The sequence below is a fragment of the Polypterus senegalus genome, chromosome 3, assembly GCF_016835505.1.
Source record: "Polypterus senegalus isolate Bchr_013 chromosome 3, ASM1683550v1, whole genome shotgun sequence".
NCBI lineage: Eukaryota > Metazoa > Chordata > Cladistia > Polypteriformes > Polypteridae > Polypterus > Polypterus senegalus.
In genome coordinates, this window is record NC_053156.1 from 135,784,737 (window position 1) to 135,928,915 (window position 144,179).

The following is a 144,179-nucleotide window of genomic DNA, read 5'->3' on the forward strand; positions in this document are numbered from 1 at the left end:
AGCCCTCGCGGGATGGGCCACTTTGCCCCTATGGGCTTCAGCTTGTTGTGGGGCAGTGTGGTAGATGGCCAGGGACCGTGCCCCACTGGGACGCCTGGATCAGGGAAGGACCGGGAAGGGGGCAATAGCTTCCCTGGATGCAAGATGGCAGCCCCCCTGATTTCCATCAAGGGCCACGGAGCTTGGAAGCTAAACCCTGTGGGGGTCTGTGGCCCAACCAAGGGGCTGTCTGGATGGTTCCTAAGCCCTGGAGGACAGCACTTCTGCAACACACCAGGAAGTGCTGCCAGAAGACCATCATCAAGCACCTGGAGCACATCCGGGGCATGATAAAAGGGGCTGCCTCACTCCCTTCGAGGAGCCAGAGTCGGGAGGTGAAAGACGGAGCTTGCGAGGGAGGAGTGGAGGTGGCCGAGGAGAGGAAAAAGGACTGAGTAACTGTGTGAGATGGCGGAACCACTGTAAATAATAGTGTAAATAAACAGTGTGTGTTTTGGACACTGGTGTCACGTCTGTCTGTGGCCAGGCTATCCGTTACAATATATATTTCATTTCAAACTAGTACTTTTAAGAATGTATCTTTAAAAAAGCCATCATATTAGAAGTAAAATATTACAGCCAACTTATGGATTGTTGAAAGAATTGACATTGTCTTTTCCAATTATGCCTTTGTTGGGCTCCAATAAAATAGTTGTAATAATGGTAAATTTCTTAAAATTTACACTATTTTATAAAGCTAATACCCATGGCAAGTTTCATTCACATTGTGTGGTCATAACATCAACAGACTCGCATCCTAAAAGACACATAACTGTATAACCACATTCAGCCATTACGCTGCAAGCAGTCAGGTCATGTTAAATGATGTCTAAAAATAAATCTGCAGAAGACTCAAAGTGTAAATTTAGAACCCTCTATAAAACTTTGTTATTGGGAACCTGGCTGTATAAAATTAATTCACATATTTTTACTCCACTATTTCAAGTGCAAGTCTTTGCTTCAAAAATCACCTACAATAGTTCTACAGTTCATTTCTCACTTTGGAAGAGCTTTCTAATGAGCTATTTGTATTTTTCCTCACTTAACATTTGAGTTAACAGTCAATTTATGGGTGCATTATGTATCAGTTTAATTCCTACCACTGATTCTCTTAACCTGCTTGTGCTGCAACTGAAAAGAAAATATCTGTAAACAGTTGTGAGTAACCCAATACGATTTGCCAAATAAAGGCATTAATTCAGTTTCTAATAATGATGAAGTTATGTTCATTTTGTATTTTTGTTACCCTATCAAGATACATCACAAATCTTACAGTCCTAGTGCTTGTCCTTAAGTTCCATCTTAGTAGCCAGTGTTGTGCACTGCTAACAGTTGGCTCTATGGGAAACTAAAATTCCTTTAAAATGAGGTCTAAAAAAGAACATTTCAAGGGCCTGCTTTACCAGAATTATCTACACCAAAAGCTTTATAGAGTTAACAAAATTTAGCCCACACCGAAACTCTGACCATTCACTTCATTATATGAAGTATAGAGAAAGTATTGTAATTGTCCAAAAATCTGATGTTGAGATTTTAATGAATCTCCACGTTTTAGACCTCCCCGAGTCCGAAAATACCATTTTTGGAATTATGTCCGTGTGTCTGTCTGTGTATCTGTATGTAAACACAATAACTTGAGTACGCTTTCACTTAGGTCATGAAAACTTTGCATACAAGTAAAAGGTACAAAACATAGATTTCTATCAGTTTTTGGATTATTTTCGCTAACCGGAATTGGTGCTAACCGGAATTGGTACTTTACCTTTTAGTCTGATTTATTCAGTTTTACTTTTACAATTGTTCAATACATTACTAATTTTATTTATTGTTGTTGGTTCTTTAATGTACATAATATCAAAATATCATTTTCTTGCAGTTTACTCCTCAACTATCCATTCCCATATCTGAGTATACGAGAAAGTCTGGGGGAGACCACTTCTGATTTTTTCATATTCAAATCTGAAATGATCATCTGGCCATTTCCTTCAAGTCTTGCACACCTCTTAAAAAAGCACTCTACTTGTAAGTTACAGTATATCCATCAGAAACAAAATCAACTGTTATATGACCAGCTTTTTGTATGTTTTTATTTTAGGATGTGTTAAAAGATACCCTATGCAGTTCTATCAATCACGACTAAGAAATTTACTTATGGCAAAATCTTGATGCTGACTACTCAAAGTGAATAGTCCTTTCTGCCATGACAGCCGTTTAATCCAGAGGGTATAGATAGATCATAAATATGGACTTTGGAGGGCTTGATAATGCAAAAGCATACTTATTTTGCAAATATATTAATTAGATACACATTTTATGGTTGAAGCAAAGAAAACAAGGCAAGCATGTGGATTTGTAAAGTTTATTTCTTCCCCAAAATAACACTTAAAAAAATATATGAATAATGTAAACAACAACATTCTCCAAAATGTTTAACAAATAAAAATTACAGTTTATACAAATGCAAATATAGTCATGTTAAAATGATGGCAAGTGTATAAAAAAAAAAAAAAAAAAAACTCAAAACTAAAATATTAGAATCCAAGTTACTTTGAAGAGCTTCACAAAGATAAATTAATTTTTACTTTTAATAATTACGGTTATATTAATAAGTTACATACAAAAGTGATTTTTTTTTTTGCCATTCATTCTCACCTGCTTTGTAACAAAGGAGGTTAATCTTTGGAATATGATTTTGTGATTAGTTTATGGGATGACTTTTTCAAATCTGCTTAATCCAATTTATTTGAACAAGTATCTACAATAAAAAGGATTCTCAATAAACCTATGTAGTCATGCTGAAACATGATACTACTTTTTTTATCTATGGGAAGAATCATAATGAAGGATTTCTTTTTATTACAACATTAAAAAAATTGCTTGCCAAGGAACAATTTACTTTATTTCCAATAGTGGATACATTTATAATGCTATAAACAAGTTTTTATTTTGAGTAAACACAATAGATATGTACATTCTTTTATTGTCCAAGGGAAAAAAAATCAAATTTACTACTTTTTAATTTTTTAAATAATTATCATTTTTTGATTCATGCTATTTTGTTAAAAATAAATGAGACAAAAGAACAATGTTATTTTCACACAAGCCATTTTTCCCTCTCTGTGTTAAATTTTTCTGCCCATTTGCGGGTAATGTCCAAATAGATACTTGACTTTTGAGGAAGGTAATCCAGGTAAGTAATTTCTCCTGCAGTTTTAGGAATTGCCATTTCGATCTGAGTCCCTTCATGCCATTCATTAAAGGAGGTTATTGAAATAATATCTGCCCTAACCTGTAAGGCAGCACTCAGTGCAGTTTCATAGTATTTTCCATTTATGCGGTTTCTACTGTTCTGAATATTCCAAGGACGAATGCTGGTGTCTACGTAGCCTGGACCCACACTAGGAATGAATATCAAGTTGTTGCTTTCACAAAAAGCTTTGATTGATTTCCAATTGCGATACGATGAGCCATAAGAAAATCCATTTGTAGCAAAGTATGTATACATGCCATCAAACCCTGCTGCTAAAATATCATGTTTATGCTTTTCCTCTACTAAAAGACCAATAAAGATTCCATCATATTTAGTATTCCTAATGGTGTTATGCCCAGATTCTTTTAAAAGGTTTCCCCATGTTTCAGGGCTGACAAGATAAGAGTCATAGATATAAAACAGTGGGAGAAGAGATCCAGTCCTCGTTTTATATTTATAGAATGCAGGATGTCCTCCATACCTGCAAGGGAGGCAAAGAAACATACAGTAAAAAAAAAAAAAAATCAAGACACCATTCAACACAACTTTTGTCCGTTTGTCGAAGAGTAGAGATCACGCCAGAGAACTACTGATGTCACTTTCTGTTTTGCATCTCCAACTCCTCCCCTTTCTGCCTACCTCGCCTCAAATAGCATTGCCACTGGACATTGGATGTCATTCACGACCAGGCGACTAATTGAAGCACAGCTCTCCAAGAAAGACATCTCAATACCAGCCTGAAGAGGCAAAAATTGTCACTAGTGGTGGAGTTTTCCTATTTTTTAACCCGTCAACATTGGTCATTAAATGGGGTCAACTTTTGTGCCCCAAACTTTTATCTGTGTTTACTATTTACTAAGAATTTAGAGACAGCTAAACTGACAGCATGTTTGTGTGTCTGTCACTGAAGCAAACTAATTGTTTGATTTTAACTTTATCTATGAGCAGGTTTTGTTTAAGCAAAGAAATTGTTCATTGTGTAAGTGAGGCTGCACAGTATAGTTAAACATGCCTGCAGGTTGGGGATGGAGATTTTACATTGCCCTCCTGCACAGTATACAAGCTCTTCCATCTGTCATTTTTCTTGGTCTTCCAGATTTTATGCTGTCCCCCACATTTCCCTTTAACTGCCATTTCTTAACTACATTTTGGACTGTGGAAATTGCTAGCTGGATGTGCTTTGATATTTTTTCATAGCCACCCCCTACTTTTTAGGCATCAGTTTCATTTTCAGATCCTCATTCAGTTGCTTAGAAGAAGTTGTTGAATGTTGTACAATGTTTGAAAAAGTGAAGAATTTATTAGGCTTTGAAATTGTAATCAGCCAAAATTTACTTCTTGACCAGACTAACAATGTGAGACCTTACAACTGAAAAACTTTGGCAAATGTTACATTTTTTTTTATTTTTCAGTTCAAATAAATCATAACTGTACAAGAGCATTTTCATTAAAAACGCAATTGTTTTAGTTTGTTTGCTCTTGAAGTTGTATTTAGTAGGTTTGTGGTTTTTTTTTTCTAATGTGTTTTAAATTTCAATCTGTTAAACTGGCCAAGGGTGTTCAAACTTTTACATTGAACTGTATATGAAGAAAACTTGGGTGAAATGCTGATAAAAATAATATGGAAAATGCCAACAAATACTTATGAAAAATAAACAAATGGATGCTTTAAAAGTAAAGTCACTGTTTAAAAGACACATAATGAACTTCAAGCTTGATATACTTTATGTAAAATGCAACTTCTAAAAGAAAAGAGTAATATTCACAGTTCACAACTCACTTGTCTATAATGTACTGAATATTGTTTCGCATGGTGAGATCATTACGACCTTGGTAGGGTTCAATGTGAAAAGTGACCTGTGAAATAAAAAAAAATAAAATTGCAAAAATAAAAATGTAATTGTTTCCAAGTAAAATACAAATTAAAAAGATGATTTTTGTACAGTTCACTAATATCCACTTATTTAATAAAACAAAAAAAAATAGTTTGAAACTTCTCAGTTACATTACATAAACAACTAGGGAAGAGTTCAACACTGGTATTTGAATCTGATTTTCTGGCACCATCTACAGGGACTACCTCGAGAAGTCAAATATTAATTACATAAGTATATGATGCACATGGCAGATGTGAAAGAGAAGTGCATCTCTATCAATATTATGCGCTATCAAGGGCCACATAAAAAAACATTCACAAAGCAGGTGCTGGCAACACACACTTGGATGTAGATAAAGGAGCTTACTGTTAATCATGAATCAGAACAGGGTTGGCTATGGCAGGACAGTGAGGTAATGTAAATTAAACTTTATATAATAGGTTGGCCTAGACGTGAAATCATTGTAATGTGACTTGAAAACTTGAAACGTAGTACAGAGCTTCAGCCAAGAGAATGCATTAATAAGCACTGATTAAGCACTAAAATCACTGCTCTTAACACTTCAGTATTTAAACAACACCCTCCGTATAAATAAAAATGTTATTCTAATTCCAAAATACCTAAAAGTGGTTTATTTAATTTGTAGGGTTTTACAAATTTTAAGATTCAAATAAAACTTTGAAAGGAGTTAATGTCTTAATACTCAATGTCTCCACTGTGATTCAATAAATTGTGAAGGGGTAAATATTTTTATTGGCACTGTAAAACAGTATATTAAATGCAGCCAGCATGGGTTTAAAAAAATGAAGATTCAGACAAACAAATTTATTAGACTATTTTGAAAGAAAAAGACATGATTGATTTTATTCTGCAGGAAAGATTAATTTTCAGCTAGAACCTACTGAAAATAGCTGTTACTTATTCTGTGAGCGGAGTAATGAACAGGAGAAAAAGACTTTCTTCACACAAAGAAATTCCTGCAAGGGCCACCGTATTATGTAATTACATTAAAGACATCAATTCTGACACTGAAAACTCTAAGCATGGTAGAACTATGTGGAGGCACACTTGAGACATTCAGGATATATGCAGGTAAAAAGAAACATTATTTATAAATATAATAAAGATTAAGGAGTTGATAATGAGACAACACTCTTATCCTCGGGCAATGTGTGAAAACAATAAATAAGTGATTAAATGGATAGATCAATCGATCTATCTATATTATCTTCAGGAGATATTTGGGAAAACAGTGAGAAACACAGAGCTTCTGTAAAAGGCTGCTGGTTACACAGAGCCTGAAAGTTACACTATATGATAAAACAAAAATTAAATATAAAGCAATACTTGAAACACCATCATGCTTATCATTCTGCATAAAATTAATTCACAACAACTCATTCAAGTGCAACTATGAACTAGCAGCATACCTTACTCTGACACACAGGGAGTAATGCCACTCTTAGAAATTCTTTTAATGGCCACTCTTTGAAATTCTTTTAATGGCAACAACGCAGCAAATGTTTGCAGTAAAGCAATTTATTGTGTATATATTAAGAAATTGGGAAAGAGGGGGAAGGAACCATTTCTTCACTTAAACTTTTAAGGAATATACCTGAAACCAAAGATGTGTTAGCTTTTAAAAATGCCTGGATGAGATACTGGAACAACTTAGCTATCAGCCAAACAATTAAGGCTCAAAGAAAATTTCTAATGCTTTATGGCATTTTCAATGAAAGGCAAAGACCACATAACAACTATTTCTTCCTTTAATTGTCAACATCATTTCTGGTACTACCATTGACCTACTGGAATGTAAGGGATACAAAAGCAAATTGTTTCACCTAATATTCTTCAAAATATTACTTGATCCAATCACTGAAAGGCTTCCTAACACAAAATTCATCAATGAATGAACACATCTACAAAAAGGCCATCAGCTTCCACCCCTTGATTACCCTCTCAGATTGTTTAACATATTGTTAGTGTCTGCTATAAAGTGTTATATGAAGAATGAAATAGCATACCTTAAAATAAGTGAAAGGATTGGATTACTCTTTGTTTGCCAAATTTGTATTGAAATAAATAAAAAAGGGAAATGATTAAAATTAATTTTAAAAACAAAAAGACAGCAGAGAGACTATGTACCAGTGTTAGCCAAAAATAAATAAATAAATAAACATACACAGGTGCCATGACAGCCACATCAGAGGGTAGACGCCAAATGGCCTGACCAGAAAGTTAGAAAACTGAGATAAAAGACTGAAAAGATCCCCACAACACCAGCCACCCAGCTCCCCATCAGCAGAGCAGCATATGGTCACTTATTGATAAAATGAATGATCCATTACTCTGTGACATATGCACTTAAAGAAGGACCAAGTTATTGAAAGGAGAGAGAGACTCAGGATTTCCAGAAAAAGGCCAGAACCAACTACTTGATCTATCATTGTACCAGACGGCTGGCAGCTCAACTCAGTCGGGATGTCCCTGTGATGGAAGGATGGGGGAAGGCAGCTTTTCTACAACACCCCCTCCCCCAAGATGCTAGATGGCAGCTTCCCTGGACTGCAGTGGTGCCCCGGATTCCCGCAGGGCACTATGGGACATGTAGTTTAATATCACAGCCCTGCTGGGTACCATGGGTGCCGCTGCAAGAGAACCTGAGGAGTCATGTCTCATCCATAGCCCAGAAGTACAACCCCAATTCCAATGAAGTTGGGACGTTGTGTAAAACGTAAATAAAAACAGAGTACAATGATTTGCAAATCCTTTTCAACCTGTATTCAATTGAATACACTACGAAGACAAGATATCTAATGTTCAAACTGATAAACTTTATTGTTGTTTTGCAAATCTTCACTCATTTTGAATTTGATGCCTGCAACACGTTCCAAAAAAGCTGGGACAGGGGCAGCAAAAGACTGCAAAGTTGAGGAATGTTCAAAAAACACCTGTTTTGAACATTCCACAGGTGAACAGGTTAATTGGAAACAGGTGTTTGTCATGAATGGGTATAAAAGGAGCATCCCCAAAAGGCTCAGTCATTCACAAGCAAGGATGGGGCGAGGTTCACACTTTGTGAACAACTGCGTGGGCAAATAGTCCAGCAGTTTAAGAACAAAGTTTCTCACCGTACAATTGCAAGGAATCTAGTGATTTCATCATCTACTGTCCATAATATCATCAAAAGATTCAGAAAATCTGGAGAAATCTCTGCATGTAAGCAGCAAGGCCGAATACCAACACTGGATGCCCGTGACCTTCGATCCCTCAAGCGGCACTGCATTAAAAAGCGACATCATTCTGTAAAGGATATTACCACGTGGGCTCAGGAATACTTCAGAAAACTCTACCATGCAAAGCCATATATCAGCAACACCCAGAAACACCGCCAGCTTCTCTGGGCCCGAGCTCATCTGAGATGGACTGATGAAAAGTGGAAAAGTGTACTGTGGTCTGAAGAGTCCACATTTCAAACTGTTTTTGGAAATCATGGATGTCGTGTCCTCTGGGCCAAAGAGGAAAAGGACCACCCGGATTGTTATCAGAGCAAAGTTCAAAAGACAGCATCTGTGATAGTATGGGGGTGTGTTAGTGCCCATGGCATGGGTAACTTGCATATCTGTGAAGGCACCATTAATGCTGAAAGGTACATACAGGTTTTGGAGCAACATATGCTGCCATCCAAGCAACGTATTTTTCAGGGACGTCCCTGCTTATTTCAGCAGGACAATGCGAAGACACATTCTGCATGTATTACAACAGCGTGGCTTCATAGTAAAAGAGTGCAGGTACTAGACTGGCCTGTCTGCAGTCCAGACATGTCTCCCATTGAAAATGTGTGGCACATTATGAAGCGCAAAATACGACAACGGAGACCCTGGACTGTTGAGCAACTGAAGTTGTACCTAAAGCAAGAATGGGAAAGAATCCCACCTACACAGCTTCAACAATTAGTGTCCTCAGTTCCCAAACGCTTATTGAGTGTTGTTAAAAGGAAAGGTGATACAACACAGTGGTAAACATGCCCCTGTCCCAGGTTTTTGGAATGTATTGCAGGCATCAAATTCAAAATGAGTGAAGATTTGCAAAACAACAATAAAGTTTATCAGTTTGAACATTCGATATCTTGTCTTTGTAGTGTATTCAATTAAATATAGGTTGAAAAAGATATGCAAATCATTGTATTGTTTTTATTTACGTTTTACACAACGTCCCAACTTCATTGGAGTTGTACTACCCAGTCACAGGGACAAAGTCAGAAGTGCTGGCAAGTCACATGGATGGAAGGACAGAAGCACTTCTGGGTTGGGCACTATTTAATGGACTATTGGGAACCCAGCAAATGAGCCAGAGTCGGGAGGAAGTGGACAAAGCTTGCTGGGTGGTGTTGAGGAGAAAACACAGAGAGAGAGAATTGTGTTGATTCTGTTTATTTACCTGTTTATTGTGGCTGTGGTGCTTAGGGCACTGTTTTTGAGAAGAGAAGAAATAAAAATACTTCTCAATGCTTTTACCCCGTGTACTGAGCGTCTGTCTGTTGGGTTTAAAGGGGGCAACAGCGACCTCTAGCGTCCACACCATATAAAGAAACATAAATAATAATTTTATTTTCATAATAACATAATTATATAATAGTTAAATATGTAATATAAAGTCAACAATACATTAATTTTACTAAACTATGCTTTCATAGTTAAATAAATTAATAATGGACATTATTACATACAAATTCTCATACAGTAGGTAAATAAAAAGGTATGAAATAGCAATACCTTAACTTGATATTTATGTGCAATATCCAAAACTGCTGGCACCAGCTCATCAGTGGGTTCGCCAGCATCATCTTTCATGTCAGGTGGGTACCAGGATAAGGAAAGGACCCCTGAAAGTAATAAAGTATATAAATTAACACAGAAAACATTAATTAATATTAAGAAGCAAAAATACCCAATATTACTTTGGATTAAATAATAAAAAAAACACTGCTGCCTCAATCAGGTTACACAGGCTGCATGCAATCTTTGAATACAAATGTTTATTGAAGTTAGACTCAAATGTAATATTGGTATGGGAAACTTAAGACAAGTCTCTCTATTTAAAAAAAAAATCTTGTGGAATGAATGACTAGGAGACGATACGTGATCTTCACATTAAGATCATGAAAGACAAAAGAACCGCGAGATAAAAGAGAATGGGCAAAAAAAAAAAAAAAAAATTAAGTAGTGTAAAGGGAAGCAGCACACACAGATACAAGTGTTTCAGTGCATATAAAGTTTGCAAAAGATAATACGTTATAAATGAAACGTTGACGAATAAAAGATCGCATTAGCGTAAAAAAAAAAAAATTAATCATCAGGACCAGGTGTAATTGAAAAAATAGCAGGACAAAACAAGATCAGAAATAAAAGGCAAAGAGCAGAGAACAAAGTCTTTTCGCATTTGGATCATTCAATGCACAAAATGTAGATTCACACAATAATGGAGCATACGCTATGACAATCTCTGGACCCGCAAGAGTTAAAGCAACGACAAGTTTAAATTTCAAAGAAAACACAATTTGGTCAGGTGTATATTTATGATCATGGAGAAGCGATCACAACTCGAGCAGCAGAGACACAAAGTAGCAAAAAAGACAGCGGCTGGACAGGCTTTAACACTAGAATTACCAGAGCCTACGAAAAAACTCTTAAATCCGTCCCACCTTAAATGGCTTCTTAAAATCGTTCACAGCTCTCCACCAGCGTCTTTTGTCATCTAAATGTGCTGATAAAATCAGGCTGCAAGTAGCCGGCTATTCCATCCCCCCACCGACTTAGAACGTGCACAAACTTCTCCCAACTCATGCCTTGATTGATTTTCTGGGAGTGAAGTGGAGTTTTAGAATGGAAATAATAGATCGTTGTTTGGAACACACGCATTTCATGTCTGTTCCGTTTCTACAGTAATCTGTGTAAACACATTGTTAAAACAGAAACGTTTTTTATATTCTGCTAGTAGAGGACAACATGTAGGCATAAACTATATAATGTATGAATCCTGAAGTCCAAATATCAAAGAAATATTTTCACAGAAGGTACAAATCTAACACAACAATTGCGCTTTTATTCAAAAATATAACTGCAGAAACAAAAAGGCGCCTTAACATGAGACATTGACAGCCATTTATTATGACTGTCTCCGTGGCGTAATAGAATCAGCAGCCGACTGGGACTCAGAAGGTACCAAGTTCGATCCTGCACCACTTCTTTTAGAGAAGTAAACTGCTCTTAGTCTTACTATTTTAGAATAAAAACATACATTTAATTTCAGTCTGTAACAGCCGGTGTAATTTATGATTCTTGTAAAGGTTAGCTTTGTTTTTTTTTTTTTAGTTAGTTTGACACTGCAGTTTTCACATACGCGCTGTAACAGAGGTAAACTCAGCTCCCTTCTACATCAGAGCAAGAATGCACATACCATTGCTTGCATACTAAAGTGTCAGCAGTTTAAAAGCGCAATTGTGTTAGGTTTGTACCTTCTGTGAAAATATTTCTTTGATATTTGGACTTCAGGCTTCATACATTACAGTATATAGTTTATGCCTACATTTTGTCATCTACTAGTAGAATATAAAAAAACGCTTCTGTTTTAACAATGTGTTTACACAGATTACTGTAGAAACGGAACAGACATGAAATGCATGTGTTCCAAACAACGATCTATTATTTCCACTCTAAAACTCCACTTCACTCCCAGAAAATCAATCAAGGCATGAGTTGGGAGAAGTTTGTGCATGTTCTAAGTCGGTGGGGGGATGGAATAGCCGGCTACTTGCAGCTTTTCTTTTATCAGCACACTTAGATTAACAAAAGACGCTGGCGGAGAGGTGAGAACGGTTTTAAGAAGCAATTTAAGGTGGGACGGATTTACGAGTTTTTTCGTAGGCTCTGGTAATTCTAGTGTTAAAAAGATCGAAGGGCAGCATGACAGCAGCCCCCCAAGACAACACGCGCATCGTTATAGTCTGGCAAGAAAGAATTTAACCACCCCCTGGGCCGTAAATAAAGGACAAGTATTGTTTTTACAACATCACGCGAGACAATCAGATTAGCGCTATTTCAGATGTGGAATGACAAAATGGGGGAGGCAGCTTGATGAATGAGGTCTCAAGGACTTAAAGAAATCCAAATCATATTATGTGATATCATCTCATGTGAAATTCTACTCCGTACTTCTAGAATTTGTATTTTTATACTGTATTGAGGATTTATTCTGTTCTATGTATTGTACTGTATTGACCCCCTTCTTTTTGACACCCACTGCATGCCCAACCTACCTGGAAAGGGGTCTCTCTTTGAACTCCCTTTCCCAAGGTTTCTTTGATCTTTTCCCTACAAGGGTTTTTTTGGGGAGTTTTTTCTGGTCTTCTTAGAGGGTCAAGGCTGGGGGGCTGTCAGGAGGCAGGGCCTGTTAAAGCCCATTGCGGCATTTCTTGTATGATTTTGAGCTATACAAAAAATAAATTGTATTGTATTGTATATCTGGTAAACCAAACATAGGGGTGGGCGAGCGAAGCAGGGGCAGAGCCCCCTAGTTTTTTTAATGTTTTGTATTTTTTAATAAACACAAAAAGCAAATCCCACTGTTTAAGCTGGTTAAGGAAACAATGTGGTAATCTCCGAGAAATTATTGGGGTTTCGTGTCTTTATTGTGAAAAACTGCTCGATAAAGTGACACAGCTGAAAGAAAAATAAGAGCAGCGACGTCTAAGCATGAAGCCAAATATCATAACAAACATTTAAAATTAAAGTCACTGAAGATCCTTTACAGCAGAGTGTCAAACTCAGGAGTTGGGGGTGAGTTTGAGCCAGTGGAATGGAAGGACAGAGGGAATTTGCCTCACAAAGTCAACTATTCTCCCAGTGCACTTGGTAGCAGCATCCCTCTGACATGATTCCCATTTGGACACCCACAGGGTTGAATCGGAGTTGTAGTTGTGGTGAGCAGCACTGTTGGGGTCTGTGGGTGCCACTAGAGGGAGATGCTAGGGTCAGGCTCATTGTCAAGGAGAGGTCCCATCTGACCTGGAAGTGCTTTCAGAAGACAATCTTGTTGCTCCAGAAGCACTCCAGGGTCCAGGTTAAAAATGTAGTGCTTCATCTTCCTAAGGAGAGTTGGGAGTGAAAGACGGGAGGAGGTGGACAACATTCTCTGGAGGGGAGTACAGGAGGAGAAAAGTAAAGGAATTGAAATTGTGACTCCAACTGTGACTTTGAATGTATAATTAACACTAGAATTACCAGAGCCAACAAAAAAAACTCGTAAATCCGGCCCACCTTAAATCCCCCTTCACACCTCTCTGTCAGCCTCTTTTGTCTTCTAAATGTGTTGATAAGCCCAAGCAGCAAACTATATCATCCCCCCACCGCCTCACAATGGGCAAGAAGTTCCCCCAGCTCCTGCCTTGATTGATTATCTGGGAGTGAGCTACCCAGAATTGTAAGGGGAAATAATTTGATGTGTGTTTTGTGTTACAACAATCTATGTAAAAACATTGTTAAAACAGAAACTTTTCCATGTTTTAGTAATAAATGACAAAATGTAGACATGAACTGTTATTTGATTCCAGGACTGTTGCTCGCATTGTGTCTGAGGCCTAGGGGTCTGGCATGCCCCTTAGTGGTCACAAAATATGGACTGAATACTGACTCTAGTGCTAAATCCCTTGGACGCTTTCCTACATTTTTAAGTAATTCAGTATTCTTCAACAGTATCTAAAATGATGCATCACACACATTAAAATATGACATAGGATCCAATAAGGTCAGGTCAGGTTGGGAAGTATCCACTGGTAGAGCGCTTTGCAAGACCCATCACATAAAGTCAAACTAGCGGTACCCCAAGAATTCTCTAAAGAGACACTTTAACTTAGGTTACTGGAGAGCGTTCATGTCTCGCAACCATATAAGCAAAACAGGAAGCATTAGGACTCTAAAGATTTGGACCTTCTTTCTTTAGCACACATATCAGAGCACCACACACCCCTTTCCAGTGACCTAATGCCCCTCCCATGCTATCCCAATCCGTGTACAGACTTCACAGTAAGAATCACTAGAGACATGAATGTTGCTGCTGAGGTAAGAAAACCTCTCGGCAAGGTCGAAATTCTCTCCACAGACAGACACACTGCTGATGGATGTGTCCAAGAGGTCATTAAAGGCATGATATAATAATGATACAAATAATTTATTTATCTTCTTAAACAAGCTCAAAGTGCTTAACAAAATCAAGTCACATTACATCACAATTACACATTACGCAGCACATTACTCATAACTTCACATGAGCATTTATATACTGCACACCTTTTTACCAATTTAGGTTTTGTCATGTATCTGCCCTTTATGTGCAACATCAGACAAATTTCCCCTTTTCAAACCTAGAAGTGAAACTCAGTATAAGAGAAAGAGCCAAATATCCACTTTGGAAGCAAAACCACCGCTGCACTTGCAAAATTGTCACAGACACTATAAACAATTTTAATAAGATGGCTGTTCACTGGACATCATAAGACTCACACTTCACTATGAGGTTATACTGCATATTAATTATGTATTATTAGTTATATCATGCAGCCACTGATGTCTAAACTATTAGTGAAATGTAAATTGTTATTATTATATAACTATAGTTGTGTGCATTACATACATTAAACATTATGCTCTGGGTTGGTGCCACAAAGTTCCAATTCACAAAGAGCCACTGTATCTTCATTAATTTTATTTTTTGTCAACTTGGAAATAATGTTGTATTAGTGTAATTATTTAATATTTCTATCTGTCAAATAATAAACCTAAAAACATATTGTATAAATTATTACTGCAAAAAAGTTTAATATTGTAACATAAAGCAAACAGATATTATAAACCAAGAAAAGAGAAACAAAATAATTTTCTAATTTTAAAAAGTACTAACAGGGAGAGAGTAGTACACGGAGACATGTATCACTGCATGCTATGGATGATGGAATGTCCAGGCTTAAAGTTAATGATCATTATTTTATAGTTTGAGCCAAGTTTTTAGTCACAAATCTTTTAAATAACAGGATTGTTTTTAACATTCCATCTTACAACACATTTCTACCTGAATATTTTCATTTCCATCTGAATTCACAAATTCAATTTCCAATTAATTATATTCAGCTACAATAATTCACTTTGAATTGCAATAATTATTCCACAAAATTAAAAGAAACAATGTATGCCATGTATTTTGCTTTAGCTCTATAGTATATTTTATGCTAAAAATATTTCTAAACATTTGCTTTATAAATTTCATATTTTTATATTTGTAATAAATTCCCAAATATTAGTAATTACTGTATCTCATGAAAACACAAGACAACATTAAAAAGATAACTACATATATTATTCTTACCAATGGCTGCTGTTTGTAACTGCTGCATGTGTGCCTCTATGACTGCAGGGTCTCTTGAGCTGTAAGGACCCAATAATGGATAAAAATTTGAACCAATGTCTTCTGGAGGGTTGTGCTTTCCTCTGGGGAAACTCGTTGCAATTTTTGGGTCCCAGTGAGGTAGTACAGGATGGTTCCAGTGAATATATTTGCCATCAAATTTTGGATTGCCATACCAACTATAGTAAAATGTGTGCAAATTATAATTAGGTAAAGAAACTTTGCGCAGCTGGTTGTCTAAAGTCATACTTTTTGTTAAGTTGTTCTTAGAACTTCTTCTTTCTATATGCTCTTCAACATTAGTTTTATGAAATTCAGGTTCTGCTCTTTGCAAAGCTGGAAACAATCCTAGTCCAAATGGATTTCCAAACCGAGATTCAACAGGTCTTAAGGTCTTCAATGCCATCATCATCAAAAATATTAAAGACATTAAAATGGTTAGAGTGATGCATGTTTTTCTCCGAAATCGGACCATTCTGTAAAGCAAAAAAAAAACACAAAATTTTAAGTATACACCACAAATGAAAATATCAATATTTGGTATTTTAAAGACAAACTTCCATTTTTAAAACATAATTAAATACGATTCATTTGGCAACTACAGTATGTAACCTTTTTCTTTACTGAACCCCTGCCCATTTTTTAAGGTATGAAAATGCAGAAGATTCTAAATGAAGAGATTGCTGCAAAAAAAAAACCACTCACTGTCAAAAGCCCTATTAGTCTCTTAAGGAAACAGAGTTATCATTTAGCTTGACTGGCCAAGACTGCAGGACCCGAGTTTGCACCCTGGGCACTCAGAGATACTGTAGCAAGAAGGCTACAGATGTGAATTTAAACCTTTGTCATTTGACTCAAATTAATTTTAAAAAGCTGAAGAAGAAGCAACTTGCAGCCAATGGTGGGGTTTGGTGTTGGGAGAACATACAGTAAGAGAGCTTGGCCTGCAATGAAGAGACACTCTCATTGTTAACCAAGAAAAAGACACAAAAAGTATACACTGCCTTCCACTATTACTGGCACTCCTTGTAAAAATTAGTAAGAAGGGTTAGAGAAAATGTTTGCTGAAGAACCGTCATCTTGCACTGAAAAAGTGAAAAAAATCTGAATGAATTGAAACAAGTTTATTGAAAGAAAAATAAATCCCTCATCAAGAAATAAATATTTTTTTAACAAAAACACATTTTTTTAATGATTCCAAAATACAATGACATCTGATGTTTGTCACCCCCTCAGGTGTACACTGCAGGTGTTATGAGCGAGCGTATAACTGTTGATCTTATAAAGATAATAATATAGTCCATGTTGACAATAGATAGATAGATAGATAGATAGATAGATACTTTATTAATCCCAAGGGGAAATTCACATAATCCAGCAGCAGTATACTGATACAAAAAAACAATATTAAATTAAAGAGTAATAAAAAATGCATGTAAAAACAGACAATAACTTTGAATAATGTTAGCATTTACCCCGTGGAACTGAAGAGTCGCAAGAATATATATATGAAGAATAAACTTCACTGGCAACAAAGCTGTTGTATTATGCACTCTCATGTAATGATTGCATGCAGTAAGATATATTTTAGGGGATTAGTGAATCGATAAATGATTTGTTCACATATATACACTTAGAAGCAAACATTAGTTAAATTATTTAGATGTAAATATATTTATCTGCATATAATGTGTACAATTTAATTAAGATTACTGTTATACAAGCAGGAATGTGTTTGCCACATGATTACCCAGCTTTATCTTTTAAATGTTTTACTAGTTTCACTTGAAAAAATTGTGTGGTACAGTATATTATGATGGCTGAAAGAAAGAGTACCTGTTTAACAGGCTACTGGAACATTAAAATCTGCACATCTCCCAGAGTTCCTCAAGCAAAAGAATTGACTTGAAAACAAGATGATCGACTATAGCAAATAAAGAAGCATTTGAATGCATTTTAATAGCATAAGCAAAATATGGGAACCAGTCCTAAATGTCAATAAATTTTCTCCAGTATTACGATTTTAAACAGTAATTGTCCTGAATAAAAGCCATTTGACAGCCAAAAGATCTCTTTTTTGCTAATGAGCTGAGCCAATTACTTGATACACTGAAAAACGTCAGCCCACCCCTCAAAAGGGTAACCTTTTTCTTAATTCTGTAGGTTCTTGATTAGTACTTATGATTTTGTAAATTGCAATATGTTCAGGAATATTTGTTTAACTGTTTTTCTTACATGTTATAATGGGTTAGGAACGACCATGTATACATAAATAGTTTCACCAGAAACAAAACCACATTTCTTTCATTACAGTTCTATGTAAAAGTAAAAAAATGCTTTTTAAGGATCTATAACACAAAGATTTATTTGATGCACACAAAGAAATGACTATTTATTTGACAAGTCCAAGTAGTCATTTTGGGAAGCTTATTTGCACAAGAAGTGTGATTTGCTCAAAAGTCAAAGTAACATGTGCAGGCCATCTTGGAATCTTTGTATGGGCAGTCCCCAGGTTACGTACGAGATAGGGACTGTAGGTTTGTACTTAAGTTGAATTTGTATGCAAGTCTGAACAGGTACATAAATTTAATAAATGCTATCGTTGACCGACTTTAACCAAGTGCTCTGATAATGAATGATGGAGTTTCACCTCCCTCTGACCTTTTTATTATTTCTACTTTATTTTCAATGGTGATGGTTTTTCTCTTCTTTACTGTATCACCAGCACTTGCATCAGATTTGTGTTTCAGAGACATTATTGAAAGGTGAAGATAAAAGATTAAGATTAGCTCTTCTGCATAGCACTGTACACGCTATCACAGCAGGAAGGCACCAGTCGTCAACAAGTCTGATGTACTGACAAGAGACAACATCCTGCTATGTACGTAACAGTAGAAGCAGGCTTGCTATTGAGAATGAATGGGGGCATCGAGGGGCGGTTTATCACCAGCCCACCTCACAGTCCCCTCCACTACAGTATGCTGCCTGCAGCAACTGCCCACCGAGAACGAACACGTTGCGACCAAAGGCGGGTAGTGAATCGCCCCCATTCAATAGGCAGCCATCCGATGCACACTACAATGCTACTCCCCGCCACCCTGTTCACCCTCAATGGCCTCCATTCAGCCACAACCGGGTCACCACTTGCAGCATTACCAGCCGCCCACCGAGAACGAACAGGGCTGCCATGTGTGGTGGTCAGGCAGTGAAACCGCTTGCTGCCGGGAGCCGCCTGAGGTACACTACACTGTGCAAGCAGCGAAATCGCTCCCCTCCAGCAGCATTACCAGCTGCCCACCGAGAACGAATGGGGCAGCCATGTGTGGTGGGCCGGCAGTGAAACCGCTTTCCGCCGGGAGCCGCCCGAGGGACACTACACTGCGAGAGCAGCGAAATCGGGCCCTTCCAGCTACTGCTTGCAGCATTACCAGCCGACCACTGAGAATGAACGGGGCAGCTGTGTGTGGTGGGCGGGCAGGGAAACTGCCCGAGGGACACTACACTGCGCGGGCAGCGAAATCACCCCTCTCCAGCCATTGCTTGCAGCGTCCCCAGGCAGAAGATGACATCATATGTATAATTCTTGTAAAAGTAAGAGCATTTGCAGTAGTCTTTTATATTTTTGTATTCCATATCAAGTCAAACGAATGTTCTTACTTTAAAAATATAATAAAAACACATTTGGCAGATGTAAGAAAAATTAAAACACACAGACCCACACAAAAAACCTACACATAATCTCTTGTTAAAATCCCCAAATGCAATACTGGGCTAGGTATGGGATGGTGGGGTTTACAGGAATATCATTTTTAGATGTGATTACTTGAGCGTTCAGTACTTCAAAATTTAAACCAAAAAAAGGCAGTACTTTAAAACATTTCAATTCCTGGAGGGTGCACGGCAAGAAAAAATTTTGAGAACCCCTGGGCCAGCAACATCACATAATATATGACCACACATACATCAACACCGACCTTCCCAACATTTTCATCATAAACTCTGGGGACTTGTTTCATGTTCCCTTACCCTCATTAATTTTAACCAGTTTGTGGACTGTACAACAAGGGAAAACAGGATCATGGGCTTGTTAAATGCTGATATCAAAGATGCATATACAATGACACTGAAGTTTTGCCACCTTTGGGCAGATCTGACCTTAACTTCTTACAGCACCCACTTACCCATTTATAAACCCAGAGTCCAGCAGCTGCCAGATACCACCATGACTGTACAAGAATGAACAACAGAGGCTGAGGGGACACTATACGATGCCTTTGAAGACACTGACTAAGGCATGCTTTGTTAGTCATAAGGTGAGAACACTGAGGCACTCTCATTTTTATGTGGGTAACACAGTTCCCACAAAGACACTGTGGTGTTGTCCCAGCAACAAACCATGGATTACAAAGGACCTGAAAGGCCTACGGAATAAGAAATAGAGGAAATAACTGAGGAAGCAGCTCAGTGGGGGAAAAAGCTCACTACAGACACAAATTTGAGTGTAAGTTACAGCACAGAAAACATGAAGGAAGTATGGAACATGATGAGGAATATCATTGGCTACAAACAGGGCAAACTCTGGAAACACTGGAAATTGTTGTAGAAAAGAGGGAGGTGGCAAAACTGGATGCCATCATGAAAAATCCCATTTATCCTCTCCAGGAGGTATACTCTTAGAGCACTTTAAGCCACAGGATCATTTCTCCATGGTGTGCTGAGAAGCACGTCTGGAGTTCTTTTCTTCCTGCTGCTAACAGGAAGTTCAATGCTGCTTCCCAACATCCCAGACAAAATACATACTTATACTCTTTAAATTTCTATTTTCTGTACAAAAATACAGCAATATGTCTGCATAATGCTTCACTAGGACTATGATAGCCAAGTCAGAAATTTTCATTCTTTTAAATTTTCTTGCTTTATAGTCATTCCAGGATGTATTCTGACTTTATTTATTTACTTATCTATTTATACATTTATTCATTTCAAAAGCTTCTGTAAAAAGCCCAATTCCTCCCTGGTGAAAAATAAAGTTTGTTCTATCTACATTTAGTATTCATTATGTATTACTTATATATCTACTGTTTAATTGTATTATTTATCTGGCGAGTCTGTATCTTTGTTTTTTTATTTATACTGCTTTATGTATCTAGATTTCAATTAAATAAATGTATCAGATCAAATTTAACAGCCTACTGCAGTCATTTGCTTTGATTATTCAGTCTACTATTATCAAAAATCATGCTGTGTGACTATTGTAAACAGTAACCAAGACCATGCTCTACTTCACAGCTTTAGGTTTATTTTCATGGGGAATCTGACCAAGTAGAACACCATTTTGCAGGGTCGGTTTAAACAATTTACCAATATGTATCCTAGACAAGATAATGTTTTGGTTTCTGTAGATTTTCCTTTACCAACCAAAGCAAGCTCGGAGCATGCTATTGTTTAATGCAGCACTTAAAAGCTATGGACAAGTGAAGTAAGAAACAATTAAAACTAGCCAATACATCTTGTGATCCACAAGCAGCAACTTGTACAAGGCAGGAACCAGTTCTGGGATATATGCTATACTCGCGTATATCCCCACACTGTGTAAATTAAATTTAAATTTAAGAAACAAAGCCTGCTCAGCACAAAATGTAAAATGCTGACGAAATCAAAAGCAGCTCCTTCTCAGTGAACATAATTTATTACAATAATCTCCCTAACCACCTACATTCCAACACTGAGATTAACAGACAGTTAAAAAAAATGAAAGTAATTTCTTAAGGATAAGTGATGACTCGTTAACAAAAAACGCCTGTACATTTTGTCCTTTTAAATACACTCCTTTCTGCAAGTGGATTATGAAATCTTGAAGTGTACTTTGATTTGAATCCAGGCCGCTGCTGTGTTATAAAAGGTATTGGGTGTGCGTTTGCCACTTTCAATGCAAAAAGGCTTATTGCAGACTTCCCCCTATACATAAACTGATATCCAATTTACTTGATGAAAGCGCAAAAATTAATTTAGGGCTCAAATAATGGAAAGCTGGTTTAAAAAATAAAACAAGCACTTTCTAATTTTAATGGAGTATCAGTAGTAACAAAAAGGCCTTCTCTGTTAAATGAATAGACTTGACAGGAATACAGAAACCAGCGGTTTCTCAGACTCATACTTTCCTGATGGGCACCCACAGTATTTCAGTGGCTAAACTACTCTTCAGTCTACCATGAGCGAGAACTTGCCCTGATTGCATATACACTCACCTAAAGGATTATTAGGAACACCATACTAATACGGTGTTTGACCCCCTTTCGCCTTCAGAACTGCCTTAATTCTACGTGGCATTGATTCAACAAGGTGCTGAAAGCATTCTTTAGAAATGTTGGCCCATATTGATAGGATAGCATCTTGCAGTTGATGGTGATTTGTGGCACATCCAGGGCACGAAGCTCCCGTTCCACCACATCCCAAAGATGCTCTATTGGGTTGAGATCTGGTGACTGTGGGGGCCATTTTAGTACAGTGAATTCATTGTCATGTTCAAGAAACCAATTTGAAATGATTCGAGCTTTGTGACATGGTGCATTATCCTGCTGGAAGTAGCCATCAGAGGATGGGTACATGGTGGTCATGAAGGGATGGACATGGTCAGAAACAATGCTCAGGTAGCCCGTGGCATTTAAACGATGCCCAATTGGCACTAAGGGGCCTAAAGTGTGCTAAGAAAACATCCCCCACACCATTACACTACCACCACCAACAGAAATCGAGACTCATCAGACCAGGCAATATTTTTCCAGTCTTCAACTGTCCAATTTTGGTGAGCTCGTGCAAATTGTAGCCTCTTTTTCCTATTTGTAGTGGAGAGGAGTGGTACCCGGTGGGGTCTTCTGCTGTTGTAGCCCATCCGCCTCAAGGTTGTGCGTGTTGTGGCTTCACAAATGCTTTGCTGCATACCTCGGTTGTAACGAGTGGTTATTTCAGTCAAAGTTGCTCTTCTATCAGCTTGAATCAGTCGGCCCATTCTCCTCTAACCTCTAGCATCAACAAGGCATTTTCGCCCACAGGACTGCCGCATACTGGATGTTTTTCCCTTTTCACACCATTCTTTGTAAACCCTAGAAATGGTTGTGCGTGAAAATCCCAGTAAATGAGCAGAGTGTGAAATACTCAAACCGGCCCGTCTGGCACCAACAACCATGCCACGCTCACAATTGCTTAAATCACCTTTCTTTCCCATTCTGACATTCAGTTTGGAGTTCAGAAGATTGTCTTGACCAGGACCACACCCCTAAATGCATTGAAGCAACTGCCATGTGATTGGTTGATTAGATAATTGCATTAATGAGAAATTGAACAGGTGTTCCTAATAATCCTTTAGGTGAGTGTATTTAACTTCATAATTAAAAAAAATGACATCTCTGAGAATGCTACACTGCATGCTAAACAATTCATTAGGTGCACACATTTTTTTCCACTGTTGTTTGGGAACTGAGAGGTCATCAATTTTTAGTAAAGAGAGAAACTCCTAAATGTTCAAACTCTTTCTACAGAAACAGTTACACTTCCTACAATGTGACAGAAGACACGGTAAGCAGTGTAACATTCAAAAGAGGTCTGGAAAACAGGGACACACCATATGCATAGCAACAGAAACAGATAAAGACAATGAGTGTATTTTAATGCACCAGACTTCAAAATACACTAGACTTCTTCACTTTAACCCCAAGCAATAACAAAAGCAGTCCTAGAGTATCAGAGAGCTTTGTTAAGGGCTTTGCATCATAACACTGCTTTAACCGCTTTAAGATATGAATTAGAACTCTTAGAACAAGTAGCTCACCAACATCCCAGCCAATGACACGCTTCTTCATATTTAATTATTGTATTGTAATAATCTCATAAACTTCTAGCTTTTACAAGTTTTTGACTAAATTGACTAAAGCTTAACTTTGTTTGACTATGACACATTCAAATTTCAGAAGAAAACCCATCCATTATCCAAGCCACAAGGGGTCACGGGGGTCTGTTAGAGCCAATCCCAGCCAACAAAGGGCACAAGACAGGAAACAAACCTGTCTCTGGACTGGGCTGTGGGAGGAAACCCGAGTACCCGGAGAAAACCCACGCAGACACAGGGAGAACATGCAAACTCTACGTAGGGAGGACCCGGGTCTCCTAACTGCGAGGCAGCAGCGCTACCCACTGCGCCACCGTGCCACCCACAGAGGAAAATCCATCCATTCATTATCCAACCCGCTACATCCTAACTACAGGGTCACAGGGGTCTGCTGGAGCCAATACCAGCCAACACAGGGCACAAGGCAAGAAACAAACCCCGGGCAGGGCGCCAGCCCACCACAGGTGCACACGCACACACACGCGCACACACACTAGGGACAATTTACCTAACCTGCATGTCTCTGGACTGTGGGAGGAAACCGGAGCACCCAGAGAAAACCCACGCAGACACAGGGAGAACATGCAAACTCCACGTAGGGAGGACCCGGGAAGCAAACCCAGGTCTCCTAACTGCGAGGCAGCAGTGCTACCCACTGCGCCACCCACAGAGGAAAATGCTAAATGAAAAAGCTTGCAACATACAAACACTCCACAGAACAAATCTCCATTCAGTCTCTCTTCTTGCTATATGAGCATTTGCCTTACTTCTGTAATTCTGGTGTTTATCAATAATTGTATTATTCTGTGTGGTTCAGTTAATTTGATGCAAATCTGATGGCTATGAACTAAAATTAAAGACAATAATTATTTACTGATTATAATCTCAACAATTCTATTCCTCTTACCTACAAAATATTACAATATTTCACTAAAATGTAACTAAATAAACATTTTTTCTTTTCTAATTGTCATTTTTACATGAAAAAGTGTGGGAGGAATTTTTTTGTAACAAGGCTTGCTGACTGCCTTTAGTTAACCACTTACGCATGAGCTGTGCTTCTGGTAGGACACAGCCATATTTCAAAGTTGTCTGTGTATGTTGTAATAAACCCTCAAGTCAATCAAAAGCAATAATGGTATTTTTACATACCCAAGGGTTTCCATGTTGTCTGCTCTCTTTCATTAGTAAAATATGCGATTTGCAGCACATCAGTAAATATGCTTTTCTCTCTTCACCACTTTCATGGGACACCGTTATCTCCAATGTAAGGTTTTGTTCTTGAAGCCCAAACTACCAGCACACCCAGTTCAAACTTCTACACAGACTCAATCCTACTCCCCACAAGTGGTTTCTCATGGGCTTTACTGCTGATTCTCTCTGTCAATTATGTTCCTTTGGTTTACCCAGCACTTTCCTCCACATGTTCAAGCACTGTCCCCAGCTTTTCTTCTTGCACACACGTGCATGTCACCTACTGTCTTCTTTTCTTTCCTGCAGTATCCCTCTTTTACCTCAAATCTTTCTTCTTTTAGATCTTTCTAGGCTTCAACTCAAACTCTCTGAAAGCAAGTTATTTTGTCTGGGTACCTTAGGAATTAAACTAATCATTGCCTCTCGCTGGAAGACACCTGAATGCGACACTGTCAACAACTGGCAGTCCTCCTTCTACAACTTAATACTGTACATCTGAAGTTGTCTGCAGTGTGGGTTATTGGTGCTTCCAGTAATGGCATTGACTCCAGATTTGCTGTGGCTCAATTTAATAAATCTCAGCTTGTAACTCATTTTTTTAAGCAATCCCTTGGCTCAGGCTGGGTGGGAGGGGGTGGTTTTAGTTACCTTGTATGCTATGTCCATTTATTGATAAATCCTAGAAGTTTGTTTTTGCTTAATAAAAAGTTGATCACAAAAAAAAGTATATATACTTTAATCAAAGATCCACCCTATGTAAATTAATGTACAATAAAAGGCTTAATACCATTTAATAGATAAGGTTCAGAGCACTCCAATATGTATAGTTATCATAACACATGACACAGTTGTGCACAAAAGGCAGCAAATAAATTGTGTATGTGACACCTCATATTTATACACCTTTACACACAGTTTCTATGAAACTGCATAGGGATTGTTTGGCTGATGCACAATGAGACTTGAAGTTTGTACTACAGAAATGTCTTCTTCAACAAAAAAAATCTAAGAATGAGAAAATCCTAGAAAATGTACACAATAGTAGTGACATGGAATATGAAGTCACAGTTTTGAGAACAAAGCATCTGGTGAAGGATTGATACCATGCTTGACTTATAAGTACTACTCAGAATATAACCTTATAGTGCTGCAGCATGCAGTTTTACAGTTCAAGTGTCATGGGTGCACTGTGCGTTGGGCCCATGATCGGCGAACTGATGTAGGAGTGGTGTTAGGGGTCCACAGACCTCCATGATTCAGGAGCTTCACCTGACTGCCAATTGGACTGCACATTTTTAGGGCTTGGTTTACTTGACCTGTGTCAGGTAACTCCTTCCACTTAAGTATAATGTAACGTGACAACCTCCTCAACAAAGTAGAGCTCTGGAAGTCCGTAGCCAGACTCTAATACGGATGTTGCTGTTTCATGAATCATCAAACTAACATTATTAACAGTCACCTTTTGTGATACTTTTCCATTAACTTCCATTAATTAAATTCCTTCACACCTCTCCATCAGTGCCTTTTGTTTTGTAAATGTGTCAATCAGCAGAAGCAGCCTCGAACCGGGAACCTTTGGGTTAGAAGGCAGCAGTTCTCACCTCTGCACCATTCAAGAATACATATCAACTGCATGTCAATTGACATTTGAGCTTAGGTTTTTAGCTCATTGACAGCAACATGAAATTCTAATTATTTTTTTTTTCTTTGATTATATTCATGAATAAAACTGCACGTTTATTTGATATTTGGACTAAAGTCTTCACGTCATCATTAATATAACATGGAAGAAGTTTCTGCTTTAGGTATGTGTTCAGAAGTTCCTGTCATCCTACATTTGCACAGATCATTGTAGACACGGACCACACATGAAATGTATGTATTCCAAATAATATATTATTTACCTTATACAACTGGGGAGGATGGGATAGCAGGCAGCTTGCTGCTTGTGCTGATCAAAACATTTACAAAACAAAAGATGCTGATGGAGAGTTGCAAAGGAATTTCAGGTTGCCCGGGATTATGAGTTTTTTCGTAGGCTTCAGGGATTCTAGTATTTCATACACCCCAGAATTAATCTACTTCCCAAATTCAACATCACTAGGAAACTAACTTATGAATATTAATGATCTAATTTGGTCAAAGTAATGGTGGTATGGCTCCTTGGTGCCTTTCTCCAGTAAACCTGTTAGACTGGTCAAACTCGCATTGGGTGCTGTTCCTTAAGAAATGTGAATTGCCTCCATAGTAAACATCACAAAATATTGTTTTTTCAGACACATATGAATTAAAATGTTGAGAAAACTAATGGATGCCCTTGTACCCCATTTGTCTCAGTATGTGGGCACCTGTTTGCCAAAAACTTGCACATTTCCTATAATGGTATGAACATCATCTTCCAGTTGAGCCTGGTCTCTTGCTTCTGTCAAGACCACAACATGCAATCACTCACACGTGATATAAAACAGAGGAGCTTGTCTAAATCACATTCATATTAATAAAAACTTCATAAAAATGATGTTATAGAAACAAGAAGACATACAGTAGTAAAAAAATTAAAAGTTAAAATAAGGGCAAAACAGTGACATTTGTATGAACTTCATATGTATAAATCCATTACATCTTCTGCTAATTTTAAAACCACAAATACTTAACATTGCAGTATTTTGCATTGAGGTATAGAAATACAGTGGAACCTTGGTTTGCGAGCATAATTCGTTCCGGAAACATGCTCGCAGTCCAAAGCACTCGTATATCAAAGTGAATTTCCCCATTAGAAATAATGGAAACTCAGATGATTCGTTCCACAACCCAAAACTATTCATATAAAAATGATTAATAAAAAATATAAAGTAAAAATACATAAAACAAATTAACCTGCACTTTACCTTTAAAAAGAATCATAGCTGGTGTGAGTGAGTTTCTAAACATTTGTGTGATTCCACCCAATGGAACGACACGCGGAAGAGTGTACCAAAGCAATTGCAGTCTTCCAGCGCTGTAGCAGTTCGCCGTGTAAGTGTATCCAAAAAGATTGCAGACATGCTATAAGCGCCTGCCGTCGGTGGGTGATACAAGGAACATTATAAAGATCCCGCTACAATAAATAACCACGATGTTGCTGTTTCAAGCTGAATAAAGCTGGTGTTGTTAAAGTACTGAGACTCAGCTTCGTGTTTTGGGGTGCAAGATGGGGACTTGCACTTCACAGCACACACGCACGCGCACACACAGACACACACAGTCACAATGCTGTAGTAAACAGTATACGCTCGTATGGATGTTGACTATACGAGTGAGGCACGCAGACTCAGACGGAGAAAAGGAGATGATTGCCGTCAAGAGAAGAGAAAGAGAGAGAGAGAGGGAGAGAGAGAGACTCGCACGAGAGCGAGAGAGAGAGATAAGGAAAGAGAGAGAGAGACGTGCGCGAGTGAGAGAGAAGGAGAGAGAGAGAACTGCACGCATGAAAGAGAAGAACCATCAGCTCAGTTGTGATCACATGACGCTCAGTGGACAAAGTGTATCCATACTACTCGTATTGCAAGACATCGCTCATTTATCAAGTAAAAATTTATTAAAAAATTTAGCTCGTCTTGCAAAACACTCGTAAACCAAGTTACTCACAAACCGAGTTTCCACTGTACTATACAATTCTATAAATAATGAGGTAATAGTAAGGACTTAATCCAAAAGGAACAAACTTCAGCAAGGTTAAATTAATATGACTTTGGGTGTTATTCCATGCATGTGCTGTTGCACGATATACCTGAAGGAATTCTGAGATGGCAGGTTTCCAGGGTTTCGCTTGTAAGATAAGCAGACTGGATGCAGCCTTTGAGAACATGATGAAATCTTTCAATGGCACCATTTTCAGCTCTACGGTATACTGAAATGTGTATGTGTTGTATATCTCTTTCTTTCAGAAATGCTGTAAAGTCTGTTGATGTGAATTGACATCCATTATCTAACACTACGGAATGTGGATTTCCAAATCTGCTAAAGACTGAAGTGAGGAAATCTATAACATTCTCAGCAGTGATAGCAAGTGGCCAGAAGTTGCCTTCACTTCTTCTATGATAATCAATGTGGGTTAGAGCATAACGACAATTCCAGACAGCTGTTTCAAATGGACCCACTCTATCTATGGCCAACTTTTACCAGGATTCTAATGGAAATGGAAAGGTTGTAAAGGTGCAGCAGAAGGATTGGCTGTCTTGTCAGGTGACTGGCACAGTTGACAATTTTTAACTTGAGCTGTGACCATATCATCTATACCTGGCCACCTGTACAGCTCATGCAGATGCTGTTTAGTTCTCACAATGCCTTGGTGACCTTCATGACCCAGTGCTACCAAGGTATGGCGCAGAGAAACAGGAGCAATGAGACGAGCAGCACGGAACACAAACTCGTTTTGTGCACTAAATTCATTTTGTAATTGGAAATATGGATGCATAACTGTGTCAACTAAATTAAGACAAGAAGTTAAACCACAGGTAATCTGATTTCGCAGAGCGGACAACTCACTGCAAGAGGCAGAGGCAGAAGCAAACTCACCAGGTGAGAGGGCAGTTAGAGCAGGAGACAACATTGCCACAAACTCAGGTTCAGTTGCAGAACGGTAAACAACAGTATAGTTGAAACACAACGGTCATGCTGCCCAGCATGCAATCTGCATGCCTGCACAATCAGACCCTTTTGAGGACAGTAGAGTGGTCAACGCTTGATGATCAGTGCGGAGGTTAAGTTTACAACCCCACAAGTAAGTCCTCCATTTTTCAACAGCCCACACACATCCAAGAGCTTCTTTTTCAACTGTAGAATTTTTCCTTTCAGCAACAGTAAGAGTTCTAGACTCAAATAAAACAGTCTTCTCCATATGGTCAGGTTGTACTTGAGCTAGGACAGCTCTGAGCCCATAATCAGACAAGTCAGTGGAAACTATAGTAGGCAAATCAGGGTCAAATAAAACCAAAGCTGGACTGTCAATTAGCAGCTGTTTCACTGACAAAGCTGTGCTGAGTTTCATCAGACCAGGAAAACTGTATATCTTTGAGGAGGCAGGGGCGCAGGGGTTCGACAATGGTGGCAAAATTTGGGATAAACTTATTATACCAAGATGCAAATCCAAGGAATTAACATAACTTGGTAACATCAGTTGGAGTTGGAGCATGCAGAAGAGCAGCAAGATGCTCCTGATCAGGATGTATCCCCTTGTGCTGTAACAGTACAACCCAGAAAACGCAGACTGACCTGATTAAAATGACATTTTGATTTGTTTCACTGCAATGCTGCATCTTTTATGCTTTTAAGAACTGCTTGAAGTGTCTGATCATGGTCGGCTTGTGTTCATCCCCATAAAATTAAATCATCTAAGTAGTTTGCAACATTTGGCAACCCCTGCAAGATTGCAGCGAGCATCTTTTGAAAAGCAGATGGAGCAGATGCTAACCCATATAGGACCCGGCAGAACCTGAACAGTACTTCAAGAGTAATAAAGGCAGTCATAATACGGCTGTCTTCGTGAAGCAAAAGCTGAAAGTATGCACTTTCTAAATCAATAGTGGAGAACACTGTTGCTCTTTTCAGCAATTACAGCATTTCATCAACATGAGGAAGATGAAAGCTGTCTGTAATAGCTTTATTTGGTTCTTGCAAGGCAACGCACATATGGGCACCCCTAGTCCTCTTTTGGACCACCACAATGGGTGACACCCAGGGAGAGGCATCAATGCTTTCAATAATCCTTGCTTAAAGAAGGCGATTTAGCTCTGGTAAACGATGTAATTTTTGCCGTACTGGAGTAACAGAGTCTAATACTTTAACTTTGTGTAAGAAGCCATTTGTACAACCTAGGGTAAGCGGAGGTGATGGAAAGACACATGACAGGAATACCTTGTGGTAGCACATGGTAAAACAGTACTGCTGTTAACACTAGAATTACCAGAGCCTGGGACTGCTTTGTAGGGAATGTATTTAATAAAGAGTCTACATTTGTGCTTTAACACTAGAATTACCAGAGCCTACGAAAAAAACTCTTAAATCCGTCCCACCTTAAATCGCTTCTTAAATCCCTTCACACCTCTCCGCCAGCGTCCTTTGTCTTCTAAATGTGCTGATAAAGAGAAGCTACAAGCAGCCGGCTATTGCATCCCCTCACCAATTTAGAACGTGCACGAACTTCTCCAAGCCCATGCCTTGATTGAGTATCTGGGAGTGAAGTGGAGTTTTAGAGTGGAAATAATAGATCGTAATTTGGAACACACGCATTTCATGTCTGTTCCGTTTCTACAGTAATCTGTGTAAACACATTGTTAAAATATAAACGTTTTTTATATTCTAGTAGTAGATGACAAAATGTAGGCATAAACTAGATAGATAGATAGATACTTTATTAATCCCAAGGGGAAATTCACATAATCCAGCAGCAGTATACTGATACAAAGAAACAATATTAAATGAAATAGTCATAAAAATGAAAAAAATTAAAATAAAATTAAATGTTAGCATTTACTCCCGGTGGAATTGAAGAGTCGCATAGTGTGGGGAGGAACGATCTCTCAGTCTGTCAGTGGAGCAGGACAGTGACAAAAGTCTGTCACTGAAGCTACTCTTCTGTTCAGAGATGACACTGTTAAGTGGATGCAGTGGATTATTCATGATTGACAGGAGTTTGCTTAGTGCCCGTCTCTCTGCCACAGATGTTAAACTGTCCAACTTTACTCCTACAATAGAGCCTGCCTTCTTAACAAGTTTGTCCAGGCGTGAGGCGTCTTTCATCTTTATGCTGCCACCCCAGCACACCACCGCGTAGAAGAGGGCACTCGCCACAACCGTCTGGTAGAACATCTGCAGCATCTTACTGCAGATGTTGAAGGATGCCAACCTTCTCAGAAAGTATAGTCTGCTCTGACCTTTCTTACATAGAGCATCAGTATTGGCAGTCCAGTCCAATTTGTCATCCAGCTGCACTCCCAGATATTTAAAGGTCTGCACCCTCTGCACACAGTCACCTCTGATGATCACAGGGTCCATGAGGGGCCTGGGCCTCCTAAAATCCACCACCAGCTCCTTGGTCTTGCTGGTGTTAAGGTGTAAGTGGTTTGAGTCGCACCATTTAACAAAGTCTTTGATTAACTTTCTGTACTCCTCCTCCTGCCCACACCTGATGCAGCCCACAATAGCAGTGTCATCAGCGAACTTTTGCACGTGGCAGGACTCCGAGTCATATTGGAAGTCTGATGTATATAGATTGAACAGGACCGAGAAAGTACAGTCCTCGCGGTGCCCCTGTATTGCTGAACACAATGTCAGACCTGCAGTTCCCAAGACGCACATATTGAGGTCTGTCTGTAAGATAGTCCACAATCCATGCCACCAGGTGTGAGTCTACTCCCATCTCAGTCAGCTTGTCTCTAAGGAGCAGAGGTTGGATGGTGTTGAAGGCCTAGAGAAGTCCAAAACATAATTCTTACAGCACCACTGCCTCTGTCCAGGTGGGAGAGGGATCGTGTAGCATATAGATGATGGCATCCTCCGCTCCCACCTTCTCCTGGTATGAACTGCAGAGGGTCGAGGGCGTGCGGACCTGTGGCCTCAGGTGGTGAAGCAGCAGCCGCTCCATGGTCTTCATCAGATGTGACGTCAGAGCAACAGGCCGGAAGTCATTCAGCTCACTAGGACGTGATACCTTTGGGACAGGGTGATACAAGATGTTTTCCAAAGCCTTGGGACTCTCCCTGTTCCAGGCTCAGGTTGAAGATGCGCTGTAGAGGACTCCCCAGTTCCAACGCACAGGCCTTCAGCAGTCGTGGCGATACACCATCTGGACCCGCTGCTTTGCTGGCACAAAGTCTTTTCAGCTCTCTGCTCACATGGGCTGCTGTAATTGTGGGTGGGGATGTCTCACCTATGCTGGTATCAGCAGAAGGATGGTTGGAGGATGCAGTACTCGAGGTGAGAGTGGGTTACTGTGATCAAACCTATTAAAAGAAGTTGTTCATTTGGTTTGCTCTCTCCACGTCTGTCTCGATGGCGGCACCCCGCTTCGAGCTGCAGCCAGTGATAATCTTCATCCCATCCCACACTTCCTTCATGCTGTTGTTCTGCAACTTCTGCTCCAGCTTTCTCCTGTACTGCTCTTTCGACACCCTGAGCTGGACTCGGGAGTTCCTTCTGCACGCACTTGAGCTCATGCTGATCACCACCTTTAAAAGCCCTTTTCTTCTGGTTCAAAAGGCCCTTGATGTCACTTGTAACCCATGGCTTGTTGTTAGCATAGCAGCATACGGTTCTTACTGGAACTACAATGTCCATACAGAAGTTGATGTAATCAGTTGTGCATTCAACAGCCTCTTCAATGTTCTCACTATGTGACCCAAGCAATATATCCCAGTCTGTAGTTCCAAAGCAGTCTCTCAGAGCCTGCTCTGCCTCAGGGGACCACTTCCTGAATGAGCGTGTAGTTGTAGGTAGCGCCCTCACTCTTGGTTTGTATTGAGGCTGAAGCAGAACCAGGTTATGATCTGCTTTCCCAAGCGCAGGCAGCGGGGTGGCGCTGTATGCGCCTTTAACGTTTGCATACAGTAGGTCGATAGTCCTGTTTCCCCGAGTGTTACAATCCACATACTGGGAGAAGGCAGGTAATGTTTTGTCCAGCGTTACATGGTTAAAGTCTCCAGCGATTAGCACAAGTGCCTCATATATATAATGTATGAAGCCTGAAGTCCAAATATCAAAGACATATTTTTACAAAAGGTACAAATATAAGACAACAATTGCGCTTTTATTCAAAAATATACTGTACCTGCAGAAAAAAAAGCCGCCTTAACATGTGACATTGACACCCACTAATTATGACCGCCTCCGTGGCGCAATACATTCGGTTACTGACTGGGAATCAAAAGGTCGCGAGTTCAATTCTGCAGTATTCCGTTTTGAGAAGTAAACTGCTCTTAGTCTTACTATTTTAGAATAAAAGCATACATTTGATTTCAGTCTGTAACAGCCGGTGTAATTTATGATCCTTATAAAGGTTAGCTTTTTTTTTTTTTAATTCACTTTTCATTCTCTCAGTCGCGTTCAGAATCAATCCATACAACTCCATCTGACACGGCTGTTTTTACATAAAGACGCGCTATATCTCTGCAGTGTACTACAATGCGTACTACAATGCATACTAACGCAGCCCCCGCCCCCCAAGGGTTCTGACACACAAACGCTGGCGAAGCTGCCTTCTTCTTCTCAAAACACCAAGCACATTCACAGTAATTCCCAGTTATGTCCACCAGTCATACCCAAGCCCACAACCATACAGAACTAATCCCACATCAGAGAATTTCCAGTTCCTGCATAAATTCACACCCAATCTGACGCTGTTCGTTTTCAAATAATATTGCATTAGTGTTATGATGTTTTTACATATATTGTCTCATTCTTTAAGGTGTGTACTAGAAACCACAGCATACTGAGAAGTGTGTACATTGCTTCTTACAGGAAAAGGCAATAGAATAAGTGCACTTGAATAAAAGTGTACTTTTGTTATACTTTTACACCAACATATGTTCCTGTGTTTGAGCGACACAGGGCAGATGGGGAGTGTCTGATGATTGCATATAGCGCCGAAGTTACTGCTCTTTACCATTCTCTCCTCTGCATGTCATGGAGTACAAAAGAAACAGCATACAGTAACATGCGGGGACTGGCAGGAACACTCAATAAAACTGAATAAAAAGGAAATCAAGTGACAGTGAGATACAAAGAAGGCAGCTTCGCCAGCGTTTGTGTGTCAGAACCCTTTGGGTGGGGGGGGTGCGTCAGTATGCATCGTGGTACACTGCAGAGCTATAGCGCGTCTTTATGTAAAAACAGCCGTGTCAGATGGGGTTGTATGGATTGATTCTGAACGCGACTGAAAGAATGAAAAGTGAATTTAAAAAAAAAAAAGCTAACCTTTATAAGGATCATAAATTACACCTGCTGTTACAGACTGAAATCAAATGTATGCTTTTATTCTAAAATAGTAAGACTTTACAGTTTACTTCTCAAAACGGAATACTGCAGAATCGAACTCGCACCTTTTGATTCCCAGTCAGTACCCGAATGTATTGCGCCACGAAGGCGGTCATAATTAGTGGGTGTCAATGTCACATGTTAAGGCGGCTTTTTTCTCTGCAGGTATATTTTTGAATAAAAGCGCAATTGTTTTCTTATATATTTGTACCTTTTGTAAAAATATGTCTTTGATATTTGGACTTCAGGCTTCACAGATTATATAGTTTATGCCTACATTTTGTCATCTACTACTAGAATATAAAAAACGTTTATGTTTTAACAATGTGTTTACACAGATTACTGTAGAAACGGAACAGACATGAAATGCGTGTGTTCCAAATAATGATCTATTATTTCCACTCTAAAAATCCATTTCACTCCCAGATACTCAATCAAGGCATGGGCTTGGAGAAGTTTGTGCACATTCTAAATTGGTGGGGGGATGGAATAGCCGGCTGCTTGTAGCTTCTCTTTATCAGCACATTTAGAAGACAAAGGACGCTGGCGGAGAGGTGTGAAGGGATTTAAGAAGCGATTTAAGGTGGGACGGATTTAAGAGTTTTTCGTAGGCTCTGGTAATTCTAGTGTTAAAGCACAAATGTAGACTCTTTATTAAATACATTCCCTACAAAGCAGTCCCAGACTCTACTATGAAGACTGATATAGAACATGTAACATCATCTTTGGACACAGTAACAGGTAAGCAACCAAGCACAGGGAGTGGAGAATGTAAATAAGTCACTAGCTTAGCTGAAGGTGGCAGTAAAGGTTCTCCTTGAAAGTTTGCAGCATATATAAATTTAGGCAAAAATGGATACGGATGATCCAGAATCCACAGTTAGATCCACAAGTGCAGTAACAGTTGACATTTTCATTGTGATACTGCAACGGATTCTATCGGGCTCTGAATGGTCACTTAAGTTAAGGATCTGAAGCTCAGGTAAGGCAGCTTCTTGCACAGAGCATGTTTGCAGAGAATGGCAAACCCGTGCAAAATGACCAGTCTTTTCACAATTTTTATCATTTGCAAGATGCTTATCACATCTGCAGCGATAGCAAGCACAAACAGAGGCTGCAGGAGGCGCAGCAGCTTTAGGTTGTGAAACTGAAGGAGGCCTGAAAGGTCTGTTGCGGCGGCGGCCAGCAGCAGACGCAGGTTTAGTGTGTAAAGTTTGTACCAGCACTGGTTGATCACACAAAATAAACTTTGCCCTTCTCACCAGCAGCTTTAATTTGCATAGCAATCGTAATAGCTTTATCCAAAATCAAATCAGCTTTTGAAAGTAATCGTTCATGTATGCGATGACTAGCCACGTGTTTCACCAACTGATCTCATAAAATTTCATCCAGCTTAGTGTCAAACTCACATTAATTTTACAAGTCACCTAGTGCGGCTACGTACTGTGAAATAGTTTCATTAGCAGCCTGAGCATGTTTTCTAAAAGCATGACGTTCAGCAACAACATTTATCTGTGGAGCAAAGTGAACTTATGAAGTCGTAATGGCGTCCTCCATTGACATACCTTGATTCGGAAGCGTGTAAAACAATCTCTGATCTTCTGTTCCCAGACAATGAAGGAGAAATGCCTGTTTGCTTGCTTCCGGGCATTCATCTCCTGATGCACCAAGAACCAGTATGTAGTTACTGAACATTTTCAGCCACATTTCGAACGGTATAGTGGGTTCACCCGGACATGGAAGAAATGGTGAAGGAAAAGGAGTAGCAGCAACAGCCATTGTAGAACAGTAGAAGTAAGTAAGTACCTCATCACCAATTAGTGAAGTTGTCAGAGAATAAAATTTAAAGACTCAGTACCCAAAAGTTAATGATTTAATCCAACAACTGGAAGCAACAACAGGAAACAATTAGTCCTCCGAAACGTTTCATTTTTCTTATCACTCTTTCTTTTTACATCTCTCTATCTCCTCCTAGTGGCCCAAGTACAGAACATAGCATATGGCAATGTTCATCTGGGAGGACCGCCACTTACAATGACAAAGGTACAAACCAGCTTGTGATGCACTCACAACTACTGCTGCCACAGCCCCATCACACGAAGACAGCCTGGCAGCAAGCCTGCTGCACATTCCTGGCACATTGGCGACCATGGCACGCAGCAACAGATGTTTTATGTTAAATTCTGTGCTGAACCATTGCTTTGTGTGCTTTTTAGAAAACTACATTTTTTTGGAAAAAATATTCAGCCCTCAAAGAGTCAATTAGGAATTAAGCAAATTACTTTCAAAGTGAATGAATATGTAGCACATATCACTAACGATGAGGAACAGTAATGCACAGTAGAGACTTTGTCACCATTTTCAATCATTTTGTACTTTTGTGTGCACCAAATGTAACTGAAGTATATCCTCCAGTAAGCCATCCACTGTAGCTAAATTATTTTGGATTTATTAATTGAATGTAATTAATTATATTAATTAATGGAATAATTCATTAATTAATTACATCATTTTTTAAAAATATTTTCTTCATTTTCTGGCTCCCAGCTTCATAGATGCTGTATTATTAACATTAACAGCATTGTGAAAAACTCTAAATTTATGTGCTTAAAAATTTGCCTGTTATACTAACCTTCTTATGGAAATACTGTACAGTAAACCCTTGTTTATCGCTGTTAATCCGTTCCAGACTCTATCACGACAAATGAATTTGAAGCATAGAAAACCTGTTTACGACCTTCTAAATACGTTTTTTTAACATTATTAGAGCCCAATAGACATGAAATAACACCTTTAATCAAACGTTTAAACTGTGCTCCATGACAAGACAGAGATGACAGTTCCATCTCACAATTAAAAGAATGCAAACATATCTTCCTGTTCAAAGGAGTGCACATCAGGAGCAGAGAATGTCAGAGAGAGAGAGAAAGAGAGAGAGAGAGAGAGAGAGAGAGACAGAGAGAGAGAAAAACAAACAATCAAATGGGGCTGTTCGGACTTTTAAGTATGCGAAACACCGCAGGACAAAGCAGCTGCAAGGAAGGCAGCAATGTGAAGGTAGTCTTTCAGCATTTTTTAGAGGAGCGTCCGTATCCTCTAGGCCAGTGTGCGAACAACCCCTCTGCTCACACCCCCTCCGTCAGGAGCAGAGAGAGAGAGAGACAGAGAAAAGGAAAAATCAATATGTGCTGTTTGGGCTTTCAAATATGCGAAGCGCCGCGCAGGAAGCATATCATATATCATTGAGGAGTTTCATTTAATACGTAATACATGCTCTGATTGGGTAGCTTCTCAGCCATCCGCCAATGGAGTCCCTTGTATGAAATCAAATGGGCAAACCAACTGAGGAAGCATGTACCAGAAATTAAAAAATCCACTGTCCACAGAAATCCGCGAACCAGTGAAAAATCTGTGATATATATTTAGATATGCTTACATTTAAAATCCGCGATGGAGTGAAGCCGTGAAAGTCTAAGCGTGATATAGTAAGGGATCACTGTATTTCTATTAAGGAGGAGAATTACTTTCTCTAGTAGTAGTTCATGAACATAACTACTATGAAGTTACAGAGACTACCCTAGCAATATTTGAATGGAACCACATATCTCTACTTTTACAAGCATTCCAACTAATTACATCTTAATGAAACATATAAAACATCTTGAAATACCCCTTACTTTACTGTTACAGGTTACAAAATAAAAGGAGGCAATGAAACCTTAATATATTTAGTGACAGGCAAAATAGTTTGATGTTCTGTGTCAATAAATTACGTTGATTAGAGACTAGAGTAATATTTACAAATTTTTTACTTGTGCAATATTTACAGATAACAAAAACAACAATTCCATATTCTGCTGATCAAAAAATCAATGTACTCTCTCCAACCTTAGTCAGTATTAGAATTACTTATAATACCAGATTTATAATGTGGCAAAAAAAAAACATAATTCAAAACATTTTACCATCATTAAAAACAAATTCTCAACTTTAAAAAAGAAATTATTTCACTTTATCCTCCATTAAATATATGCAACCTATCTACTGGGCTAGAATAATGTATTCTGTCAAATGAGTATCATTCATGCTGTTTATAATTATTACTAGTAATTCTTAAATAAGACAATGCATATTTTCTAAATGTTGCCTACAATGCTAAATTCCCCGTCTAATAAGCTGGAGAGCTACACTAATGTTTCTTCCACCAATGTACTTCATTGGCACAAGGCCACTTGAACAGAGAAAGTGTGATGCTTAATTTGCCATACCATTTCTTTACTTATTCTCTCTGCCTAAATCTTATTTTTTTCTAAGTAACATTTCCTGAAGGGAATCAAATTTGTACTTTACAATTCTGCAAATGGCTTCAAAGACATGAACATATCAAGTCCAAGCACAGAACTTAGCTTCCTTTTATCTATACCAAGCATGGAAGAAACTGAAATATATGTTATGCACACCAATCATAAGAAGAGAAATTATATTAGTTCACAGATATGGACTTCTAAAATTATTTCTAAAGGATTTCTGCCATCTTTTCATTTTCTAACTTGTTTCCGAAGTTTAGGGTTGGAGGAAGTAAAAGACTACACCAGCAGTCTTGGGAGGAAAACAAGGAAACAACCCTGGGCCAAGCACCAATTGGTAACATGACACAGTTATGTACACACCCACACTTACTCGTACTAAGTGAATTTCAAACCTGCAATCAAACTAACATGCAAACCTTTTGGTATGTGGGAAGAAAATCTACAAGGAGTACATGTAAACATGCAGTGCTTTCCCACAATTTGAGTCCAGGACTCTGGAATTATGAGGTAGAAGCACTAACCTCTGCCCTACATTCCCCAATGTTTTTTCTTGTTTATTATTAATGAGATTTCTGCTTTAGTGCACTTCAACGTGAAAGGTGTTTTCTTACTTGACAGACGTTTTCCATAATCACATGACAGGAATCCTAAGAAAAGAAAAAAATATATATATACATGTTATTCTTTCACTTTTGAGCGTTGTTTTTTTTTTTTTACTTTGTTTTTATAATGGCAAAAAAGTAACTTGATCTCATCAATGCTATAAAAAGCAAATATTAATTTCCTATGTTTACCTTTACATTCTGTTTTTAGGTAATGTATTAAGGTCATTTTTTAGGTAACTAGAGGGATCCGCTCCCTGCATGCTTTGCTCGCCCACCCCCGGGTTTGGTTAACTGGATATACAATTTAAAGAGATTATTATTTTCATGGGAATTGTTACATGTGCATTATTTTCACTTTTACTTTAAAGCTTTTGTAAAAACAATACTTGTCCTTTATTTCTGGCCCTGGTTAAATCTTTCTCGCAAGATGTATAACGCAGCTTGTGTTGTGAGGGGTTGGGTTTTGGAATGCACGCTAAGGAGATGCCGTCAGATCATCTTCTGTCTTTCTGTTGCGACTGCTGGCGAGCTGCGTGTTCTTTTTGTCGTGCTGTACGTCAATCATTGCAAACTCTGTACAGCCGTTGTCCTTTTGCCACTTTGTGCCTCTGCCGCTCGCATTGTGAAGGGGAGTGGGGGCTGAATGCACACTAAGGAGAAGCGGTCAGATCATCTGCCGACTTCCTGCTGCTGCTACTGGCAACCTGCCTGTTCTGCTTGTCGTAGTTTTAAGAGCTGGGAGCACATAAAGCGTGTCTGCCAAAAGCATTCTAACAAATGCTTGGTTAGATGTCTGTGAACTTGTTTTAAGTGTTGTCTCACTGCCTTCTCTCACGGGACGTCAAATTGTCTTCCGAGAAGATCATATCTCGTCTCCCTAGTCTCCCTCCCAGGATTTTTTTTTTATAATAGATGAATTAATGCATTAAGCTGAATTTGCAACGAAATTAAAGTGCTTTGGGGGCATACTGTATTTAGGGTTTAAACTGTAAAAATAGGCATTTAAAAACCATTTTTTAACCACATCCAAAATTCACGGTTTTTCACAATTTGCGGGTGCTCTAGGAACATAACTCCCGCAAATTCTGGGGGTGTACTGTATTGCCATGAAAAAAATCACAAAAAACTGTGGAGGATATTTGCAGTTTCCGCTAACAATTATTAGTCGTATTAGGCGGATTTTTCTTTAGAACCTAACTAAGGCCGTGAACTCTGAACCGGGACTTCTCAGGGGTCTACTGTATATTAGTAACATTAGTGCATGCATCTTACACCTCTTGAGCATACAAATGAATAAGAACCTGTGGATTATGCAACATGAGTTATGTGAGAATTTTTTTTCCATCTTTTCCATGAATGTTTTTCACATTGTTTCCTGTTGTCCAGTGTTGGTCACTATTTGATCCCATTCAATTAGAATGTATGCCATGTACTTTCTCCACAAAATCAAAATGTAAATTATGCCACCACAGTCTCTTCAATAGAATAGAGTGACATGCTTGTCAGAAAAAATAAACATCTGTGTATAAAGCCAACATTGCTTTTGGAAATGAAATATTATAACAATTCTTAGTTTCTGGACTGCTACCAAAAAAATAAAAAGTTTTAGACTAAGTTCCAATAGTTCAAAAAGACACTAATATCAAAAGATTTCTGAATTCAAATAATTGTTATAGCTTCCATTTGCTTACTTTACACCTTACAAAAAGGTGTGTATTCAGTTCTCTGTGTAACCTACACTTGCGTTGCAAACTGGCGGACTGTGTCTGTCACTCTCATGAATCATCTAAATTGTTAAAAAAAAAAAAAACTTTATTCCACAAATCCTAAAGTGTTTGAGTATATAACCAAGTAATGTACAAACCCTGGCAAAAATGATAAAATTACTACTCTGAGGATATTCATTCAGCAGTTTTACTTTGCTGCAAAAAACAGATATGACACAAAACTGTTTTATTTAACAATGAACATTTTGGCATTATAAAACATGCCATAAAAAATTAATTGAGAAAAAAAAAAAAAAAAACAGCTTTGCAGGAAGGAACTTTGTGATGGACCGTGGATTTTCCATTTCCACTGTAAATTTTCAATTAGATCGAGAACTGGACTGATTGCTGGCCATGTCACAGAGTTGATATGCCTTTCCCAAAGGAAAGTTTTAATGTTTTTTGCTCTGTGGCAATAAGCATCATCATCCTGAAAAGTAACTTCATCATCACTAAACCTACTTTTGATTGATGGAATGAGAAAAGTGTCCAAAATTACTATGTATACCATTACATTTACATCTCCCCTGGTCCTTTACCTGACATGCACCCCTTATCAGCAATTAGTGTGGAAATTTGCTTGTTTACTTCAGGCAGTCATCTTTATATGTTTCATTGGAACAGCACCAAAAAAAGTTCTCTTGGCTAATGCAGATTTGTTATTGATCACTGAATACTAATTTCATCCAATCATTCCACAGTCCTTGATAGCTTCTCTTTAGCCCACTATAACCTTGTTTCCACCTGTTTAGGTGTTGATGATAGTTTACTTTTGGCTTTTCTTTATGTAAATCCCATTTCTATCAACCGATTTCTTACAGTTTGGTCACAAACTTGACTCCTGTTTTGGCCCATTTGTTTTTGATTTCTTTTCTTGTGCATTTCCTAATTTCCCAGCATATTGCTTTACATTTTCTATCCTGATGCTTGACGTTTTCCTTGGTTTACCTCTATGTTTCTCTTTTTCCAACTTTCCCATTTTGTTTGTACTTACTCCAAATTTTAGACACAGCTAACTGGGAACAATCAAATTTTTTTCCCCCACTCTGTGTTAAATTACCTTCTTGAAGGAGTTTTATAATCATTTACATTGTTTCAGCTGACAGCTCTTGTTGGGGCCATGTTTCCTGTCAATCAACTTACATGCAACAACTCGTTAAGGTCTGCAAGCACTCATTTTTAACTGCAGACTAATTGGCCTACTTAAACTTGTGCAGAGATTTGTTTTAAAAATGCAAATTACTAGGTGATTCCATAATTTTTTTTATTCATTGTTGATCGATTCCATAATTTATTACTCTACTTGGTATGAACAAAAAATGTGCCATTATATACAATAATTTAAATTAATTTTTTAAGGTATGTTTTAAAATGCCAGAATGTTCAGCTGTTAAATAAAATAGTTTTGTGTCATATCAGTGATTTTTTTTTTTTTTGCAACACAATAAAACAGTTGAAAGATCATTCTCCAACAGTAATGATTCCATAATTTTGCCAGGGGATGTATTAGGATTACATTACTGAAAATTACCATAACTAATATGTAATTCCTTAAACACTGTACTCTGTAAATAAAATGATCAACTTTAACTTAAATTAAATTAATAATTAAAGTTCAAATGTTATACAGAAACTTAGGCATTCTGATTGCAATAACTTATCACAACAATAAGGATTCATATTCAATATCAGGCTCTGCACTCTACCAACAGCTATATTGTGTTAAAATATACTCACAGTTTCCACATGGACATTTCCTGGATACTCAAATTTATCCCCATATTCCAAAGACGGCCCAGTAAAGTTAACTGGCAACTATGTATCTGCTGTCAATTGCAGGCTAGCTGTGTATGTAATATAAAAACCTGATGTTCCAGTGTTTATTCCCACTATATATTCAACACTGCCAAAATTAAATCCAGGCGCTAGTTAGCTGTTTGCTGGAAATAGTGGGTGTCAATATACTGCAAGACAAGAATACACACATATTCATACTGTGCAAATTCAATATACCATTCCACCAAACAGCACGCCTTTCGACTGTAGGAGGAAACCGAAGTGCCGGAGGAAGCCTACATGAATGGATGTGCAAACACTTCAAGAAAATAATCCATCCATCTAGCAAATGGTCTTTAACTAATTTAAGGTTGTGTTCTCATGCCTTCACTTTCTTCACAAAATAGGAAAAACTATATTGCATGTATAATTTAAAAAAAATATTTAACCATAAAAAACCTTAGAAGTAATCAAATATAACTATAACTTCTTTGCATAATATATTCAACAATTTATGGCTTATGTCCATGTTTAATGTGTTTTTGTGCACAAAATGTCTTGGTACATCCCACTGCTGAAGTTAAGTCTCTAGTCAGAATTAACATTTAATCCTTTAAATGGAAGAAAAGTTTACACTAATTACAACGGTCATTGCAAAACACAAAAATGCAAACCGGAAAAATTTTCAGCACATATTTTTGTTAAAGTGTAAAATGTGCTACAGCTCATTGAGTAAAATATATTTTTAAGCACTGACTTAATTCTAACCATATACTTGGCCAACAAAGTACTCAGCAGAAAGGTGCCAGGAAACACTACTGGGTCTCCTTAATACCAAAAGCACAATGTCTGCATAATGCCTCACTGTAACTGTAGCTGATAAAGTTTTGCTTTAAAATTTCTTCCTTTTGTGGTGTGTGTTCAGACTATATTGTTTGTGTATATATATATATATATGTATATATCTATAACAAATGCTATCACGCTCCTCCCTGTTAAACAACACTTTCATTAAAATTCACATTAAATTTGCACTTTTTACACTTTGTTCACTTTTTTTAACTGTATATATAGTTCATGGATGCATCTGACTAGAACTGTACTAATTTGAATTTATTTTTTACAGACTTTATGGACTTTTCCTTGACTGGGTTAGCAGCCTTGGGGACAACTGAATCTTTCTGTATCTTGTGTTATATGTATGTGGCTGTACATTATAACCTCCAAATTCTGGTATATTCATGTGCATCCTGTGATATCTCCTACTATGCTTCTTCTTTTGCTTACTACTGCCGCTCATCTGTGCCTCCCACCGCACCTGTCTCACCTTCTGTGCTAGGCTGGGCCGATTCTCTGCTATTATTAGATAAGCATTTCTCTGTTGTAAACAAAAATACTCCTGTGACAAACTTCTTCATATTAAAGAGTTTGTCCAGAGCAAATGGTCATACTGGAATGTCCTAAAAGACACTGGCACTGTGAAATACTTACAGTGTGGGTCTGGTCACAGCCCGTGCTGGGCTGCGAATGGAAGGTTCAATGGCAGCATTTGTTAAGGAATATGACGTTTCATTCATGGCTTTGGAAAAATCCTTAAAAATAAACTGATCATGGAACTGTCCACAACGGATCCTTGTCAGCTAATATTGCATTGTTTAACTCAAGATCTCTTAATGGCAATATGCTGGTGCTGTCAGAATTCATTAACAGACTCCAACCTTGTAATTCTATGCCTAACAGAAACCTGGCAAAAAGCAAAAGATGTTAGGTCTCTCACGGAGGCGACACCACCAGGATACATCTATGTTGCAGAGCCTCGCAGCTCAAGACAAGGCAGAGGAGTAGCAGTAATTGTGACAGGAGAACTAAACATCAAAAAAATCCAATTGGCTGCCCATTGTCTTATGAGGGTATGGTTCTTAAGCTAATAATGAAAACAGGTCCTGTCTTACTCATTGTTCTCTATCGTCCCTCAAAATACAATGTATTTTTTTTATCTGATCTGACTGAATTATTAACACACTTAAGTTCCCTTTCACAGAAATGTATTCTTCTTGATGATTTCAACTTACATATTGACATTACTACATGTATGCTACGAAATGAATTCCTATCCTTACTGGACTGTTTTGACTTGGTGCAATATGTTGATTTTCCTACTCACTCTGGTGGTCATATATTGGACCTGATCTGTGCATCTGGCTTATCTGTCAGCGACATTTATAGCAGTGACTTGGAGCTCTCGGATAATAAAGCAGCACTTTTCGCTGTATCATCACCTTTCCCTCCTCTTACCTGTAAATGTCAAATTTCTTTCCGAAAACTTAAAAATATCTGTCCTATCCTTGCTATTTCTATTTCTGATCTTTTTGTTTTGTCTTCACCTATTCCATAAACACTAGATAGTCTTACTGATCACATAACCCAGCAGTAGATAAAACACCTCCTTTAAAGCATGAGGAGGTTTCCTTTAAGTGCTCATGTCCATAGTATAATTCAGAGTTATGGTCTATGAAAACCTTGAGACAATTTCATGTAAGACTGGCCTCACTGTGCACATCCAGTTTTTCTCTTGACTATCAAAGGGTTTACAGGGATGCACTAACTGCAGCCAAGAACACAATTTATGGTAGAACAATAGAAAGTGGCCATGATAAACCAAGGGTTTTGTTCTTTGTAGTAAATAAACTAGTTTAACCTGCATCTGGCCCAATTACCTCGTCTACTGAAGACTGTGAAAAATTCCTCCACTTTTCCCACAATAAAATTAAAGATCTAAATAATTCAACTAACATAAATCTATCATCCATTTATATCTTTCCCTGTCTGCCCACTCCATCCAGCTCTTTTTCTAAATTTTTACCAGTCATATTTATGCATTTGTTAATGACCTGCTTTTTAAGATGATGCCCACTACCTGTGTACTGGAGAACATGTCCCCACTACAATTCTTAAGTTCTGCCTTCATGCCATAATCCTGACTGTTAAAACAATAATAAATACATCCCTTGACACTGGCTTTGTGCTGGCCACTTTTAAAAATGCTTCTGTAACCCCTGGTCTGGTCTTGATGCAGACAATATTAACAATTCTGGCCTATTTCTCACTTACCTTTTCTGTCAAATGTTCCGTGACTGTGTTATAACCTCCCAACTCACCAATTATTTAACTTCTAATAATTTGACTGAACCCTTTCAGTCTGTCTTCATGGTGCACAGCTGTGAAACTGCTCTGCTTCAGGTAACCAATGATTTGCTTATGGCAACAGACTCTGGACAAACCAGTATATTAATTCTGTTAGATCCTGGTGCAGTATTTGACACTGTCAGATATGACATTCTACTGTCCAGAATGGAGAAAACGCTGGGTATCTCTGGCACTGCCCTCCAGTGGTGCAAGTCCTATCTGACTGACAGGCAAGAGTTTGCTAGTCTTGACAACAGCAGATTCAGCTTAGTGCCTGTCATACAAGGGGTTCCCCAGGGCTCTGTCCTTGGCTCTCTGCTCTTTTGTATCTATATGCTTCCCCTTGGCCATATCATTTGTAGCGATGGACTGGGTTATCATTTTTATGTAGATGATGCTCAACTCTATTTCAATGTTAAAAAGCAAAACTTAATCAGGGCTTTCTCAATTTGCCTCACTGAAATTAAAACCTGGACAGAGCATAGCTCTTTAAAATTAAATTGTAACAAAACTGAACTCCTGCGAATTGGCACTAAAGCATAATTTAAGAAAATAAGCTCCTTTTTATTCACTCTTGACAGTGATCTCATCAGACCTTCTTTTATGAAAGGAATCTTGGTGTAATTTTTGAATCCTCCCTTATTCCACCCACATAAACCATTTTTGAAACTTTCCTACTTTCACCTGCATAGCACATTCTGTGTTTGCTCATTCCTCTCCTTTTCTAATGCTGAGAAACTTGTCCATGCTTTAATCATATCCTGTATTAATTATTTTAAATCTCTACTGGCAGGTGCCACTTCTAATCTTATATAACAGCTCCAGTTGTTTCAAAACTCTGCTGCAAGAGTCCTAACACAGACCAGCAACAGCAAGCACATAACATCGATCCTGCATCGCCTCCATTGACTCCCCGAGTCTTACGGTATTGAATATAAAATTCTACTAATAACCTACAAAGCTTTAAATGCCCTTGCACCGGACTATTTCAGTGATTCTTCATCATTATGCTCCTGTTCGCCCATTAAGGTCCTCCGATTCTGGCAATCTGTTGTGCCCCACACTAATTAGCACTCTATGGGTGACAGGACCTTTAACTGTATAGTGCCCAGACTTTGGCATGACCTCCTTAAATTAATTAGATAATTTGACTCCATTCTTTTAAACAACAACTTAACCTGACATTCTGCCTCCTCTTTTAGTCTTCCTTTCTGTCCAGATGATCAGTATAATTTGTGTGTATATCACAAAAGATGTTATTTGCTAGGCAATTTAGTATTGAATTTAGTATTTTACTCTGGTTTATTGTCTTTTATTTAATTTAATGCATTTGTATATCCTGTATCTATATGTTACATATGGCTGCTGTTCCTTTATGAGTCTCTGTGAAGCACACTGAGCATGGGAAAAGCACTATATAAATAAAATGCTTTATATTATCTAATCATGTATTTATTTAAAGAGATTCTGTAAAAACAAAATTTCACCCTGGGGGTTTTATAGCACATTTTCATAAAAACATGGAGCTTAAAGGGTTCTACAAAATGTAAAAGGAAAAGATGCAAAAAATAAAATAAAACCAAATTAGAAACGGTCATTAGAAAATGAATACATGAGTCAAACTAGTCAAAGCTGGTTAACACTTTTGTATTTACCACTTCCGTTCTTATCTTTTACATTTACATTTTAAAGACGAATACAGCGATTTACTTGCCTTTGGCCACGTAAGTCGTATAGTGATAAAGGAAGTAATTATTTTAATAGGAAGTCAAATATAGACAATAGCTTTAAGACACTGACTCGTGCAAGCTGAAGCTCCGCCAACTGCCCAGGTGACATGTTGGGATACTTCTACAGGATTGTCTTTTCCCCTGAAAATCAGCAGCACGCACGCACGTTTAACACCCTGTACTGAACACCAACTACTTGTCAATCGCCGTCCTCCGTTTTAATGCTAAATTATACATGGTGTACAATTTCCATCATAAAGAGCAACTCGCTCATTCGATTAACTCAATCTGAAATCAAACTCTCCCACTTAACGATAAAACATGAAACTAACGCAGATATGCCAGTTGCAGGTGACAGCTCTCTGTGTTTTCCACAACAAACCCTTTTCCACTTCCGTATTTTACTATTATTGTCTTTATCCCATTTGCGATATCACTTGAATAAATCCATACTTAAATATTCGACAATCTCTCGCACCAGATAAGAGACAACATTTCACGTACCAAAGTCCTACGACAGCACTCCTACAATACAGTCGACTTAACTGGTAATGATACTTTATCGAAAAGTAAACCCGCCCCCTCCTTACTATGGCTGCTGGGATTTGTAGTTTTTAAAGCCGTTTCCCACTACTATTATAAAGCAATTGAAAATCCTTAGTAAACTACATTAGCCAAACGGCAAAGGAGAGTATTATTATTCTACTGCCTGTTTGCTTTGCTGGGAGGATGACAGAAACATGGTAACGGATGTCGTTTAAAGTTCCGCGAATGTCGCATAAATAAAAACACTGAAATACTCTTAATAAATATTTATTACCACGTTTCATCGCACACAGTAAATAGGTGCTATTCATGTCTGGTTATACGTAGTTAAGATACGTATAGTTAGAATCTTTTTTGTATGAAAATTGTTGAGAACTTTAGAAATTGGCAATGATTTTGGTATTTTGTTAATTTGGTCGCTGACTGATATAAGCAGGCTTTTTTTAATTCATTGAAGGTACTTCACAATACGGGAAAACGTATCAATAATAAATGATGTCGCAATTTATACATTAAGCGCTATCAGCGCATGCTCCCAACCGCTCTCTATATTCATTAACTATAGTGAGAGGCTCTTATACATTTTTAAATGTAATTATCCCCTAAAACATCTGTATTGATATGTATTTAAATAAGAAAAGTATTGGTGATATTTTAATATTTCTTTATGTACCGAGTATATTTTGCACATAAAAGATTTATTAGTAACGTGCAAAAACGTAGTACAAAAGTTACCAGAAGGAAAAGGAAACCTGGGCCCTTAGTCCTAGGTTAGTTTGTTTTGGAAATAAAACACAACGTATAGGTTACCATTTTATCTTATACTGTTAAAATTTGTCAGACATTCTACCTAGCTCATCTTGATACCCTTCAGTGATCAAGTTGTACTTTTTACGTTACTTTTTACAGCTTGTACATTTGTTACTTTATTGTTATCTACAATAGTTTATTTGGTAAAGCCTCTTATGATATTGTTAATATATATATACAATTTAGCTGAGTCAATGAATAATATTTTTACAATATGCACTGACATTTCTTTACACGTGATGTATTGCACAGTTTATGAATCTCAGCATTATTCACAGCTTATACTTAATGAAAATAATGTATTGCTTTTCCTTGTGCCATTGGGTCCTTTTTATTTTGCATGGCGTCACACGATTTAACCTGTAAATTCCTGGGATAACAACATGTGTGAACAAAGCTTAAATGAAGTACCCCAGAAAACTGAACGTGGCAGTCTTTGAGGAGAAACTCAGTATAACTTACAGAAATGTAACATGTCTAAATATTAATAAAGCAAGGAAGCTGCCAGGTTAAGCACATTAAATATTATGGCTGTCACACATAACATGCACTGACATTGACACAAGTGAATCAGTTATAAGCAGAAGTGCCCTGATTATTATGCAGTGCCTCCCCTGGCTAAATTGGACCCCTAAGTCGAACCTTGTTCTTGGGCCCCAAACACCCCTCTCTGAATCAACTACATTAGTGTTTCTTATAACAGCATTAATTTGAACAATAAATAAATAATAAAGCAGCATACATCACAAATTTATTTATATTTTTTTGATTTGCTTCTTTTATAAATGAAAGGCTAATTAGTAATAATAATAATAATAAAGATAATAATAATGGTCCTCAGTATCAGTTTGCTGTTACTCTTTGTTACTTAATATTGCCATCAAGCAACAATTTTACCACTACTACTATGGCTATTAAAAAATACTATTACTACTACTATTACAGAATACTACTGCTACTACTAATAATAATACTTTTAATACTTCTGCTACTACTCCTCCTACTACTAATAATAATAATAAATACTAATACTACTGCTACTACTACTAATAATAACAATGTAAAACCTTGTAATACTTTTAGTGAACATGCTTAATAAACTTACTTAGTGCAGTAAATGCAAGGTGAAAATGAATCCAACTATTTAAAAAAATTTATATGTGAACATATCACCTACATTTATGAAAATTTATTTTATCCTTTCAATGAGAGCAGATAGCAGTAAGGCATTAACTAAATTGCTAATGTTAGCAACCAATAAAATTAATCAACAATTGAAGTTAACCTGAGCTAGCTGTTCTTTTTGTATGTCAATGTTTCTTGCATGGTGCTTTTCCACAATTCAGCCAATAACTTAACAAGCAAGAGATGTTTGAGGAGATCTGGAAAATTCTAAAAAGGGTAAACTGTGGTGTAGTTGTAAAGGAATAAAAGCTCTTCAGATCATGTAACAGCAATTTACTTTGACTATTAGCTTTAACTGTAGCTTGTGGCTTTGTTGAAGAACCTGTTCGTCTATATAAAGAGTCTCTCTGTAAAACATGGGAACATGACAGCAATATAATTTAATTCTTTGATGTACAGATATACTGTAGATAACAACCAGTATATCTAGATAAAGAGCTTCTTTGTGCTGTAAATACTTTTAGAAAAGTGATTTTGAGTTTGGCCATATATTTTACTAAGACACAGTACTGCCAGACTCCCAGAGCATCCTGATTCAAGTTTTTGTCTTAATCTGTTCCTTTAAACAACTTGGATACCCCTTTAAATGTATAATCAGTTAAGGAACAGTGAAGAAGGTTTAAAAGATTTTTACTTACAATGCAGGATAAATTCTTCACAAAATTTATAATCATTTAGTGGATAAATAAGCAAATAAAAAAGAAATGCAAAAGAAAGACAACAGTTGTATAAAGCATTCAAGACAACTAACTCTAGAATTTACTACAGGGCTTATAACAGCATGACAGCATTAGGAATACTAAAAGAAAAAAGGGGAGAAATGTTCAGTGAAAGGTAATGATGGCCCAAAGAAGTTCTTTCAGTGTTTTAGTAGAAGGAGGAGATGAAGTGCATTAGAAACAGAAAGGCCAAACTAAATATACTGACTACAAAATAATGAATGGACTACATTTCCATTTTTCTGATTTTTCAATGTGTAAAAAAGTCAATAACCTCCCAGCAGTTATTGAGACTATTAAAGAGATAATTAGTGATTTTGGAAATAGTAGAGAGAGAAGTGCTACTTAAATTGAAAAGGATCAATCAAAGAAGTTGTTGGGACAAGGTAATAGAGTACTTAAACATTTTTTATATATATACCTATGCTTGCAAAGACAATGAAAAAGGGATGACCACACTTAAGGAAGCAGGCATTCACGAAAAATGAAATTAAGCAGCTGTTGATAAAGTATAGATTGAACAACAGAAATATATTGTTCTCCAAGTCATGTAGCGTCCTGCCAAACAGGAAGAAGAAGAGTGGAGCAAAGGAGCTCAGGCGCAGATGTGAGGAAGAAGTAGTAGTGTTGTGAAAAGGAGAGCAGCTGACCTAAGGAGATAAAGAGTCCTTGCCATACAATCAAATGCCTGTACCTACAGTAAAGAGCTGATTGTTGCAGAAAGCGAAAAAATCAAACTGAAATGCCAGAAGTTTCATTTACAGCATCAGCATCTGGATCACTGATAGGGGTATTTCAAAGAATTGCTTGTGGTGAAGAGTGTCCAAACTAGAGATACTAGCCAGGAAGTTGTTGCTTTCAGAGGCACAGTTTGGAATTCCCTTGATTTCCGTTCCAGTTATTCTGCCTATTGAACACTAATTGTGACTCAATGTAACTGCTTATTATAGTACTCTTTTTACAGATAAACAACCACCATCCACCCCTGAAGGAGACAATCCTTGACATATAGTTCAAATGTTGCTTTTCAGTTTTTTTGTGTTTTTCTTTTCCTTCAAATGTGCAAGGGTATGCATAATTTAACAGTCACAGAAATAATAATAAAAAAATTACCCACTCCTTCATTGTATTAACTTCCACATAAACAACATGATCTACCTTTTATGAAATCAGAGATAAACCAAGCAAATTATTCATCCAAATACAGCTGTGATTACAGCCTGCTTCACTTCTGGTGGGCATCCTCTTATGTAAGATGTATCTCCTCCATTTCAATTTTACCCAGTCAGTCTGAAATCCTCCTTTGTGCTAAATTTAAGGGAGATTTCCTCCCAAATGTCATAAATGAATTTCAACCCCTATAATGTAAAGGGCAGTGAGAGAACATGTATACTTTTCTGGTGTGGCAGAAAAGTAATGAGACTGGCAACACTGAAAGCGATCTGGCAACGCTGCGCTGTTGTCCTTGATAGAGTACGTGTATCAGTTACCCTCCCATAGCTCAGTGCGAGTTTCAACTCCTTCCGTTAACTATGTGATTTTTGTCACTGCTATTAGCGAAGTTGTGTTTTTGGTTGTGCGTCACGCAAAATGGAACAGCGGAATTTGGAGCAACATTGTGCCATTAAACGGCAAGTGTGACGTTTGAAAAGTTAAAACAGGCCTATGGGGTACATTCTTTATCCCAAACTCAAGTTTTTCGCTGGCACAAATTTAGAAGGCAGAAAACACGTTGAAGATGAACATCGTTCAGGGAGGACTTCAACTTCGAAAACCAATGAAAACATCGAACGTGTGAACACTCTTGTGAGATCAGACCGTCGTTTAACATTAAAAATGTTGAGTGAACAATTCAATTTGAACAGATTTACCGTTCATCAAATTTTGACTGAACATTTGCACATGCGAATGGTCTGTGTCAAAATGGTGCCGAAAAACTGCCCTCTCCATAACAGAATTTTTGACCTCAAAAGGCATTCCTGTGGTTCCCCAGCCCCCTTATTCACCTGACCTCAGTCCGTGTGACTGTTATTAATTATTTTCTCCTTAACACAATACTGAAAGGATATTTGGTTGTTTTCCTCTACTTTCCAAATAATGCATATTTACATGGGTTTAAAATTAATGTAAATATCTGAAGTAATTAGTAATGTGACTATTTTTTCTGAGAAATAATCAGGTCAGGTTGGGGAGTATTCACTGGTGCAGTGCGTTGCCATACTAACCACATGACGAAACAGCTTGGGATCCTAGTTGGCAACCCCCTAGGCAGACAAGCAGTCCAGTCCCACCCTCCGGAAATTACCATCTATCTGCTGCAGCCAGATGTTACATGGGTGTCCTTTTGGCTTGGTCCAGCCACTCGGGTCCTTAACAATGAGGATCCTGCGAGCTAAATCACCCTCACTGAATCAGCCACATTGCCATAGTGCCGTAACTGTCTCTCCCTCACAATGCAGGTAATGTGCTTCATTCGGGACTCCATGAGCAACCGCTCATTCGACACAAAGTCAAACCAGTGGCACCCAAAGATTCTCCGAAGAGACACCATACCAAAGGAGTCTAGTTTTCGTCTCAGGTCACTGGATAGCATCCCATGTCTCGCAACCGTATAGCAAGACAGGAAGCACCAGTTCTCTAAAGACTTGGACCTTTGTCCTTTTGCATAGGCATTAGCACCACACACCCTTTTTCCAGCAACTTTATCGCCCCCTATGCTCTCTCAACCCGTCTACTGACTTCATAGGCAGATCACCAGAGACAAGAATGTCACTGCAGAGGTAAGTAAAACTCTCGACAAGGTCAACACTCTCTCTGCAGACAGACATGCTGCTGATGGTTGTGCCTAAGAAGTCTGGATCTTGGATTTTATCCAGGACACTAGCAGGCCCAGAAACTCAGATACCTCACTCAGTCTCTCGAGATCTCGGATCAGAGCCTCCATTGACTCAGTGAAGATCACAGCATCTTCAATAAAGTCAAGAACAGTGTATCTTTCTTCACCAAAAGATGTCCCACAGCCACTGGACCCCACAACCTTGCCCACCAACCAGTCCATGCAAGCACTGAACAGAGTAGGAGCAAGTACACAACCCTGATAGACTCAAAACGCAGAGGTTCTGCCTCCACTCTGCACAGCACTCACAGTACCAGTGTACAGGCTGGCCATGATATCCAGCAACATTGAGGGCACTCCACAAAGTCTCAGGATGTCCCACAGGGCAGCTCATTCAAATGAGTCAAACACTTCATGAAAATCGACAAAGGCTGCAAAGAAACTGCAATATTCACGTTTGGACTCCATGAGAACCCTCAGTGCCAGGATGTGGTCGATGGTAGACTTCGTAGGTGTAAAACCAGACTGTTCCGGTCGCTGGTAGGTGAGCAAATGATCATGGATCCTATTGAGGATTACCCTAGCAAGGACCTTACCTGGCACCGAGAGCCATGTTATCCCCCTGTAGTTGCCTCAATCCAGGCGATCACCCTTCCCTTTCTAGATAGGGACAAGAAGTCCCATTTTCCAGTCAGTTGGTATGACACTAATCTCCCAAGTGGAAGCAAAGATTGCTTGCAATGCCAGGAGGGCATCCTTACCACCAGCCTGGAGAGGTTAACCCCGGATGCCACAGATCCCTGCAGCCTTCCCTACCCTCAGCTGGTTCACCATCTGTGCAATCTCAGAGAGATTGGGTGGTTCACAGCTAATTGGAGGATCAGCCTCAAGAACCGTGGACCCAAAGATATCCAACATCCTAGCCAAATGATCAGCTTTAAACAGTATAATGAGTAAAGTTAATTATAGTTATACAGGGTGAGCCAAAATGAAGGACCACATTTCTCAAGGTCATTGTGAGGTAGACGCAGCCAAATGGTTTGGCGTGGGGGTCCTTTGATAGGCGATCCCTTGTAGTTTTCATTTGGCAACATGCCATGGTCCGGTGCACATTGTGCTTACGCTTTCAAAGTGTTCTTCAAAAATAACGAATCTATCAGCACTACGCAACGTGCCTTTTGAATGCGCTTAAGCATTCCTCGTAACTTCCTAAATCGGAAAACAATTCTTCAGTGGGTGGCTAAATTTTTACAGACAGGTAACATTGAACAGAAAATCTCCTGGCCATCCTCGGAGAGTTCAAACGCCTGAAAACATCCAAGCTGTAAGAACATCAATTTTGCAGTCTCCTAGATGTTTAGTGTGCAAACATGCTTCTTAGGCATTTACAACACATCTTTGAGGAGGATTTTGCATGAGGACCTTAATTTCCATCCATACAAAATGATGGTAGTGTAGAAACTCACTGAGAGAGACTGGAATAGCCGTAGAGAGTTGTGTGCGAACATTCTGCACACCAATCATTGAGATGCCATCATGTGTAGCAACAAGGCACATTTCCATTTGAATGGGCTGAAACTAGCCCTCATGAACTTTATCAAAGACTCCTGCACAGTGAGTGTGTTACATTTTGGTGCGCCGTTGCAGAATTTGGTTTTGTAGGTCCTTACTTTTTTTGAGGATGGGGAGCAAGAGTCACTGTCACTTCAGTATGTTAAATTGAAATTTTAGAGAACTTTTTGTGGCCCCCACTGGAGGAAATGGATGCCTGGTTTCATCAGGATGGAGCAACAGCTCATATTTCATGGAGATTCATGCACGTTTTGCAGAAGGTGTTTCCGGGGAAGTCGATCTCCCTGCATAGCAATGTTGGGTGGCCTTTACATTTGCCTGATCTCGTTCCATGTAGTTTCTTCTTGTGGGGCTATCTCAAGTCGAACATATACACACACCAACCTCAAAACCTTGCAGCACTAAAGGATACTATTCGTCATGAAATCACCACTAATCCTCTTGAAATGGCCGTATGAGTCATGCAAGCGTTAAGAAATCTCAAATAGTGTATCACTAATGATGGCCACCACCTTGAAGACATCATTTTTCGAACACAGTGAAAAAATCTATATTGTATACTATTTCTTGTGTCGTAATAAAATGTATTATATCTTGTAATGTTTTTGTAGCGTAAACGTTTGAAATGTGGTATTTCCTTTTGGCTCACCCGGTATTACAGTTATAATTTTAGAGAAGTAACTAGCAAAATACCCGCACTTCGCAGCGGCGAAGTACTGCTTTAAAATTTTTATTAAGAAGAAAATTAAACCTTTTTAAACTGAGGGAAAATATACCAATAATTATTTGTTAAGGATTTCTTTGTATACCACATTTTGAGTTCGGCCCTCCGGTTGTAATATGACCAAGCTGTGCGCTGAACTTACTCTTGAGCATGCAACGTACAGTTGGCCATGTGAACAGTAATCTTGTTTCAAATCTCACAGCTTGGATTGCTGCTGTCATAATCGGTTTGAGTTTCATGGTTTGTTTCAATTACGACAGTAATCTTCGGGCATGGAAACCACTAAGTAAGTAAGTAAGTGACAGTTATTTGATCGATGGTGATCACCTCGATAGACATGTTAATGGGGGTACGTTTGGAATGATAAAGGAAATGGGTACCTGAACAATGTAAAATAAGTCTAAAATACCTAAACAATAACTATAATCATAATAAACGAACAATAAAACAGCGGAGAAGCCGTGGATTAAATAAAAAGGCTGTAGTTATGAGCAGGGAGACGTGAATACCGTGGCGAAGCAAGGAAGGGAATGTAGAGACCAGAGCGACGGATGGCCTTATATAGGCAGGCAGCCAACAACGTGGGAGTTGTGTGACAATTTGTTCCACTCGTTGACCATTCCCAGAATTATCAGCGATGCGCTCATTTGTGAAGTCATTCAGGTCCTGGATTAGAGATCACACACATTAATCCTTCAGTGTCTGAGCTTGACTGATAAATCTCCTGATTACTTTGCTAAAAGAATCTTGTTTTTATTAATCCTGGTTAATGACTCCTTACTTTGAACTTTGACTTTCATTTCCTTGATCATGCTCTAGTTTTGGTGAAAAATCAGTTTAGACTTTTGGTTTTGACTTGCTCCAACCTCTGCATCTTGTGGTTATAATCATTTTTATTTATTGTTTTTGCTGAATCAGTATAAAAGCTTGGATCACTGACATGAGTGACCTTGAAATGTACTGTGACAAGTCAAAGACAAAGAAATAAAAACCAAGATATTAGTTATTATGACTTCTCTGCAGAACATAATCTCAGTGGCAAACAACTTAATTCAACATCTGGATAATCATTCTCCTCTGACTGCTGCATGTACAGTATAGGGTAGTTCATGTTATGTAAAGGTACTTTCAAATGCTCACATTTCACATTATTTGTGCTATCCGAAAAAATACAGGGGTTTACAAGCCAATACTCCATGACGTTTGATAAAATCCCCTGTACTTTTCCTAATGACAAAGATGTATTTATTATGTCATTATTGGATCATAAGTCCTTCTGCTTGCCTTATAGTGTGTATGACACAAACAATCCTTGTTATTATTAGATCTGTTCATAAAAGAATTCACAAAGATGACAAATCCTTGCTCTGAATTTTAACGTTTTTTTTTATTGCGCTCTAGTTTTGATGAAAGATCAGTTTTGAATTTTGATATTTTGATACCTTGGCCTGTCCCCAGCCTTCTCATCTTCTTGTCATATATATTTTTTTTTATTTACTCTCTCTGATGAGTCAACATACCCCAACTCTGGTAGATGGTTGCAAAATACGCTTCAACACCTGAAGAAAGGATTCAGGTGACATTAAAAGTGGTGACTCTTACAAACTGTTTGTGAAGTTCCTTCTGTCTTGAAATTTAAATGTAGACTAAATACCCACCTGTTCTCTTTGTTAGTTACGGAAGCTCTGAACCGCACAGTGAATAAAATTATGGGATAACCCTTATCTCGTACATACGTGAAAATATCTCAAATGCGTGCGTGAAAACATCTAAATGCGTCGAGATTTTTTAGGTAAGTACGAGATACTTTCATGTACATACGAGATGTTTTCACTTACGTACAAGATACTTTCACGCACGCACGAGATGTTTTCACGTACGTACGAGATACTTTCACGTATGTACGAGATAAACTTAGATTAAAATATTACAAAAGTGTGCTTCGGGGCTTCCTAATTACGACCTTACCAAGGCCATGGCGCTTCAGTTTGACGTCACTTCCAGCACTTGTAGCGTGGTAAAATAAAAAAACAGATGGATCGGCTTTTATTTATTAAAGGAGTGTGGGATGGTTAGAGTTGGGTTTAACAGCAGCTTGCAGTACCTACGTCAGGTAATGCCCAGAACGTCAGTCACGAAATGCCCATCGTATACCCCGTTACACTGTGGTTAAGATTAGGCTTGTGGGAGGGTAACGGTTTAGTTACGTGCTTTATGTTTACAGGTATTCGTCTGCACACTCGTACGGAGCAACTGAAGAGATCTGGTGTTTTTTTTTCTTCCTGGGAAACAATTTCGTGTGTACAACTTACTATCTCATGCCCACCACTTACCATAGCCTGCGCACCAGGCACTTTTAAGGTCGCATCTGCCAATACTGCGTGTGCATGGCATTCTTTCAGATAAGCACCAAATGCCATCGTGTGCTACTGTAAATCATTTTCTGGAAACAGGACATATCACTGAACAGTCTGATGTTTTCCTCATACAGTTACAGTCCACAGAAATTAATATTGGCAAGTTTTTTTTTAAATCAGGCTATGCATTCAAGCCTAGATCCTTAAATCTGCGAAGCAGCACCGCTAACCAATGCACTAATTTATAGTAAAAGAAAATTACATTAGTTAGCCATTTACTTTTTTAGCCCGCAGCTTGTTATTCGCACAAGTTACGAAAGGAATTCATATTTCACGTATTTACTGCGTGTGAAGTTTACCCAGTTCAATGTGGCTTTACTAATTTAATTCACTGGTAAACCTGGCACAATCAATCGCTTATCTGCACCAATGAACTGTGGGATTTAACGTGCATCTAAAGAGTTAAATCCAAATCAGGCCACTTTAACTTCCGCCATTTTCAGACAAGAAATGTACCCTTGTTAAAAAGCCAAAACCTAGTGAAATCCACTGGCCAACCTGGCACACTGGGTCACCCGTTGCATTGTGCAAAATGAACTGCGATCTTTAAAAGTACAGCAGAGATCTAAATCGTGTTGCTGCCGTTTTATTGTCACATTTTTGACAGGATGGATCACTAAGTTAAATTGCAGGTAATACTTGCTTAGCCCAAATGTAGGTACACTTGGTATATTAATTGGCTAACTTATGATGTCATTGTGTTTACGGTAATGGGAAAAAATAAAGACATCTTCTTTCAGTTTTATTCCATACTATCAGAATACCCGCGCTTCGCAGCGGAGAAGTAGTGTGTTAAAGAAGTTCTGAAAAAGAAAAGCAAACATTTTAAAAATAGCATTAAGATGATTGTTAATGTAATTGTTTTGTCATTGATATGAGTGTTGTTGTCATATCTATCTATTTATATATATATATTTATATATATCTGTATATATATATATATATATATTGTGAACGTACCGGGCACAGACAGGCGGACATGTTGTTTTGACACCACCACACGTTTATTTACAAATTATTTACAATTATGTTGGTCACCAAGACCCCAGTCCATTGGTCACAAAGACCTAGTCACGTGCACAAAACCCCAAACACCCAATGTCCTGGCCACAATGCCTTTCTTCGGGCCGCCTCCACTCTCCACAGCTTCGTCCTACCTCCACCCGACTCCAGCTCTGAATGACGGAGACGGCCCCTTTATGGAGGCCCGGATGAGCCCCAGGTGTTCCCGGCAATCTTCTGGCCACGCCCCAGCGTGGCGGAAGTGTCGACTGTCCTCCCGGCTGCTCCCGGGCACCGTCCAAGTCTTCCCCAGCACTTCCTGGTGTGGCAGGAGTGCTGGGGAAACAAATCCCAAGGCATTGGGCGCCTCCTGGCGGTGGCCACGGGCCCCTACAGGGAAGAGCTTCCAAGCCCTTGACCCGTGGCTCCCAAAGCAACCCGGAAGGCGAACCCCCGTGGTCCAGGCCGGGCTCTGACCCTCTTCCGGTCCCTCCTGGCGTCCCGGCCGGGTCATAGCCCCTGGCATCCCTGACAGTGCCCCACAGCCAGCGAAGACCACTCGTGGGTAAGAGCGACCCGTCCCGCGAGGGCAGCAGAGCCCCGAAACGGGTCCCACTCGAGGATAGCCGGGGTCCGGCCCCGCACTCCTAGCAGGGACAGGGGCGGAGACACAATCTGCGCACCAACCCATGGTGCATCCCTGTGCCTCGCACAGGTTGTGCTCCCCCCTTTTACCGGCACCCCGGGGCCTCCTCGGTAGGCACCCCCTCCGGGACCTCCACGCCCCTTTGTTCTGAGTCCCTCGTTCCCCCGTTGGCTCCTCCAGCTGTGGGCGCACCTGCGCACCGACAGAAAGATCATTCTGCAGACGGCCCGACATCAGAGGGCTGTTCCGCCACGAAGGGGCTCCTTCAACTCGCCCGGGGTCCGTCCCTACAAAAGAGAACACAGGGGCAGAACCGCTGCCAAAGCACCCAGCTCGTGCCACGCACGGGCAGCGTTCCCCCCTCCAACCGGCACCCCGGCACTTGCCTGATCGGCACCCTCTCCGCGGCTTCCGTGTCCCTCGATGATGGAATCGCCGGCACCGCCCGCTCTCTCTCCGCCCGGCCTCAGGGATTCCCTCTGCTCTCCCAGAGGGCAGCCAGCCGCACGTGCACCCAGCAACGCTGTCTCACCTTATTGGAGGAATCGGCACCCAGCCTCTTAATCCTCCCTTTACTTTCGGACGCCTTGACGATATGCGGCTCCGTATTAATCAACACGAGCCCCTTTCCCGTCTGCGTCCGTAACATATATCGGAGGAATCGGCACCCAGCCTCTTATTCCTCCCTTCACTCTGGGACGCCATGGCGGTTTGAGACTCCTTATGGAATAAAAGGCGCCTCTGTCCCGTCTGCGTCCCTATAGTGCGGCGCAAGACCGCAGCCGACTCGGGGCGGAGGGCGCTAGGACCCGGGGCACTTAGCAGCCCGTGTCCATTCAGCGTCCTCTCGGACTCCCCTCGCCACAAGATACAGTCCGCGGCGCCGCACTCCTGTCGGAGGGCTGCTTACTCGGAACTGATCATTGTCATCACAGCCTTTTCAACAGCCCTCCCATATGCTTTCCGGAGTCGGCTGTACTCACCGTCTCCGCCATACCTCTCCGGCTGGAGATTCCAGCGTCGCGCCGTCCCGTTGTCGATTGAAACGTTCTCAGCGCCGCGGCGCCTTCCTCTCCAGTTCCAGCACCTCAGCCCGGAGGGCACGTAGCATCTGTAATACACGCTGCCCGGCGGGCTGAAGGGGCGCCTCCAGCTCCGCCAAAGCAGCCGGCAAAGACAGGAAGTTAACCGACGCGAGCCTACCTGACTGTCGGCCTCCGGCGCCGCCACTTCCTGTGGGCCTTCTCCTCCGGCCCAATCGGGTCTCCCCCCTGCCCGTGATGGACATTCCCTGGTCCCGCCTCTCTACAGTCATCGGCGGGCGCGCAAGACACACCGTCCCAATCGGCGTGCCTGTCAGGGGAGGGACTTCCGGTCCGCGGCCATCTTGGCTCCCTTTCTGCGGCGGCGACGTGCTTGCCGGCAGCCTTGCTGTTGCCAGCGCCTCTCGAGCTGCAGCGTCTCCTCGCCGCAGCCCTCGCGGCTGCCGCTGTGCTGCCGGAGCCCGCAAACCAGCATCGCCCGCCACTGACGCGGATCCTGGAGGTCCCTGCCTGGAAAACAAAACACACGCCCGGCCCCCAAGGGCCGGCTGCCGATAGGCAGGGCACTCACCTCCCAGGTCCCGTCAAACCGAGGAACGTCCTCGGCGAGGCCTCTCTGGACGCCATGCCGTCCCGGGCGCCTCCAGCAACGGCGCGCTCGTTGGAGAGCGCTGCACTCTTCCAATGCACGCCGCCCGCCCGCTTCAGGGAATAACGGCCCTCCTGCGGACCCCTGGCGGTCCGTGGGGTTCCTTTACCGCGGGGCTGTGTGCACGCAGCACCGGCGGTACGTGGGTGGGGTCCCCTGCTGCACCGGGCCGTCCACAACACTATTTTTTAGAACAGGTCTCCGCCTTGAAACAGGCGGAGCATCCTGCCGACTTCGCCCGATGTGAGCGGTACCCGGGCACAGACAGGCGGACATGTTGTTTTGACACCACCACACGTTTATTTACAAATTATTTACAATTATGTTGGTCACCAAGACCCCAGTCCATTGGTCACAAAGACCTAGTCACGTGCACAAAAACCCCAAACACCCAATGTCCTGGCCACAATGCCTTTCTTGGGCGCCTCCACTCTCCACAGCTTCGTCCTACCTCCACCCGACTCCAGCTCTGAATGACGGGAGACGGCCCCTTTTATGGAGGACCCGGATGAGCCCCAGGTGTTCCCGGGCAATCTTCTGGCCCGCCCAGCGTGGCGGAAGTGTCGACTGTCCTCCCGGCTGCTCCCCGGGCACCGTCCAAAGTCTTCCCCAGCACTTCCTGGTGTGGCAGGAGTGCTGGGGAAACAAATCCCAAGGCATTGGGCGCCTCCTGGCGGTGGCCACGGGCCCCTACAGGGAAGAGCTTCCAAGCCCTTGACCCGTGGCTCCCAAAGCAACCCGGAAGGCGAACCCCACGTGGTCCAGGCCGGGCTCTGACCCTCTTCCGGTCCCTCCTGGCGTCCGGCGGGTCATAGCCCTGGCATCCCTGACAATATATATATATATATATATATATCAAAATACCTGCGATTGGCAGCGGAGAAGTAAAAAAAAAGGAAACATTTTAATAATAATGTAACATGATTGACAATGTAATTGTTTTGTCATTGTCATGAGTGTTGCTGGCATATATATATATATATATACACACACAGACACATATATAAACATATCTATACATATATATACATATATATAAATATATATATATATACATATATACACATACTGTATATATACACACACATATATACATACTGTATATACACATATACATATCTACATATATACTGTATATACACATATATATACAAATCTACATATATATATCTACATATATATATATAGGGTGGGACTCGATTAAAAAATTAATCCAATTAATTAGAGGCTGTGTAAGAATTAATCTTGATTAATCGTATGTAATCGCACACGAATTTGCCCCAAATCGCAAATGTTTTTTTTAATTTAAAAGGGTTTTAGTGGGCTTACAGAATCAAATAATAGACATGGACATGAATATTGTAAACTGAAGCTGTTTTAATTTCTGAAAAAAAGCTTTAAACTGCATTTGAATTCAAAACAGAAACAAAAATATCATCCCTGGTTAAAATTGGGCAGACTTAAAAATAAAGTGGTAGTTTAAGTACTTTAAGTACATTTTCAGAATAGTATTGTCTTTAAATAATAATAACCAAAATTTCAACATAAAGTGCAGTTTTTCTTCTTAAAAAATAAGTCAGAAACATAAAAGGTAATTTGACCAACTTAATCTTTAAACTCTGAGTAACATTAGCCAAAATTATTTTGTACATTAGGCTAAAACAGTGTGATCATTGAACATTTTGTAATTAGATGTATTTAGAATTACTAACGGTCACGGAAGTCCAATGATCCCCAGTAAGAGCCACAAAGTCCGCTTTCTGTAATGCATCTAATTTTGCTTGCTTTTCAGTGTGCACAAAACCATGCTTTTATCAAGGCTTACTCGGGTAGTCGAAATGATCAGTCGTAGGAACGCTTTATTCCGACTCTAACATTTTTGTAGCTGTGATGTGTGCATCAGTGTAATGGATGTACCAGGAAATCATGCATTGACAAAAGTTCCCGTTTGCTTGGAATTGAAAGTGTGATTAAATCGTTATTTTTAACGCTTATGGAGTACATGCATCGAAGCTTCTCAGCTGTGCTTGTGCTAAGAAAGGGAAACATTTTAAAAATAACGTAACATGATTCTGTTAACCTAATATTTTTCATACGTCCCAAACCAAGGAGATGCGAAGGTAAAATGAATCGGTAGCGCTGCAGACATACTCAGTGCATCCCCTCTCGGGAATCGAACCTCGGCGTTAGAGGCTTAAGACTCTACAATTAGCCACAGCGTGTGGCTTGTCTATGCTAAAGTATGTATTGTAGATCGGGTATATATATACATTTATATATATACCCGTATCGCAGTGGAGAAGTAGAAGTTATGAAAAGAAAAGGGAACATTTTAAAAATAACGTAACATGATTGTCAATATACAGTAATTGTTTTGTGAGTGTTATTGAATGTTGCTGTCATCAAGGATTTGATTATCATTATTTCTTTCAATCAGGCTCGTATTTGTAGGATGTGTTGTGTTCAAGTTACATTCCGTGTTTGTCAATCGCTGTAAAGATAAGAGGTTTCATTCATCGATTAGTTTCTTACTGCATCAATAAACAGCTCGTCTTCCTCTTTATCTGAGATGTGACAAACTGCATGCACGGGTTTTTTTACACTGTCTTCCTTTAGCAGGACATTCACTTTTTCCACCGTGTGCTTTGTTTCCGCAGTAGCTGCACTTATGAATATGATTGTATGTATAAGGCGCTTCATATTTTTTGCTGCCTTCTCAATTGTGTAATTCGGTTTTGTTCAGCACTCTTTGGAACTGTTGCTTTTTGTCTGTGCACTGCGTCAGTTCACGTGAGCCGCTTGGTGTTCTTGCATCGAAGGTTCCCAGCTGTGCTGGTGCCATCTCGTAATGTCAGCTAAGACCCGCACTTAAAAGTTTCTCTCGCAGTTTCAATGAGTTTGTGCCAAACACCACCCTGACCATCTCATCTTCCTCTGCATAAGCACAGTCCTTCACCCGTGAATATTTACCGGCAGTGTTTGTATTGGATTGCCGCTGATGGACGGCCTTATATGGGCAGGCACTAAATTACAAACGCTAGTGGCAGCCTGTCTATGAACTTAATTTAATATAAACTTACGGTTCACGCCGTGCTTTGTTTCCACAGTAGCTGTACTTATGAATATGCTTGTATGCATCATTTGCTTCATAATGTTTTTCTGCCTTCTCAATTGTGAAATGGCGTTTTGTGCTCATCGCTGTTTGGAGTTCTTCCTTGTTCTCTACGTACTTACGTAGGAGGCGTGATGATGTCACACTAAACTCCCCCACGCCATCTCCAACTCAACTCCATTACATTATATGGAAAAAAATAGCTTCCAGTTATGACCCTTACGCGTAGAATTTCGAAATGAAACCTGCCCAACTTTTGTAAGTAAGCTGTAAGGAATAAGCCTGCCAAATTTCAGCCTTCTACCTACACGGGAAGTTGGAGAATTAGTGATGAGTCAGTGAGTGAGTGAGTGAGTGAGTGAGTGAGTGAGTGAGTGAGTGAGTGAGTGAGGGCTTTGCCTTTTATTAGTATAGATCAGAGGCATGGATGGTTATTTAACCTGATTGCTCCTTAAACAGCGGAGTCCGACTTGTTGCTAATATGGGAATGTGTAAACTTTGCTAGAAAAAAAGGACTTGTGTCCGCATTTGGGTGTCAAAATCTAACTGCAGTCTCTCTTGTTACAGAACTGTAAAATGAAAGTGAGCCAAACTGATTTAACAATTTAGAGTGTGACTTCAATATTACAATCAAAGTATGCTAAATTTACTAGTCAATTTGACTATACTCGGGTTGGTCTGGGCAAAATTCAACTGCATTTAACAAAAATATATCTAAATATTATATATTTATATATATAAATCAAAGAGATCCAAATCAATTTCACTCTTTAGAGCGCATATTATATATCACAGTCAACTGAAAGAAAGTGTCTTCTTCGCATCACCGATAACAGGGCAAGTTAGTCAATGAATTTCCTTACGTTTGGGCTAAGGAAGTATTACCTGCCATTTAACTTAGGGATCCATCTTGTCAAATACGTGACAATAAAAATCCGCCGCAACACGATTTAGATCTCTGCTGTACTTTTAAAGATCGCAGTTCGTTTTTGCACAATGCAACGGGTGATCCAGTGTGCCAGGTTTGCCAGTGGATTTCACTAGGATATTCAAGTTTGACTTTTTAGCAAGGGTACATTTTTTGTCTGAAAATGGCAGGAGTTACAGTGGCCCGATTTGGATTTAACTCTTTAGATGCACGTTAAATCCCACAGTTCATTGGTGCAGATAAGCGAGCGAGTGTGCCAGGTTTACCAGAGAATTTAAATTAGTGAACCCGCATTGAACTGGGTAAACTTCACACGCACTAAATACGTGAAATATGAATTCCTTTTGTAACTTGTGCGAATAACAAGCTGCGGGCCAGAAAGTAAATGACTAACTAATGTAATTTACTATAATTTACTATAAATTAGTGCATTGGTTAGTGGTGCTGCTTCACGGATTTAACGATCTGCATAGCCTGCCTTTATAAACTTGCCAATATTCATTTCTGTGGACTGTAATTGTGTGAGGAAAACATCAGACTGTTCAGTGATATGTCCCGTTTCCAGAAAATGATGTACAGTAGCACGTGACGGCATTTGGTGCTCATCTGAAAGTATGCGGCACACACGCAATATTGGCAGGTGCGACTTTAACAACCTGGTGCGCAGGCTATGGTAAGTGGTGGGCATGAGATAGTAAGTTGTACGCACCAAATTGTTTCCCAGGAAGAAACAAAACACCATATCTCCTCAGGTGCTCCGTAAGAGTGTGCAGACGAATACCTGTAAACTAAACCCTTACCCTCCCACAAGCCTACTCTTAACCATAGTGTAATGGGGTATGCGATGGGCATTTCGTGACTGACGTTCTGGGCATTACCTGACGTAGGTATTGCATGCTGCTGTTAAACCCAACTCTAACCATTCCACACTCCTTTTATAAATAAAAGCCCATCCGTCTGCTTTTTTATATCACCGCGCTACAAGCACTGGAAGTGACGTCAAACTGAAGCGCCACAGCCTTGGTAAGGTCGTAATTAGGAAGCCCCGAAGCACACTTTTGTAATATTTTAATCTAAGTTTATCTTTAAGTTTATCACGTACGAGATACTTTCACGTACATACGAGATAAGGGTTATCCCATAATTTTTTTTCACTGTGCGGTTCACAACTTCCGTAGTTAGTTGCAATCATCTACAAGTTTCTGTAGTTACTGATATTAAATGTGAGTGCTACCTTTGTGTACATTATAAATTAGCTCTGTATAGTTCCATTGTGTAAAATCTGTCCCATCACTTTCCAAACTCTATCAGTGGTATATTTCTTGTATTTACTTAATCTGTGAATGTTTTTTTGCATTTTGAATAACTAGGGGGCTCTGCCCCCTGCTCGCTTTGCTCGCCAACCCCTGTGTTTGGTTAATCGGATATACAAATTTTAAAAGCTTTTTTTTTTTCTTTTGAATCGTTGCTTTAACTGGTGCGGGACCACAGATTCTCATAGTGTATGATCCATTATTGTGTAAATGCACGTTTTGTGCATTGAATAATGCGAAGGTGAAAAGACTGTGTTTTCCACTCTTTTCCTTTTATTTCTGACCTCATGTTGTACTGCTATTTTTTCAGTTACACCTGGTTCTGATGATTAATTACCATTTTTTTGCACGAATGTGATCTTTACTATCTTTTTTTTTATACTGTAGCGACTGATGTAATAAAGTGTCACAAAAGTCCTACTTGAACAATCTCCGACTTCGTAACCCCAAACACAAGTTTCTATTACCCTCTCCAACCCCTCCTCCCCCGGGTCTCGCAACCCCTTACTGCATCAATTAATACCCCGGTATCAGTCTTCCGTGCTGTACTCCCCCCCCCCTCAATTGGACCTAGCAGTCACTTAAAACAAAAAAAGGCTTCAACTTGGCTGGGACGCTACAATACTGTCGAATTTTACTGCTTGACTTTAAAGCTTCATTAAAAACATGTGTTCTCTGCATGTGTATCCCGCCATTGTTTGTTTCAGACTTTCGAATTCCACTGCTTTCATAATCTCTTATCTGCCTTTTTTTCTCTCCAACGCTTTTGGGTCTCTTTTCTCCGCGCTGCTCTTTCTTCTTTGCTAAGAGCACAGGATCTGCGTTTGCTACGTGCCTTTACATGACTGAGTGTTTTGCTGGCTTGCAGTGCTCTTATTTGATAAGAAGGGCGTGTCTTGCAAAAATCTCATGTTCCACATCCCCGCAAGACAGCCCTGGGACAATCTCTTGGCACCAAGTCTCATGTTTTTGGTGCCCATGAGACGCTCAGTGGCCAGTCTTTTTTGTCTCGCAGGTCTTTTAAATGTCTTCCGAGAACTTCCGAGAAGATCACATCTCGTCGCCATGCTTTCCTTTCCAGGATTTTTTTTATAATAGAGAGATATTTTACTGGTACATTTTTATATTTTGATTTTGTATTGTAGTGGTGTTAGTCCTTTAAAAATGTTTGTTTTTTTCTAGGCACTATGTAAAAACTAAATGATTGAGGTCTCAATGTAAAGTGGAAAAAAGCTCCTGCTGCCAACAAATCTTCCTCAGACACAATGTTTTCAGGCTTTCCTCAGGTCCAACAAGTAAGTGATATTTTCAAGTAAATATTTGTGCAAATAGTCAAATATAGTACAATTAACATTTTACCTCATAAACAAAAGCTACAGAAAATGCTATATCCAAAATATGGGAAAAATATATTAAATATAATACACAGAATGTCTCAAATAAACTGTATTTCTCTAAGAAATACCAGATTTTTGAATAGTTTTTTCTTGTTGTGTTTAATCACTTTTTGGTATCAATATTTGTTTGTATGTGTATGAGTGCCCTCCTTGATAGACAGACATCCTTTCTAAAGTTGTTGTTGTTATGGTCTTTTAAAATGGTAAATGCCAAATCCATGAAAAACTTTTCCCAACTCAAAAAGCCTTAAAGAATAAACATTAATATGTTAATAATTAATCATACATCAAATTAAAGAAATGAAAATAAAAAATTAAAAACACAACTAAACAAAAAGAACTGATTCAATGAAAAAATACAGGAGAGAAACCAAAATGTAGAACATTAAAATATTAGGGGCATTGGGAGGTTACTGTGTACTTAATATAGTTTTTTATTTAATTTGTTTACATTAATTTATAATCCAATACAATAATGTTCTATAACCATAAACCTGGCTTATCCTTAGCATCCATTACAGGCCAGTTAACTTTTACGGCAAAACTGTTGTAATTATGATCCAAACCTCACCATGATGCCTGACATTTCTTACTGATTACAACTTCGAGGTTTATACATTTAGCACATTTACACTACATTCAAATTACACTTTTTCATTGAACATCCATCCATCCATCCATTTTCCAACCCGCTGAATCCAAACACAGGGTCACGGGGGTCTGCTGGAGCCAATCCCAGCCAACACAGAGTACAAGGCAGGAATCCAATCCCGGGCAGGGTGCCAATCCACTGCATTCATTGAACAAATAATATAAATTATTATTGTGTGTATAGATTATTTACTAATAAATTAATAGTAATTTTTAAATCCACCATAAATCAATAAGTTCAGATTATCTTAATGTATTCTAATGGTTTGGGGTGGTCGATATTTAGCAAATTAATAACTTCACCCTGGACAACAGATTCTGATATGAAGCACCAGGCACTTCTACATTTTTGCTTTAGATTTACTCGAGATAGGGTTATCTGTATAAAGTTAAAGTAAGAGTAGTATGGGCCTAACATGGCAATAGTCATCTTATACATGCTAAACATAGGTGACATATTGCGTTGTAATTCAGTTAGCAACAAATAATGAGTAGCTAAATTTCAAAGGGACAGCAAAGTAGCATTCAATGCTGAAGCAAGTGGGTGCATTATTATTGTGGTTTTTCATTTACTTTAAATATAGACAGCCAGGAAACTTATTTTTGAAGGCCCAAAAAAATAAGTAATTATATATACACAGTTCAACTCCTGAGAAAACAAATATGTATGCTCACAATTCTTCCATAAGCTTTCTGCTCCATCTTGTGGACAGAAAAATACTGCATTGCCTTTAGTCACAGTACTGTATATACTGATCTGTAATACAAGTTATGTTAAGTTGGATAAATTGTACAAGAATGGGCATTTCTGCATTAAGGGTGAGTGATGCACAGCCTCATCTGATATTGTCTCTCTATTACAAAAAAAATCCTGGAGAGAAACAGTAGGTCAACGAGACGTGATCTTCACGTTAAGATCACGGAAGACACTTAAAAGACCTGTGAGACTGGAGAGATTGGCCACAGAGAGTCTCGCGATGACGTAGAACATGAGATTCTTGCAAGACTCGCCCTACTTACAAATAAATAAGAAAAAGGGCAGCCAGCAACACACTCAGTCGTGTTTTGTCTTTGAGCACACACAGATCCAGGGCTCTCAGCGCATATAAAGTGTATAAGGACAATACGTTATAAATAAAATGTAGATGACTAAGCAAAGAAGAAAGTAGCGCGGAGAAAGGAGACTCAAAAGTGTTGGAGAGGCAAAAAAAGAAAAAGAATAATGTAGGTGCAAATTCATAAAATAAGGAAAGTAATTTTCAGCCCAGAACAAGTGGAATTGAAAAAAAAAGCACATCCAATTGGGGCGTTGCTGCTATACACATGCAGAGTAGGTTAGAGATTATGAAAGCAGTGGAATTCGAAAGTCTCAAAAAAAAGTTGCCGCAATACACATGTGGAGAAAGTTAAAGAATATGAAAGTAGGAAAATTAGAAAGTAATAAAAAAGAAAGTAAAGATTGCAAGGGCGCAAACAAACAGAAATTATTACTCAGATAGGGAAAATAATCCCCACGGACCAGGTATCATTAAAAAAAAAGCAGGATAAAGCGAGGTCAGAAATAAAAGACAGAGTAGAAAACAAAGTAAAACGTCATAAAAAGGTTAAAAAACAAGAGGGCCAAACACATGCAGAGCAGGTAAGAGATAATGAAAACTGGAATTCAAAAGATTTAAAAAAAACGTAGGTGCAAAACACATGCAGAGCAAGATACAGAATATGAAAGCAGAAAAAAACAACAGTGTCAAAACAAAGAAAGTAAACATCGCATCAGCTCAAAGAAAGAGAAATTGATACTCGTAAAAATAACGAAAAGGTTAATAGAGATCGAATATATGGACATAGGTGATATGTCAGATGTATGTAAATATTGTAAGGCTTTGAAGTTTGTCAAGAGAATTTCAAAAACGGAGTTTACCTCTCATGCATTTATTGGTTACTTTGCAAAAAAAATTATTAACTGCTGATGATGTAGATCATTTTGTCTGTGCTGAAACTCCAAACAGAGAAAGCTATCCTGAATTATGGTGCAAATCATTAAACACATGTCTCACGGAGCTCATTTAAAACTTTCAGAACGCTGGGACTCGAAAGATTCTAAATATTGTTTTTGCAGAAGTTCTGAAATAAAAGTGAAACTAATAAAATAGCAACAATTCAAAGAAAAAAAAATCTAAAAGTGTGTATTCGGAAAAACAAAAACGGGGGTTAGCGAGCAAAGCGAGCAGGGGGCAAAGCCCCCAGTACAAAATAATAATAAACTTCTCTCAGCAGTTGAACTTACTTTTAAAATGTGCAACAATGTTAAGTGTCCAGTTCAAACTTTTCCCATGTAACATTATGCAGCACACTCCAACGAAAAATGACAAAAACACCATTTCAACCCTACGGTATTTTAAAAAAAGGAAAATAGGTCAGTATCAGAGATACTACTATTCTTCCTGGTTTTCATTTATTTCTGAAGAGGAAGGTGTTAAATTTTGAACAGCTCCAATGCAGCTTATCTGTACCCATTCTACTTTGTTTAAAAGAAGTCAGCAGTATGTTGATCCTATTTTAAAGAAGTGCAGAACCATGGTGCATAGAAAACAGATATGCATATTGAAAATTCTGTTTGCAGTTCTTTCGTAGGCTCATGCTGAAAACTGCATGCACACTGATTAGAGGTTACTGGACGTGCAGTGTGCAGTTTGAGTCATGTAGTATACATAGGTTGCTGCATTCTGTCAGTTTTATTGTTGCTTCTCCTTTTTCACGTCAAAGCCATTCTATTCTAAACTTGATGTCCTGCTGTTTCTGTTTATGCTGTTCATTGGCAATAGATTTCCATGAACAATGGGGTGGCTCTGGTACTCACTTTACTTAATGGTTAAATTTATTTAACTATATTTTGTCAGACGATGACAATATTAGAGGATATCACAACAATCTGTTGCCAATTGAGATATTAGCAAAGGAGGGCCAGACATTAATAGTTAATTAAGTTCATGTAAGCCTTAGAAAAATCTGCACATAGCAAAATGACTTTGCATACAAGTAGCAAAAAAGAATGTCCTCTTGCAAGACACAGTGACCTCTACCATTGAGTATTTTGTATTACAGATAGCATCACTTTGTGTGAGGTGAAGAATTTCAGACTGCAAAATGCCTTATGTGAAATGATTTTTCCATATAAATAAATGCTTGTTTTAATAAAAAAAGGTAATTAAAATTATGGTTAATTTGTTTTATACATGAAACTGTGCATATCTTTTGTTGTAATGGTATATAGCACTTAACTTTACTGAAGACATTACATTAAATGAAAAAGTATTATAAACATAGAGAGAGACAAAACCCATTAAATGGCAGATTTTTAATAGGCTTTAAAGACCATAAAAATTCATAATCAAGAAAGTTTTTTCTTCAGTTACTCTGACGTGCCGTCAAGCTTTGGTTCATGTTTTATTGCAGAGGACCAAAAAGCGGTGAGTCATAGACAAGGCCAGAGAAGTGGTTAGGCCATTTCCTATTGAATTTGGAGGTAATATGGGAAAGCATGTAAGTAGCTGTGCAGCACCTAAATCTTTCCCCAGTGTACTCTTAAAATGAAGGGCAAAAGACACAATAAGCTTTGATGTTTCTTAGAATGTATATACAGTTTCAGAAACCCTGGAACTTGCAATGTATTTAATATTCCAGTCTAGGGAATAGCTAATTATGAGAAGTTTTTTCATACCAACTGCAGGCAAGATGTTGAGGGCTGAATACTGTACTTGGGATTTGTATCACTAACCGCGTAGAGAGTACAGTATGTGCAGCATTTTTTTAAACACACCTATTAAACACGTTTTCACTTATAGAGGTATGTTGAACCTTATGTATTATTTGGCAGTGAAACTGTACTATTTTATATAAAGCTTATATAAAGGACAGAGAACCAAGCTAGGCTGTTTTCTTAGGCCCACAAACTCAATATTATTTTATTTAATACAATTCTTAATAAGCAGTCTTCAAGAAAAATGAACAAGTATTTTACAGTATTGACCCATTGCACATACAGTATAACACTGTTCTAACAATGAATTTGGAATGTATAATGAGATTTATAAAAACACCTGCTAATTATTCAACTACTGCACATCATGTTTTTCTACAATGTATAAAAATCATAAAAACTATATTTACACATCTAATTAAAAACCATATTTTTTACTTTTAATTTTGATTATAGTTACTTTAAATGTAAGTTTGTCTTGAAATAATTTGTCAACAAATAAATCTGTAATAAAGAGTTTTTCTTTGCTGTCATACTGTACATTTAATGTCCTGATGTACTGTAAACAAATGTTCATTATTTAAAATAATGTGTAATGAAATATTTTAAGGTAGACACTTTTCAATTATGAAGCAGCAATATAGTCTAGCATTCTGTTTCTGGTAATCTAACACTAGAGGGCACGTTTGTTCTTTAAGTACAGCAGACATGAAAGAAAATTGAAAAGAACAGGTAAAGGATGAATGCCTGGGAAATGATCATTCTTGCTGAACAGTAAAGCGGAGAGAAATCCTAAATTTATAACATTTATACCATGACACTGTTTTACAAAATAAATTTTTAAACCAGATGCTATACTTGTATATTATGATTTAGGCAATACATTTTCAATAAAGATTATAGTATGATATAGCCATTTCATAAAGAGATCCTACGCTGCTGGGCCTTTGAGCAAGGCTCTTAACCTTCAATTGCTCCTGGGGCGCTGTACAATGGCTGACCCTGTGCTCTGACCCCAAGGGGTATGCAAAAACCAACTAATTTCCTTTGGGATTGATAAAGTTTTTTTTTAAAAAAAGACACCATGTTCTTTACAAGAAATCAGCAGATCGTAATATTCTATTTTACATTTTTTTTAAATTGCAGTTCCTTTTTTAGTTTATAGCAAATTATACAGTAGTATGTCTGAAAGACCAACATGAAACAACATACTAAAATATATTATACCAACATGAAATATCATATTGTATTTAAACAATTAAAAATTGTAGATTTCCAAATGGTCATTGGTGCTGTGTTGCATGCACAACTACAAATAAATTTAAGTTATTGACTATGTTTATTTTATTTTTATACTCTCTTTACCAACAACTTTTTTTTTATTTTTCTGAAGGAGCAATAAATTAAGTTTTGAAAGTGCAATATTATGTATTTTAACTATGAAATTAAGTCCACATATACATAATAGATATACTGTGGAACCAAAATATCAAATTTTTACCCCTTGTAATTTAATTCATACTTTAAATGTCATTTTCTGTTTTACTGTTATATGGAATTAAGTGGAATTCCTAGTGGAAAGATTGGTTAATTTAATTCAAGCCACAGGAATCAACACTAGAGCTGCCACAAATGATCATTTTGTAAACTATTAGTGTATCAGCTGTTTTATCAATTAATTGATTAATCTAATGACTAATTTTGTCAAAACATCATATGAATGTGTGCTGTATTTCAGTATTTACTTATTTAAATAATTTTAACAAATTACTGTGTTTAACTAATATTAATGGCTAGATAGGAAATGCACAGTTCCTTTTCACTTTTTGTAGTATAATATTGATAATGATTTTATTCCGGTATTGGCTATTTTATATTAATAGATATTTTTCAATTGCTAATTATTGGATATACCTTCAAACCTTATGTTTAACAAAACTGAACAACAATTAGTCGCAGACCCTTCACCACTAACACACTTTAGATAATGACATTTTCACATCACTTGAATTGGACTCTGCAGTGTGTAAAATGTATTGAACCACCACAAGCCTATTAATGCTCCACTTCAACTTAATTATAAACTGCTGCTAAAAGCCACATATTTAAACTTGTCTTTTATCAGATGGAATTGCATTCTGTTATCACTGTTACTTTTAAATATGACTTATTGTTGCAAAACTATTTAATAAACAAAAAATGTAATAACTGACTCTTAAAGTAAAAAAAAAAAGCGAAACACTCCAACTTTCATATCAGTTGAGTTAGTTGCTGAACACACCTGAATGTTAATCCATGTCTAACTTGTTTTAAATTCTCATTGCTTGTAATTGTGATCATTGTATTTAAACATTTGTTCATTAGTTGTAAAAATGGTGAGGAGAAGTGGTGATAATATTCGTGTAAATCTGCTTGCTCATTATAAATTCGTGCTATATAAATAAAATGTATTATTATTTTCATTATTCTTATATTTCTTATGCAATTTTTCACTTTCTCAAAATAACCTGTTAGATGTCTTAATCAGTAGGTTACCATAAAAGTGTGCATTAATAATAATCCATCAAAAATCCTGTGCGAAAGATTCTGAGTAACGTGCAAGTCATTTACTTGGAATATTCTTTCACATGGGCAACACCAGGATGGCATGATGGTCATCAAATATTTTGTTTGGATCATCTTTGATTTCATAAGAGGCAGACATGTTACTATTCATATTGTTTATGTGCCAATCAATACATTAAATGTAGTGGGTACATTTTTTATGCTACTTCTATTACTAATGTAAATCATGCATAGCCATCAACATTTGGGTGGGGTTACTAATGTGCTTTTTTTGTTCACAGGATTCCAGTCTTTAGAAGCCTTTTAGGAAATGAGAATAAAAATTGCTTGTTTATTGCCTACGTACTGAAGTCGTTCATTACTCACAAGGTAGGAAAATTTTAAGAAAACTCACCTCCAATCACCTTCTGAATGTGATTTAATTACAACTAAATGACTGGAGGAAACACCTAAAAATATATTTATAAATCTAATCTTTGTTTTATATAGGTTGTCACAAGGTGACAGTTAAAGAGTTGCAAGTTGCTGGCCCTGATCTAAATACAGTATCTTCCCGAAATAAAGCTATCAAGTACATTTAACAGACTAGTCTATTGGTTTTAGCTAGCCTTTCATTGAAACTTTATTTTATTTCCGTGTACTCTCAAGTAATAATGGTGGTAGCTGACAAGTGCATCTAGCAATTTATTTGTTACGTCCAAAGAAATACAGTGCTTTATCCTAACGCTAGTCACTAGCACCAATTTCTCGAGTCAAACAGCTTTACAAGACTAAAAGAAATATTGTCAAAAAGCTAAGTAAATGTAACTGGGTTACTTATGTCATTGTCTTGTGCTTTGCTAAACCTCAAGTGTGCCTCCTCTTCTGGTGTTAATGCATTGAGCTAGTGCTGTTGTGGAGCACCGTCTGTTTTTAAACAACGAACAAACAACTACTTTCTCAGATTTTCTAATGAAATACTCACACATAGAGGAGGTGAATGTAGTGCAGCTGCCATCATAATAAGCGAACACAAAAAAACATTACAGAGAGTCATAGAATGATTGTATAACATATGTGTGAGGGGCAGGGACAGCTAGTCAATTAAGAAAATATAATTTGACTAAAATGTTTGGTAGATTAGCTGATAACATTAGTTATTCATGGCAGCTATAATCAATATACATATTATGTATACTAATAATAATCACAAATAGTAGTATTACAGAGTAGTTCACACATCAGAAAGCACTACCTACAAAAAGTAAGACCTATACTAGAGTACATCGAACAAATTGTAAATGGCAACCAAAAAACAAAAGTACAAAATATATGTAAAAAGTTTTGTTGCTCATTTTGAATTTAAATGTTTGAATAAAAAGGGCTGATGGACAGATACAAGAATAGAGAGTAGTGTAGAGTGACTGACACAAAAAAATTGTTAATTTAAAGAATAGTGAAACACATTTTTGGTATGATGAAAGGGCCATCTTCATAATCCCTTATTTATTTCAAAGCTGTATAGAAAGTTGTGGGTTTAATACTGTTATTAGATATTTTGGCGAGTTCTGTCTGTGGACAGAAGTTGATGATGTGCCTCAGATAGAAGATTCTTTTGTAAAGAACTTACCGGCAATTTGGGTATGTCTACAAAGGTGTTCTCATGTTGTTTGTATGTTTCAAAGCTGTAGCAGTTTCATTTTAAATCATGTTTATGCAAGGACATTTGAATAAAGTGAGTGCCAATTAGGAGAAAAGGCATGGCAAAAACATTTCTATATGTAAAATAGATACTGTATGTAATGTAAGACTTTGGATGTATGTGTTCTTCTGCAGAGTGCATTATCTCCCCCGGTTCACTAGGTGGCAGCCCCCCCTGGGTTTCCGGGGCACCACAGATTCCTGCAGAGCTTCATGTGAGTTGGAGTTTATGACAGCCCTGTTAGATTCCGGGGGTTCCGCCAGAGGGTGCTGCAGAGCCCTACTTTTTCAGGCTTCCATACCCAGAGGTGCTCCCAGACCACACTGTTGGGACACCAGAAGTACTCCCGAGTACCTGAATAAAAGGAGCCAGCTTCCAGTACTCAGAGTGCCAGCGTTAGGAGGAGGTGGATGTGGCTTGCCAGAGGAGGATGAGTGAAGGTGAAGACACAGAGAGAAAGAAAAGGAGAAGAATGAGAAAGTACTGAGTTGCTTTATACCTTTTAGTGCTGTATAATGTGCTGCTAAGGGGAACTTTGGAAAGTGTTCCCCTTGTAAATAAATTTGTGTGTTGTGTGCTAAACCTGTGCCTGGTGTATGTCTGTTTTGGGTTTGGGAGGCAAAAGCGCCCCCTGCAGGTCACAAGCAACAAGACATTTGTTGGTGCTCAACAGTCATCCTGCACATTTATGTGAACTGACCTATCTGCTCACAATACATGAACCATACAATATGTGTCAGTGTCTGAATTAGAATATTATAAATGGTTGACAGAGAGAAAAAAACTTTTCCTTATTTGTAATGTTCCATATAATGCAAAGTTACTTTGCTTTCAAAGCCATTTTGCTCCTTTAAACTACTACTCACATTTTGACAACCCTTAAAAGTCAATAAAACAGCTATTTTTAAAAGTGGGGAAATATTCAACTAGTAATGTGGAACACAATAAACTTCTTGATTTTCTTAATTTAAGGCAAAGTCTTTAAAATAAAGCAAATTGTTTAAGTGGAATTATTTAGTGATCATAAATATTTCACAGTTTCTTTTTGTTCAATTACATTTATCTAGTTTAATAAAGATGTTTTCAAAACAATCCTTAGGCAAGCTTGAAATGTCAATAAAAACACAAACTGTTTTTTCTTGTGTGCATTGCAACATATTTGTTCTGCTCTGCTAAGGTAATAGCAAAATAGTTCAGGTTCCTAAAAATAAAATGTCTTTATTATAGCTCGATGGACTTTGAAATAACTAAAATCTTTTATGAGCATTTTGATTCCAGTAGCTGATTTTTTTCCAGTTTAATGTGGCATGGATAATATTTGTTCCATTTTATTGAAGGAGAGGGGACTTTAAGCAAAGTGCACTTTTTCCTTGTAAGCAACATTTAGCATTAACTGTAAAGATGCACACATGGTTGCAATAGACATGAAAAACAAATTCCAGAATTTTGGTAAAAGTGTCTTATTTGACACACTTACATTTTGTACCTTAGGCCTCTTCTCACAAAACTGTTTTAGCAAAGTCTAAGTTGATCCTTTAGACTGCATCTAAAGGCAAATCTCCTTTCCATCTTTTTCTCTGTATCCATACTGTGTATGAAAAGACAGGAATATCTTGAATCAGTAAGTGCACACCCTGAGTGAGAATCGTGCCAATAGAATAGTTAATTAGTCAATGAATTGTGTTACTTTTTAAAGGATATGTTTTGGATTATTCAAGTCAAAGTTATGTCTTCACAATTGTGATATATATTACTTTTCCATATGAAAATGTGTTCTAAAGGGAAGCATTTTTCATAAATGTTAAAAAAACACCTAGCCTGGTCTTTCATTTTAAAATCGAAGACATGGAGCAGTGGTCTAAACTTAAAAACAGAAGCCTTAAAACTTACCAAATATATTCAGTTTTTGTCTGCAAGGGTTTTAATTTAAGAAAACATGCCTTCCAAATTTCTGAGGCATGCTTGTGACAACAAAAGTAAACTAGTAGTGATAAATTTTATCACAGATTCTTGGTAACATTTTCTTGAGATAAGCATGCATTTCATGTTCACTTCTCTGCTCACAGTGGCTGTTGTGGATGGAAAGTTTCCATAGGTGTATCACCAATAAGGAATTTTGCTTAAATGTCAGGCTGCATAATTTTCGACTTTAGTCCAGTCCTGTATCATTAACAGTTATGTTCTGCCATGATCAATGAGATGAAATGCTCAAGGGTGACTTGCTATACATACTAATTTTGATGGATCATATTAGAAGTAAATGTGTTTTTATAGACATGAAGGGTGTGTTTCTTTGCAAAACACTGTACCTGATACGTCTGTTTTCTGACAGTGCATGACATCTATGCTGTCCTTTATCATTATTTCATATGAAGCATTATTGGTGAAGAGTTTTTTTATTTGCTGTAACACAGCAAACAAGCACTGAACATAAAACCTACATATTATTTTTTTGGTATGTGTGCCTGTATCAATATTGATAACTCAGCATTCAAATTGATTATTTTACTGGAGCAATGCTATTTTTGCTTTTGTCTAAGAAAGATCACATATTTCTATCCCAATTCAATAGTTTAATGTTCCATATACTCATGCATGTTTTAGCAACAGATTTTCACAAACTGTAGCTCAATTACTTCCCTGCTCAAAATGAGCAAAATGCAGATAACATAGAAGCAGAGAATGTGCTCAAGAAGACCATGGAACAGTGTCTTATACTGTAAATTTAGTTGAGCTATATAAGAACAGCTAAAAAATAAATGAGTTATGTACCCAAACATTTCAGGAATCTTCCCTTCTCATGGATAGACGCTTTCGTCTACTTAGAATTAAACAACTACTTTTACAAACAATATCAGGCTGCCAGTTCTACTCAAATAAACAAAAACCCTAGTGGTGGTTTTGTCATTTCCTCCTGGTGATTACCAATTGTTTTTCTTTGTGTGAAGGAGACCGTAGGTGGATAAGAACATTATTCCTCACCTGTTTTTCATTGGCTCAACTTAATTTATAAGACAATATTCAAATCAAATCAAAATCTTTATTGTCATTGTAGCAATGAGACATTGTACAATTAAATTTTAGGTGCAATTCTCCAGCAAAAAAATTAAAATAAAAACAAAACACAATTACTCAAGTTAAAACTAAAATAAAAAGGGAATAAAATAAGTACAGAAATAGTCAATAACTGCAGAACAATGTTTTCCACTCATACATACATCATATTGCACTTGTCCCTTATCCAATGTTAACTTAGAGCTGTATTGTAAACATGAGAGTGTATTGTATTGTAAACATGAAGGTGCACTAGGTCAGATTGACCACTTAGCAGCATTCAGCATGGTGATGGCTGTAGGATAGAAACTGTTTCTCAGTCTATTTGTCTTAGTCTTTATGGATCTGAGACATCTGCCTGAAGGCAGGCATTCAAACAATGCATGTCCTGGGTGTGATGGGTCCTGAAGAATTTTCTTGACGTTCCTGAGACAACATGAACTATGTAGTTCTTCTATCCGCTGGGTGACCTTAATGACCCTATGGAGCTCTTTTTTCTCTGCTACTGTGCAACTGGAGAATCAAGCACAGAGACAGTAGGTCAGGATGCTCTCTGCTATGCAGAGGTAAAAGGACACCAGCAGTTTCTCAGGGTTGTTGTTCTTTCTGAGCACCTTCAGGAAGTAGTCTCTTTTGGGCCTTCTTCACTATCTCAGCAGTGTGTGTTCCCCAGGTCAAGTCCTCCCTAATGGTGACTCCCAAGAAGCGGAAGTCTGACACCCTCGCAAACAGTCCCCATTGATAATGAGTTGCTGGATGTTGTCTGCCTTCTTCCTGAAGTCCACGATGAGCTCCTTGGTCTTGGCTATATTTAGGAGCAAGTTGTTATTCCTGCACCACGTTTCTCAGCCACTCCACCTCATCCCTGTAGGCGGACTCATCCCTGCCAGAGGTGAGCCCTACTACTGTGGTATCGTCAACGAACTTAACAATGGTATTACTGTGGTGAGCAGGAATGCAATCATGGGTGTAGAGGGTATAGAGCAGGTGCCTCAGCACACAGCCCTGTGGGGAGCCACTGCTGAGGCTGATGGGTGTGGAGAAGTAGGGGCCCACTCTAACCCTATGAGTGCAATCACTCAGGAAGTCCTTGATCCAAAGGCAGGCGGAGTGTGGAAGTCCTATATCTGACAGTTTAGTCACCAGTCTGTGGGGTAAGATGTTATTAAAGGCAGAGCTGAAGTCTATGATGAGCAGTATCTCCCCTGCTGCTCCAGATGGGACAGAACAGCATGGAGAACAGTGGCCACAGCGTCCTCCATAGACCTGTTTGCTCTGTAGGTAGACTGGTGCAGATCAAGCATTGGAGGAATGATTGACATGCTGTGGTTCCTGATGAGCTTCTCGAAGCACTTCATAACTACAGGGGTCAGTGCAACTGGCCTGTAGTCATTAAGACTTGTGATGGTCTTTTTCTTGGTCTTGGCCATTCCATGGTCCTATTAATTTCTTTGTACATGCAGAAATCACTATGACCTAGGCTTGTCTCATTCTTGCATTGCATCTGTGATTCAAACTTTTATGTTATTTCTTGGATATAATATGTAAATTCTAATTTATGTTTACAATATTTCTTGTACTTAAAGAATTGGTTTTCTTTTTGTTATTTTTCTTAAACTTATTATGTGAGTGCATTCCCTGCTTCTATGTTTGTATTTCTATTGTATTGTATTGTATTTGTGCAACGCAGACATGGGAAAATTTGCCAACTAATCAAACTTTAAACCCATGAGAGTAGCACTACCATTACACTACCATACTGACAAACTTTTGATATATGATTATATGTTCTTTACCTAGGGTCGAACAGTGGTAGTGGTGCTGCCTCACCGTAAGGAGTGTACAGTAAGGAGACCAGGGTTTGCGTCCTGGGTCCTCCATATGAGGAGTTTGATTGTTCTTCACGTATCTGTGTGCTCTGGTTTTCTCCCACAGTCCAAAGACATGCATATCAGATGGATTGACAATCGTTAATTGGTCTTAGTGTGTGTATGTGTTCACCCTGTGATGGACTGGGCTTGTTCGTGCCTTGCACCCTATGCTTTATAGGCTAGGCTGCAGCAACCCCTGCTAAACAGGTTACAGAAATGATAAAACTGATTTTTCATGTAACACCACTAGTGGAAAGGAGGCAAACAGCATCAGCAAACTGTTTACAGTAATTATTAGTTGCTCAACAATGTAAAACTAGAGAGAATATGGCTCACCATTGGCTCTTAACCAGACTGACTGACTGATTCATGAGGATTTTTCCTTAGAACAACAACGACATTTATTTATAAAGTATGTTTTCATTCAACAACGTAGCTCAGAAAGAATAAGTATCAAAGAAACAAGACAAAGTCATATGGCCACAAAGACAGAAAAAAACAAAAAACAAAATACTGTATGCAGGGGTTCCAAGCCCAAAAGACCACCCAACCCCAACTGGAAATTCTACCTAACATAAATGTTCCTAAATCAGTTCTGTTTGTTTTCATGCTTCACATGATAGGATTTGATGAAGTTGTGACAGCTGAGACACCTGCCTTCATTCTATCATCTCAGGGTGCTGTATGGTGCTTTAGTCAGATGGTGGTGGTACAGATCCAGAAAAGATAGCAGAGAATAGTTGGGATTAGTACAGACTGAATAATATGGTAATTCTATACCCATATAGTCTATTAGGAATACAACTGAAATGTAGTTTTTTTAAATATTTCACAGCATTAGCCTGACTAATTTCTGTAGGTGAATTATTCCAGATTATAGGTTATGGAAGCCAGCCCAGACACACAGGCAGACACTGATGGTTTGAACACCAACATACGTTTATTATACACTAGCAAAATACCCGTGCTTCACAATGGTGAAGTACTGCTTTTAAATTTTTATTAAGAAGAAAAGTAAACTTTTTTAAACTGAGAGAAAATATACCAATAATTATTTGTTAAGGATCTCTTCGTATACCACGTTGTCAGTTCAGCACTCCGGTTGTAATATGACCAAGCTGTGCGAGCTTACTCTTGAGCATGCAACGTATAGTTGGCCATGTGAAAAGCAATCTTGCCTCAAATCAATGGCAACCTTTTGTAGGGTCCGTCCCTGAGACTTATTAATTGTCATCGTGAAGCAGAGCTTTACTGGAAATTGGAGGCATTTAAATTGAAATGGGAGATCAGAGGGTATAACGGAGATACGAGGAATAAAAACTCTGTCCCCTGAGCAACTGCCAGTAAAAATAGTTGCCTCAATTAGGTTCTTTTGCAGACACGTGACCTGAAGTCTTGTGCCATTACAAAGTTTCGGTGGTTGTAAGTTTTTCAGTAACATTATTGGTGTCCCAAACCTCAAAATTAGATAATGCTCAGGAGTGCCTGGAGGATTCAGAGTGTGGGGAAACTCTAGCGACAGCGTGTCTATTAACTTGTGGATTTTTCTTTGAGTATTTGGCGGCAGCTTCACGAAGTTGTTTCCGCAAGACCACGTTAGCTGCGGAGCTCAGCTCAGAGCGAAATGAAGTGAATGAAATGAGGTGAACGGGAGGGGAGATGATGACGTGACTCCCCCACCCGCCTTAACTGTCCATCCCTCCACAAACACAGTCTCTCGGCATGACAAAGCCAGCGGCAGCGTGTCTATGAACTTAATTTAAAGTTAAGCTTTACACCTTGCTTTCCTATTCGTTTGCATAAGCACAGTCCTTCACCAGCAATTTTAACTCTGTTACAGCAATTTTAGCTCAGTTACAAAGTGATCAAAAGTCTCGTTTATGCCCTGCGTCTTCTCATTAAACTTGTATCTCGCGAATATTGTATTCGTCGTAGGCATGACAAACGCCAGGGGCAGCGTCTTCGTTTGCATAAGCACAGTCCTTCACCCGCGAATATTTAGCGGAAGCGTGTCTCCCTGACCATCTCATCTTCGTTTGCATAAGCACAGTCCTTCACCCGCAAATATTTAGCGGCAGCGTGTCTATTGGATTGCTGCTGATGGACGGCCTTGTACGTTGGAGGCGTGATGATGCGGGACGCAACTCCGCCTCACACGGCGACCGAGCTGCAGGCTATGGCCGTATATATGGACGTAAGTAGGTTCCAGTTATGACCGTTACGCGTAGAATTTAGAAATGAAACCTGCCTAACTTAAGTAGGTAAGCTGTAAGAAATGAGCCTGCCAAATTTCAGCCTTCCACCTACATGGGAAGTTGGAGAATTAGCGATGAGTCAGTCAGTGAGTCAGTCAGGCTTTGCCTTTTATTAGTATATATTTATGTACAAGTGACAAAGCACACAACCCAGTACTCCCATACTCTCACCCCCAAAGTCCCGGCCTCACAACAATGCCTCTCTTCAGGTCCACCTCCACTCCTCTCCTCCCGAGCTCTGTCCTTCTTCCTCACGACTCCAGTCATCAAATGCAGGGAGGCAGCCCCTTTTAAACCCACCCAGATGTGCTCCAGGTGCCTCCCAACGAGCTACTGCCGGCAAAAGTGCTGAGAGCCAGGGCTCCCCAGGCATCTGGGTGCCCCATGGCGGTAACCATGGGCCCCTATAGGGTTGAGCTTCCATGCTCCTTTCCAGTGGTCCCCATAGCCACCAGGGAGGTCGCCCCCTTGTGGTCTGGAGGAGGCATAATCCCTCCTCCGATCCTTCCGGGTGTCCAAGCTGGGTATCGCCCCCAGCCTCTTGCCACAAGGTGCATAACAGCAAATGGCCACCTCACCACTTCTTTTAAGCCTGGCTCTTGGAATTATAAGCAGACCTCCATTCAAAAAACTAAAGTTGCAACTTGGAGTGTAGGGGTACTGGAATTCCAAAACATAGGATGGAACATGGTAACTTAATGCTTTATAAACCATTAGTTTTGTTTTAAAGTCAGTTCTGAATGACACAGGTAACCAGTGTGCCAATACTAAAACTGATGAGATGGGCACAAATTTTCATTTTCTAGTTAAATTCTGGCTGCTACATTTTGTACTGATTGCAACTGAGTTATGCCTTTTTTACATAGTCCTGTTAGGACCATATTACAGTAATTGATTGGATGAAAACAAAAGCGTGAATTAATTTTTCAGCATCTTATAACGTTATAAGAGGTTTAAGTTTTGCTATATCCCTTAAGTAAAAAAATCCAGCCCTCATACCTTGGTTAGTATTTGATTTAAAGTTTAGGTCAGAGTCAATGATTACTCCTAAATTCTTTACCTAGACCTTGAGTTTTAAATTTAAGGGATTAAATTTATTTTTAATCCCCTTGTTATGTCCACGTTTGCCAATCACAATTTAGTTTGAGAAAGTTGCTACTTATCCATTCAGAATTACTGGAAACTACAGAAAGACATTGGATCATGAGCCAAGTTCATCAGTGTCATCAGGTGCTATAGATAAATAAAGCTGTGTATCATCAGCATTGCTGTGGTAGCTCACCTTGTGCTTTGAGATAATCTGACCTAATGGAAGCATGTAGATTGAAACGATCAGCGGACCCAGCGTAGATCCTTGTGGTACACCATATACCAGGGCTATTCGATTACAGTTTCAGTTGGGCCAGATTTTCAACACAAATGAATGTATTTAAAAACAAGTAATGTTTATTCATTGTTTCTCTTTTACATTTGGTCACATCTGACATAAGCACATCAATAATATATAAAAAGTAAAAAAAACAACAGCAAATATATAACTAAACAGAATATGAGTAGTAGCAATACTTTTTTTTTTTTACTTTTGAAATAAAAAACATTTTGCTCACGTCTCAAAGTGCATAACATTAAAAAAGTGCACAGTATTAACAATAACATTTGTTTCCCTTTTGAAATATAAGATCCTTCCCCAATTTAAATGGGTTGTCATGACAGACAAGGGCTTTTTTTACAGAACTTAAACAATTTCATTCACACAGTTTTAATCTATACTAATAAAAGGCAAAGCCCTCACTCACTCACTCACTCACTCACTCACTCACTCACTCACTCACTCACTCACTCACTCACTCACTGACTCATCACTAATTCTCCAACTTCCCGTGTGGGTGGAAGGCTGAAATTTGGCAGGTTCATTCCTTACAGCTTCCTTACAAAAGTTGGGCAGGTTTTATATCGAAATTCTACGCGTAATGGTCATAACTGGAAGCAGTTTTTCTCCATTTACTGTAATGGAGATGAGCTTCAACGCCGTGGGGGCGGAGTTTCGTGTGACATCATCACGCCTCCCACGTAATCACGCAGTACATAGAAAACCAGGAAGACCTCAAAAAAGCGCTGAAGAAAACATGCATTATATAATTGAGAAGGCAGCGAAACAATAAGAAGCGAGCAAGTGACATATACAACCATATTCATGAGTTCTGCTACTTCGGAAACAAAGCACGATGTAAACTTACACTTTAAATTAAGTTCATAGACAGGCTGCCGCTGGCGTTTGTAATTTAGTGCCTGCCCATATAAGGCCATCCGTCAGCGGCAATCCAATAGCAAACTGCCACGGTTAAATATTCACGGATGAAGGACTGTGCTTATGGAGAGGAAGATGAGATGGTCAGGGTGGTGTTTGACACAAACTCAGCGAAACTGCGAGAGAAAGTTTTAAGTGCCAGGACTAAGGTAACATTAAATACAGCCATGGACATAGCGCGAGATGGCACCAGCACAGCTGGGAACCTTCGATGCATGTACACCGAGCGGCTCACGTGAACTGACGCAGTGCACAGATAAAAAGCAACAGTTCCAAAGAGCTGAACAAAACCGAATTACACAATTGTAAAGGCAGCAAAAAATATGTCCCGCTAAAGGAAGACGGTGTAAAAAAAACCCGTGCATGCAGTGTGTCAGGTCTCAGATAAAGAAGAAGACGAGCTGTTTATTGATGCAGTAAGAAACGAATCGATGAATGAAACCTGTCATCTTTACAACGATTGACAAACACAGAATGTAACTTGAACACAACACATCCTACAAATACGAACCTGATTGAAAGAAATAATGATAATCAAATCCTTGATGACAGCAACACTCAGTAACACTCACAAAACAAATACTGTATATTGACAGTCATGTTACGTTATTTTTAAAATGTTCCCTTTTCTTTTCTAGCTTTTTAACACACTACTTCTCACATGATACGCGGGTATATATATATGTATATATATATATCCCGATCTACATACTCGAATAATGGATAATTTATTCGCCATCAATGATTGTTTTGGTAAAGCCATACTCAGTGTATTCATTAGATGAACGGTAAAAAAGTTAGAGCGAGGGAAGGATGACTTATTGAGGCATGCAGGCTGTAGTCTTGCGTCAACTCTATCTGAATTGCGCGATCACATTTGAAAAAATATATCTTTTCAAGTTCTATTTAGTCCATATGTGTCAAACTCAAGGGCCGCGGGCCACATCCGCCCGGCATGTAATTATATCCGCCCGAGATCATTTTATATACTGTATTATTGTTATTAAAGCCGGGTATATGAAGCGCTGGTAACACAATAAACTACAGATCCCATAATGCAGCGCTTCAGCTGCCTTGCCGAACACTTACCGCGTTAATTAAGTCTACCTTATGATGCTGCAAGTTATTGCGAAGCTAGCTCACACGATGCTGAAGAGAAAAGTTGATTCTGAAAATAGAGCCTTTAAAAACCGATGGGAGGCTGAGTATATGTTTACTGAACCCGTGTGTCTCCATTACAGAATTTAATCTAAGACGGCACTATGAGACAAAACATCAGGGTAACCTGAATGCAATGCAGAAGATACAGAAAGCAGCATAATTAAATAAGAATCTGACACTTCAGCGGACGTTTTACCCGTGCACAATCACAAAGTGATTTCAAGTGAAGCTGCTTTTATGGGAGACACAAATGCACCAGTGCAATTTGCCCCACTTTCCCTGTTGCCAAGTAATGTTAAACCAAGTCGTCACTACGGTGTTCCCAAATACGCACTTTGCTGATAAACTGAGCGCACTGAGTTTGCACGGCGCTTTGGTGACTTTGAAGAACAAAAAAAGTCCGTCTACATGCGGCTCGAACCTTGTGCATGTTTGGTAGCACATATCTGTGTGAGAAGCTCTTGTCAGTGATAAAGACTAACAAAACAGCACACAGGAGTCGCCTCACTGATGAGCACCTGCAATCCATCCTGAGAATCTCCACAACACAGAACCTCACACCAAACATAAACGAACTTGTTGCCAAAAAAAGATGCCAGGCGTCCAGCTCTAAAATGACATATGAGCAAAGACAACTGAATGATTTGATTTGTTATTGCTGAAAGGAACACATTTTATTTATATTTCTAGGTTTTGTTATGCAGCATGTTCATATTTGAATTTGTATAATTTTGACAGGATATATTTTTATGGAGAGCAAAATCTTTTGGGATATTTAAAATCTAAGTTTATTTTTTATATTAAATTACATAAGAGTAAAGAAATGTGAATGTTTGTTCTTTTAACGTTTACTTTATTTCTAACTTGTATAATTTAGACAGGATATATTTTTATGGAGAGCAAAATATTATAAGTTGTTTAAGGTTTGAGTTGATTTATTCACGAATAATATTCCAGTCTGTTTTTACCATTCCTACCAAAGATATTTCTGTCGACTAAATAAAAATTCCTTCTATTTAAAATTTAAATAGAACTTGAACAAATACGATAGTTCATAATATCCACGCAGACTTGCACGTAAGAGCGGGAGTCATCCGTTTTAACAAGCAGCGTATTGCACTGATACGAAATAGCTGTGTGTGTATATATGTAGATATGTATGTATATGTATATATATGTGTATATGTATAGATATGTATATATATATGTATTTGTGTGTATATATGTGTGTGTATGTATTTATGTATGTGTATATATGTAGATATATATATGTATTGTAAGATATGGCGGCCATGTACCCCGCCAATACCCCAAGCGCCAGGTGGAGCCCTCCTTGCAGCATGGAGGTCCCCAGAAGACCAGCAGGGCATTATGGACCATGTAGTTTTTGTGCACCGCCCTGCTGGATGCCATGGGGCCACGAGAGGGAGCTGCAGGGAGGACCGAAGAATTCTTCATGCCCTATGACCCGGAAGTTCGTCATAGGAAGAGCGACGGGCTTCCGGGTCGAGAAACATTATTTACCCTGACCCGGAAGGAATAAGGACTTGTGGACTGTTGGGAAGGAACACCTCCGGTCAGGGAATATAAAAGGACTGTGGGGCTCCCAGACGATGAGCTGAGTTGGGAGGCAGGGTGGCTAAGCGCCTGGGAGTGGAGGATTTGTTATTGTTCATTGTTTATTGGAGTATTTGGGAGTAGAGGGTGCTTTGTGCACTTTATTATAAAATAAATATAATTATTGGACTTTTACCTAGTGTCTGACGTGGTGTCTGAGGGTGCAAGGGTGCGAGAAGCATCTTATTCTGTTACAGTTGGCGTAGCTCGGCAGGATTCTCTGGCCATCAGTTTGGCAGAGGACCTGGAAAAATTTTACTGTGGACAGAATACCCTGGGAAGACAGCGTCACAACACACACAGGAAAATCGCCAGAAACCTCACCTTTTTCAAGTCTGTAATGGGAAAAAGAAGACAAAACAGGGCAACAGCACCAGCGAAGTTCCATGTTCGTCATGGCCGACACTCGGGATGAGCGACAGGGCTTACTACACGGATCGGGAGAGGACTCCGGACGAAGAAACCTACAACGAGGTATGTGCTGCAAATGTAGATAATCTATTTAAAATTTCTCATTTCGTACCATGCACATACCTCGAAAAGATCATCCGGAGGTTCTGCGGGATGCAGGAGAATCTCCCGAAGATAGTGTGGCGCTTTGTACGGGCAGACGGACAACGAAAAGGACTTCCGCATTACGGGTGCCGGCGAGGGACACGGGAAGTACCACGGGATTCCAGAAAGGTGACGCCCGTGTCCAGCTGTTTATGACTTCGCCAAGAAAAGACGGACTTGATTTTTCCGAAGGAGAAAGGGGTGGTGAGCGGCACTGCTCAACCCAAAAGAAGGTAAGGAGGGCCGGGAAATGGCTGGTCGATCTGCCGACAAATTAATAAAGGCAGGTCGCAGTCGACCAAAGATGGCGGCCCGGTCCTCGCCTGTAGAGAACTCCAATTCCCAGAAACCCGCGGAACCCGCCAGAACACGCGCCGACAGCGGCGAAGTTCATTCTCCGGCCGGACGGTATGGCAAACCAGGAAGTAAGCCAAACCCGCCGAATTAACTAATTATTTTGACGCGCGGGAACTCAAAATTAATCGAGCCCGTGCGGAGTATTTTGCAGACTTTAGAGGCGATTAAGAAGATCGTTGGAGATCTGGGAGCGGCGGCGGCGCCTTTAAGAAGAGTACGTGAGTACCTGCGGCGATTGGACCGAGAGCCTCCCGTGTTATGTGATTTGGCGGTACAGACAGGTAATGTCGGTACCGTATATAATGTAATAGGGACGCAGTGTGATCCGGGCCCGCTTTTAATCCATAGCGGTGCCAAATGGATGTGCCCTACAAGAGAGGTCGAACGCTTACGGAGCGGCCGGGGAAGGACCGACGAGCCAGAGCAGCTGGTTGGTGCTGTCTCTTGGAGCGATTCGATCCTAAAGACCCCACCCATGTTGTTTATAAATCAAAGGGCGTGCAGACAGTAAAAGGGCTCTCTTTCATTAATAGAGAGACCCAAACTGTGGACAAGCCCCAGAGTAAACTGGAGATCCTTAGAATAAAGAAGGGTCTCCTGACAAGGTGGGAAAAGGGCGGAGAGCAGCGAGGCGGCCAGAAAACCCTCCTTGGCGGGGGAAAGGGTGGAGCTGACCGAGTTCCCGAGATGTTTCAGGTATCGGGAAAAGAGCCAACCAGGAGGACTGCGTCGGTGCTACAATTGCCAGCGACCGGGTCACGAGTGGCCAATGTCCCCGGGAGACAGGAGGTACACCGCCCCCAAGGTTTGCTCGAGGACAGGGGCAACGCAGTCAGATCCCGGATGACGCGGCCCTCTTGGAGGAAGACTTCCTCTCGGGGCAGGCCGCCCAATCTTTATAATTGCCGCTGGGGAGTACTGTAAGATATGGCCGGCCATGTACCCCGGCCAATACCCCCAAGCCGCCAGGTGGAGCCCTCCTTGCAGCATGGAGGTCCCCAGAAGACCAGCAGGGCATTATGGACCATGTAGTTTTTGTGCACCGCCCTGCTGGATGCCATGGGGGCCACGAGAGGGAGCTGCAGGGAGGACCGAAGAATTCTTCATGCCCTATGACCCGGAAGTTCGTCATAGGAAGAGCGACGGGCTTCCGGGGTGAGAAACATTATTTACCCTGACCCGGAAGGAATAAGGACTTGTGGACTGTTGGGAAGGAACACCTCCGGTCAGGGAATATAAAAGGACTGTGGGGCTCCCAGACGATGAGCTGAGTTGGGAGGCAGGGTGGCTAAGCGCCTGGGAGTGGAGGATTTGTTATTGTTCATTGTTTATTGGAGTATTTGGGAGTAGAGGGTGCTTTGTGCACTTTATTATAAAATAAATATAATTATTGGACTTTTACCTAGTGTCTGACGTGGTGTCTGAGGGTGCAAGGGTGCGAGAAGCATCTTATTCTGTTACAGTATGTATATATGTGTATATGTATAGATATGTATATATATATATATGTTTATGTGTGTGTGTAAATATATATATATATATATATATATGACAACAACACTCATCACTCACAACAGTGACAAAACAATTACATTGACAATCATGTTACGTTATTTTCAAAATGTTTCCTTTTCTTTTTCATTGCTTCTTTAACACACTACTTCTCCGCTGCGAAGCGCGGGTATTTTGCTAGTCTATACTAATAAAAGTCAAAGCCCTCACTGACTGACTGACTGACTAACTGACTGATTGACTGACTGACTGACTGACTGACTGACCCATCACTAATTCTCCAACTTCCCGTGTAGCTAGAAGGCTGAAATTTGGCAGGCTCATTCCTTACAGCTTAATCACGTGAACTGACTGACAATACGTAGAAAACAAGGTAGAACTCCAAAAAGCGCTGAAGAAAACATGCATTATACAATTGAGAAGGCAGCGAAACAATAAGAAGCGACCGAGTCACACATACAACCATATTCATGAGTACAGCTACTTCGGAAACAAAGCACGGTGTAAACCTAAAGTTTAAATTAAGTTCATAGACAGGTTGCCGCTGGCGTTTGTCATGCCCACGGCTAATGCAGGATACAAGTTTAATGAGAGGACGCAGGATATAAACGAGACTTTTGATCACTTTGTAACTAAATTAAAATTACTGGTGAAGGGTTGTGCTTATGCAAATTCCGAGAGACTGTCTTTGTGGGGGGGATTGACAGTTAAGGCGGGTGGGAGAGTCACGTCATCATCTCCCCTCCCATTCACCTCATTTTGCTGTGAGCTGAGCTCTGCAGCTAACGCAGTCTTGAGGAACCAACTTTGTGATGCTGCCACCAAATACTCACAGAAAAATCCACAAGTTAATACACACGCTGTCTCTACAGTTTCTCCACACTCGGAATCCTTCAAGCACTACTTACAAAAGGTTACATTGACAATCGTGTTACGTTATTTTTAAAATGTTTCCTTTTCTTAGCACAAGCACAGCTGAGAAGCTTCGATGCATGTGCTCCATAACGCGCTAAAAATAACGTATTTAATCACACTTTGCATTCCAAGCAAAGGGGAACTTCTGGCAATGCATGATTTCCTGGTACACCGATTACATTGATGTACACATCAGAGCTACAAAAATGTAACAGTCGGAAGAAAGCGCGTTGCTACGACTGATTGGAGGAAAATTTCATTTCAAAAGACTACCCGACAGAAGCCTTGATAAAAGCGCGGGTATTTTGCTATATATATATATAGTATATATTGTGAATTTCCCCTTGGGATTAATAAAGTATCTATCTATCTATCTATCTATCTATCTATCTATCTATCTATCTATCTATCTATCTATATATATATGAATGACCTCTGAATGGCCTCCAAAGAGCGCTGAGACTTTTGACCATGTGAACATGTCTGCAAAAAGTGGCGTCTCCTGCCCTACAAAACTCGAGCAGCCGGCACGCGCACATAGCTGTGCCGGCCTTTGAGACGCTGCCTGCACTTCTGCCTTAAGTCAAAGTGAGCACTTTTAATTTGTTTCATCCTTCCCCTGAACTATAGCCCAGACAAGTGCAAACACGGGATCCCTTTTCTACACCGCTGCAAACTAATATTAAGGCGCTTCGCACTTTCTTTGCACGTATACGATTATGAGGTTGTCAGCTTGGATTATGAATACACGCACAGGAGTGGAGGACCGACAGTGCTATCACAGCCGATTAATGGCAGAGACGTCTCACCAGTCTACACAAGACCCACTGCAACTGTCCCCAAAAGGCGCTCATATCGTCAGCGAAGACGTCTCTCTACACTATATAAAAGAAAAAGGCAACTTTCCTTTATTTACACCTTTTTTCCTTTTATCCCAAACCAAAGCCTTTCTCTCTTAACACTGCAGAGGACACAAAACTAATTTTCTTTAATTGCTGGTAATGCCGGTAAGGCACATTACCAGAGGCAGAAATTTGGACGTTCACATAGAAAATGTAATTTCTATACCACAGCCGTCGTTTAGCGCCTTTCAAAAGGGATCTACTACCGACAGATGATCCATATACATTTTAGCTGCTGTTAGTACTACTTACCTGTTGTGTTACACCGTCTTTAAAATGTAGTTTACCCGAAAACCACTCCAGTAGTGCTCAATGTAGCTTTACTTCTTAAAACGTTAATGTTTTACTGTTTAATAACTTATAGACAACATTTTATTATTTTTCCCTTGCACTCAGTGACAAAAGCTATACACACACATATAGACACATACATATATATACACATATATATACCTGTGTGTATGTTTGTATGTATGTGTATATATATATATATATATACACACACACACCAATCTACATTATATATATATATACACACACACACTCACATACATAATACATACACACACACACACACACACATACAGTATATATAATTTGTGTGTGTGTATGTATGTATGTATGTATGTGTGTGTATATATGATGTACATAGGTATGTATATATATATATATGTGTATATGTAGATATGTATATAGATATGAAGATATGTATGTGTATATATGTATGTATATATATATATATATATATATGTGTGTAGACTCAAACCGATTATGACAGCAGCAATCCAAGCTGTGAGAAAACAGTAAAAAGGAGGCGTGTCAGACGTCGTAGTACATTTTCTGATGCAGCTAGACGAAAACAACTTTGTGACGCTGCCTCCAATTACACAAAACAATTACTTTGACAATCATGTTACATTATTTTTAAAATGTTTCCTTTTCTTTTTCATAACTTCTTTAACACACGACTTTGCTGCGCGGCAGGTATTTTATATATATATATATATATATATATATATATATATATATATATGACAGCAACACTCATAACAGTGACAACAAATTTACATTGACAATCATGTTACGTTATTTTCAAAATGTTTCCTTTTCTTTTTTCTTTGTGTTTAAAATGTCTTTGTACAGAGTTCTTGGGAGTCAAGTTATGAATTATTAGTTATAATTATAACTATTATTAATTTTTTTTCTAAACCTTATTTTTCATGTTTCTTTGTTGATGAGCTCTCCTTGAAGAATTTATTGGTAACAGAATAGTGTACATGCCAAAACAATTGAAGTAACAACTAATAAAGTGGCATTTTTTATACCATTTTAACAAAGTTTACTGTCAGCCATCAATCACAGAACACCCCAGTAAAACGACTGTAATACACCTTAAACCTTAAAATGCATACTTCATCACGTGGCAGTGCAGGACAGAACATTAGGCAGACGACTGCTTGTACATGTTTACTAACAGACAAGCCAGCATTTTGCATGCAGTATGCATTAAATCAAAAGAGAAACGGTATGCAAAGATGCACAAACACAAGGAGACCAGTGACAATCACACCTTAGTGTGCCGTGCCAAATTAGAAGGGACAACTGAATTTCACAGGGCACAGATACGAATATTCATAACAAGTGACCTATATGATGGGCAAATAAATTTCAAATGTTTTGCATGCCTACCTTTTGTTTTGATGACAGGTTGCGTCATATTCAGCCCTTCGTTCATTATTCTGGCAAAAGCGTAACCAGCCTCTCATTGAAATTCTCAGCAACGACGTGTATAGTACTTAGAAATATTTTCCTGAATGCTTCTCCAAGTCTGATGTAATTTTCGCCGCAAGTCCTTCACACCTAGCGCAGGATATAAACCAGCCTTTATGCGGCTCAGGGATATGCAAGGGGAGCCCATATCAACACATATGTTAATGGCACATCTGCTTAACAATAAAAGAAAGGCCTTTTGCATCGGTTACAATACAATTAGTTAAAGCTTCAATAATTTCATTCGCAACTGGCGAGCTAAGTACAGTAGAAATGATAATCACCAAAGCCTATTTTTGGTTGTATTTGAGACCATTTTAGTTGCAGTCTGGACCCTTGGCGAGACCATGGGCTGAGCCATTTGGAGGTTGCTTCTGGGCCGCATGGGGCCTGCGGGCCGCCATTTGAATAGGCGTACCATATACAATATCATGTATCTCCAAAGTACAATAACCACAACTCACAAAGAAGTTTCTACCTATTAAGTAAGACTAAAACCAATTTCAGATGCTGCCAGAGAGGCCCACCCATTGTCTAAGACGAATTATAAGAATACTATGACTGATGGTGTCAAATACTGCACTCATGTCTAAAAGAAAATGAACAGATATACAGCCTTTGTCCACATTAACCTGCAAATCATTTACTACTTTATCCAGCACAGTTTCTGTGCTGGGATATTTTTTATGCTTAATAACTGCCTCTTCTAGAATTATAGATAGAAGCGTCAAGATTATTTTTCTTGAGCACGGGTTTAACAACTGCAGTCTTTAGAAAGTTAGGGAAGACTTCCACATCTAATGATTAATTCACTATGTCAAAGTACACTATCAATAAGGACATTGGAGAAGGACATCAGAGACTTCTTTAAAAAAGCCTTTTGGTACTGGGTCAAGGACGCAGGTAGAGGGTTTCAGCTGAGAAATTATTCTACATAGTTCAGGTCGAACTATTCCAGTAAAATAATTTACTTTACTTGTGCGTGTCAATATAACTCAGTAATCTATGTTGCACACATTAACTAGAGTATCTTTATATTAATAAACTGGCAGCGATCTACATGGAGAGACTGTATCTTTGACATGTCGACTAAAATTAAGAAATGTTTTTAGTGTATTTTATTTGTTTGTTTTTTCTCTTCTTTCCCATTTTCACAGTGAAACTGAAGTCACTACCTTTAATTTATTTATCTTTATATTTTATAGCTTTTCCCACCTTACTTTAAAAATTTTGCAATGTCAGTTAGTAAAAGAGAATTCATTGTTAGAAAGCCAACAGCTCTCACAGCTGGCTTAATATAATGTTGCTTTAATTTAAAGTTTATTTGAATTCAATGCAGTGCTATTATTTGGAACATACAAGAGCAGATGGTTTGCTTGTTTCTAATTGATAATGGAAGCATAATGAATTTTATTAAAATACCAAATCCAAAAATCCTCATAGAAATTTTGCTTAATCAAAAAATGAATAGATAAATCCATGAAAAAGTAATACGGTTCAGCTTTTTCATAACAATCTCATTTCACAAGTATACCATTTACTAAGTTATAATTTCTGTCACTAAAATCATATTATCATTAAACCTATTTTTGCATCATTTATGAATTATTGTTTGAATGCATTTGCCATACTTTGAAATAGCAATAAGCAATTGAACTTAATTGGCTATTGTTTAATAACCAATTTTCACAGCAAGTTGTAAGTGTTTTTCGTTCTTCAAATTACAGTCATACATACAACTTTCTTTGTTCAGCTTTTGCATTTGCTTGGCAGAAGAGGGAAATTAGTTTAAGCTTGATAACAAGACAAATTAACATATAATTTTGGAAAACTGCAACTGATAATGAATCAGTAACATATTTACTTATGGCCCCAGATGCTTAATTTCTTCTGCTGCATATTTTTGAAGGGCTGATTCTTCAGAACACTGATGAATGTTGTACTAGGTTATTAAATTAATGATGTTTCTGTTTATGGAATGTGACAATTTAATTAACCAATTTGTATACCTGTGAGACAATTAATATGGAACTATGCTAAATTTATGGCAACACTGGATTTTTTCTGTGGGAATGCAGATGTTGGTAAACTTTCTGGTAAAAAACAAATTTTTTTTACAGTTTTCTTTTATTCTTTCTTTGTGAAAAAGCTCTTATGAATGAGTAGCAGTGGTCAAAATAGCAGCTCAGTAACTGTAGTTGTTTATTATTTTATAAACTGACTACTGTCATAATGGGTGTTGTTCTTTCATTTTTGTGAGTGTTTGGTGTAGAATTAGACACTGTTTGCATTTATTCTATGTATTTTGCCCTTGAAGAATCTTATGCAAACTTTTATTTTCCTCTGAAATCTTTTTAAGTAATGGAAAAAATCTTGCATGTTACCACAATGTCATTTTGTTTTCATCGACTGCTGCTATTTTCCATCAGTAGCATCGTCTGTTACTATGACAGTCAGTCCCAGAATTCTCTGAGATTGTGTCACATATAAGACACAACAAATGCCTTCTCCATTATCCAAGATAAGAATTTTGTGAGCTATTGTAAGCAATCCTTTCTCTCCTTTTTTTGTTAAAACAGCTTTGAATTCTGTTTTGAATTTTGTTTTTTGACTTGTGATTTGTGCTTTAACAATTGATCATATGATCTCAGGGTACAAACTCAGTTAAATTCCTCACCACATTTTTTTCTCCTGGTCCTTTTTCATTAAAATTATTTACTGTCTCTATTGAGTCAATACAATTACAAATCTAAAATTACCAAGTTCACTGGATAGAAACCATTTATTTGTCAAAACCACTTTTCCAATATGGTGTTATTGGAAGCCAAAGTCTATCCTGGTAGCCATAGGTACAAGGTATATTGAGACACTTTTCCATCAGAGGAGATACATAAAGTAAGGTTTAGTCAAGGAGACAGAATCCTCAGAACACACCTACTCAATCCCAGGAAGATAAAACATACAGACTTTCACCAAAATGCACTTCAAATAGAAATCTAAGTAGGGTCCAAATATCATAATACTGATTGAGTCATTGTTCCACTTAAAAGATGTTAGTAATATTTAGGGATTTAAGGTTTATAAATACAGACTTTTCTTCTCCATCTTCTTAGCCAAGTGGTGGGTATAAAGGCTGCGTCATTCACCAGTTGCTCAAAGAGATGGTATAAGACAGTGGTATTCAAAGATTTTTGGATCAAGGACCACTTTACTAAAGTCAACTCCATGAGTGTATTACTTGAGTCTGACAGTCACCTATGAGTTTAATTCTGCATTGCCTTTCATGAAATTAATTTTGAGAAATATATTTATGTGAAAAATACATTACTGTTTTTGCATTTCAAACTCCCAGATTTCAGCCAGTGATGAATAACATCCCACATAGATATGAAGACTGATTAACGGCAGGCTGCCTGTCAACACTGATGCACGTGTCAGCAGTGGCATGGAGTGGAGGGACTGCCTTGACCAACACAGGCTGCCCAGGGTGACACCAAAGTGAGCTGAATTTAGCAACGAGATCTTTGCCTTGAACAGCATGAACTGGACTAGAGAGAGACTAAGGTAAAGAGGTGTTGAATGTAAGAAAGACAGAGAGGGTGAAAGAGACCTAGGGCTAATCACAACAAGCAAATGAAAGTGGAGCAGGAAGGTGTGAAATCGAAGCAAAAGTTGTTGTTGTTCAGAAGAACATGCACCTTGGTGGTAGTTTTAGTGCCATTCCTTATGTACTGTATGCAAGTATGCTGAGCTAATGTCAGCTAGCAGCTTTGACTGTTACAAACAGATGATCAATTAAATACACAATAAACAATAGTGTCTGAGCAATTTAAAAGTCACTTTCCCCTGATGACTGTCAGCTTGTGGACCACTTCTGTCAGACTTGGGGACCACTTTGAGAACCACTAGTCTAAAACTAAAATGTTTTCAAGACCTTCTAGTTTGGATGCAAGTAGATTAGCATGTCCACCTAGATGTGCAGTGATGTATTGTTTGGAGCAAAAGAGAAACATGGCTTTAATGTGGAAATTACAAATTAACACATTGAATAAGAGAACCAAAGAGGAGTGGTGCAGCATACTTGTAAATGAAGGTACCAGAGTGAGACCAAAATGAAAAGTGAGGCAGACAAGAATGGAACAGAGTAGACAAAAGCAGAAGTAAATAATCATTGAAGGCAGAATGTTATATAGAAAACATCATGATGCATAAAGTTTCAGCATTGTGCTGAGAAGAGAGTACTATTTTACTTATAAGGAGCAAATCCTGTAAAAGATGTTAGAGTTCACACTTAGGAAAAGTGTCTTTATTTTGAAAAAGGTTGATAGTAGAGATTATGAAATAATGATTATCATATACAGTCAAATGTTGCATACATTTTAAAATACAGTATAATCTGAGCATACAGTTAGGCAAGACATTTTCACTTGTTGTGTAAGATAGTATACAATAATTTCTGATGAACATCTGAGAGACAATGAAGGAATATGGATAGTTCTGTACAGAGTTGAGGTCAAACTGGGGTTGATATAAAAATGCAGAGTTATGAGAGATATTATCATTTATTTGGAAGAATAGGGACTGCCCAAGATCTACACAAATACAGGTATAGCAATGCCAGTATTGGTTGCCATAGTAGAGGAAAAAGACAGCAAATACCAACCAGCAAGAGTCTTGCTATAACGAAAATGCAGCTAATCGGCCAAATTTACTATGAAACTGGGGATAAAACAGGGAGCCTTTTTTTAACTTGCTTGCTTTAGCATTAAAGAGAAGAAGTTTTTTTTTGGGTGTCTCTCTTTGCTGAAGTGAGTTGTTAGAAATTTTAATACCAAAAAAGAGCATTCCTAAAAAGGCTGATGACCCATGATGTAAGTGCTGCATATTTGCCTAACTGAGCATATTCTGTGAAATGAGCATATTGAAGGTTCCGTTGCAGAGCATAGTGAAATGGTGGGAAAGAACAGAATGCTCTCAGGTGTCCAAAAGTTCCATTAGGTGTTATCTTCGAGAATATATATGAAATCAGAGATTCGATCAATAAGGGCAACTTCAGAGAATTTAAAGAAATGTTTGTAAAGTCAGATGATATCCTAGCAGCTCACTTTATTATTACCTGTGTTTTCTGGAATGTAACATTCCATATAAAATGATTTTATAGTTACTACTGCTACAACAGTCCAATAGAAAACTAAGGTTATTGTGTACAGTAGAATCAGACAATAATGATGTTCCATAAGCATCATGTTTAAGATTAAAAAATGTGCAGTGTAAAATTAATATGTTTATACTTAGCATTTATAGGTTTACAGAGTCATTATTGTCACATGTAAAGAGTACAATTAAATTCTTACTTGCATGCACTAATCTACATGGAACATATCACCACTCTCCAGCTCCATGACTAGTGTACAGTATAATTATCTTATGTCAAAATTTCTATCATCCTGACTTGAAAAGTCTCAAAACACAATTTATAGCACTATCTATCATCAGGACCTATGTATATATGTACATTTTATAAATTTTAAATTACTGAGTATTTTTTTTCTATTTGGAAGGACTAACAAGTTGGCATATGCTCTGTATATTACAATAATGCTGATGCAGTATGTGCCATCCAATGTGTGAAAAATTTGCTGGTTGTTCCATCCATTGCTCATTGGAATTCAATCTGACACTCTGGACTTTATACTGTACAAGGCAAGAAACTCAGTTAGTTGTGTACAAGAAAGAAAGCATGTTGATGCCCTCCATTCTCTATGTCACATTCAAGTTTCTGTTCACCTACACCAATCAAGCATGTTGGTGTCAGTTTAGTTTCTGCACATTGTTGCTTTAGAATCCGGACAACTCAAATAACTGTATTCCTCATAGAGGAGATGAGATGCAATTCATCATGAAGAACTAACAAGTTTAGATACACTAATACTAAAAACAAAACAAATTTACACAGAGACTGGCCTGATTTTAAAACCTGTCTCTAAATTATTCTGTAGGTTACTGCTATTGATCTTCACTGTCTCTGTTGTGTAGAATATGGACTAAAATTGTATGAAGTAAAATACGGATAGTTAGTACAGAAGTGAACATATTATGCACCTTAATAATACTGTTTGTAGTATTATGGATTATTTTTAATATTTGTTGTCTTCATGTACCTTACTAGTTATCTATTGAGCCCATATCAGGCCCTTGCAAGAATAGAAACCTGAAGCCACCACTGAGGAAAATAACTGAGACAGAAGTTGAAGCCCAGGAAGAGAATTTAGAAGAAAACTGACATTAAATCATGTGTCTAGTAGAAGGAAGATTGTCTACTTTGTGATAAAAATAGTAAAGAAGATGATTAGATAAAGAGAATGTAGAAAAACAAGGAGGAAATCAACAGGAAAGAGACTATGACAGCATAGAGAACAACATTATAATACAAGGGGAGACCATAAGAGAAGAAAGTTACGTGAACACAGTACAATTAACTCTAATGTTTGTTACAAGAAATTGTAATTGGAATTAAAGTGGGATAATGGAAGAGCAAAATAATGTGGGTTGAAAGGAACATATGTGCTGGTGAAGCACAAATAAATAAAGTACAGGCAGAAAAGGCAGTACAAGAAATATTTTGAATGTTATAACAATCAGACGAAAAGAGAGGGACACCCCAAGAATTTATATAAACAATTCATGTCTCTTTACAAGTTACATTATAAGAATAATATAAAGGATAGAGAGGAATGAAATAGTTCAAACAATAAATTATCAAAATAACTAAAATAGAAAGGAAAAATTACAAATAGTACTGTGTGAAAGAAAAATACAATAGCCACTTTAAAGGTCAGGAGTATGGAAAAAGTTAGGGGAAGAGCATTTTCTCCTTTCTTGCTGACATCAGAGTAGATATTGTAGTACAACCTAAATGTACAAGCCCCTTTAGGGATGACTATCACAAACACACACACACACACATTTAGAATTGTAGAAAGGGATGTGTCTTTCTTGTAAAAATCAAAATATTAATACAGGGATGTTATCACTAATTACAAACCTAAAAAAATGGCCAATAAAATAAGATACTGTATAATGTTTTAATAGGACATTTTGTGTGTTAAACACATTTGGTTTAAAGAATGGCAGAGAACAAAGAAAGTTTTTCTTTAAGAGCAAAATAAAAAGATAGTCAAATCATAAGGTAATTGCACTATATTAGTTAATTTTTATTCAAAAATGTTAAGAATGAAGACAGATAGTTTAAATAAAGCAAAAATCAAATTCTGTAATAAATTTTTGAAGTTTCCCATGAGATCTTTTCATTAATTATTTATTATTTATTTGGCTCACCCCTTTGTCACCTTAACACATTTCAGCGATAGAATTGGTTACATTTCTTTAAATTTCAACTGGACCATAGGCAATTGAAGTGACTTGCTCACGGTCATACAATGTCAGTAGCAGGATTTGAACCCTCAGCCTCAGGGCTTTAAGGCCAAACAAGATAAAGCTCAGATTCTGCATAATGGGAGCCATCATCTTGTATGTAATGGCTGCCATGATGTCATGGGTCACATAGCACATGCATCATGTACCTATCAAGTGCATGTTATTATAATGATCAGAGATTGCCTGACTCATTGTCAAATTTCAGAGCCAACTTCAAAATGCTGGATTTTAATATATAAAATAAATGTTAAACAGGACCTATGAGTGAGGGTATGACATTGTAGCCTACATTTTTAGATGACTGAGACTGTAAGATGCATAAATATTAAAGAGATTTAAACGGACAGATATAGGTGTTTATAAAATATTACTTAAATAGCATAAACAGTTTAAGCACTTTAAAAGATGAATTGATGTGCTGTTAAAATGGGAGCCTCCTTTTCTGGGCTTCCTGTTGCTGTTGAAATAAAATGCATCACTCTGTCCTCATTTTTCTTGTACTGCAGGATTTTTTTTTAACACTAGGTTCTGTGTTTGATTACCTTCCACTATTACCTACCACGTTCCTCCACTACCCCGTAGCTGATGTTTTTCTTTTTAACTAGTTAATCAATCAAAGCAAATTAGCGCAATTATTTACATTTCTTGCATGCTACAGTGACTTACTTGTCTCTCTGATAATCCACATAGTACTGCACACTATTTTTATTCATTCTGCAAAAGGCAAAATGCTATTTAGGCTGTTTAACATGGATAAATAAATTAGTACTTATTTTCTGAAAATTCAAGGCATAGAGTGTTTTGCATCATCACTACAATTAAAGAATGACTCATAAGTCATAAACTAAATGAAAAACAGGCATCTCCTTCCAACACTGAAATGCAATATTTTACTAAGGTTATATAAAAAAAATAGAAAGGAGACAGAATTTCAGTGTTTATGTCAGTGAAGCTATGATATTGTGTTATTCATTTAAACAGTGATTTTTTTTTATTTAATACATTTTATATTCTGTATTTGTAATTGTGGAAGTTGAAATTCATATTCTATTGTTTGTGATCATTATATTTTTAAAGTGTTTCAGTCTGTCCTTTCAAATCACTTGAAGTCACATATTAGTAAAATATAATACAATATAAAATATTAGTAAAATCTGTTAGAAGGCAGTCATGACAGGAGGACTGGATCATTTTTCTAAAGGTTTATACTGTACATAACATTGAAGAAAAAGAAGACATTTCATTTCATATAGCCCTTTTCAAGACAATAAAAGAGCGTTGAATAGAAAAGGGGGAACTACTTCAACCCCCACCAATCTGCACCATCCACCTGGGTGAGGCAACAGCAGCCATTTTATGCCAGTACACTCATCACATATTAGTTATTAGGTAGTGAGGGGGTGAGAGAGATTGTTAGCCAATAACAGACAATGGCTGATTGGATGGCCAGAATGACCAGGCCATGATTAGCAATTTAGCCCTGACACCTGGAAACACCCAGACCCCTGATCACAAAGAGTCTGGACCTCGGGTTTTATATCTCATCCGAGGTACAGCTCAATTTTTGCAGTACAGTGTCTCCATCACTGCATTGGGGGCATTGGGATCTAAACACAGAGCACAGGGTAAGCACCCCCTGCTAGCCTTACCAATACCTCTTACAGTAGCAATCCAAGTTTTCCTAGATGGTCTCCCATCTAAGTACTTGCCACTCCCTAGGTTTTCAAACCTAGCCGTCTTGTGTTTGCTTTTACTAATTTTAATTCTTTTGAATATGATTGTCCGTAGTTCAAAAGTTATTTAATTGACAGATAGTGCTAGACTCCATTTATGTTACTCAGTAATTTGTGTCTTTATGTTCTCATTATGTAATTATTAAAGATTGTAATTGCATGTTACTTTAGAACTTGTCAGTACTCTGCAATTGCATCCAGTGAAGGGAGCTAAACAAAAATAAACTGAATTGAACTGAATATGAATGTGCACTTGTTTATGGAATTTCTCCTTGTCAAGCGCATCCTAGGATGTTGAATCTATCATTTCTAAACTCTCATGTAATTGATGCTTGGAGAATGACAGACAAAACATGTCAGTATAAGAATGTTACTAAATGAAACAACCTGCTTTCTAATGATATTCCATATGGACATATAGTACTTTTCTAGTTAAACTCTATTTTCTCAAAAAACATATATTTAAATAGATATCTACAGTATATATTGTGGAGCCGACCCGGACACAGACAGGCGGACATGTTGTTCTTCACCACCACACGTATTTTATTTACACTATTTACAATATATATGGTCACTAAGACCCACTGTCCACAAGTGCACAAACCCCAACACAGTCCTGGCCACTCAAATGCCTTTCTTCGGGCCACCTCCACTCTCCTCTCTTGCCTCGTCCCAGCGTGGCGGAAGTGCCAGCTGTTCTCCCGGCAGCTCTCCGGGTGTCGTCCAAAGTCTTCCCCCCAGCACTTCCTGGTGTGGCGGAAGTGCTGGGGCAACAGGTCCCCAAGGCATTGGGGCGCCTCCTGGCGGTGACCACGGGCCCCTACAGGGCAGGGCTTCCATGCCCTCAACCCGTGGCCCCCAGAGCAACCAGGTAGGCGGCCCCCACGTGATCCAGGGTCGGCTTTGACCCTCTTCCGGTCCTTCATGGCGTCCCGGCCGGGTCGTTGCCCCTGGCATCCCTAACAATATATATAAATATATATGCTGTATATATATTGTGGAGCCGACCCAGACACAGACAGGCGGACATGTTGTTAAATACCACCACACATTTATTTACATAATTATTTACAATTAAATGGTCACTCAGACCCAGTTCAGTTAGTGCACAAACCCCAAACACAGTCCTGGCCACGCAATGCCTTCTTCTTCGGCCGCCTCCACTCTCCTCTCTTGCCTCGTCCTCTTCCACCCAACTCTAGCCCTGAATGAAGGGAGACGGCCCCTTTTATAGTCTCCCGGATGAGCTCCAGGTGATTCCCGGCATTCCCCTCTTGGCCACGCCCCAGCGTGGCGGAAGTGCCGGCTGTTCTCCCGGCAGCTCTCCGGGTGTCCTTATAAATCTTCCCCCCAGCACTTCCGCCACACCAGGAAGTGCTGAGGTCACAAGTCCCCAAGGCATTGGGGCGCCTTCTGGCGGTGACCACTGGCCCCTACACGGTGGGGCTTTCATGCCCTGAATCCGTGGCCCCCAGAGCAACCAAGAAGGCGGCCCCAGCTCGCGCACTTCCGGTCCTTTAAGGCGTCCCGGCCGGGCCATGGCCCCTGGTATCCTCGACAATATACAGTGAACCCTCGTTTATCACGGTTAATCCGTTCCAGACTCTACCGCGATAAATGAATTTTCGCGAAGTAGGATTCTTTATTTATAAATTGAACATTTTCCCAGTTAGAGTATAGAAAACCTGTTTACGACCTTTTAAGTACGTTTTTTAACATTATTAGAGCCCTCTAGGCATGAAAAAACACCCGTTAGTCACCATTACATGCGTATTACCCAATATATTACACAAAATAAGAGAAAATAAGACATATTAGATGTTACAAATATAATATTATTATTGTACTGTACAATTAATTACACACACACCGTTCTTACACACAACCACTAACCTATGAAGGCACGACCTCAGTAGGAGAGTCTTAAGGTGGTTCAGTATCTTCAGCAGGTGCATCGTTGCCTTCTTCCGCTGAAGCAGTACTAGGAGTAGGCAGTGGGTGTCTGGGTGCGCGGCTGAAAAACATCGTGATAGGCAGTTGCTGGCGCTGTCTTTTCATTTGCGCGAGGAGGCTTTTGTATGGTTCGATCGCTCCATCAAGCGCATTCTGGAACTGCAATGCACGCATCATTTGTGGGTCCCATTCGCCAATCATGTCCTGTACAGTAATCCCTCCTCGATCGCGGAGGTTGCATTCCAGACCCCCCCGCGATAGGTGAAAATCACAAGTAGAAACCATATGTTTGTATGGTTATTTTTATATATTTTAAGCCCTTATAAACTCTCCCACCCTGTTAACATTATTAGAGCCCTCTAGACATGAAATAACACCCTTTAGCCAAACGTTTAAACTGTGCTCCATGACAAGACAGAGATGACAGTTCTTTCTCACAATTAAAAAAATGCAAACATATCTTATCTTCAAAAGAGCGCCGTCAGGAGCAGAGAATGTCAGAGAGAGCGCTAAGAAAAGCAAACAATCAAAAAATCAATACGTGCTTTTAAGTATACAGAAGCACCGCGATAAAGCGGCATTTTTGTAGAGGAGCCTCCGTGTCCTCTGTGCAAACAGCCCCTCTGCTCACACCCCCTCCGTCAGAGTGAGAAAGATAGAGAGAAGCAAACAAGCACCGCGCGGGAAGCATATCTTATATCATTGAGGAGTTTTAGTTAATATGTAATACATGCTCTGATTGGGTAGCTTCTAAGCCATCCGCCAATAGCGTCCCTTGTATGAAATCAACTGGGCAATCAAACTGAGGAAGCATGCAACCTAAATTAAAAGACCCATTGTCCGCAGAAAGCGGCGAACCAGTGAAAAATCCATGATATATATTTAGATGTGCTTACATTTAAAATCCGCGATAGAGTGAAGCCGCGAAAATCGAAGCGCGATATAGCGAGGGATTACTATATCTATATATATATATATATATATATATAACATTATGCAAAAATAACCTAATTAAAATTTGAACTGTAACAAGAACAGATAAGAAAAAGATGAATGACGCAAACATGCTTTGCAGGCCAGCGCATGGTTTGCCCTAAAGCTTCCTTTGTCTCAGTTATTGTCTGGAAACTCAATCGTCTCATCTGTAAAAAATTTTAAATAAATTCAGTACCTTTTAATATGTTCACATCGTTATGGCTGTCTAACATAAATCATGAATTAAGACAGAGAGAAATTGTAAAAACAAAGTAGTAGCATGGGGAATTTGTTGCTGTTAGTATAGAGTTTGTACATTGTCTCGATGTTTGGTTTTCTCTCAGCTTCTAAGCCTTGCTGTCTGTTGAGTTAAAAGCAACCTGTCTTGGCTACTGAGGGCATGTTCAGGTTCAGGGATGTAGTGACATCTGGGGCTGTGAAGGGACACTCCAACTAGATGGTTCTAATACTAGGCCAACAGCCAAAGACATGGTCTAGGTCTAGAAGTGAACTCTAGGTTGAGTATAAAATGTGTTTCATTCCATGAATGAAATGGAAACAGAAAGAGTAGCACAACCTTTTTTGGTTGCTACCAGTGCACTACATTAGTTATGGGCAAAGCTCATTCAGAGATATCAAGTATTGGTAAAACCAGATCATTTGATTTTTAAGTTCTTTTATTGATCAACCCTTCTTCTGCATTGGTTTTGAAAAAATGTACTATTTTTGATAGCTTTTATTTTCTTTGTCCATGTTTGGAAGGTGTCTAGATGTCATGTAATCATATTCACTTGGATCACTGTTGAGATTTAAAAAAAAAAAGTTTAACTTCTCTGTTTTTTTATTATTGTTTAGTCTTTTTTGCAGCATTGATAACATATTCATAATGTACTTATAGCTTTGAGGTTAAGGATACCTTCCTGACATACATGCATCAAGTAATCAATTAATTCATTTATTCATTCATAAATTAGTGATATGTCAATCAGCACACTATTTAAGACTAAGGTGTTGGGTTTATCAGTCATCTGAAATTTATCTAAGAAATAATGGAAAGACACTTGACAAGGAAGGAATTAAGTGCAGTTTTTGTGTAAGGACTTCTCTCTTGACTATGATGTTCGGTTTCCTCTGTTAGGAAAGTTCTCCCTATGAATCTTTCCCTGCCGGTCTTATTATTACAATTATAACTGACATCGCTTTAAGATCTGCCACCCAAGAGTTTAAAAGAAATAAATTTATCAGCCATGTAATGTATTTTGAAAGATATCATCATTGGTCACACTAAAAGAGTAACAAATAACTAAAAAGAAACCTTTGGAGATTAAATGTTAGTAGGAAAGCAGTTTGTCATCGGTTTTCTTTTTTTCTACGAGTCCTCAGAATACAGTGTGTGGGAACAGCACAGTAGGTGATTTATTAAATACACATTAACCAAAAAAGGAGAAATATTTACATTAGTGCTATAATTTTCAATATGTTTTTGCAGCTCTAACTATTCATTCATTTCAATTTTGTTTATTTTTCCTTTCTGTCATTATTCCCATTAATTTATATAAAAGTTATATTTCACCCTTTTTATTTGTTAATATTACCCTATACCAGACTTACATCCTTTTTTCCTGTATTTTATGAATTTGATTCTATATTATTTAAAACTAATAGACAAACAATGCTTACTACATCTCTTGTCAAGAATTGCTTATTTTTTACCATTTTAATGAAACTGATTCTGTACATTTCATTGTGTTATGTATTAATTAGTGGTTAATTTTTTTTACATTCTCATCATTATTTTGTTCTAATTTATAGTAGTGTGTATAAGGTTTTGTCATTTTAGTCTCAGGCTATCCAAAGATATGGTTTCTGTTTTTTCACTTCACCTAATGAAGTCTATTATTTGTTATGGGAATATTAAATGATAGTGTACACTATAAATATGTTTTGTAAAAATAAAGATCTCCATAGCAGTAACAATATTCTGGAAGTATTTACAAAACACTACACAGTATTTATTGGACATTTCACCTCTTGTGCTTACATAAAAACAATGTGCATATATTAGACACTTTGATTTAAATGTACTTTTCATTTTAACCATGAGCTGACAATATGATGTGTGAGGGCTTCATACAGAACAAATGTCTGCAGCTGCTTCTCATACAAATGTCACTTTAGTAATGAAAACAGTTATGTAATTAAACTTTGTAATATACACCAATCATTTATTTTTTTTCCCTCCACCATATTTGCATACAAATTCAAAATTGTGTATGCAAAAGGCCACTGGAGAAGTTTCAATTATCATAACGGCCTTGGCAGGCATAAAATACTTTACATTTGTAAGAAGACTGATGTAGAGATTCAGACTCATTCGATTCCACTTTTGAACTCTTCCAGCAGCATCTTATGCACCAATCAGCCACCACATTAAAACCACTGACAGGTGAAGTGAATAACATTTCATTATCTCATTACAATGGCACTGGTCAAAGGGTGGGATATATTAGGCAGTAAGTGAGTAGTCAGTTCTTGAAGGTGATGTGTTGAAAGCAGGACAACATAGGCAATTGTAAGGATCTGAGTGACTCTAAAGAGGGCCAGATTGTGATGGCTAGATGACAGGGTCAGCACAGTCTTGCGGGGTGTTCCCAGTATGCGGTGGTTAGTACCTACCAAACGTGATCCAAGGAGGGACAACCAGTGAATGGCAACAGGATCATGGGCACCCAAGGCTCATTAATGCATGTAGGTAGCGATGGATTGTCTGTCTGAACTGATTCTACAGAACAGCCACTGTAGCACAAATTGCTAAAAATAATAATTCTGTCCATGAGAGAAAGGTGTCAGAACACACAATGCAGCTTGCTGCATATGTGGCTGTGGAGATACAAAATGGTCAGGGTGCCCAGAGTGACCGTAGTCCACTGCTAAAAACACTTGTAATGGGCATGTGAGCATCAGAACTGGAACATGGAGCAATGGAAAAAGGTGGCTTGGTCTGATGAATCACATTTTCTTTTAGATCATGTAAATGGCTGGATGTGTGTGAGTTGATTTTAAGATGGTTTGATTTTATCCTAGCCAAGTCTCAGACTAGTAGGTCTCAGCTGTTAGGTACTGTATGTCACATTAGACAATTGTCTCCACGGAAGTGCACCGCCAACTGCTTCTGACTGGATAAGCTAATGTAAATGAAGGCTATAACTGCAGTTAAAAGATGAAAAGTCAGCTAATGTGACATGGACTTTAGATTGACATTTCACCACATGTAACACAACAAACATGAAGTCTTGTGCATTTCTTATTGAATTCAGGTTGAAAGTACTTAGCATTCGCAGAGAAATTCAAGCAAACATATTCATTTATATATATAAAATAATTTATATACTTGCTGAATTGCTTATCACACTTCCATGCCTAATGTGCATCTGTTGGAACATTTCTTTAATTTACCAGTTTCATAAGTCAGACATGGAATAATCAGCTCTCTCAACTATGACAGTACAATTGATGTTTGTACATTGCAGACAGCAAGAAAACAATTTCAATTTAATGATATCTAAGGCAATTAATTATTTTTATTCTAATTCAGATTTCTAGCTTGATTCACACTAAATCAATTTCAGCAAATAAACATTCCCCAAACTCTGCATTATTTGGGCTTTTATTAAGATTACAAAATGTAGTCTTTCCATATCAGTTGCAGCTGAATGTTAATATGATATATATATATATATATATATATATATATATATATATATATATATATATATATATATATATATATATATATATATATACAGTACAGGCCAAAAGTTTGGACACACCTCCTCATTCAATGTGTTTTGTTTATTTTCATGACCATTTACATTTGTAGATTCTCACTGAAGGCATCAAAACTATGAATGAACACATGTGGAGTTATGTACTTAACAAAAAAAGGTGAAATAACTGAAAAAATGTTTTATATTCTAGTTTCTTCAAAATAGCCACCCTTTGCTCTGATTACTGCTTTGCACACTCTTGGCATTCTCTCGATGAGCTTCAACAGGTAGTCACCTGAAATAAAAGCATTTCCCTGCTGCCTTGGGCTTTCATCGCATCTGGGAGTGATTCTAGATCCTGGTAACAAGCCACCTGGAGCACTCCCAGGAGCAGTATAAAAGGAGCAGCCTCACTTCACTTAGGGAGCCAGAGTTGGGTGGAAGAGGATGAAGCTTGCTAGAGGAGAAAGAGTGGAGGCAGAACGAGGAAAAGAAAGGGAAGAAAGAAGGACTGTATATTAGTGCTGTGTACTGCTTATGGAGCTGTGCCTCTGTGGGGAGCAATGGAAAAGCTCTTCCCCACTATAATAAACTTGACAAGTGAATGAAAACCCTACTGCACAGTTTGGCTTGTCTAATACCTAATGTTCTTCTCTCTAGTGTGAGTTACATACTGTTATAATATTTATATTATTTTGTCAACATAAAAAAAAAATACATGCCAACTTCTGTAGATTTTCTTTCATATAAAGTCCTACAGTCACTAGAAGAAATTACCCTCTGATAACCCAAAGTAACCCTGAATTCCCACTTTCATTATAGTCATTTGAAATGCAGGAGCACATTTTCCTGCTTCTGTATTGCCTGCTTTTGGTGAAAAAATAATTCTGGGTGCTGACAGCTCTCTAGGGACACTATTCTGACCTTTCCCCTATTTATTACCCTCTGTATCTAATGTCAACTACAGTTTAAATGCCCAGTTTTCTCCTAAAAACCCATTATATTATTACATACTGTGCACTTTTAATTCCCATATAAGTGATGACAGGACCATAAACTTAAGCAATGTCATTTAAAGCAGACATATAGTGTACCAAAGAAATACACATGAGTGCTATAGATGTAGCATGATGGCATGGTAATAGGTGCCAGATATTCTCAAGCAGCAAAATGAAAAGTGCAGTAAACTGGCATCACTGCATAACTTGACGATGCCCTTCCCATGTAATGACATGCTTTTGATATCTCTGGAGAACTCCTACCTCTGGAAACATTGTGAGTACCAGCTAAATAATTTATTTATTTCACATGTGCACAATTAACATCACAATAAAGATCTGACCAAAGAAACACTGGCAGGCAAGATGAAATTTACTTCTGACAATTTGATGTCAAGTCATTCTTACTTGCTCCATTTTATTTTTTCATTATGAAGTCCACATGTTATTTGACCATTTTCAGTTTATGCTACTACTTGGCAGGCACAAAAAAAAAAAAAAAAAAAAAACCAAAGATATAGTTGAAGAGACATTTAATGACCCACAGCACCCACAGCATGCATGCCTCCTCACTTCAGCATTTTAGTTGCAACAAGTGTTTCTTCTAGAACTGACTCAACTGCATTGCATTATCAGACTTTTTTGCATGAGAGTGACCACTGGCAATTTCTTGCATTCAACTGCTATGAGAACGTTTTCAGTTACCATTTGAGCTGTTTCAGCTTCCCACTCATATTTACACAAGGTCTTTGTTAATTTCTTGCTCGAACCACACAAAAACAAATAAACCTTAATCTGTAAATATGCAGTGTCATATGCATCCATATAGTACATAGTTTAATGGTTTTGGTATTTATAATTACCCGTCAGACCAGGGGTTAGCACTGTGTATTAATGCCTTCTCTTCTCTCTCTGCAGAATAGAAGATTTAGAGACACTCAGTCACTGATGTCACTTCCATATCCGTCAGCCTGGACCCTCCCTTTCCTACTACTTGTGTTCATAACCTGGAAATCATCCATCTTGCTTCAGTTCCTATCCAGAACTCCTATCTGAAATGACTACTCCACATTTATTGTGTGTTTTCTTTGCTTTTGCAAATACAATTATGTAGGGTCACCAAGATGATGCCCCAACTCATTATATTTGTTTGTGTCCTCCTTTACAACATGAAGAACATGCAAACTCCATGTAGAACTTGTGCTGTGAGGTAGGATTGACAGCTCCGCACTATCACTCTCTCTAAAACATCTGTAGTAAACTTACTAAATTTCAACCCAATTAAACTTAGGTGAACTGGCACTGCTAAAGTGTTGAGTGTGTGTGTTCATCTTGTGATGGGCTGGTGCCCTGTCAATGTGTTGTTACTGCCTTGTGCCTTATAATTGCTTGGATAGGCTCCAGCTGCCTTGGATATGTGGGTTAGTAAGATGAATGGAAGAATTAAGTAAGAAGTAAGATGGATGGATGGAGGAATGGATGCCTTTAACCTCTGTTCAGTTCTTGTCACTTGATTACATGCTACATGCAATCTCAGTATTCTCTTTTACTGAAACACACGTATGCATTATCAACCTAGTGGCAGCAGGCAATCTTTGTGACATAAAGAAATAAGCTTCTGTATAGTGAAAAAGTATAAGTAATAGCAAGTGTGCCTTTTTCAGTGATTATTGTTTAGTTGTCTACAAAAGAGAAACAGCAGTTCACAACTGGGTTAGGGTTAGGGAATCAACATTCAATAATATCAATAACACTTACAGATGACTTGCTGAGGTAAAGCCACAACCCTTGGGCCAAGTACCTGCCTCCTTTCAATGCCACTATCTCCGTGAGGCTGAAATAGTAGTACACAATAGTATTTGGTGAAATGACACACATAGCTGATCTCCTTGTAAAATGGCTGAAACTTACAACATCGGTTTGCTTTTTGCTTGTTTACCTTTTTAAAAGGTTTTTATTTTTAAAATATGCTTCACTTTAGAGGAGAATTTCATGTGGGAAATTCATATATACCATGATTGTGAAGAAATAACGTTGACTTGAAAAAAACTGAACTTATCCTTCAAGTTTAAAAATGAAGAACTTATGCTTTAAGGAGGGATGAACTTGTAATATTGTGATTTCCAGTCACAAAGCCAAACTGCATGCCTGAATGGGTGCCACATACTTGTGAGTGAATAATATTTTAAAATGGTAAGGAGTTCAGAGCAAGCACATAATACAAGGACAGCTTACTGATTTCAGTTCAAATGATTGCATTCTATTTCATTCCATGCAAGTTATCTTTGTTTGTTTTCAGAAAAGTATTTCTACAAGTAATATTGTTTTGGTGACATATCTTCTGAATCCATAATACTGCATTTAAATCAGCATTAGTTATACAATTTTCCATGGCACTAATAAGAGGTGTTTGCTTTTTGCCTTCAGCAGTTACAGTTTTTTCACCTTAACAAGCTAGGTGCCTTTGAGGGTTGAGCCTAGAATAACTTCCTTCATCCTTGCCTTATGGAAAGGATTCACAGAGGAACAGAGAAAGAGAAAATTGTACTGCTTATTACACAGTTTCCAAGCACCGCAGCACAATCATGCTTTGACCCAGCAACTTGACTTACTCAGCAGTGTATTCTCCATTGACCTTGCAAAGAAAACTATTGAGACAATCCAAACCTGATCAATCTGAAATAGTGTGTCTGGAAACTTTCTACGAAAAAAGGACTTAAGCTTGATTGTAAGATCAATGATAAAGTATGCTGCAACACAAATTTTAATGATCCATCCCACCTTCTTATCTGATGAATTTAGAAAGTTTCTTGTAGGTGCATTTCTTAATCAAAGGTTATTAGGAATGTCTTTATTAAATCATCCATGCCAAGTGCAAAAACATACTCTGGTCTAACATATAATCAAGTATGAATTTCCACAGTTCTGTTTTTTTCTTTTATGCATGTATTTTCTTTATTTTAGCAGGTCTTCTTATCCATGATAGTGCAAGCATTAGATTTACTAAACACTGCAGCCAAAGGCTATTTTCAACAGTAAATCACTCCAATAATTTTTTCTAATATAAACTAAATACTAACATGTGATTTCTTGTTTTGTACATGAAGAACAGATGTATAAAGGTCAAGGTCAAGGGGAAATTTAATATCTCAGAATGGGAAATTCAACTGCTCCCATGTATTAAATCAGACAAAGGAAGGAGGAAAATATAATGTAGATTAAAGGTGAACATGCTAGTTTAAATGTACAATATGGTGCTCACTGCAAAAGGTTCAAATCATCTCTTATATTGCATTGTTTCAATTCTATATCACATGATTTTTAACTTGCCGGAATTCTAGAATTGAACTTAGAAAGCAGAAAATGACTGGGATATTTTAGGATATGGTGAAGCCTTTTAGGACAAGGTCTGGGTAAAGCTGCATCATATGTGTTAGAATCAGCCCAACTCCCTCTGCTTGCTGCTTTAATAATGTACTGCAGTTTGCTAAGATAAAAGGAAGAGCTCACATCTGGTATTTTCTTCAAGTGTGGTGTGCAATGACATTAAAATTCAGGTATTTTAATGTCTGGTGTTATCGTTCGTTTCTTCCAAAAGTATTTGATGCCACAGATGTTTACTTACAAATACATTAAAGACAGAAAAAAACTTTGCTTATACTGTACTTGGCTATATGTGAGAGTATTATCTGGCTTTATGTCCTTAATAGTTTTATTTTTAAGAAATATTTAGCATAAGTTTGGTAATTTGTTGTTATACAAATTTTATAAACTGTACATTTAGAAGGGAAGAAATCTTGTAAGGATGAAAAGAATACACAGGAGGGCAGCAAATGACTGCCTCTTCATTCAGCTTTTGATTCCATTACCATTGTCTGACACAAGAGGGCAACATAGCACTTTGAAACCAACAAAGAAAGTGCATTTCAGGTGCAGCTATTATGCATTCCTTAGGCACAAGGAATAGGTAAAACAATACAGTACAAAACTAACTGTCTCTTGATGATAAAGAAAAACAAAACATGCCATTTTTTTCTGCCTGCAATACTTGTTTTCATGGACAAATGTTATGTGCATGTCAGGAACTGGATAATTAATAATCCTATTTTACTGAGTGACCGCCTGGTTCAAAGTTCTGTAATAATCGGTCTAAAACTATTACTTCTTATCCATTTTTGGTAAATATGATCAAAGTTGTTAATGGACAATGCTTTTTACCAAGCATTCAAAACACTTCAGAAAGAACTATTAGAGAAAATACCAGTTCGAGAGTAAAAGAAGCTAAAGAATACTAGCCCAGAAGTACTTATATATATATATATATACTGTAGTATATTTTTAAACTTTTTGAAATGTGTGATTTCTAATCTTTTCTTGATAGTTTTTCATCTGACATGATGACATTATAACATTAAACAGCAGAGTAACAAAATATATAATTTTATATTAAGCAATTTATAGACACATCTCTTTATAATTATAATTTATATTTCTACAAGAATAACAATTATATAGTGGTTGTTATGGAAGAGTATACACTCTGTAATATAAATTTTATTATCTTAAATAAAATGAGAACATTATTTTTTATTTTTACCCAGCACTGCACCATGCAAAAGAAGCTAACACATTTTGTCATTGCATTTCATTGTGTGTCATGAAATGTGAATGTTGTAGGAAAGAAGGCAACTTAAAAGTACACAAGTTACTTAACTGAAACTCCCTAGTAATAGCTTTGCCTTTTAGTCTGCCCCTGGTTATATATCAAGTTCATGTAGCCAGTTCCAGCTGTGAGTTCCCAATTTCATTCTGCTATAATCTGGCTTGTGGGCAAAATTGCAATACAAGTTTGTTCCATTTTTTTCATTATTATTATTCTGGAGCCCCTGATCCCATGTAAGTTGATAGGTAACCTTTCAAGTTTTTTTTTTCCTTTCTTACTGAAGAACCCATAGAAAATATGGTTTCTGTAAGTTAGGAGCTGGAGCCAAAGGAGGCTTGTCCTTTCTGATAAACTGCAAATGAGGCATACAAACCCATGTGTTTCTTCCCTTACAAAAACTGATTTACATAAATTACAGTTTTGGCTTGCATAAATGAAACAATTAGAAAATTGTTTTTCTATTACTTTTCATTTAAAGAATTCTTCCCATTTAACCAAAAGGGACATCTGGTTTATTTTGGATGCCAGGTGATTTTACCAAGGTAAATTCTTAACTATTTCTTGTAACTTTTGAACCCAAAAGACAATACAAGAGCAAAGTAATCAATGAAAAGGGATATTACTAATTTTACTAATAAATCAAGTGAGTAGTAGGAGCAGGGAAAGGAAGACGCACAAAAGAGGTGAACGTAATAGAGCCTCCCAAAACACGCAGGATGCTTGACTATCCCATGGAGTGGCTGGTCTCAGTAACCTTGCTCTGTTCCCCCACAGATTCACCCTTTGCTAGCCAAAGCTCTAACCTACTTTCTTTGCTCCCTTCTATTGAACCTTCTTCATCAGGTACCTCCCAACTCCGGGCTTCAGGTGTGCTGTTTGGATAGTTCTTTTAAGCCCAAGTTCAGGAGCTTACTGTATCTGTATATACTTTACTATTCAAGTGCATATTTCTGCCCCAGAGGCACTCAGGAGCTCACCCAAGGAACATCAGGTTTTTGCTGCGTGCTTCACATATACTACAGAATGTGACTGAACTGTTGTATATTGTATATGTACAGGTAGGAATGATAATAGTGAATTTGCAGGACGCAAAAATTCCAAGAATCGGTAAATGGTGTTGGAATAGGAGGAAGTTGTCAACTATACCGCTAACTATCACATGTCCAAAATCTTGTTAAACAGTCTGCTTAGTGTCATTGCACTAAGTGTTTCTGACATTTATTGTATAATGGCTCCAGTGACTTCAGTGATTTTTTTTATCTACAAGCTGAACATCAAGAAAACAATCACTTAATTTTTCTTAATACAGTATTAATGGACTTGTTAATAAAGAAATACAACTGACCAGACTGTTAATCAGTGACACCATACTGAACTGCTGAGGCATCTGTGGTAATGCAACTATGTCAGCGCACATGCACATAACACATTGCCAAAGATTTTTTGACTCAAAAACAATGTGGTTGTTGTTTTGCTCCTAGATCATCCCCTGAATTCTCCAGATCTTGCTCCCTGTGATTTTTTTGCACCTGAAATTAAAATTGAGACTGAAGGGGAGATGATTTGCCAGCAGGGAAGAAACCCACTGAAAGGCAGTAGGTGCTAGACACAGCAATAAAAGATGAATACAGGTAATATTTCCAGGAATGGAAAAAGTGCTGTAACAATGTAGTAGATTTCAAGGGGTGTATTTTGATGACGATTAAGATGGAATTCTTGTAAGTTTTTTTTTTTTAGCAGTTCTGGGAATTTATGGGTCCCCCATATATTCAGTATATACATATATACACCAATCAGCCACAACATTAAAACTACCTGCCTAGTTTTGAGTAGGTTGCCCTTGTGCCACCAAACCAGCTCATGAATCATCATGGACTCCACAAGACCTCTGAATGTGTCCTGTGGTATTTGATACCAAGATGTTACAAGCAGGTCATTTAAGTCCTGTAAGTTGCATAATTGAAACAAACCATGAAACTCAAACTGATTATGACAGCAACAATCCAATCTGTGAGATTTGAAACAAGATTACTGTTCACATGGCCAACTGTACGTTGCAAGCTCAAGAGTAAGCTCAGCGCACAGCTTTGTCATATTACAACTGGAGGGCCAAACTCACAATGTGGTATATAAAGAGATCCTTAAAAAATAATTATTGGTATATTTTCCCTCAGTTTTAAAAGGTTTAATTTTCTTCTTAATAAAAATTTTAAGGCAGTACTTCACCGCAGCTGCTGGTATTTTGGTATATATATATATATATATATATATATATATATATATATATATATATATATATATATATATTATATTCATGGCATTGTTGTCTGAATCACAATCAGATTGTATGGGTGGTTACCTACCAAGTAACACTTGTGGTTGGTCAGCAAGTCGGGTAACATCCGCCACGGTGCCCTCTTTCAGTTGCGAGAAGCAGATCATAGAATAGTTGATTGCTGTGAGTGCGGTGCAGTGAGTGTGTATGCCTGATGAGGCCAGAATTAGGGTGAAACACGTGTTGTGTACTCTTTGCATTATTTGACAGTAAACTATTTCAACCATTCTATGATCTGCAAACACACCCCAAGGAGACACGGTCACTCCTCCGAAACCCCCTCTTAACACTAGAATTACCAGAGCCTACGAAAAAACTCGTAGATCTGTCACACCTTAAATTGCTTCTCACCTCTCCGTCAGCGTCTTTTGTCCTGTAAATGTGTGGATAAGCAGCAAACAGCAAGCAGCCTGTTATCACATCCCCCCAACCCGCACAGTTTTCTCAGCTCAAGTCTGTTTACCTGCGTGTCAGTTTCTTAGAGTTGTATAGAGTAAGAAGTCAAACAAAATGACACCTTTTATAAATACTATATCGTTATTTGGAACACTTGCATTTCATGTGTGTTCCATGTCTACTACGATCTGTGTAAACACATTATTAAAACAGAAACGTTTTTTGTGTTTTAGTAATAATTGACAAAATGTAGACATGAAGTGTATAATGTGTGAAGCCTGAATTCGAAATATCAAAGAAACACTTTCACAAAAGGCCCATGCTGCTTTCTGACTATTGGAAGACATTTATTGGAGATTATACTACAGGGCACTTCAAGTCCTTGTGCCTAAATGTATACAAAGGTATCAATAAACTCAATTACTGTTCTTGTCATGTCTGTACTGAATGTAAGTATATACAATATATATAATATATATATATATATATATGTGTGTGTGTGTGTGTAACTTTATTGGCACTTTTCTGATGCCTTCAAAGTACTTATTTTCATATTATTAATTTAGAAATCATATTTATATGGAAGAAGATGATCTGCTCAAACGTACTTAATTGCAGACCAATTTCCAAAATACCATTAATTTTCAAATCTTAGTTTCACCTTTAAATATGCTATCAAATGTTAAAACTTATGTTGTACCATTTGTCTCTGTGAAAATAAAATATTGCAATATTATCTGATTTGGGAAATATTACATGTGTTTCATGTTTATATTGATTCATGGCTTTTTGACCTTGCTGACCTAAAATTTAAGTTATATAGACTTAACAATTGTGTTGAGCTATCAGTATTATTAGGTGGTTGTCTTGATTCTTATTGTATATAATTTTAATGTGTTCATAAATCTAATGGTAGTTCTTCATCCATTCCTCAGGACTAAATACTGTTTACATACAGTGGTGTGAAAAACTATTTGCCCCCTTCCTGATTTCTTATTCTTTTGCATGTTTGTCACACAAAATGTTTCTGATCATCAAACACATTTAACCATTAGTCAAATATAACACAAGTAAACACAAAGTGCAGTTTTTAAATGATGGTTTTTATTATTTAGGGAGAAAAAAATCCAAACCTACATGGCCCTGTGTGAAAAAGTAATTGCCCCCTGAACCTAATAACTGGTTGGGCCACCCTTAGCAGCAATAACTGCAATCAAGCGTTTTATGATAACTTGCAATGAGTCTTTTACAGTGCTCTGGAGGAATTTTGGCCCACTCATCTTTGCAGAATTGTTGTAATTCAGCTTTATTTGAGGGTTTTTTAGCATGAACCGCCTTTTTAAGGTCATGCCATAGCATCTCAATTGGATTCAGGTCAGGACTTTGACTAGGCCACTCCAAAGTCTTCATTTTGTTTTTCTTCAATTATTCAGAGGTGGATTTGCTGGTGTGTTTTGGGTCATTGTTCTGTTGCAGCACCCAAGATCGCTTCAGCTTGAGTTGACGAACAGATGGCCGGACATTCTCCTTCAGGATTTTTTGGTAGACAGTAGAATTCATGGTTCCATCTATCAGAGCAAGCCTTCTAGGTCCTGAAGCAGCAAAACAACCCCAGACCATCACACTACCACCACCATATTTTACTGTTGGTATGATGTTCTTTTCTGAAATGCTGTGTTCCTTTTACGCCAGATGTAACGGACATTTGCCTTCCAAAAAGTTCAACTTTTGTCTCATCAGTCCACAAGGTATTTTCCCAAAAGTCTTGGCAATCATTGAGATGTTTCTTAGCAAAATTGAGACGAGCCCTAATGTTCTTTTTGCTTAACAGTGGTTTGCGTCTTGGAAATCTGACATGCAGGCCGTTTTCCCAGTCTCTTTCTTATGGTGGAGTCGTGAACACTGACCTTAATTGAGGCAAGTGAGGCCTGCAGTTCTTTAGACGTTGTCCTGGGGTTTTTGTGACCTCTTGGATGAGTCGTCTCTGCGCTCTTGGGGTAATTTTGATCGGCCGCCACTCCTGGGAAGGTTCACCACTGTTCCATGTTTTTGCCATTTGTGGATAATGGCTCTCACTGTGGTTCGCTGGAGTCCCAAAGCTTTAGAAATGGCTTTATAACCTTTACCAGACTGATAGATCTCAATTACTTCTGTTCTCATTTGTTCCTGAATTTCTTTGGATCTTGGCATGATGTCTAGCTTTTGAGGTGCTTTTGGTCTACTTCTCTGTGTCAGGCAGCTCCTATTTAAGTGATTTCTTGATTGAAACAGGTGTGGCAGTAATCAGGCCTGTGGGTGGCTACGGAAATTGAACTCAGGTGTGATACACCACAGTTAGGTTATTTTTAACAAGGGGTAATTACTTTTTCACACAGGGCCATGTAGGTTTGGATTTTTTTTCTCCCTAAATAATAAAAACCATCATTTAAAAACTGCATTTTGTGTTTATTTGTGTTATATTTGACTAATGGTTAAATGTGTTTGATGATCAGAAACATTTTGTGTGACAAACATGCAAAAGAATAAGAAATCAGGAAGGGGGCAAATAGTTTTTCACACCACTGTAGCTTGTACTATTCCTGTAGCCTTCCTCTAACCATACTTCGTATGTCCCCATTTTTCACATTTTATGTGCTGTTTGATTTTACAGTGTAAGGATATCAATGTAGAGGCTTTAAATGTTTCCTCTTCTTCAGCTGTTCTTTGAAATATTGATTTGGTGTGTTGGGGGCCGGTGTTTCTCCCTCTTCTGCTTCTCCTAAATGTGACTGCTGTCTTTCTTTTCTAATATTCTATATTCTATATTCCATTTAGCCATTAAGTAGTATTTAAAATAATATTATTTGTTTTTCCCTGTTAATAAAAATGTTTCAGTCTTTCACATAAGTTTTTCAAGTCTTCTTCTGTCCTTTCCTATCCTGATTTTTCTTATTTCTGCACTAATGTTTAGACTGCTATCAATTATCCTGATATAGTGGCTGGTCAAGGAACTAGAATAATGTTTTATATTTCTTTGGTTCTTCTGTCTGCCCTTATTAACCTATTCTTTATGTGGGCAGAATTACACATTTTGGAGGTGTATGGCTCTCACTTGTTATTTCTGTACTTAATAAAGACAAATGAGGCCATGAATTTATAAACCTTCACTTGCCCAGATCTACCCCTGAACTTACACCTTATATTCCTTATTGTTTCCGCCCATACATCTCCTACAAAGCATACTGGGTATTGGAGGTTCTGTATTATGCACATTATATCTTTCCCCTTTAAAAGGAAAAGAAATTCTGTCCCAATAGGAATATAATAACAGTACAGTAGTAACACATTTCAGTTTTTCTCATTCACAAACTAATAATAGCTATACACATATTGAAATACTGCAGTTACTTTTACGCTTTCAATTCCAGATTTCTCACAATTTGAAATAACTAAAATCCTTTATTTTCTTTCCTTTAATCTTTCAGTATTTTAACAACTTCCAGTCAGTCTCTGAGAAGGTTTTACTGTTTTTTTTTTGGTCTCCTGAATGGTTCTGCTGGTAATTTGTTTTCATTTGTTGCCTCTATCTCTAAATGTGAACTGATGTTCTTCCTGTTCTTTATTAAAGTCTAATGGTTGTAACCACTTGGTTTCTTCTCAGAGGCCTTCCATGTACCATCTAAACCTGATAGGAATGTATCCTTAAACAGATATGGATTCTCACCTGATCACCTGACATAGTAAGGTAGCACTTTTGCTGTCCTGTCATTATGTTGTTTCTGTTTTTCTATGGTTTCAACCTTGACCAATTTGATTTTGTGTGTGCACCCTTAGGTGTCAACAGGTCACCATGCATTGTAGGATTTGTGAAAATGTGTCGGCCCATTAACATTTGAGCTGGAGATAGGCCATTCTGCAGTGAAGAAATTCTGTAAACAATGAAATTCTGTGGAAATCTTCCTTTCCATCCTGTGCCTTCTTCATTAGACATTTTACCACCTTTACCTATTCTCTGCCAAGCTATTAGATGTTGAATAATATAGACCTGAACCTTGGTAACTACATCCCAATCATTAGGAAAGGATTCAAACTTACTTTCTGAAAACTTTTGTTCATAATCAGACACAAACTCCCATGGTATGCCATGTCTTGCAAACACCATCTTCAGAAAAGTTATTACTGCAATGTTGTCACCTCAGGGTAAATGGAGACATAAACTGTAAACACAAAAAGACACTTTCCACCACAGTCAAATTAGTCGACTCCCACTCTGAAGTATGGTCAGTCTGGTACTATATGTGGTAAGCGGTTCTGCCTGCTGCTTGGGTCTATATGTGAGGCTGTGGCTTGGCTAATATATACTGTACACTTATTCTTGGCTAGTACATCACCTGTCGGGCTCTGTGTTTCTATTTCTCACATACTAAATGCCCTTCATCTATTTTCTGAAGCATTTGCTTATGTAAAAAGACACTGGGAACATAAACTGACAATTCTTGACCAGGTAGTCTTTACTGCAGGTCAACCATTCTTTACTCTCTCATTTTCCTCATTCTTTCATCTGATTTTGTTAGTTTTCTAATCTCTTTAGTTTTTTCTATAGCAACTGGCAAAGAAATGACATTGATGTCAACATATGCCTTTAATTCTGCATTTACCTCATGTTTGTTGTCTTCTTTCACTTCAATAGCTCTATACACAGCATTAGCAGCGAACATTTTTCACCAAGTAAATAAATCATCTTTGTGTCATATATCTGCAGCCTTGTCAGCATATATTGTATTCTCATAGAACAATCATTCAGCGGTTTGGAAGTGATTGATACTAGTGGTTTATGGTCTGTCTCCATTTCAAAAGATTGCCCATATATATACTGAAGGAACCTTTCACATGCATACAGTGTAATTAATTATAGTTCTTTCTCTGTCTTGGCATAGTAAACTTCTGTACTTGTTAATGATCTCGATGATAATCATGTTAATGATCATCATGCCGCTACAACAGTACTGCTCCCAGGCCATGTTTGGACTCCTCCATGGATCATAGAATTTGAGAACAGGCTCTTTTATTATGCCGTTTTTCAGTATCTGGAAACACTCTTCTTGCTCATGGGACCAAATATATTTATTTCTCTGCCAGCAGTGATCTGAGTGGTGCTGACACTGTTGACAGTCAAGGGAAGAATTTTGCCAAGTAAGTCACCTTAATGTTATTTTCTGTTATTTTCGTGTCTGTGAAACTGGTCAGCATGACCCTCCAAAAGGAACTATTTCATATTTTTATTTACCTGCTCTGTCAGTTTCACATGCTCCCTCTCGTCAACTCAACAGTCACCAACATTGTAAAGAACCATCTCAGACATTTGACCTGTGTAGAAACAGACTAAGTCACCCAATTTACAATATTACTTTATGCTATCTCTAAATATCTAATCAATACATTTCTTAACAGTCTTCCAAGAGGTCAGTAGATTTGATATTTTAAGGTTTGAAAGCATGTTTCTGCAGCTGTCAGTTTGTCTTTTTACTTCCTACAGAATCATTCCTCTTTTCCTCTCATGGAGAAATATGACATGGTTACCTTTTAGTTGGACTACTGCAATTCAGTTTTCATCAGTAATATGTAATATTTCAAAAAATAGTACAAATTAAAAATGTTACTTCCAGAATTCTGATGAAACTCTAATGCAATGAATGCATTGCCCCAGCTGACTCAAATACAGTTGTGCTCATAAGTTTACATACCCTGGCCGAATTTGTAAGATGTGTACCATACCTTAAAGAACAGATGACTGATTAGGCAAAAGACATTTCATTTACTTTGTTTCATTGTAATGGAGTCCAAATTGAACTAAGTAATCACAGAATATCACAACCATTAAACAAAACATAGTAATAAGGAAAATAATGAAATAGTCTCTGCTCAAAAGATTGCTTATCCTTAGTTCTTAATACTGTTTATTGCCCACTTTAGCATCTATGATGGCATGTAGTCTTTCATGATAGTCCTTGATTTTTCTAAGGTGATACAGCTGCTCATTCTTATTTGCAAAAAGCCTCCAGGTCCCGTAAATTCTTGGGTTGTCTTGCATGAACTGCACATTTGAGATCTCCCTGGATTGGCTCAATGAAATTGAGGTCAGAAGACTGCAATGGCCCCTCTAGCACCTTCACTTTTTTCTGCTGTAGCCACCGAAGGATCAACTTGGCCTTGCGTTTTGGACCATTGTCATGTTGGAAGATCCTAGTGTGCCCATGCACAGCTTCTGGACTAATGAATGCAAGTTGTCATCCAAATATTTTCCAGTAACAGGTTGCATTGGTCTTGCCAGCAATTTTCAATAAGTTACCTGGGCCACTATAGCTTACAAATCTCCAGAACATCAGAGATCCACCTCCATGCTTCACAGTAGGGATGGTATAGTTTTCATCATGGGTCTTGTTGCATCCTCACCAAACATAGCATTTATGGTTGTGACCATAAAGTTCAATTTTGGTCTCATTACTCCACAGGACTTTGTTCCAGAAGTTATGAGTCTTGTCTAGATGCTGTTTGGCATATTGTAAGTGGGATGTTTTGTGGCGTTGGTGTTATTTTGCATCTTGAAACAGCAACACCACTTGTTTGCAGAGAAGCCTGTATCTCAGCTGAAGTGGCTTGTGGGTTTTTCCTGGCAGCTCAACAAATGATCCTGGCATTTGTGGCTGAAATCTTAGTTGGTCTACCTGACTATGGCTTGGCAACAACAGAACCCCTAAATTTCCACTTTTTTTATCAGAGTTTGAATACTTCTGACAGGCATTTTCAGATCTCCAGATATCTTTTTATATCCTTTTACTGATTTATAAAAATAAAAAATGACAGTTCTTTTGTTTTCCCCAAGGCTCAGTATCCAGCAAAATCATTGCAGCTCTGCATGAATTTAAATTGACTATTTATACACAGACACTGATTACAATTAAGGAGGTTACAGGTGTTGATATTCTCCCTTAATTACCCTTAAAATTACCCTTAAATTGTGTGTGTCAACTTGCGTGTATATTATCAGCCCCAACATTCAAGGGTATTTAAACTTTTGTTCAGGCACATTTGGGCAATTTCAGTTATCATTATGTTTTAAAAAGGGCACACACAATTAAGTAATAATAAATTGCTTCACCTGAGCACACTCCCTAATTAAAAGGAAAGTTTTCTGCATGATTACTTATATTTTCCAAACAATGGCCAATATTTCACAAATTATGCAAGGGTATGTAAACTTATGAACACGACTGTACACTTGCTTCCTGTATGATACTGAGTTATTTTCACATTTTTACTACTGAATTGCTGTGTTCGCTATAGAATTACACATATTAAACACTCTGACACCACTGCTTGCTTAGGATCTAAAATCAGACTGCCAGAACTCCGAGGGAGTAGCACAAACCATGTTCTACATGCTACCCTACTGATGTATCTGCTTTGGCCCTTCTGTATCAGCTGTACTGATCCTGAATTATTATTTAATTACCTTGTACCGTCAATGTTCTCACATCAGTTTGTGTTTGATTTGCAAACTCATCTAGTTTTGTTTCCTTGAAATTTAAAACTTATTGAATGACCTTATATTTTATTTTCTTGCTTTGACTTAAGTACATTTTACACTGTTTTGTAAAGCACTTTATGATTGTGCACTTTGTAAAAAGCAGTAAAAATATGTTAACTGATTGTTTTCTACGAATGGGATGCTTCCAATCTAATGTAAGATAACTATATACCAAACATATTCATATTTTATTTGTCACATACAAATTATAGATATAGTACAACGTGTAGCGAAATGCTTACTTTACAAAAGCTAAAGACAAACTATATATGTGTGTGTGTGTGTGTGTGTGTGTGTGTGTGTGTGTGTGTGTGTGTGTGTGTGTGTGTGTGTAAAAAAAAACTATTGTAGCTAACAAAAAACAATTCCTTAAGCATGTACTATATAAGAACCTTTGGCTCAAATAAGAGAACTGCTGCTGTTGATCATAGGACATGCAAGATTTGATCTCTGGATAACCAGATAACACCAGAATGCCAGAGTTCTCTTGGAAGGTTTTACTGAATCTGAAATCAAAACAGTAAACAATTTAATAGTGGAGTTCCACATAGTGAGCAATAGTCTTATGTTGCAACAGACATTTATGGTGTGTGACAGCTTATGTGCCACAAAAATCGTGTAAGGATGTGTTCACTTAGCAAGGTCAAATGGCAACCTAAAGACATTTAATAGTTTTAATCAATTCAAGACAATAACTTGTAGCAAGCTGTAGTCGCATTTTGGGGAGAGCAACAACAAAAGTAACTGTCTACACTAATGGCATCTAAGCAAATGGAAAGCTTGAATTTATTCCACAAGTGATATGATTACAAAGTTCAGTCAAGTCCTTTTTAACAAACAGTTGTCTGATAGTGTAAAGTGTGCTTGAAAAATGTAAAATCTTCCACAAAAATCATTTTAACACTAGAATCCCTGAAGCCTACGAAAAAACTTTTCCAGGGCCACTTTAAATTCCTTCGCACCTCTCCTCATCAGCGTGTTTTGTTATCCCAACCCCTCACTGCCACAGATAAAAGACTCTTTATCTGCATGTGAAGTGCCTGGAGTTGTATAGGGTAAATAATATATTGTTATTTGGAACACATGCATTTCATGTGTGTTCTGTGTCTACAACAATCTGTGTAAGTGTAGGATGAAAGGAAATGTGAGGCAAGAAATGCTGAACACATACCTAAAACAAAAACGTTTTCCATGTTATACTAATAATGACGTGAAGTGTATAATGTATTAAGACTTTAGTCCAAATATCAAATAAACATGTGCACTTTTATTCAAGAATATAACCAAAGTAAAAAAAAAAAAATCATTCAATTTACATGCTGCTGTCAATGAGTTACAAACCCAAGTTCAAGTGTAATTCGACAGAAAGATGATATGTATTCATGGATGGTGCAGAGGTAAGAATTGCTGCCTTATAACCAAAAGTTTGTGGGTTCGAATCCGGGTGCTCCACACTTTATGTAGTGAGCAACTATTATTATTACTGTAATATAATAAAAACATACATTTGATCTGAGTCCGTAACACCTGGTGTAAATTTTGGCTGCTTATAAAAGTTGGCACTTTTTTTTCTCCAGTTTTATTCTGTCAACAACAACAACAACATTTATTTATATAGCACATATTCATACAAACAGTAGTTCAAAGTGCTTTACATAATAAAGAATAGAAAAATAAAAGACACAATAAGAAAACAAAATAAGTCAACATTAATTAACACAGAATAAGAGTAAGGTCCAATGGCCAGGGGGGACAGAAAAAACAAAAAAAAAACTCCAGACGGCTGGAGAAAAAAACAAAATCTGTAGGGATTCCAGACAGACTGCCCAGTCCCCTCTGGGCATTCTACCTAACATACATGAAACAGTCCTATTTGGATTTAGGGTTCTCACGGAAGGACTTGATGATGATGATGGTCACGTAGACTTCTGTCTTTTAATCCATCCATCATTGTTGGAGCATCATGAAGCTTTGAGTAGGTGGAGGTGGCGCAGGCCACCACCACAAAGAAACCGGAAAAAAGAAACAGAAGAGAGTAGGGGTCAGTACAGATTTTAGAGCCACCATGAATAGTTATTATGATGAATTGAACATACAGAGTATCAGAATTAAGTTAAATTAAGTTAAATTGAAGTTATAAAAAGGCCATGTTAAAGTAATGTGTTTTCAGCAGTGTTTTAAAGTGCTCTACTGTACTAGCCTGGCGAATTCCTATTGGCAGGCTATTCCAGATTTTAGGTGCATAGCAGCAGAAGGTCGCCTCACCACTTCTTTTAAGCTTTGTTCTTGGAATTCTAAGGAGACACTCATTTGAGGATCTAAGGTTACGATTTGGAATATAAGGTGTCAGTGACGTTCACGTGGCACAATGATCTTGCCTCTCCCTCTCTGAGTTGATGACATTAATCTCCATTCTTTTCACAAGAGCAGCGATGACAACAGTTGGTGCCATGGTTGATGCCTGCTCAGAACTATTTGTTGTACTGGAAATCAGAGATACAATGTCCCATGATCAAAGGCTTCTTCTTTTTGGGCGCATACACCGTCAGCATGGCACTGTCATATCTAAACACTAACCTTAGATTTTCAAATGAGTGTCTGCTTATAATTCCAAGAGATAAATTTAAAAGAAGTGGTGTGACAGCCTTCTGCTTTTATGCACCTAAAATCTGGAGTAGTTTACCAATAGAAATTTGTGAGGCTAATACAGTGGAGCACTTTAAAACCTGCTAAAAACTCATTATTTTAACATGCCTTTCTCATAGCTTCATTTTACTTTAACCCTGATATTCTGTATATGCATTTAATTATCATTATCATTCTTGGTGTCTCCAAAATCTGTACTAACCCCTACTTTCTCTGCTTTTCTTTTTCTGGTTTTCTGTGGTGGTGATCTGCCCAACAACCTCCCAATCAAAGCACCATACAGTCCCTACATTGATGGATTGAAGGCTAGAGGCCTTCATCACCATCATCGTCAAATTCTTCCATGTGAAGCCTGAAAACCATGAGGACTGATTGAGATCATTTTTATTAAGTAGAATGCCTAGAGGGACTGAGCAGTCTCATGGCCTGGAACCACCTTACTTTTATTCTATGGTATTTAGTATTGCCGAATTTTATTTCTGTATTTTGTCTTTTTTCACTTTTGTCATCCTGTAAAGCACTTTGAGCTACATCTTTTGTATGAAAGTATGCTATATAAATAAAGGTTGTTGTTGAAGAGTTCTTCATGTACTGAAGTGACTTTAGCTGTAGGTGGAAGTCCCATTTTATGTATGGTGCCAAGCAGAGTTGTGTTGCGGTGCAGCAGTCTATTAGCCTGCAAAAGCGCTGTGAAGAAGCTGTCTGTTATTACGGTTATGCCTTTGACTAGAAATGGCTCCATAAGCTTTATGACCACAGACTTGGAAAGTCTTTACCCTGGGTTGTAACTCGAAACACAGCTCTCAACAAAACATTGCCAGATGTCCAAAATCGTAGCAAACATGTCGTTGTTCACATGTTCTGCATGGGTGTCTTTGTTGTCAAAGCACAAATGCCTCATGACAGTCTGATAGCGGTCACTGGACATTGTATCTTTGATTGCTGGTTCAACAAATAGTTCTGAGCAGGCATCAACCACTGCACCAACTGTGGTCATCGCTGCTCATGTGAAAAGAATGGAGATAAATGTCATCAACTCAGAGAAGGAGAGGCAAGATCGTTGCACCACGTAAACAAAGTTAGATTATAGGGGTGCATACAACATTATGTCTAATTTATTTCTTGCTTTTTTTAAGGGAATTCATGAGAAGCTAGCTAGTGATCAAAACTATAAAAAGTAAAGATTTAGTTTACAGTGCATGGCAATGCAGAACTGGCTTAAACATAGGAAAAAATACAATTTGGTACAAGGAATTTTTCCATACAGAATGATGTTAAAAGTGGGGTTTCATTCTTTTTATAAATGATTTAGCTTAAAAAATTGAAGTGCAGTTAAATATATAGATGATATTTATCTAAGAGGAATGGGTGATATTCTAGAGTCAGAATATGCTGTAGTTGGGTGGAGGTCTGGGGCCTCATGTATAAACTGTGCGTATGCACAGAAATGTTGCGTAAGAACTTTATCCACGTTCAAATCGCGATGTATAAAACCTACACTTGGCGTAAAGCCACGCACTTTTCCACGGTACGTCATGCCTTGCGTACGCAAGTTCTCCGCTCGGTTTTGCAGACTGGCAGCACCCAGCGTCAAAGCAATGGTACTGTTCCTGTGTGATTACTCATTATTTTTATGACGCGGCTTTATAAATACACCGAAACTAACCGCATATTGTTTATTAGTGTAATGCATCTGATTGTAATTAACTCTTAACAATATAATGGTCCAGGGAACAGCCATAGTATTCCAAATACCATAACTGCTTTAGCGTTGTTACTCTCAATCCACCTTCCTCTTCTTCTTATTTTTCTTCTTCTTCTTTCAGCTCCTCCCGTTAGGAGTTGCCACAGCGGATCATCTTTTTCCATATTACTCTCACTGCACCACGCGGAGTATTTATATCACTGTATCTGAGTGTGAATCACAGCAGCAGCTGATCGGAAAGAGAATTATCGGTATACAGCTTCAAGGACACGCTGTCTCAGCCACGGCAAAACGTTTTAAAGCCTTTCCTGTACAGACCTCACGGTTCAGAAACAGTTTAATCCCAAGAACTTTAAATACAGTCAATCAAGTGCTCCTTGTAGAACTTTTTGTACTTATAAGTACAATCACCACACTGTAAACTTGCACTACAGTTATAATATCGCACAACCTGAGCCACTTTATAAAGCGCATATTTACATATGATGATGATATCATTTTTAAGGTGAAATACAGCAAAATATGTTTGTTAAATTATACACATAAAACTTTAACTTCATTTAAATAATCTATATTCTTCACTGGGAGTGTCGTTAAGGATAGAATAATTAAACATGTACTACGAAGATATTTCAATGTTCTTTAAACATTTTGAAGAATCGGCGCTAAGCTTACGGATGGCTTAACTTCTATTACAGAGCTGATTGTGTGGCGATCGGTTACTTGGGGAAAGAAAAGCACTGACTGCAGTGACAGCTACGCCAATATATTTTGAATATAAAACAGAAAGAGAAAATAACAACACAGCAAAAAACGCAGTGACAAATTTCGGCAAAAGTTAAATGCTTGTGTCATGAACACAAGGCAGCTATGCAGTGTTTGCAACGGACGTGGCCATCCACCGTGCATGACATTGGCGGGCGAAGGAGCCACCGATTCTTCCTCTGCCCAGTGCCACCACAAGCCTAGAGCCACCCCTGAGTACTGCTGCAATAAATTATTTCATCGAAGTGAAACCCATGTTTAATAACGTGCTTTAACTCCTATCATCATGAAAATGACATCACGTATACATCTCAGTATTTTAGTTATTCAGAGAGCTGTAATATCACAAATGTAATGGACTCTGTGTGTCCAGTTGGAGGAAGAGAGCCGGTTTAAGAAGCAAGTAGTGATTCACACGCACAGAGCACATAGAAGATCAAATACAAAACAAAGCATTTAACGTGCTACTTTAATTACAATGTGATTTGAGAAACTGGTTAATTAAACGATTTTAAGATGAAGTTTATGATGTTCTACTTTAATGACAAAATAAACTACGTGATTAAAGTGGAAATGTTGAGATTGAAGTTGACATTTTGCGCTTTTTCCCCACTGTGTGCCTTTTTTTCTCTGTACCCTAATAAGCTTTCATATGACACTCAGACAGTGGGCTACAACTCGGCTTTTCATGGCGACTTTGATATGTGACTTCTTTTTTATTTCCGGCACTGTGCGATTTTGTGAACGTGAGCTTTCAAGTTTCTCCAACACGCTATGTCACTCGATCAACTTCCTTTTGTTGATTATACCACGGTTTATTTGAACAAATAGTATGTTTTTCCTTTGCCTCCACTTGGTATTCGCTGAAAATTCTTATATTTCCCCTGTGCTTTTCCCATTGTCTTTTCACAGAAGGCTGCGCTTAAGGGCGATTTATATTATTTTGCATATTCAAAGAGGCGTAATTCTGGGAGGAGTTGGGAGTTACATAAAGCACGTGCACGAGCGTTAGTTTTCACGCTGATCGGGATTTATGTAGCGGAAGAACGTGGAAGTTGGAGTACGCACAGATTCCTGCATCTGGATTTTTCTGTGCGTAAGCAAATTTCGGCTTTTGTGCTTACGCCATGTTATAGTGCGAGTTCTATGCACGCCGTTATACATGAGGCCCCTGGTGAATTATAGTTTACTGTAAATAAATGTGTAGTTTTAAACATAGAAAGAAAAAACAGAATGATATTGATAGATATAATTACACAATGATGCATCTGAAACTTGAAAATAAGTCTTATATAAAGAATTAGGAATCCCAATGAAACCATGACATCCACAACCATACAGTGCACAGAAGCTATCAAGAAGGCTAAATGAATGCTGGGTTAATAGCTCTCTATCTGCATCTCAAATCATGGGAGACTTTGCTTAAATATATTGTCTGCAGTTTGGGTCTTTGTAATATATACTGTAAATAGCATAACAGTACTAGAGAAAGAAAAGTAAATGAAACCTGACAATATCTGTCCATTAACATTATTGCTGAACAATTGCCAGTTGACACCGGAGGAATGGAATGCAAGTACTGATATTAAACCAGGATGAGTTTCTGCGTGCTTTTATCACTTTTGTTTTAAGGGGTGATTGTGCATCAGAGGCCTTTTTCAGAGTCCCATTATAATTAAATGTCATCTGATCTGAAATGTTTTCTATAATTTTATTTGAGTTTCTCAAATCTACAACTTTTGATGCACATTTACACTCTAGATGTTACATTGTCCTTTTTTTAATCTGTTAGGACAAAAACAAATCAGACATAATTAAGTAGTGATCAGAAACAACTTTATTTAATGGAGTAATATCTAAATTTTGAATCTGAACTGTTTCAATTGTCATTAATGGGTATTTGTATAGTTCTTTTGCTGTATTTTTATCTTCACTTAGAAATTGTTCTTTGACTAACGTTTACAGCTATAGATAATTTAATGACATAATTATGTTTTCATTTATTTTGTTTTTGGTTATACTTATTTATTCTACCATTAATTTATAATTTATTACAATGTCACTTTGTTTTTTCTTGATTGCCACCATTTTCTAAAGTTGGTTACTCAGATGTGGCATCTTGTTGTAGGTGCTGTTATCCAGATATCACAGTTTGATATCTTCATCAGTAAACAATATTTAAGTGGATAATTTTGAATAACTTCTTAAAACCCAATTTTCTAATTTGGCTTTTTCATAGCAGCATGTTAGTTCTACTTCTAATAAACTGTATATGCATAGAATTATCATATTCACCAATGAGTTTTCAATCATTATTAACCTCTACTTTTCTATGCTTTCTTTTCAGTCTTCTGTAGTGTCATTTTTGCACTGCCAACTCTTGATGAAAGCACTGTGCCGCCGCCTATGATGGCCGAATGAAAGCTGATACCCCAATTGTCCACAAGACTTACTGTATTGAATCCTGTAAGATGAAGCCTAAAAAACAGGCACCTCTAAAGGCACCTCTTAAGCGGATAGAATGCCCTGTGTGGGCTGGATACTCTTTTGGCCTTGGAACCCTTTCAACCTCTGAAGCCTCTCCTCTTCAGCAGATCCTTAACCACAATATGAAAATTAATGCAGTTTCAATTTCGGGTTCTGTAATGGAATAAGGCAACAATATTACTTCTGCATTGCATTATAATTTATTTAGCTGATTTTTTTTTTTATGAATGACACACATATATATTAAATACCCAGTACAAATCATATTGTTAAAAATATGAAATGTTACACACTTAATAACTATATTAATGTTGAGACCAAATATACAGGGTCTAACATTTGAACAGGTTAACAATTAAAAGAGAGGGTATTAAGAGTCTTCTGTTTTAGATTTGTACACCAATGTAATTAACCTTTGCATTCTTTTCTCATGTAATTTCCAGACAATACAGGGTTCAGTTTAGGCAAGATATCATTCTACATCTCTTGCAGTAATTGCTAGAACAACTCTATGTATACTTATATTATAGATTTCAATGGCATTGATCTTACTTACAATTTTTTTATATTAAAATTGCTAAAACAGAATTCAGTGCTTAATGAGGGCAATAAACATTTCAAGTAAAGTAATATCATCAGGGGTACATTTTGCACAGTCCAACAATTTACCATGTACAGTTTACACAGATTTCACTGATTAACTGTTTTACGCATTAATTCTTTCAGTGTTGTTCCTCCACGCCATCACCCTTTCTTAATTTGCTGCATTGCTACACTTTTATTGGATATGCTGATCTTCACAAACTGCTACTACTACCCCTTGGTCTGCTGATATGAAGGTTGTTTCTCAAACTTGTAGTTCATGATGGATCGGCTGGTCAGTGATTGATGCATAAGGATTTGAAAATTTTACCATGAACACGCATTAATCAAGGACAAACCTATCCAGGATTGTGTGAGCCAAATGAAATCCTGTGCTCTTGAACCGGCTAACCTGCAGGTGCAAAATCGTGCTAAAGCAAGACGGACTTTGTTCTAAGATCTAGGATTATCAAATTGTGCTTTCTGGAACAGACCACTGTTTAGTTTTCACCAAGTTATTTGCTATAGATATTTTGAATTGGTTTGATTGGGTGGGATCATACAATAAATCTTTGGGGGCTCGGGATGGGGATGGAAAAAGGGGATAGTTATTATTTACGTCACATTATTTACATAAGAGTATTATTTAAATTTGCCTGTGTTTCTGGTCATTTTCATATCAGCTTAGGAGTGATTAACAAATGCTGGCCAATGAAATGTGCAGTTTTTCATACAAAAGAAGAAAAAGTAACACAAAACCTAGTGTTTGTAATGCATTACATTTTATAATAAGTAACTACTGTACAGTTCATAGTTTTATAGCTTTTTTATTAACTACTGACTTATGTAACTAAGACACTTTTAAAATCAACATTCCCTAACACTGCTTCTGCATTTAAATAAAGCTGTACATGCATTCCTCATCCAAGAAGCGTGTCCTTACCTTAGTAGAACCATATTTTATGTCTTCAAGGATTGCTAATGATCATGGTATTACCCCTGCACAAGTCCACACTCCTTCATATAATACAATGAATTTTCTACAAATGTTTATGCTAACTTAGCATAACCAGTTTTAATGTAATGACCACTGTCACAATAACGAGACATACTCAGATAAAGATTTGGGGCAGCCACCCGTATAATCTGGTATCCTGGCTGGAAAGTCGTTCTTTTTATGAAAATACACAGCACTGAAGTGCATACAAATGAGTCCAAAACAAGACTGAGGGAAAAGGGAAAAGGGCAGGCTTTTAAAGGGGGAGACAGGAAGTGAGGTCATAAGGATCGGACACGTGTTCTTCACTCATTGGATCGAGCCCGGACGTGACATCACAGGGGCTGGAGCTGGTAAGGTCTACTTCCATTGGTTCGGTCCCGGAAGTGACGTCAAGAGAGCCAGGTGGAATTTCCCGGAAATGGTCTACAGGAAAGGGAGAAAAAGAGTCAGTGCACTCTGACACATCCCAGGATGCTTCAGAACTGCTGTTACTCAAGCCCTTTAGCTGCCTCCCATGCCCACGTGTGTGACACCACAAAAAAACTATATTCACATATTTAATGATAGTAAGGTGTTTTAATAGTGTTCAGTAGAAATACAAAACCAATCATAAAGAAGTAGTAACATCATAGGTTATGGTATGGACAACAAATACTGATCTTTAACCGTAACTGAGTTTAAGCTACCCCACCTAAATTCCTTACTTACCGAAAGCTGTGAGGGAATTCATTCAGAAAACACACTTTGAAAACTGTGACATTAATATTACATCTATTCACTCATCCACTTTTAAAATCACATTTTATCTACTTACAGGGTCCATTGCAGCTATGGCCCATCTCTGCAGCAGTACCAGCAGGCACAAGTGAGCCCAATTTTAAACATTTTCTATCAAATCTTTTTGCATTTTGTACCTTTTTATATGTGAAAATATGCTCTGGAGAAGTGAAAATGATATTGTAAAATTACTTTGACCTGATGCAATTTGAGAAAATACAGATTATTAAATTATATAATCTAAGTTTAAGACTGTGTGGCACAAGAGCGTATACAATGCAGCACAAGGTGTATTCTGGTAGCTTTGAGTGTTTCATTTGACCTTAAAGGTGAGATTGCAAAGAAGAAATATCACTAGTACAAGCAGTAAATCCTCTGACAGTTGCATGTCTTTCACTTTATGGTATAAACAAGATAATGTGTTTTTTTTTGTACACCCTAGAACTTTCGGAAAAAAATGTTTATTACAAGGAGGGGGTTTTAGCATTTTAAGAGGTGCAGCACATACTTTATTGCTGTCATATAACCTAAGTCCTATGCATATATTTAAGCCCAGAACCACTCACTATTTGGGACAAAATATTTTACAGCACAACACAATAGCAGAGCGCTGCAAATTGATCATTGCCTTCCATGCTCATAATAAAGCAGATACAGTGGGCTGTGAGAAAATACACAAATGAATATCTGACCACCTGTAAGGTAGCAGGTTTGTAGTTGTTTTTGCTTCTAAATTACACACAGATACAAAGAATAAAATGAGTTTCCGGCCCTTACTGGTGTTTTGCTGATATACTACAATGAACTAATAGTGTGGTGAATTAATGAGAGCTCAGTCCACATGTGGGAGCTTATATTTAGGAGAATTCACTTTCCAAAGTATCTATTGTGACCCCAAACAGTGGAAGATTTGTTATGAGACTGTAAAAGAATCTCCCAGAATCTGCAACCGATGTAAGAGAAAAAGATGTATCTATGTGGAAATTCATCTGAGCAACCCAATCTTTTCACATGGTTAACTTTATGTTCCATTTTCCAGATAAAGATATTATGATTTAAAGGTTTTGTTTAATTAAGATTTTATTTCTGGAAATATTTTTGCTTAATTTTGACTATTTTATTCTATTTATATTTATTATCATCATTTAAAAGTGCAGCCATTATGCATTTTGGTAGCGGGTGCCACCGTCTTGTGTGCTTTTGGATGGGTGACAACTGCACTTAGCTGCTGTATATGTGGCTGCTGGAAGTGCAATATGTGACATTATCATATTGACATTATTTAAGATGGTGGGTACCTATCCTGGTGTCCAAGTTTTTGGATTGGTGTATAAAAGTGTTTTCATGGTATATAGTTAGTTCAGACTTAAAGTAGGTAACCAGGATTTTGCATGTTTTTTCAACCATAATGTCTGGATTTTATTTTTAGTTTATATAATTTTGATTTCTGCGGTGGGCTGCCCGGGGTTTGTTTCATGCCTTGCTCCCTGTGTTGGCTGGGATTAGCTCCAGCAGACCCGCGTGACCCTGTAATTAGGATCTAGCGGGTTGGATAATGGATGGATAATTTTGATTTATAATTCTTTGGGCCCTGCATTTTCTTGACCTTGCCTATTCTCTTGTCTCCCGGTTCTTATCAAAACTTTTACCTCTTGGCTTGCCAAATTTCATCCTGGAATAAAAATAAGACACATGGAAACAGTGTAATTTATGTCAAGCAAATAAAACTATCAGATGACTTACTAAATACTACAACACATTTTACACCTAAATATTTGATTATAAATGTTACCAAATGCTTCAAAGTATTCAATTTTCCTGTTGTTTATTGTGCATAATATACAGTAACTGGTGATACTCTAGTATATGCATTTTCATGATACACACACAAACTACTATAATTTTTTAAAACGGTATAAAATATATCAAGATAGGAATGAAACCGGAATTTGGTAATGTAGTAGGCTACAGTACTTGACCATACAGCTGACAAAATGTAATCCTGAACAACTTCATTTAAATCATATTTGTATAAGTCACTTGACATGAAAATGTTTAGAAGACATTGCACAATCCAAGTCATTCACAGCAACGTAAAGGACAACATTAACTGAACTTGTTGTCAACCAGTATTAGTGGCTTAAGAATATTTTTACTTTTATTGTTGTTTTGGAATTTTTTTATTTTTAATTTTACTGTATGTAATTTTTGTTTATATTGTTTTATTGAAATAGTGCCTAATTCTTATGTTTTACATATATGGCCTCTTCAATTACATTCCTTGTTTTCTGTGGGAGGAAAACCAAAATGTGACCACTGAAGGACTACATTCCGCAGTTACATTCAACTGGAGAAAATGAGTCTTTGAATGGTTCACTCAAGGTTGTTGGAGGAAACTTTTCTGTGAGTAATGCATTTAGTCTTTTTGATTTATTGTGGATTTCTGCTTGTTTTTTGTTTTTTGAATACTGGATTACAGACTGGACTTATTTACCTTGTTTTTGCCTTTACTTACCCTTGCTTTGCATTTTTTTGTTAGTATTGTCACTTATCAGGCACAGAGTTGCACAGATAATAGACAGAAAAGTCACTTTAAGCACAGTTTATTTTTGAACTTCAAGAAACAATATTGGAGTCCTTATTAAACAAATAACAATTGTGGCAAACTTCTTGACTTGTTATGACTCTGGTCAAGAGTACTTTGTAATTAACCTCCTTGGCATTATGTTTAAAAAGTTTGTTGAAAAAGAAAAAAAAATATTATGTGTAATAAAAACATGTAAGTACCAAAATATCAACATAAACATAGTAGGAAAGATATGCCTAGTGTCCACTGATGTACTGATGCACATTTACTATACAAACATCATGCGACATGTTTTAAAACAATCAAAAATAAACAGCCCGATATTGCAATCATGACAGTAGAAACGTGTTTCTTTGAACACTTTTCTTATAATATCTTTTCTGTTGCCCATACATGAAAGGGTAGAATGTCAGTGCCTGATCTGCACTAACAGTGCTGTCCATTGTGTTGTTGTAGGCTACCACAGTCCAAATATTTGTAACTTCTACATTTTCCCAGACATGAACATTGGCATCTGCTGCATTTTGAATAGTGTTTAGCAGGCTAACTTATTTCTTGTTATTTCACTTGATCGCATTCATTTTGCCTTTATGCCACACAGCAGCTTCATGAGATCAGGCATGTCAGTGTTGTTTGGTCGTACAGTGCTGTATGCATCAGCTTCACTATCCATGTCAACATCTGATGACCGAATCACACTGCCATCACTATCGCTTAATTGAACTAATGATTCAGTTCCAGTTTATTTTAAAACTGCCTTTGCAGCTTTTCTTTTGTGTATTTTGGTTGATGGCTCTGCCAAAATCATGAATATTGATTACTCACCATAGAGTGGCAGAACGGCAAGTTTTTTGTAGGATAATTTCATAAACAAGAATGCAGCAAAATACTGTCCACAGTGTTTGTCCATGCTTAACACTTGATATGCAATTAAAACAAGATTTCTCCATGTGCTTCTCAGGGTTTAAGCATATTTATAAATATTGCACAGTGACAAGGTTATTATAGTTTTGCTTTTTAATATTAGTTTTTATTTCTATATTTTTTCTGACTTTACTTGGAAATTCTTTAGTTTAAGTTTTCCTTTATCATGTATTTTTAGTTTTAATTTAGTTTTTATTTCACAAAGACAGTTTTATTTTATTTTTATATCTGTTAGTTTCAGTTACAGTAATTATGGCATGGATCTCCTGCGGAGTTTAGTTTTGTGTCACAATCAGACAGAACTGTACACTTAACAGATCTGAATATGAGTTTAATGTTAGTGGAAGCTTACTACACTACATGGTTTACTATCTGGTTTTGCAAAAACAAAATTAATCAAAACCAGATACTGAATATGAATAATTTTACACAATTGTATAATTTTTTAAAATATTTTCTACATCATTTGTGCTTAACAATTCTGCTGAGTATTGGCACTTTTCCTTTTATTTCCCAGAATGGGCCAATTTGTAATGAAATTTAGATGAATTTTAAGGTTTGAGGGTTTTTTACTCAAAATGTCACAACACACACTGCTACAAGACAATGTCCTTATAATGAATGCCTTCAATATTGTATTCAAACATATCCCATACTGGGCTTTGTTATTTTCTACCAGCCATACTGATTTCTTATTACATCTTAGGCACATACAATTTATAGACAGAATTTTGCCAGCTGCAGGCTTGAAAACATATCAAAGATCAGAAAATTGATTCTACTGTGTTCTGACAAGTGTGATCATGAAAATCATGGGGGATCTTAGACTTGAATCAGTGTACACACCCCACCTAGTTGTATTGAGGGAAACAAAGAAAAACAAGCATGTATTGTGAAGGTTAGGGGTGGTGAGAATTGAATAGCCAATGTATAAGAATGGTAAACCCTTAATAAGCAGAGTAAGAGAAGGTAATAGGAGTATGGGTGGACACAAAATGGCAGAGACAACATCTGAGATTAAGAACAATATATACATTATCTAAACTTGTTTATCCATAGTAGGATCGTAGGAAACCTGGAGCCTACCCCAACAGCTTTGGATGCAAGGCAGGAAAAATCCCTGGTATGCAATATGAATCATATGGCTGATGCTATGAACAAAAAGAATGATATTTCCACTATCTATTTTGAGAGAGAGAGTAACTTTGAAAAAAGGGGGACAAATATTTTAAAATATAATTCTGCTACTGGATTATTTTCACAATATCAGATATGTTGAGCTGTGCATATGAACGAAATAAGATAAATTAATAAATACAAAAACACATTAGTATGTTTAGTTTTTCATCACTTCGCAGACTGTCTTCACTTACCTAGCTGTAATTCAGTAGAGACATTGAAAACTCAGAAATTTGACAAAGGTTGTATCGCTTCGTTGTTTAATAACATTTTTAAAGCAAAAGTGAATGGTCAGTAACAATGTGCTGATCTTGTATGATGACCTAGTCAGTCTCTTGATCAGTGTCATTTTATTTTTAAAAATTGGGAGTGGTCTCCCCTAGACTTTCTCATATACTCAGATATGGGGATGGATATCTATGGAGTAAACCGCAACACAATGATTATATTTTTACATTATGTACATTAAGGGACCATCAACAACAAATCAAATCAAACTAACAATAAACTGAACAATTATTATAAAAGTAAAGTTGAATAAATCGGACTCCGCAACTGCATGAGTAAATAAAAAAAATTGAGTATTTGTTCAGGTAAAGTACCACTTCCAGTTGATGGATTTGACCCAAAAGTTAATACAGATCTATAATTTTGGTGTAACAACCACATGCCGAATTTCATCCATCTATCTCATTGAGGTTTTTGAGTTGTTGTGTTTACACACACACAGACAAACACACACATAGATCAGTAGTATAGGAGCGGCACTATTATACATCATCAGATTTTGACAGGTGTATGTCCCGCCCCCTTGGCATTTCCGGTACCCACCTGCTGCCACCTGGTTCATGGGCATTTCCCCCCGCGCTCTGATCTCTGCCTGTTGTCGGGTGCTCTGTTTGACCGGCATCGGACCTTTTGTCAGTCGTGCGCAAGGAAAATGGTCGGCCGATCTTAGCCTTGATGCTAAAAACTGGGGCTGATCATCTTTGTGATCCGAGACGGACCTTTGGGAGCCTGTAAGGTGTCATAAAAGGTAAGTCATCAATGGGGCGGAGCAGACATCCTGCTCCTATCTCTATGCAGCGCCCGGTGTGTGTACAGAGAGTACAGAGAGCGTGATTGACAGACCCGAGAGGATGTACAAGAAAACTTTAGAGAGAATCTATTACACACCCAAGGAACCTGGCAGTTTTGGTGGTGTTAACAGCTTGTTGAGAAATGCATCAAGTCGTCGGAAAAATGTTAAGCGAAAAACGTATTGGAGTGGATGAATAGCCAATATACCTACAGTGTGCACAAACCAGCACGGCTCAGGTTCAAGAGAAACAGAACAATTGTTTCAACGATTGATGACCAATGGCAAGCAGATTTGGTAGAGATGTGTTATTACTCAAAATTCAATGATAATCATAAATTTATCCTTACCTGTATCGATGTGCTCTCAAAATATGCTTGGGCTGTACCATTAAAGGCCAAGACAGGGAAAGAAGTTTCTCGGGGTTTTAGTTTGATCTTTAGAGAGGGCCGAGTTCCTAAGAAGCTACAGACAGACCAAGGCAAAGAATTTCATAACACATTGGTGCAAAAACTTCTAAGACAGAACAATATTGTACATTTTGTCACAAACAGCGATGTAAAGGCCAGCATAGTAGAACGGTTCAATAGAACCTTAAAGTCCAAAATGTGGAAATATTTTACATATGCCAATACTTTTCGGTATATAGATGTCCTGTCAGATTTTCTCCAGAGTTATAACCACAGTTTTCACACCACGATT

At 38.1% G+C, this 144,179-nt stretch overlaps 1 protein-coding gene and 1 long non-coding RNA gene across 5 annotated transcripts; one reads left to right on the forward strand and one right to left on the reverse strand.

Annotated features, from left to right (window-relative positions):
* Positions 1-2,382: 2,382 nt before the first annotated feature.
* Positions 2,383-48,650, reverse strand: manea (mannosidase, endo-alpha). Of its 4 annotated transcripts, none has more exons than XM_039747969.1 (6): positions 48,595-48,650; positions 39,549-39,674; positions 15,589-16,103; positions 9,945-10,054; positions 5,070-5,146; positions 2,383-3,770 (listed from the first exon to the last, which is right to left on the reverse strand). In XM_039747969.1, exons 3-6 carry the CDS (start codon positions 16,100-16,102, stop codon positions 3,134-3,136), a joined length of 1,338 nt encoding a protein of 445 aa, XP_039603903.1. In that variant the 5' UTR covers position 16,103; positions 39,549-39,674; positions 48,595-48,650; the 3' UTR covers positions 2,383-3,133. The 4 variants fall into 4 exon arrangements, with proteins under 4 accessions (XP_039603903.1, XP_039603906.1, XP_039603907.1 ...); XM_039747972.1 differs by having other exon boundaries at positions 39,639-39,674; positions 48,595-48,649; XM_039747973.1 differs by lacking the exon at positions 48,595-48,650 and adding an exon at positions 43,136-43,565 and having other exon boundaries at positions 39,639-39,674.
* A 126-nt stretch (positions 48,651-48,776) lies between these two features.
* LOC120526820 lies at positions 48,777-76,317 on the forward strand. The gene is made up of 3 exons (XR_005633175.1): positions 48,777-48,833; positions 68,775-68,887; positions 76,244-76,317. It is a non-coding gene; the product is annotated as an uncharacterized LOC120526820 (long non-coding RNA).
* Positions 76,318-144,179: the final 67,862 nt, after the last annotated feature.

Excerpts from the sequence above, each read along its gene's own strand:
- manea (XM_039747969.1), bottom strand. The coding sequence starts at position 16,102 with ATGGTCCGATTTCGGAGAAAAACATGCATCACTCTAACCATTTTAATG. Across the intron at positions 10,055-15,588 it reads GTTACAAACAGCAGCCATTG|GGGTCCTTTCCTTATCCTGG; the intron begins GTAAGAATAATA and ends TATTACTTTCAG. Across the intron at positions 5,147-9,944 it reads CACATAAATATCAAGTTAAG|GTCACTTTTCACATTGAACC; the intron begins GTATTGCTATTT and ends TTTATTTCACAG.